Raw genomic sequence first — 143,034 nt, 5'->3', positions numbered from 1 at the left:
GTCTCTAGTGACAAAGGCGTATCCAAGAGTACCCCCAAACTATGCATTTGCTACATAGGCTTAGGATCCAAGGCCATTATTGTGAAAATGAATTAACTGTAAGTAAAGAACCCTTTTTCTGTACCAGTCGGACTCCTGAGTATTTTATTTTACCTTTTTAGTCATGCTAATGTGTGAATGAGACTGATTTTGAGTGGTGCCATGGCTGGCACAACCAAAGAAGTTGCCCCCCTGTGCCATGCAACATATGAGTGGGCCTCCCTGCCTCCACCTGCCGCCAGGTAGGAGAACAAAAGCCAGAGTTGTCTGAGTGGGTGGAGCTGGAAGCAGGATGGAAGTTGGACGCACAAAGACGTATATGCTCTGTGCTGGATTCAAAGCAGTGACTAATGCAGTGCTGATGCTCCGTGGAGGATTAATGCGGTGAAGCCCTGCTACCTATGCTCAGGTTGCATGTACACTGGGACCTCGGGTTAAGAGCTTAATTCGTTCCGGAGGTCCGTTCTTCACCTGAAACTGTTCTTAACCTGAGACACCACTAATGGGGCCTCCCGCTGCCGCCGCCACGCGACTTCTGTTCTCATCCTGAAGCAAAGTTCTTAACACGAGGTAATATTTCTGGGTTAGCGGCTCCTCCTGGGCTCCTGCCTTGGAGGAGGAGAGAGCGGGGCTCCGCTTGTGCTCGGCTTGCCAAGGGTTAAAAGGCACAGAGCTGGCTTTCTAGAGAGGACAGGAAGTGGAGGCGTGGGGGGGGGGGCAAGGTCCTCCCAGCAAAAGCCCCTCCCTCGCCATTCCCGCCTGCAAGCGGAGGGGCTGCTTCCGTCTCCCTCTCTCTCTTGCAAGAGCTGCCTGGGGGTGAGTCTCGCCTCCCTCTCCCTCCGGGTGCAGTGGGGAGAAGGGGCTGCGGGGAGGATGCCTGGGGGGCTGGTCAGATCGTGCCTGGGGGGCGCCAAATGGGGGGAGGGGGTCTGGGAGGGGGGAGCCTGCAGAGAGAGCCCTGGAGTCTCGATCAAGAGCTGAGGAGGAGGAGGAGGAGGAAGGGGGTTCTTCCTCTTGGCCAGCATCGCTACTGTGTCTTTTCTCCTGGCAGAAACTGCTACATTTTTAGCAGGGCGATGAGAGCCTGATCTCGGTGTGTTTTTCCATGAGTAGAATACAGTGGTACCTCGGGTTAAGTACTTAATTCGTTCCGGAGTTCCGTTCTTAACCTGAAACTGTTCTTAACCTGAAGGACCTCATTACCTAATAATAATAATGGGGCCTCCCGCTGCTGCTGTGCCGCCGAAGCACAATTTCTGTTCTCATCCTGAAGCAAAGTTCTTAACCTGAGGTACTATTTCTGGGTTAGCGGAGTCTGTAACCAGAAGCATTTGTAACCTGAAGCGTATGTAACCCAAGGTACCACGGTATGTCCTTTTATTTAAAATGCATCTCTGGGTTATTTGTGGGGCATAGGAATTTGTTCATTTTTCTTTCTTCAAAATATAGTCTGGCCCACCACTTGGTCTGAGGGACGGTGGACCGGCCCATGGCTGAAAAAGGTTGCTGACCCCTGGTCTATAGCTCTCCTTCTGGAGCCAGAGAGGATAGTCACTTTCAAGGGCACCATTTAAGATGTAGAGGTTTAGCCTGAAGGCTGTTTGAGCCAAGCAGATGCCTGCAAAGTTTGATTTCTGATCTTTGGAACAACGGGTGAGGAGGAATCCACTGGCTTCACGGTTGGGAGGAGACCATTTGTGCTGTGCATAAAGGGCATGATGATTAGGGCCCAATCTGGCATTGAGATCCCCTCCTAAAACTCCAGATGCCTTTGGGTTAAGCAAAATAAGGTCAGTGGTATAAATTTCCCTTTCAACCCACAAGTCTCTGATCTGAGATTTCTGCCTCATTGGGGTCACATCAGCGTTAATTACCAACAGGGCCTGGTGGCTGAATTGTATCAACACTGCCCTGGGTTATGACTTGAATGAGGGGAGAGGGCTTGAAATGGCACGTAGGGTAGTGGAGACTAAGACCCCCAGGCCCCCTTTCACTCTTCCACGCTTTACCCCTAGATCTGCCCCAGTTGAGAATGAATGAAATCCGTTGAGTAACAGCTCATCTGCTGTCCACTTTTCCAGGATCATTATGACGCAATTGTGGGAGAGAAAGTCTTTAAAACAAGGATCTCTGCTGGATGCAGACCACCCGGGGCATTCCAGGATAAAAGCTAGGTCAGTTGATTGTCACACAGTTGCATTGTGGGTAATTTTTGCAGGAGCAAGAGCTTCGCATTGGTTTGAGATGGTTGTAACTGCGTCTCCTTCTGTGACGAGGGAGAAAGGAGACTGGGAGAATCAGTGCAGTGTGGTCAGCAAAATGTGAATTCCAGGCAAGCAGGGCTGTCATCTCTTCAGCAGGGGAGACTTCCTTTCACTTGTCCGAGGATGGGAACTGTTTCTCTTGCGAATCCGGTTCCCTCAGGGCCAGGTGGGACTTCTGAGATGGGGAAGCACATGGGGCTCTATTTCCAGGTTGGGCTTCTTCAAGTGCTTGTCAGAGGTTCCTTTTGCTTGCAGGGCAGATGCTTTGGGGAATCAGCTACTTGGGGTTGTAAAGATTCCTTGTATACTTCTGGTATACAAGGAATATTCAGAAGAGTCACTCTCTGCATCACTTCCACTATTATTAGTAAAGTACTAGGGTGATCCTGCTGGGAGTACAAGATTCCCGATGGCTTCGCTCACAAGGGTCATAGGAACGTGCAAGCCCACTCACTACAACAAGGTGTTGATCCAGCGAGTGAGAAGTACATTTTTGCTAATTTAACCGGGGTGTCAAATACCACCTATACATCATATTCATGTAGTTCTCCTCCAGTAAGGTACATGCAGAAAAATTCAAAACTATAATAATAAAAATAATTTATTATTTATACCCTGCCCACCTGGCTGGGTTTCCCCATCCACTCTGGGCGGCTTCCAATGGAATATTAAAATACAATTATCTATTAAACATTAAAAGCTTCCCTAAGCAAGGCTGCCTTCAGATGTCTTCTAAAAGTCTGGTAGTTGTTTTTCTCTTTGACATCTGGTGGGAGAGCATTCCACAGGGCAGGAGCCACTACCGAGAAGGCCCTCTGCCTGGTTCCCTGTAACTTGGCTTCTGGCAGGGAGGGAACCGCCAGAAGGCCCTCGACACTGGACCTCAGTGTCCGGGCAGAATGATGGGGGTGGAGACGCTCCTTCAGGTATACTGGCCCGAGGCTGTTTAGGGCATTAAAGGTCAGCACCAACACTATGAATTGTGTTCGGAAACGTACTGGGAGCCAGTGGAGGTCTTTCAAGACTGGTGTTATGTGGTCTCGGCGGCCTAACTTCCAAATCTAACTTCCAAAGTCTTTCCCAGTCAGTCATTAATATATTATGTCCCATATCCTTCGCCCATTTTATCATAATGCATTTGACCTGGTCCTCTTTAGTGTCCTATTCCAAAAGGTGTTCGTTCATTTTTGACAGCAGTTTTGTTCTACCTTCTACTAATTCTCTCTGAAATCTTGACACTTGATAACTAAATCCTTTCTTTTCATGATTTTTAAAAGTTTCATTTAGTTGTAAATATTCTTTTTTTAAAATAAATGTTTATTGAAGTTTTACCAATCAAAAAGTTCATCATTTTATATATATATATATATTTTAATTAAATATTTATTGGTATTTTCAAGAAACATGTAGCAAACAGAAACAAAAAATAAACAAAATAAAAACAACACAAAAATACATAAAATTCAAAACTTAACAGAAAAATAGAAAAAAACACATATAGTTTCAAATACTTATTTTCCTTAACCCTATTTCTCAGACCTCCTCACACCTCCCCTTCTTGTGTTCTAATTTAAGTTGTCAATTCAGCAAGTCCTTAACTTATTTCTTCACCCTAGCTTGAACATTTATTCCAACATGCTATTATTTTACTTTACTTCTTTTTTCCATTTCCTCAATTTATTTTTACCAACCTTATTTTCATTTAGTTTAAAAAAGAAAAGAAAAACCAATTTTACCTTATCAAAATTACATATCAATACTTATACCTCATTAAATATTCTTAAACCTTTTTCCTAAAGTCGACCAAAATTTCCCTTCCACGGTTTTCCCAATTTCCATACAACTAACAAAAAATATACAAAAAAAACAAGGCAGATTATACTTATATACCCTTTGGATTCCCAACCTCCACCCACCCTTTTCCCGGTTCCAGTCCCCAACCAATATCCATCAGTCTTTATGTTATTTAGCCTGGAGATCTCACGTCCGAGGCCCTTATATCTCTCTCAGTTCCTTTCTGCCGGTCTCCTTGATAGTCCTTAATGTTAAACCCCAAGTCTCGGAGAGGCTCCGGCCCAACAGGATCCATGTTGCTTCCAGCCCGTCCTCCACACTTAAAAGCAAAGCCTATGGGGTACTCCAACTCTTGTTTCAAATTTCTTTCAAATCCATATGTCCCCAAAGCTCCAACTTTCACCTTCAGCAAATTTGTAATCCTCAGGTCTTCAGATCTCCTCCAAAGGGGATCTCTCCATTTTTCAGACTCCCATTCAGACCGGGCTTTCCACATCCAATTTTTATTGTCCTTTTTTATCATCATGTCAGGCCTCATATTGCAACTCTCCTTTGACTCCTGCAGAATTCCAGCTCCTCCTTCATTTTCTTCAAAAGCAACATATTGTTCCATCGTGTCAACACTTTCAGTTTCATTTATTTGTTCAGTTGAATGGGCTTCCTGTTTCAAATCCTTATCAGGCTCAAGACTGTTGTTTACTGTCAAGTATAGTAGTGAAACCTCTGTAGACAAAGCACTGTACTCCTCTTGTAACTTTCCCAGGAGAACAAATGCTCTGTCCAATTCTGCTTGAATTTTAGCTCCAGCCATTTTTATAATGTAAGGTCCCTATTACCCCTCTAGGGGGATTTTAGTTCCTTAATATTCCTTTCAGCTCAAAGCCAAAAGTCCAGTTATTTTGTATCAGCCCTCCTTATTTTCAACAAGTTATACCAAATAGACCAGCAGAAACAGCAAAAACAATGTTCTCTTTTTCCAGCTGACAGCTAGCTGACTGACAGCTAACTTGACAGCTGTCAAACTCTTCAATACAGCAGGCTTTCTCATAGGACGTTCCCGGGTCTAGGGGGGGGTGAAACTTCAGCTCCCAAAAAATTCTTTTAATCCTCCAGTAAATCTTCTTATAATGTTAAAACCGTGAAATCAAGATCTTTTATTAACAAGCAAGAAACAAATTCTCTCGACCTTAGCTGCTCGGTCCTTTGCTTTAAGTTGTTTACAAAGAGGGGGGGTGGACTTCCTTTTTAGCCCCTTCCCGCTCGTTCCAGATCCAAAATAGAAATTTTTTTTTTACAGTTCCAATCTCCGTATTACTCACGGGTTGATGTTTTGTAGTCCAATCGGTCAAAAGAAGAAGTTGGCGCTCTCTGTCAATGGCTTGCGGCTTCACTCCGTAGACGAGGGAGTACTCTCAGCACCACGCCTCACCCTGCCTCCGTTCCGGAGCCTTTAAAAAGGCTCCGTCCCGGATTGGGGGGGCGCAAATGGTGCCCGCCGAGTCTCTGTGTTCACAGGCATCCGCGCCTGTGATTTTAAGGGTCCCCGCTTCGCCGCAGCGGCCAGACCCAGACACTACGGAGCCGATTCCCTCCGGAGCTCGGAGGGAATCCGCCATTAAACAATGGCGCCAACCCGGAAGTCTCATCATTTCATATAAATCATTTCATATAAATCAATCCATTAGATAATGCCCACAGAAAAAACAAAAAACAAAAATATATAACAAAGAAAAAGAAGAGAAAATAGAAAAATCCACTTTTTAAATTTACAAAGTTCCATGTCCCTCTGTCCTGACCTCCTCACATCTCTCTTTTTTGTGTTCCTCTTTATTCCAATCAAGTTCAAACCCTTGTTCAAACCATACTTAAAATTATATTTTTCCAGTTATTATGTCCCAAATTTCCCTTATCTTAGCCCATTCCTCATCTTACATGCTATGACATAATATTATTCTGTTCGTAGCCCCCTTCTCCTTTTTAAAATTCTTCTTTTCATTAACTTTTAACCAAATCCCACATGCCCTGTTACCTTCACTTCCCACATCATGTTAACACTCAGACATTTTGCAATGTTTTTGTAAATAGTCCTTATACTTTTTCCAGTCCTGTTCCATCAGTTCTTCTCCCTGGTCACGGATTCTGCCAGTCATTTCTGCCATCTCCATGTAGTCAATCACTTGCATCTGCCACTCTTCCACGGTGGGTAGATCTTGTTTTTTTTTTTAATAAATTTTTTATTGGTTTTTCCACACATAATACAAAACAATATAACACAATACATAGACATACAAACATATAAACACGTATACTTTCTTAACCATTCTTTTCTTGAACCTTCTTTCAGCGACTTCCCCATACCTCCCCTTTCTGCATCCCTGTTATCAATCTTTTCAGCATCCCCTAATTTCAATATACCACTTTCTTTAGATCTTATTTCTCATATCCAATTGTTAATCGCTGCAATTCTATTTTGCATTACCCAAAACATTTTAGCATTCATTAATTTTACAACAGTTCTTGAGATAGATTTTAAACTTCTTCCAGTCTTCTTCCACCGTCTCTTTCCCTTGGTCTCGGATTCTGCCGGTCATCTCCGCCAGTCCCATATAGTCTATTACCTTGGTCTGCCATTCTTCCAGTGTGGGTAGTTCTTGTGTCTTCCAATACTTTGCTAACAGTACTCTTGCTGCTGTTGTAGCGTACATAAAAAACGTCTTATCTTTCCTTGACACCAATTGGCCTACCATGCCCAGGAGAAAGGCTTCTGGTTTCTTCACGAACGTGCATTTAAGCACCTTTTTCATTTCATTATAAATCATTTCCCAGAGTACCTTAATCCTTGGGCACGTCCACCAAAGATGGTAGAAAGTACCTTCAGTTTCCTTACATTTCCAGCATTTATTACTGGGCATATGATAAATTTTTGCAAGCTTGACTGGGGTCATGTACCACCTATAAATCATTTTCATGATGTTCTCTCTCAAGGCATTACATGCCGTGAACTTTATGCCGGTGGTCCATAACTGTTCCCAGTCAGCAAACATAATGTTGTGACCAATGTCTTGTGCCCATTTAATCATAGCTGATTTAACCGTCTCGTCTTGTGTATTCCATTTCAACAGCAAGCTATACATTCTTGACAAGTTCTTAGTATTGGGTTCCAATAGCTCTGTTTCTAGTTTTGACTTCTCCACCTGGAAGCCAATTTTCCTGTCCTGTTTGAAAACTTCATTTATCTGATAATAATGAAGCCAATCTCTTACCTTTGACTTCAATTTCTCATAACTCTGCAGTTTTACTTTTCCCTCCTCCTGTTCTACAATTTCCCAGTACTTTGGCCATTTGGATTCCATATTAAGTTTTTTCACTTCCTTAGCTTCCATTGGTGACAGCCACCTAGGGGTTTTGTTTTCCAACAAATCTTTATATCGAATCCAAACATTGTACAATGCTTTCCTAACCATGTGATTCTTAAAGCCTTGATGAATTTTTACCTTGTCATACCATATATATGCATGCCAGCCGAATCTGTTGTTAAACCCTTCCAAATCCAAAATGTCTGTGTTTTCAAGAAGCAGCCAACTTTTCAGCCAGCAAAACGCCGCTGATTCATAATACAGCTTTAAGTCCGGCAGGGCAAACCCCCCTCTTTCTTTTGCATCAGTTAATATCTTAAATTTTATTCTGGGCTTTTTGCCCTGCCAGACAAATCTAGATATATCCTTTTGCCACCTCTTGAAACAATCCATTTTGTCTAAAATCTGCAATGTTTGAAACAAAAACAACATTCTAGGCAGGACATTCATCTTAATAACAGCAATTCGGCCTAACAAGGAAAGTCTCAAATTTGACCATACTTCTAGATCTTTCTTAATTTCTGACCAGCATTTCTCATAGTTATCTTTAAATAGGTTCACATTCTTAGATGTCAAATTAATCCCTAGGTATTTCACCTTCTTTGCTACCGTCAAACCAGTTTCACTCTGAAACTTCTCCCTTTCAACAGCTGTTAGGTTTTTATCCAATACTTTCGTTTTCTGTTTGTTCAATTTAAAACCTGCTACTTGACCAAATACTTGTATTAGTTCTAACACTCTTTTCGTACTAGTGTCTGGCTCTTGTAAAGTTAAAACCAAGTCATCTGCAAATGCTCTCAGTTTATACTGTTTAGCTCCGACCTGAATCCCTTTAACCAGCTGGTCCTCTCTAATCATGTTTAGTAAAATCTCCAGGACAGATATAAAAAGTAGTGGGGATATTGGGCATCCCTGTCGTGTCCCTTTTTCAATAGCAAATTCTTCTGTAACCACATTATTTACAATCAGTTTTGCTTTTTGTTCGGAATAAATTGCACTTATACCATTTTCAAAACCTTGGCCTACCCCCATCCCTTGGAGATTCTTTTTCATAAAACTCCAAGAAATATTGTCAAAGGCTTTCTCCGCATCCACAAATATTAATACTGCCTTAGTATTAATATTAACTTCCAGTAACTCCATAATGTCTATTATGTTTCTCACATTGTCTGACAAATGTCTTCCTGGAAGAAAGCCCGCTTGGTCTTTATGAATCTCCCCCACCAAAACTCTTTTCAATCTTTTTGCCAAAATGTCTGCAAAAATTTTATAATCCACATTGAGTAATGATATAGGGCGGTAGTTCTTGACCTGGTTCTTCTCAGTCTCTGTCTTTGGTATAAGTGTGATATAAGCTTCTTTCCACGATTCAGGTGCCTTCTTCCCCTCCAAAATTTCGTTACAGACCTCCTTCAACGGTTGCATAATCCATTCTTTCAAAGCTTTGTAGTATCTGGAGGTCAGTCCGTCAGGTCCTGGAGATTTCCCCAATTGCATATTTTGGATGGCTCCCTCAATTTCTTGATCAGTTATCTTCTGGTTCAAAATCATTCTGCTTTGTTCAGAAATTTTTTGTAATCCATATTTTTTAAGGAATTCTTCAATTTCTTTTTCGTTCACCGGCCCTTGTGCATAAAGTCTCCTGAAATAGCTCTGAAAACAGTTTTTAATCTCGTTTGGTTTGTAGATGTTCTTTCCCTCCACTTCTAAATTGGTAACCGTATTCTGTTTTTGTCTCTTCTTCAGTTGCCATGCCAAAAGTTTCCCACATTTATTTGCCGATTCAAATGTCTTTTGTCTCATTTGTTTTATTTTCCATTCTATCTCTTGATTCATCAGTTCCATATATTGTCTTTGGTGAAACTTAATTTCTCTTAAAATTTCATGTGATTTTGGTTTAGATCTCAATCTTTTTTCTCCTTCTTTTATCTTTTCCATGATCTTATCCTTTCTCTCATTCTGTCTCTTCCTTTTTATGGCATTCTGTTGTATTAGGAATCCTCTCATGACAGCTTTACTTGCGTCCCAAACTATTCTTTTTTCCACTTCTGTTCTCAGATTTATCTCAAAATAGTCCTTAACCGCCTTCTGGGCCTTTTTATATATCTCTTCATCTCTAAATAGGGAGTCATTCATCCTCCATCTAAAGGAGCCAGCTGTTGTTGGGTTCATTTCCATCTTTACAGCATTATGGTCGGAGCAAGTCTTTGGGCAGATTTCCACTTTCTTGATCTTTGATGCCATCCCACTAGTTATCCATATTTGGTCAATTCTAGTCCAAGTCATTTTTGCTTCAGAGAAAAATGTTCCCTCTCTCTCGAGAGGGTTCCTTGTTCTCCAAATGTCAATCAGGTTCATATTGTCAGTCATTTCAAAAAAGGTCTTAGGTAGTCTCCCATCCTTGGAGATCACCTGTTTTTGTGCTTTGTCCATATTTGTAGAGACCACTCCATTCATGTCTCCCATTAATATTACATTGTAATCCAAAAAGTCTATTAGTGTCTCATGCAATTTCTTGAAGAATTCTGACTTCCCTTCGTTTGGTGCATAGACTCCTATTATCAATAATTTTTCACCTTGTACTTGAATTTCAATTGCCAAATACCTTCCTTGTTCATCTTTAAATATTAATTTAGGGGCCAATTTCTCCTTTGCATAAATCACCACTCCTCTTTTCTTCACTTTATCCGACGAAATAAATTCTTGTCCTAATCTTTTATTAATAAGTAATTTTCGATGTACTCTAGTCACATGGGTTTCCTGTAAACAAATCAAGTCCAATTGTTCTTTTTTTAGGATGTGAAAGACTTCTCGTCTCTTCCTAGGAAGATTCAAGCCATTACAATTCCAACTTAGAAAATGCAGAGACATCTTGTTATTTATTTGGTTACCCCTCCAACAGCACCAGGGAGATCTTCTTCTGATGATTTTTTAGCTCCAAAAGATAAGTTTGAAATATCTGGTAGATTTTCTGAGTCCGTAGGTTCCGTCGTTTCCTTGAGAAGATCCTCCTCATTCCTTGTCATGAACTGTTCTTTATCTTGCACTGTTTTTATCTTGATTTTCTTTCCTTTGTAGTTAAAAGACAGGCCTTGTGGGAACTCCCATCTGAATAGTATGTTGTTCTTTCTCAATAGAGTGACCAAATCCTTGTAATGTGTCCTCGCTTCCAGGATGTTTTTAGGGATATCTTTAAAAATCTGCACACGCGAGTCTTCAATTTCCAGAGCTGTTTGAAAGTGTAAATTCAATATCTTATCTCTCTCCTCCTGAGATCTCAGAGTTATAAGGCAGTCTCTTGGGCTCTTTCTGTTCTGTTTCCTTCCCAGTCTGAAAGCAGTTGTTATCTTAAATTCCTCCTCTTTCAAGCTGTCCTGCCAAAAGTCCAGAAATTCTTTTGTCAGATAGTCTATCAAATTGTCCTTTTCATTTTCTGGAATCAATCTCAGTCTCAAATTTTTATTTTTTCTCTGTAATTCCAATAAAGACAGGGCAGCATCATGTTCTTCCAGCTTTTTACAGACTGGTACTATCTTTTCCTGTGTATTTCCTGCAGAAAGTTTTGCTTCCTCTGCCGAAATTTTTGCCTCCTCTGCAATCTTTCTAGTTATTTCATTCTCTTGAACTAATTTATTTATAGTCTCTGTATTCAGATCCAATTTTGTTGATAATTCCTTCAACTGTTTGGAATTTTCAGTGCTCTGCTTTGTTAGCCCTTCTAGAGTCTCATTTATCTTGACTAATGCCTTTGTTATTGTTACTGTATCCATGGAGGGAGTTAAAGGGGCTGCAGGTGGTACAATTGAAGCTCTTCTCTTTTGTTCAACTTTACTCTTAGCCCTTGTTATTCTTTCCTCTGTTGGGCCACTCATATCCCAAGGTCTTTCCCACGAGAATCACTTTCAGCTGGAAATTTCCACAACCTTACAGTGAAAAATAATGGCTATTTTCCTACAGCCTCTAGATGGAGCAGTTCAAAACTTCCAATACAAAATAACAAAGGTTCCCTTCCTAGGTAAACAAGGGTAGCAACCAAATATCCAATATCTTCCAAAATGTCAAATTGTATCTTTCCAAAGTTCCAAATTTGTAGCAAGTCAGGTCTTTAATTGTAATCCATCAAAGCGCCTACTTTGTAACAAGTCTCAAATGACAGTTCTCAGTCCCGGTAAGTCACTTCCAGGCAGTCCTCCCCAAGGGTTTAAAACGGCAGAGCTTTGCCCTTCTAAGCTTCTTTCATGCAGGTAAGACAGATCATAAATCTTCCCCCCCTGCCCCTGCCTGCTAAGGGGGGGAACTAAGTCCAATGCCTGAGTCCGTCACTTTTAAAAGGCTTTCTGTCAATTGCAGCTTCTTGTTTCGATGCTTTATTTACATGCAGTCCGGAGAAGGCAGACTTCCTTAATTTTTACCCTCTCCGCTTTCAGCCAATTTGTAATAATTTCCTTTTAAATTTATTGCTCAGTCTTACTCACGGTAGTCCAATTTGTAATCCAAATGTCAGGAAGAAGTCGGCGCTCTCCGTCAATGGCGACGCGGCTTCACTTCACGGGCTGGGTAGCGGCTCTCAGCACCGCGCTCCCCGCTGCCACTCCGGAGCCTTTAAAAAGGCTCCTTTGCAGTAAAGGGGGGCGCTTAAGGTGCCCGCCGAGCCTCCTTGCTCTCAGGCTTCTGCGCCTGAGATTTTAGGGGTCCCCGCTTCGCCGTAGCGGTCAGACCCGAACTCGTGAAGCAGCCTCCCTGAGCGGAGCTCAGCGAGAGGCGGCCATTAGCGCTGGCGCCAACCGGAAGTCCCACGGTGGGTAGATCTTGTGTCTTCCAATACTTGGCGAGAAGTATTCTTGCTGCAGTTGTTACATACATAAAAAATGTTCTGTCTTTCTTTGGCACCCATTGGCCAACTATGCCCAAAAGGAAGGCCTCTGGTTTCTTAGGAAAGGTAAATTTAAATACCTTCTTCAGTTCATTATATATCATTTCCCAGTAAGCCTTAACCCTTGGGCATGTCCACCAAAGGTGAAAGAATGTTCCCTCAGCTTCTTTACATTTCCAGCACTTGTTGTCAGGCAGGTGATAAATTTTTGCAAGCTTAACTGGGGTCATGTACCACCTGTAAATCATTTTCATAATATTCTCCTTTAAGGCAATACATGCCGTAAACTTCATACCGGTGGTCCACAACTGCTCCCAGTCAGCAAACATAATGTTATGACCTATGTCCTGCGCCCATTTAATCATCGCTGATTTTACCGTTTCATCCTGTGTATTCCATTTTAACATCAAGTTATACATCTTTGACAAAATCTTAGTTTTTGGTTCTAACAGTTCTGTTTCCAATTTTGATTTCTCCACCTGGAAGCCAATTTTTTTGTCCAAATTGTAGGCCTCTCTTATTTGATAATAATGAAGCCAATCTCGCACTTTGTCTTTTAATTTCTCAAAACTCTGCAGTTTCAAACTGTCACCTTCTTGCTCCAAAATTTCCCAATATTTTGGCCATTTGGCCTCCATATTGAGCTTTTTCTGGGACTTAGCTTCCATAGGTGACAGCCACCTTGGGGTTATTTTCCAGCAAATCTTTATATCTTGTCCAGACATTAAACAGAGCTTTCCTGACAATATGGTTTTTAAATGCCTTATGTGCTTTAACCTTGTCGTACCACAAATATGCATGCCACCCAAAAACATTATTGAAACCTTCTAAATCCAGAATGTCCGTGTTCTCAAGAAGCAGCCAGTCTTTTAACCAGCAAAATGCTGCTGATTCATAGTACAATTTAAGGTCTGGCAGGGCAAATCCACCTCTTTCTTTTACATCAGTTAAAATTTTAAACTTTATTCTGGGTTTCTTGCCCTGCCAGACAAATCTAGAGATATCTCTCTGGCACTTCTTGAAACAATCCATCTTGTCCAAAATTTGCAAAGATTGGAACAGAAATAACATTTTTGGCAAAACATTCATTTTTATAGCTGCGATTTGACCCAACAAGGAAAGCTTCAAATTAGACCAAATTTCTAAATCTTTTTTCACTTCTGACCAACATTTCTCATAATTATCTTTAAATAAATTCAAATTTTTCGCAGTCATATTAATCCCTAGGTATTTCACTTTCTTAACCACAGTTAAACCTGTTTCATTCTGAAACCTGTCCTTTTCTATTGGTGTTAAATTCTTCTCTAATACTTTCGTTTTTGACTTATTTAATCTAAATCCTGCCACATGACCAAATTCTTTAACCAATTCCAAAGCTCTTTTCATACTAGATTCCGGCTCCTGTACAGTCAAAACCAAATCATCTGCAAAAGCTTTCAATTTATATTGTTTAGCTCCGACCTGTATTCCTTTAATAGACCGGTCCCTTCTGATCATGTTCAGCAGCACCTCCAGGACCGAAATAAATAGTAATGGAGAGATAGGGCAGCCCTGACGTGTTCCTTTTTCTATCATAAAGTCTTCAGTCACCACATTATTTACTATCAATTTTGCTTTTTGTTCTGAATAGATTGCTCCTATACCATTTTCGAACCCCTGTCCCACTCCCATCCCTTTAAGATTTTTCTTCATAAAACTCCAAGAAATATTATCAAAGGCTTTCTCCGCATCAATAAAAACTAACACTGCTTTCGTATTAATATTCGTTTGCAACAGCTCCAAAATGTCAATTATGTTCCTTGTGTTGTCAGATAAGTGTCTACCTGGAAGAAAGCCTGCCTGGTCCTTGTGTATTACTTCAGCTAACACTTTTTTAAGTCTGTTAGCTAAAATGTCTGCAAAAATTTTGTAATCCACATTTAAAAGGGAGATGGGACGGTAGTTCTTTAGTTGTGTCTTTTCAGCTTCTGTCTTGGGTATCAATGTGATGTATGCTTCTTTCCACAATTCAGGCGCCTTCTTCCCTTCCATAATCTCATTGCAAACCTCCTTTAATGGTTGAATTAAAAAGTCTTTCAAAGTCCTATAATATTTGGAGGTTAATCCGTCCGGTCCTGGAGATTTGCCCAATTGCATATTCTGAATGGCACCTTCAATTTCTTGTTCTGTAATTTGATGATTCAATATTATTTTATTTTCTTGAGATATTTTTTGTAATCCATTGGTTCTTAAGAATTGGTCTATATCAGAATCTTTCTGCGGCCCTTGCGTATAAAGTTGTTTAAAATATCTCTGGAAACACCTTCTAATCTCCACTGGGTTCTGTATATTTTTCCCGTCAATCTCAAGATTTGTAATCGTATTTAACTTCTGTCTTTTTTTCAACTGCCACGCCAATAGTTTTCCACATTTATTAGCCGACTCAAAAGTCTTTTGTCTCATTAGCTTAATTTTCCATTCTACTTCCTCATTAATCAATTTCATATATTGTACCTGATGTAGCTTAATTTCTCTTAATATCTCTTTTGAGTTTGGTTTAGCTCTTAGCTTCTTCTCTCCTTCTTTTATTTTCTCCAAAATTTTCCCTTTTTTCTCATTTTGAGATCTCTTTTTTATTGCATTCTGTTGAATCAGGAACCCTCTCATAACCGCTTTGCTTGCATCCCAGATTGTTCTTTTTTCGACCGTAGTTTTCAAATTTACTTCGGAATAGTCTCTCAAAGTCTTTTGGGCCTTCCTTACAATATCTTGATTTCTTAATAAGGTGTCATTCATCCTCCATCTGAAGGAACCGATGGGTGTTAGTTTCATTTCCATCTTTACAGCATTATGGTTGGAGCAGGTTTTTGGGCAGATTTCCACCTTTTTTATCTTAGGTGCCAGTCCTCTAGTTATCCAAATTTGGTCAATTCTAGCCCATGTCATTTTGGCTTCAGAAAAGAACGTTCCTTCTCTACCTAGGGGGTTTTTGGTCCTCCAGATGTCAATCAAGTCCATATTGTCAGTCAATTCAAAAAAAGTTTTTGGTAGTCTGCCCTCTTTCATTACAATCTGTCTTTGTGCTTTGTCCATGTTCGTAGAGACCACACCATTCATGTCTCCCATCATAATGATATTATTGTAGTCCAAAAAGTCCATCAATATCTCATGCAGCTTCTTGTAAAACTCCGATTTCCCCTCATTTGGTGCATAAATCCCTAAAATCAAAAAATTTTCTCCTTGAGATTGAATTTCTATTGCCAAAATTCTTCCCTGTTCATCTTTAAAAAGAAATTTTGGTGATAGGCTCTCTTTTGCATAGATAACCACTCCTCTCTTCTTCACCTTATCTGATGAAATAAATTCTTGACCTAATTTTTTATTTATTAACACTTTCCTGTGAAGCCTAATCACATGTGTTTCCTGCAAACAAATTATGTCCAATTGTTCCTTTTTTAATAAATGAAAAATTTTCCTCCTCTTTTCCGGGGAATTCAGACCGTGAATATTCCAACTTAATAGTTACAGAGACATGTTGGGGTGGCTCTATTTTCCTCCTGTTGCACCCAAAAGTGGCGTCTCCTTCTCAGGATCCTTCAAACCCCCAGGTGTGGGTATCAAACTTAATAGTCCAGGTCCCAATTCAGTTGACTCTTCTTCAATCCCTTTCTGAAGGTCTTCTCCGTAGTCCTTCAAGAATTTTTCCTTGTCTTCCACAGATTTGATTTTCACTTTTTTCCCTCTAAAGGTAAAGGATATCCCCTGGGGGAATTCCCATCTGAAGATAATCTTGTTGCTCCTCAATAGTGTCACCAGATCTCCGTAGTTCGCTCTAAGCTCAAGCAAATGTTTCGGGATGTCCTTATAAATTTCCACCCTTGTATCTTTGATCTCTAGAGGCGTCTTGAAGTGCGCACTCAGAATCTTATCTCTTTCTTCCTTCGTTCTTAGGGAGATCAGACAGTCTCTCGACTTAATCTTCCTCCCTCCCTTTCCCAGTCTGAATGCACTTACAATTTTAAAGTCCTTTTCTTCTTCCAGAGACCAAAATTCTGTAAATTCTTTTGTAAGGTAGACAATTAAATCTTCCCTCTCAAGTTCTGGAACTGATCTGATTCTCAGATTATTTTCTTTATTTTTTAACTCATAGACAGAAGTGCCTGATGTTCCCCTATCTGTTTACGCATAGCTTTAATTTCTCCTTGAACTTCCTCAACTTTCTGCTTTGCCTCCTCAGCTATTTTACTATTTGCAGTGGTGTCTTCCACAAGCTTTCCAATAGTTTGCGCATTTAAATTCACTTGCTGGGTCAAATTGTTAATACTGGCAGTATTTTGGTCTATCTTGGCTGACTTGTCAGTCACTTGTTTGCTTAGACCCTCCAATTTTTCAAAAATTTTATTTAACACTGTAGTAAAGTCCCCTCCTGAGGCCATTCCTTCCGGCCTAGGTTGTTCTAAATCTTCCTCTTGTGCCACAGGAATCGTGGGAACAGATGATCTGCGTAGCTGAGAAGTTAAAGTGGTCTGCAATGTTTTGGCTTTGGCTGATCTTGTCTTTCCACTCATCCCCCTTCTTATCTATGCGTCAAGGTCAGTCCCACAGTCTGCCTTTCTCATGGAAATCCCCGAATCCACAGATGGAAAATTCCCCCAGTAAGTTGTCAAACCTGGATACTCCACTAGAGGGACACTGTTCAAAAAATATTCAGAAATGTCGCAGTTTGTAAAAGTTACAAAGTGCCCTCGACAAGTTAAACAATGGCCAATTGCCAAAAAACCTTCAGACTCCTTTTAGGTCCATAAAATTTCCACAGAGTTGCTCTTTAAAAAGTTAACATGTCCCAAAGAAATGCGAGATACAAAGTGACAGTTCCAAACAGCCTTCTAGTTCCGACACTGACAGCTCAGTAACCAAGGATTCAATTTTATTCCCAAGTCCAAAAGTCCAAGAAACAAGTAGGAAAAAGCTGATTTTCACCTTTTCCACCCCAAAATGAATTGAGGTGAGGTCTTCTGCTTAATGTGGAAGTTTAGTTCTTGTTAACTCCCAAATTCCAAAGGCTTGGGTTCTTTAAACGTCTTTGCTTTAATCTTTAAACAAAAACAGAGAGACGGACTTCCTGGTTGCGTCTCCCGCTTGTATGCCAAATTGATTAATTTTTAATCCTGATTCAATCACCTACTCACGGGTAGTAGTTTTCTTTCAGCCGAATGGTCCCCAGGAAAAGGGTCAGCGCTCACCGACAGCAGCTTAGCGGCTTCACTCCGCAAAAAGAGCGATCGACTCACAGCACCGCACCAGCCCCGACACGTTCCGGAGCTCCTTGCAGGGTCCCTTCACGTAATCGGGGGGCGCTAAAGGTGCCCGCCGAGTCCCACGACCACAGGCTATCACCACCTGTGGGTTTTCCAGTGAGGGTCTCTGCTTCGCCGTAGCGGACGACCCGTTTCTGCGGAGCTTCCCCTTCACAGATGAAAGGGGACCGCCATTGCCGTTCGCGCCGCCCCCGGAAGAGTTGTAAATATTCTAAACAGTCTATTACATTTTCTCTTACTTCTTCAAAGTCCTTTAATTTTAATTGGTTGTCAGTTTCTGTTAACAGCTCTTTATGACTATGAAAACTTTTATGAACTTTTGCCTTATGATACCATTGTCTATGCTTATCTAGCATGCCTGGCGTTACAGTCTTCAGGCTTGGGGACAAGATGGTGCCTGGTTTTTGCACCAAGTTCTGTCCATAAGCCCCATTTAGTTCAATGGGATCTATTCTCAGGTCTCTACTGTGCAGACCTTGCCGGCCTTACGAAGTGGGGAGAGGAAATTGGAACCACTGGAAAGGTTTATAAATGGGGTTTGTGTTGCGAAGGGGCTGCCCCATTTGTGCTTTTCCAGGGGCAGGAGAATCCAGTGAGAGCCAGTGTGGAGTAGTGGTTAAGAGCGGTAGACTCGTAATCTGGTGAACCGGGTTCTCATCTTTGCTCCTCCACATGCAGCTGCTGGGTGACCTTGGGCTAGTCACACTTCTCTGAAGTATCTCAGCCCCATTCACCTCACAGAGTGTTTGTTGTGGGGGAGGAAGGCAAGGAGAATGTTAGCCACTTTCAGACTCCTTCGGGTAGTGATAAAGCGGGATATCAAATCCAAACTCTTCTTTTTCTCTCCTTCTTCTTCCCTGCAGGGCCTCTGAGGCTCCCTTTGCTTCTTCCTCTCTCCCAGGACCCTGCAGCTTGTTTTGGCTCCTTGACTCTTCAGGAAGGATGAAAGAGATGGATCCTGCAAAGCTAGTGAGGATGGAAGGGGGAAGATGGACAGTTGACCTGGTCAGACTGTCTCCTACATCCCTCCTCACAGCCTCTGAGCGTTCCTCTCTAGGGCTCTCAGAGAGATCTGGTGAGTTCCAGGGGAGGGGAGATGGGGACATGAAGGGGTGGAGCCAGAGAGGTTTTGGGGCTTGCTCAGCCTGGGGGTGGGGGGAGGCAGGCAGGCGGGTGGAGATTGAGAAGGTGAGCACCTTTCTGGGCTCCACCACCTGCCTGCCTGCCTGCCTGCCTGCCTGCGCCTTTGTTATCTGCCTTTGTTATTTGGGACTTTGTTTGAGCTAGGAATACATCACAGCTCCCCGACCACCACAATGTATTGGCAGCTCAAAATGTCTAATACCGGTGCCGTGACCTGAATGCCCTACCAGTGTCAAAAAACTTACTGCTCCATCACACAGCAGTAGAAGCAATGAACTCTGCATAAGGAAGTCAAGGAGGAGAATCGTGGGATCATGGACCCTCTTGGTAAAGCTCCCTGTTGGATCATAAGATCAGTTTTGAAATTCCATACATGCCTCTATGTGCTGAACCTCCAGTATTTTGATGGAGACCAGCAGCATCTGCGATTCTAACATCCCCACCATGAACCCTGAATAGAAGGAGATCAACTGTGAATGTTCTTTGTCTAGTCATGCCTTTTTAAACAATGACCAGGTTTGTCTGAACTGCCCAGTAACTTCAATGTGTTCCTCTGCTAATTCAGAGTGTTAAATTTGGATATTAAAACATCAATTCCCCCCCCCCAAGAGATCCTAGAATATACCGTATTTTTCGCTCTATAGGACACACCCGACCATAGGACGCACCTTGTTTTAGAGGGGGAGAACAAGAAAAAAAAATCTCCCCCTCTCTGCTCAGCGCCCCTTCAGCGAAGCAGCAGGAGAAACGGAGCCCCTTCCATTTCTCCTCCTGCTTGGCTGAAGGGGCGCTGCGCAGCTCTCCCTCTCTGCTGAAGCCAGGGGAGTCTTGCTCTCCTGGCTTCAGCGAAAGGAACCCGAAGCCTTCGGAGCACAGAGCGAGTTTCCGCTGCGCTCCAAAGGCTTCAGGCGGCTATCTCCGACCCTCTCAGTCTCCAGGCTTCAGCGAAAGCAACGCGAAGCCTCCTGAGCGCGGAGGGAGCGCTCCCTCTGCGCTTCGAAGGCTTCGTGTTGCTATCGCTGAAGCCAAGGAGCCTGCATTCGCTCCATAGGACGCACATACATTTCCCTTTCATTTTTGGAGGGGGAAAAGTGCGTCGTATAGAGCGAAAAATACGGTAGCTCCCTTTCTGGTCTTCAGACATAGAATATTCTGCCAGCTTTAACTTTTCAATGATAGATAAAATTCTGTCACATGACTCTGGCAATCTTTCTTTTCTTCATGTTTTAGACAAAAAAAAGGTTCTTATAAAATTGTGATGACAACTTCTAAATTCATAAACTTTCTTTAAATTGTGAAGAATTTCTCTGGCAGTAAGACATCTGCCTAAATACATTGTATCACTTCAAATCTGTATTACACTATTCTCATTCTACTATTCCACTGTGTAAAATTTCCTCTATGCATCCTAAAAATTTCTTTCTATTTTTCAGTCTGCCTTTAAAAATTGTTTCTGAGAGAATAATTAAGAGTATACTGGCAAAGTGGTCAAAATGTTAATGTCAGTTTCTGAGGTAAAATGTGTCACTCTGCACCTGTCTTTCTGGATTATTCGTGGTTTTCTGGATTTTGTGGGACCCAAACCCATTTTCTGTGGTATTTATATGTGTGGAGGTTGTCCCGGGTGGTTTGACCCTTGAAAAACATAGCTTTTTTTCTTCTAGAAAAGGATCTGTTTAGAGTTTATACAGAACACATTACATTACTTGATATACTAAAACACGTTTACATGTGCTTATATCTAATAGATCTATATCTATTCTTTACTGATTATTTCTACATTTATCCCATTTTTTATTCAAGACAATAAGCTCAAAAATACAAAATAATTCAACATCAAATAATGCTGCTACATTAGGTATTAAGAGGGAATTACAAGTGCTTCTATCTATATGAGACTTTACAGACTTTTTCTGAGGCACATAGCAGCATAAAACAGTCAGCAGGTGCTCTCACGGAAAATCTCTCTCTCACTCGGCAGTTGAGAACAGACCTAACTGAAAAAACAGCCTTCTGGAGTGACAGTCACCCTTTCCATAGCAACTTGGAGGCAAAATTCACACACAGAGTTGTTAGGGAAGTTGAGGTAATTTCTGTCAGGTTTGGGTTTCTGTTTTAGCCTCTGCCCATTTTTTAAAGAGAAGACCAATGTTACAGTTGGAGTGGATTTCATGATTGTGGCAACAAAAATCCGTCCTAGAAAAGAGCCAGACTTTCTGAACCTCTGGTTCTCAAAAATACGTCTGTGAATGCTTGTTGACAAAGGCCATGACCTCACATCTTCTGCTCTTCCACTTTCACAAATATTCATTAGAATCATAGAATCATAGAGTTGGAAGAGACCACAAGGGCCATCGAGTCCAACCCCCTGCCAAGCAGGAAACACCATCAGAGCACTCCTGACATATGGTTGTCAAGCCTCTGCTTAAAGACCTCCAAAGAAGGAGACTCCACCACACTCCTTGGCAGCAAATTCCACTGTCGAACAGCTCTTACTGTCAGGAAGTTCTTCCTAATGTTTAGGTGGAATCTTCTTTCCTGCAGTTTGGATCCATTACTCCGTGTCCGCTTCTCTGGAGCAGCAGAAAACAACCTTTCTCCCTCCTCTATGTGACATCCTTTTATATATTTGAACATGGCTATCATATCACCCCTTAACCTCCTCTTCTCCAGGCTAAACATGCCCAGCTCCCTTAGCCGTTCCTCATAAAGCATCGTTTCCAGGCCTTTGACCATTTTGGTTGCCCTCCTCTGGACACGTTCCAGTTTGTCAGTGTCCTTCTTGAACTGTGGCGCCCAGAACTGGACACAGTACTCCAGGTGAGGTCTGACCAGAGCAGAATACAGTGGCACTATTACTTCCCTTGATCTAGATGCTATACTCCTATTGATGCAGCCCAGAATTGCATTGGCTTTTTTAGCTGCCGCGTCACACTGTTGGCTCATGTCAAGTTTGTGGTCAACCAAGACTCCTAGATCCTTTTCACATGTACTGCTCTCAAGCCAGGTGTCACCCATCTTGTATTTGTGCCTCTCATTTTTTTTGCCCAAGTGCAATACTTTACATTTCTCCCTGTTAAAATTCATCTTGTTTGTTTTGGCCCAGTTCTCCAATCTGTCAAGGTCGTTTTGAAGTGTGATCCTGTCCTCTGGGGTGTTAGCCACCCCTCCCAGTTTGGTGTCATCTGCAAATTTGATCAGGATGCCCTTGAGTCCATCATCCAAGTCGTTGATAAAGATGTTGAATAAGACTGGGCCCAAGACAGAACCCTGTGTTACCCCACTAGTCACTCTTCTCCAGGATGAAGAGGAACCATTGATGAGCACCCTTTGGGTTCGGTCAGTCAGCCAGTTACAAATCCACGGAGTGGTAGCAAAGTCAAGACCGCATTTTACCAGCTTCTTTACAGGAATTTTATGGGGCACCTTGTCAAATGCCTTGCTGAAATCAAGGTAGGCTACATCCACTGCGTTCCCTTCATCTACCAGGCTTGTAATTCTGTCAAAAAATGAGATCAGGTTAGTCTGACATGACTTATTTTTCAGAACTCCATGCTGACTATTGGTGATAGTCAGCATTGTTCCATGATTTGGGGCTCCATTTCTTCCTGAGGATCTAATTAGTTTCTGTCTTTGTTGTAGGTGTTGATGAATTGGAAAAGAAGAATGGGGGAGACCATGACAAAATCCACACAGTGGAGAAGCCATATCAAAATTGGGAGTATGGAGAGAGCTCCAGTCAGAGTTCCTGTTCCCATCAAAGAACTCACAGTGGGAAGAAAGGCTATCAGTGCTCAGAATGTGGGAAGAGCTTCACTCGGAAGGACAATCTCACTTCGCATCAAAGAATTCATACTGGAGAGAAACCCTATCAGTGCTTGGAATGTGGAAAGAGCTTCAGTCAGAGTGGGGCTCTCACTTCCCACAAAAGAATTCATACAGGAGAGAAACCCTACCAGTGCTTGGAATGTGGAAAGAGCTTCAGTCACAGCACCAATCTCACTTCCCACCAAAGAATTCATACAGGAGAGAAACCCTATCAGTGCTTTGAATGTGGAAAGAGCTTCAGTCACAGCGGCAATCTCACTTCTCACCAAATAATTCATACAGGGGAGAAACCCTATCAGTGCTTGGAATGTGGAAAGAGCTTTCGTCAGAGTGGGCTTCTCACTTCCCACAAAAGAATTCATACTGGAGAGAAACCCTATCAGTGCGTGGAATGTGGGAAGAGCTTCAGTCGGAAGGACAGTCTTGCTTCCCATCAAAGAATTCATATAGGGGAGAAACCATATCACTGCTTGGACTGTGGAAAGAGCTTCAGTCAGAGGAGCAGTCTCACTTCCCATCAAAGAATTCATACAGGGGTGAAACCCTACCAGTGCTTGGAATGTGGAAAGAGCTTCAGTCAGAGAACCCATCTCATTTCCCATCAAATAATTTGTACAGGTGTGAAACCCTATCAGTGCTTGGAATGTGGAAAGAACTTCAGTCACAGGCAGAGTCTCGCTTCCCATCAAATAATTCATACAGGGGAGAAACCCTATCAGTGCTTGGAATGTGGAAAGAGCTTCAGTCACAGGCAGAGTCTCACTTCCCATCAAATAATTCATACAGGGGTGAAACCCCATCAGTGCTTAGAATGTGGAAAGAACTTCAGTCACAGCAGCAATCTCGCTTCCCATCAAAGAATCCATACAGGGGAGAAACCCTATCAATGCTTGGAATGTGGAAAGAGTTTTCGTCTGAGTGTGGATCTCACTTCCCATCAAAGAATTCATACAGGGGAGAAACCCTATCAGTGCCTGGAATGTGGGAAGAGCTTCAGTCAGAAGAGCAGTCTCGCTTCCCATCAAAGAATTCATACAGGGGTGAAACCCTATCACTGCTTGGAATGTGGAAAGCACTTCAGTCAGAGGAGCAGTCTCGCTTCCCATCAAAGAATTCATACAGGGGTGAAACCCTATCAGTGCTTGGAATGTGGGAAGAGCTTCAGAAAGAGGACCCATCTCATGTCCCATCAAAGAATTCATACAGGGGAGAAACCATATCAGTGCTTGGAATGTGGGAAGAGCTTCAGACAGAGGGGAAGTCTCAACCGCCATCAAAGAACTCATACAGTGGTACCTTAGGTTAAGAACTTAATTAGTTCTAGAGGTCGATTCTTAACCTGAAACTTTTTTTCTTTCAAAAATGTTATTAGTTTTTACAATATCAACGACAAACAAAAACATAAAACACACAAAACATAACAAGCATAAATCATAACCTTATTGAAAATAACAGTTATTTACTTTTTAAAATGACTTCCTCGTTTCCCCTTTGTTGAATTTCATTGCATATCCTTATAACAGTTTTCCAAATCCTAATTTTAATACCCTTTAAATTAAACATTAACATCTTTAAATCTTCTCCTTCTTGTATTAAACATATTATTTTATCAGTTAACATAAATACAATCCTAAGCCCATTAAGTATCTGGACGCTATTTCCAGTTATTTTAGCTTAACAAATTTAGCTAAATAATCATTAAATTTCTTCCATTCTTCGTGGTGTTCCTCCTCCTTCTGGTCGCGGACGGCTAGCTCCATAAAATCCATCATCTTCATCTGCCATTCTTCTACTGTTGGTAATTCTTGAGTTTTAGCTAACAAAATACAAGCTGCAGTTGTGGCATACAAAAATAGATTAACATCTTTCTTGGTCAATTCCAACCTGAAACTCTTCTTAACCTGAAACTCTTCTTAACCTGAAGCACCACTTTAGCTAACGGGGCCTCCCGCTGCTGCCACGCTGCTCCCTCACAATTTCTGTTCTCAACCTGAAGCAAAGTTCTTAACCTGAGGTACTATTTCTGGGTCAGCGGAGTCTGTAACCTGAAGCGTCTGTAACCTGAGGTACCACTGTACAGGGCATGAAGCATAATAGAAATGTGGAAACAGCTTCTCTTCCAAGAGGCGTCTAGCTTCCCATGAAGAAATTCATGTGATTGAGCAGGTGGTTGCTGAAGAACTTCAGGCATGCCTGGAGGATGGGGACCATTTGGATCCCTTCCGATCGGGAATCAGGCCTCATATTGGGACTGAAACTGCCTTGGTTGTGCTGGTCGATGATCTCCGGCACGCTAGGGACAAAGGTGAAAGCTGTTTCCTGGTTCTGCTGGAGCTCTCAGTGGCGTTTGATACCATCGACCACGACATCCTTCTGGACCGTCTAGAGGAGCTGAGGGTTATACAGTGGTTCCACGACTTCCTGGGCCGTGTTCAGAAAGTGGTGGTGGGGGATCAGTGTTCAGACCCCTGGGCTCTCACTTGTGGGGTGCCTCAGGGTTCCATCCTCTCCCTCATGCTTTTTAACATCTACGTGAAGCTCCTGGGAGAGATCATCAGGGGGTTGGGGCTGGGTGTTCATCAGTATGCGGATGATACCCTGCTCTAACTCTTTTAAATCAGAACCAGTGAAAGCGGTGAAGGTCCTGTGTGAGTGTCTGGAGGCGGTTGGAGGATGGATGGCAGGTAATTGATTGTGGTTGAATCCTGACAAGACAGAAGTGCTGTTCTTGGGTGACAAGGGGCGGGCTGGTGTTGAGGACTCGCTTGGGCTATTGCAACACATTCTATGTGGGGCTACCTTTGAAGGTGGCCTGGAAACTACAACTAATCCAGAATGCGGCAGCTAGACTGGTGACTGGGAGTAGCTGCCGAAACCACATCACACCGGTCCTGAAAGACCTACATTGGCTCCCAGTACGTTTCTGGACACAATTCAAAGTGTTGGTGCTCATCTTTAAAGCCCTTAACCGCTTTGGCCCAGTATACCTGAAGGAGTGTCTCCACCCCCATCCTTCTTTCTGCACACTGAGGTCCAACACTCAGGGTCTTCTGCTGGCTCCCTCCCTGCGGGAAGTGAAGTTACAGGGCCTTCTCGTTAGTGGCACCCGCCCTGTGGAATGCCCTCCTACCAGATGTCAAAGAAATAAACAACTGTCTGACTTTGAGAAGACATGTCAAGGGAGCCCTGTTTAGGGAAGCTTTTAATATGTGATGAATTATTGTATTTTAATATTTTGCTGGAAGCCACCCAAAGTGATTGGAGAAACCCAGCCAGATGGACAGGGTATAAATAAATTATTGTTATTGTTATTGTTTTAAGGACTTTACCACGCAACATGGGAATCCACATTCATCTGAAGTTCGGGAGCAGTTGGACAATCCCCAGATTCAGGGGATCTCCATTTGTGGCCATCTGGTAGAAAAAGGGGAACTGGGTTTTATCATGAATAGTAGGAACAGTGTATCCATAACTTGCCCAGGATGCAAAGGGAGAGGCGAGTGCTGTGCTCTGGTTCCAGGACAAATCTCAGACAGTTGACCAACTATAGTCCCCCACACATGCACACAAAGAACAAGACAAAATGCTGACCGTGGAGAACGGGAGGAGGTCTTCCAGGAATGCCTCCAAACTCAATATTTTGTGGGACTGAATCACATCCCAGAATATTAGACTAGAGACTCAGCTACATTACTCAAAAAACTGTTTTGAATGCATTGTAAACAAGCAACATGGTTATTAAATGCTGTTGCGGCGTGTCATAGGGCATCTGACACCAGTCTTGAGTGCACCTGCTTCCAGGTTCCATCCCACCCTCACCTTTGGGAGAGTCCAAAAAGGAAAGAATGAAAAGCCCATGGCAGAGGCACAATTCCGTCTTAACACCGAACCAGCCATACCTGTGGGATTTTGTAGATGTTTGACACAGGTGACATATGTCTAGAAATAACAGCTTCAGCACCTTCAAGAACAGCCAACAGGTTATTCCTCTTCCCACAGCCATAGTTTGGAATGTCTGCGTGCCCAGTAGAGAGCAGGTCTAGCAGGGCATCAGACGTCATCCATGCATTAGAATAATGGTCATAGATGACATAGCTGAGGGTGACATTGGGTAAGAGCCTGGGGTCCTGATTGATTTCACGAATGGCAGCCAGGAAGGACAGGATATTCCAGTATTTCCCATATTTAGAGCTAGAACGAAAAAGTGCCCCCCTCCACTGAATGAAAACAACATTTCTAATTCTTGCTGTATCTAAACTCTCAGCTGTTTCCAGCACAGAAAATAAAACAAGTCCACCCTGAGATGCTTAACTACCTTTCATTAGCGGCCTGTAGGAGAGAGCAAAGGCCCATCAGCCTCACTGAAAGTGGACTGACACCATAGTGAAACTGTGACCACAACTTTCAACATCATGAACATTTCATGAATATTTTGCAGGTGGGATTCAAGCAGTTGGTCCCTTACCTTTACCGCCCCAACCTGGCCACAGTGATCCATGTGACGGCCACCTCCAGGCTTGACTACTGTAATTCGCTCTGCGCGGGGCTGCCCTTGAAGCTGTTCCAGAAATTCCACCAGGTGCAAAATGCTGCAGTGAGGCTCCTCACGGGGTCTCTGCCATGGGAGCATATTCACCCAGTGCTTTCCCAGCTGCACTGGCTCCCGGTGGAGTACAGGGTCAGATTTAAAGTGCTGGTTTAACCTTTAAAGCCCTTCATGGCCTAGGACCCTCGAACCTATGGGACCGCCTCTCCCGGTATTGCCCATGGAGGACCTTAAGGTCCATAAATAGCAACACCCTAGAGGTCCTGGGCCCTGAGGAAGTTAGATTAGCCTCAACCAGAGCCAGGGCTTTTTCAACACTGGCTCTGGCCTGGTGAGACCAGGGCCCTGCAGGATCTGATTTTTTTCTGTAGGGCCTGTTAGACAGAGTTGTTCCGCCTGGCCTTTGGCTTAGAGTCAATTTGATTCCCTCCCCCTCTTTCTTTTTCCTTTCTCCTTCTGTGATGGGGCTGCGTTTTAACGTTTTAATGTTGTATTTTAATCTTGTTTTTAAGTTGTATTCATTCAGCTTGTTTTTATTATTGCTTGTTAGCTGCCCTGAGCCCGGCCTTGGCTGGGGAGGGTGGGGAATGAATAAATAAATTATTATGATTATGATTATTATCATAGAGCACCACATAATCAGGATGAATGCTGAATCAGCAGGGTGTCTGGAGAAGCCTTGAAACAGGTGGAAAGCATTATTGTTTGGTTGACTGATTCATTGAATTAGAAGCAGGATGTCACCTCACGTTCCTCTCAAAAATGGGGTCCATTTTAGTGGACCCAAAGGAGAACTTTGGACAAATCCCTTGAGTTTTCATGAGAAGTAAAGGAAAGGGGAAGGGGGAAGAGTGATGTTGTGTCAGGCGTGGAGAGTTCTCCTCTCCATTTGGTAACATCACAGATAAGAATTAACAAGCAGTTGATCTATTTATAGTCCTTTTATTACAGCACCATGTTGCAAGCAGAAATACACAGCTCTTTGCAAGGAGGGCATTTGGCTGCTCTAAATCCTCCTTCTGACTTCCGTAGCGTTTTAGGTGCCAATGGGAAGTTCTTCCCTCCCTCTGACTTCTTTGCTCTCTGATATGTTCAGACCTCCGAGTCTGTGGTGAGGGGGGTTCCCCACACTCTCAAGTGACATCTCAACTAGCTGCCCCCTCCCTTTGGGTTCCCTTGTCATTGTCTCGTACCTGGGCAACTCCTCCCTCAGCTGTTCAGCTTCTGTCTCTCTCTGCTTCTGAACAGCCTGTGAACAAGGGTGTTTGTGTGACTTTTCCCCCTCCATCTCTCCATCGGAGAGGAAACTGGTCTGCCATAGAATGCATTCCCCTGTCCTCGTCTTTAGACTATTCCCTGACATGTTGTGATCATTTGGGTTGCCCTTTTTGTAAATTTTGATGTGTTATGGGGTGCTGCAAGTTATTATTCTCTCCCCAGTGCTATTTAAGATCTATACGCTATTTAAAATCTATATGAAGTCATGGGGTGCGGTCCTGAGGAGCTTTGGAGCAAGGGGCCACCAGTATGCCGATAACACACAGCTCTAGGGACATGGCTGGCAGTGCGATCTACTGAGCTTCTTGGGCTTGCTTGTCGGGAGGTTGGCGGTTCGAATCCGTGCGACAGTGGCAAGCTCCCATTGCTCTGTCCCAGCTCCTGCCAACCTAGCAGTTTGATGTTGTTTTTTAATTTTTTTATTTGAATAAAATAAATAAAGAAACATACAACAAAAAGCAATACAAGATTCAAATGCCAAAATTACGCTGAATCTCCTGACTTCCCCCCAACCCTTCTGTAGGTCCTAGTGGTAATATTTACACCTGCATATCAAAACTGTCCAAATTTTGTCTTTCCAAATTGTCCATACTTTCCATTAATTTACAAGTGTGGTTAAAATCCTGCTAATGTTTTAACCTGCTCACAATGGTCTTGCTTTCTGAGCTTCCCAGTTAATTTTGCCATTTCAGCATAGTCCATCAACTTGGTTTGCCATTCTTCTCTGCTCAGGGTTGTTTCTTCCATCTCTGGGCTCGTAGCATCCGTGCAGCTGTTGTCGCATACATAAACAATCTTTTCTGGTCCTTTGGTATGTTGGTACCTATAATTCCTAATAAGAAGGCTTCTGGTTTTTTAAACAAAAGTTATTTTAAACATTTTTTCCAATTCATTATATATCATCTCCCATAATTTTTCAGTTACTTTATAGCCAAGTGGGGGGAGAATGTGGGAATTTTCCAATGTTATCCTGATGACAGTGAAGAGACTGAGGATAATCAACAGCAAAGGCCCACACCCACTAATGAAGATTCTGAATCTGAATCTGAAACTGAATCGTATGATTCAGGGGATTTCAAGAGTGCTATGGCCTCTATGCGACCCTCTGAAGGCTCTGATCGAGAACTGGAGGAACCACTGTTCCCTATACAGTAGGCCACTTTTCTCCTAAGAAAGAAGAGGAGAGTGTTGAAGACTTATGACTAATTCGCAGGTCTGAAAGAGCCACGAGAGGTAGACCTCCAAAGAGATTTGCTGATTAATTTACACATCCACCACATATGATAAAAGTGAACAAGGTCCCATAAATTTCAAATCTGTTTTCCATTACCTCTCCCAATCTGCCATTTGTATATTGTGTCCCAAGTCCCAAACTCTGGCTTCCATCAAGGTGTCCCATCGTGCCAGAAGCGGTTTAGTCCTGTTGGCCACATGACCCGGAAAGTTGTCTGTGGATAAACACCCGATCCCTCATCCTGATAGCGAGATGAGCGCCACTCCCCATAGTCGCATTTGACGAGACTGAACCATCCAGGGGTCTTTACACCTTTACATTAACACACAGCTCTCCTTCTCCATAACAGGAGAGTCTCTGAAGGCTTGTGACCAGTGTCTGGATGCAGCAGTGGACTCCATAAGGTCCAATAAACTGTGTTCAAATCCTTCAAAGTCCACTTACCTTTAATGGTCAGGCGGTGTTGCGGCCAACCAAGTCCACGCCCGCAATTTGGTGCCCTGCTGGGGAGGGTTGCTGCCTGCCTGCGGATTGACCAATTGTGCCAGGCTTAGGTGCAGGCATTCCACAGGGGGTGGGCCCAACTGGCCAATGGGCATTGCTTGGCCCCGCTCCCTGGGGGGATAACTTGGGGCCTGCCCAGGCCTCCTCCCCAGTTTGTCGTTGGATCTCCCACCCTCCGCCCCCTTTTTCATATGTCTTATTTTCATACTAAGACCTTCCTATGAACACTGTCAGCAGCCATATTTGGGGCCTGGTGTCGGAACTCTGCACGACCGAGCTACTCCTCCTCGGACATTCTCCGTCATCTCCACCGACAGTAATAAATGGCCTAAGCCTTTGATGAGGCTCTAAGCACATTCTCATTCCCCAGAGTATACAAACATCAGCAGAAGGACGAGAAATATATGAGCTACATTGCTACGTTTTATTTCTAACTACGCAGGACAGAAAAGAATATACATCTGCTCTCTGTGAAGGCAGAGAACCAACTGGAACAAAGAAACAGGAAACCAGTAATAACAACATCCGTCTCTCGTGTCCCGTGAAACTTCCAACAGTCTGGAGTGTAAACAGAGTCTTGTGACTCCAAAATCTGCACAGTGGCATAAACAGAAACCTAACACCTGTCAGGAATTTTTCCACTTGGCAACTTGGCCCTGGCCATTTGATTTTCGCCTTCCTCATCGCAGTACTCACAACTTTGTGAGGTTAGGCATTGGGTAAGCCTTAGTCTTGGCTGGAGGGGAGGTTACAGCCTCTGTCCGCCGCTTCTTGGTTAAGGGTATCCTGTTAAAGGGATCTGTGAGGAGTTGCTACTGTCTGGATGCCCAGGTGGGGGCTAGGGCCATAGCACTCCTCCAACAGGGACCCCTCGGTGGTTATCCCTATTTGATGTAAGTCATGGGGGGCAGGTGTGGACTACCCTTAGAATCACCACCAGCAGATGGACTGGCGTGGAATAAATAGCTATACGCAATGCCGATGCCAAACCATTCACATCTGTAATCAATAGAGCTGTGGCTCATTTGGACCCAATGTTATGCTGTTGTCTTGTCTGGTTTTTCATCACTTAGGGAGTGACAGGAACACAGGAGCTTGGCGCACAATTTGTAGGCTCTTTGGATGATTCCCACTTCTAGGTGGAGTTGCACTTCCCCTAAAATAGCAAGTGCATAGTTTGGGGGTACTCTTGGATACACCTTTGTCACTAGAGACCCATGTGTCCTCTATGGCTGTTTGTGAACAGGAATAGCCTGACCACTGGAGCAATGGAAAAGTTGGAGCTGGACTACTGCAATGCACTCTTTCTGGGGCTGCCCTTGGGTCTGGTGCAGAATCTCTAGTTGGTGCAACGTGATGTGGCCAGATTGTCCTTCCGAGATTTTGGTCAAGAACATCTGGCACCCCACCCCCCATTTGAAGGACTATCCACTTAAACCTATTTTCTGCTTTCTGCAACTTCCATTCCTGATCCACCAGAGGACCTCTTCTCTTATTCCATAACTACTAAGCTTACATAGGAGGCACCTTGTTGAAAGCTTTTTGGGAATTCCAAAATTCCAAAATGTCTGTTTCTTTATTAAATTTCTACACTGTCCTTCACCCAATGATCTTAGGGTGGATCACAGCATAAAAATACAGGATAAGACCAAAAAGTATATAATAAAAACAAGAACAAAAACAAAACAAAAAACCTACAAAAAAATCTCCTGAATTGCCTCTGTCTTTACGTGAAATTTCAGTTCCCTTGGTCACCTCTCAAATTCATCAGAATAGCCCTATCCCGTGTTAGCATCAGTGCGGGGGAGGGGGGGATTCTGCAAGGGCTCACGTATGATAGTTCAGGGAACTTCTAACTCTTAATCTTGGCATTTTTCACCAATCTTTGGCATTTGCATCTCACAGTTTGGAGGCAGATCTTGGAGTTTTCGCAAACATGTTTTTCTTCAGCCCTGCAGTTGCAGGTGGAGCTGCGTAAAGTGTCTAGGAACTTGCAGAGGTGGTACTACTTCTCCGTATAATTATCAAAATGATAGTGTGTGTGGTTTTTTTGCTTCCAAAGATCACATTTGAGTCCACTAAACGTGATGTTATGGATCTGAGGCAAAAGGTCTGGCAGATATATGCCTCCTGAGCCACCCAAAACTTGGGGGGGCTGAGATTTAGGACAGATGATAACTGCACCAGAATGAGGTTGGCTTGACTTCTCTCCACTTCAGATGTGATCCCTTTGCAGGGCTCCGTTAGTAAGAAGAAAGTTACTGCATCTTGCAAGGACCACAACAAAAGGCTTCTAATTCTTTGTAAAGGAGGTGCTCATTCCTGGGAGGAAAAAGATGGTCCTCATTCTGCTGCTTCTACTGCCTTATGGGGACTGTGGGAAACTGAAGACAAAATGCCTCTTGTCTTTGGAAAGGGATGAGATAGATTCACCTAATTATTTCAGGCCAGGAGACCACCTCATCAGTGGGGTCCTCTCTGCCACAAACACTATGTTTCATCCTCATATCTTTAGCCAATGTCCTTCCACCAGCTTTTATTGGTAAGACGTTTTGTGGGGATGGATATTAAATATTAAAATATTAAAATAAAATATTAAATTACAGTGGTCTGTTAAACATTAAAAGCTTCCCTAAACAGGGCTGCCTTCAGATGTCTTCTAAAAGTCTGGAAGTTGTTCTTCTCTTTGGCATCTGGTGGGAGGGTGTTTCACAGGGCAGGTGCCACTACCAAGAAGGGCCTCTGCCTGGATCCCTTAAACTTGGCTTCTTGGAGTGAGGAAACTGCCAGAAGGCCCTCAGCGCTAGACCTCAGTGTCCGGGCTGAATGATGGGGGTGGAGACGCTCCTTCAGGTATACTGGACCGAGGCCGTTTAGGGCTAAACCATCAGCACCAACACTTTGAATATATTATGTCCCACATCCTTTGCCCATTTTATCATAACACAATTTATCTGGTCCTCTTTAGTGTCCCATTCCAAAAGCTTGTAAACGTACTGAGAACCAATGTAGATCTTTCAAGATTGGTGTTATGTGGTCTGGCGGCCGCTCCCAGTCACCAGTCTAGCTGCCGCATTCTAGATTAGTTGTAGTTTCCGGGTCACCTTTAAAGGTAGTCCCACATAGAGCGCATTGCAGTAATCCAAGTGAGAGATAACTAGAGCGTGCACCACTCTGGCAAGGCAGTCTGTGGGCAGGTAGGGTCTCAGCCTGCATACCAGGTGGAGCTGGGAGACAGCTGCCCTGGACACAGAATTGACCTGCGCCTCCATGGACAGCTGTGAGTCCAAAATGACTCCCAGGCTGTGCACCTGGCCCTTCAGGGGCACAGTTACCCCATTCAGGATCAGGGAGTCCTCCACACCAGCCTGAGTCCTGTCCCCCCAAAACAGTACTTCTGTCTTGTCAGGATTCAGCCTCAATCTGTTAGCCGCCATCCAACCTCCATCCGCCTCCAGACACTCACACAGGACCTTCACTGCCTTCACTGGTTCTGATTTGAAAGAGAGGTAGAGCTGAATATTAGAGGTAGAACAGAAATATCACTTGGACAGTGCTGGCATGTATATAATTTCTCCCCCCAGGAAAGGACCCACAAAGTACTGGCAGCTCCTCTCCTTCTTGTATGCCATTCAAGCAATCAACCAGAATCAAAAGCTGTTACCCAACATCACCCTGGGCTACAGCATCCATGAGAACTTTTTTGATGGAAGGGTGACCTATGATGCTTTGCTAGACATGTTGTCAATTGGGCAGCTGAACTTTCCAAACTACAGCTGTGGTAAACAGACTCACTTACTGGCTGTTCTCGAAGGGTCCGACTCTCAAAACTCCATCCAGATTTCAAACGTGTTGGGTATCTATAAAATCCCACAGGTAGGAATGGAGAGAGGTATAATAGCATTATGACATTGGCAGTCTTATTTTCAACTACCCTCCTGTTGATCCCTAGCATCAAATTTGCCTTCTTTACGGCTGCCACAACCTTCAAGGAAATCACTGTTCCCACCAAAGGGTTCTTGCACTGGACCTTCCTCCTTCCTAAGACCTTCTCAGTCTCATGTTGGGCTTAGAAATATTTAGGCTTTGATCTGAAATCAAACAAGATACAAATCTTCCTTCTCTTCCCAGGTCACTTATGCTTTTGTCTCTCATGTTCTGAATGATAAGAGGCATTTCCCTTTTTTCTACCGGATGGTCCCCAAAGAAGAAGCCCTGTACCCAGGGATTGTCAAGCTGCTCCAGCACTTCCGATGGACCTTGATTGGCCTCCTTGCACCAGACACCGACAATGGAGAGAGGTTCCTGAAGAGCTTGACACCCGTGCTCATCAAGAGCGGAGTCTGTGTTGTCATCTCACAAAGCATCCAATTACTGAATACAAATGGAGTATACATGCCTCGTCTTCCATTCCGCAAGTGGAGGCAAGTGCATGTATTTGTTTACTATGGGGAAGTGACTTTTTTCTTAAATGGACTACTCATTATACAAGTTTTTTGACATATTGATGAAATCCATTGTTGGGAAAATCTTCATCACAACAGTTTTGTGGGATGTCGCCCTGGAGCTGATGTATAATGACATATCTTTCCAACACATCCATGGTATATTTTCCTTCTTCACTGAGATAAGTAAAGGGGCAAAATACGGTGATTTTCTACCCTTTTTCTTTGGTATTAAGAAGTTTTGGGAGGGTGCTTTTAATTGTTTCTATTTAAAGCATGCATTCTCAGTGAAAGGCCGGACAAGATGCAGAGAGAGAGGGAAACTGGAGAGGCTTCCCCAAGATGATCTGGAAAGAATCCTCTCTCTAGACAGCTACAGGATCTACAACACTCTGCAAGCCGTGGCTCGTGCCTTAAATGCTGCATATTCATCTAGATCTAAGCAGAGGGCAACCCAGAGAATGGGACTTGAAAGGCTACAGCCATGGCAGGTATTTTCTTTCCCTTCATAGACATCTCAACTGAGCATGACAATTGATTGTAGTGTTGCAGATATTGAATATTGTGCAGTTTGAAATGATTGGAAGCATAAGAACTGGAAGCATTCATTTCCTTTTGGAACTGAATTATCATCCAGGCCCATAGAAATATTATTCACTCTTTACTGGCAGAACTCTTCATAACAGAATGAAAACCTCATTCTGTCCAGCACAGGCTCGGGATCTCTCTCTCTCTCTCTCTTTTACCTTCAGGAGAGCTTCCTTTCCATATTGACTCTATTGAGTTTTGGAGCCAAAGACAAAAAGGCAACTCCCTTCAAAAAGGAGATATTGCAATCCAATACCTTCATCACATGATCTAAGTTTACAACACTCACATGCTGGCTAGCAGAGAACAGCAACCAGTTAGTTAATCTTAATCTCAGCAAGATCCCAGAGCCCTTTCGAAAAAAACTACTATGGAAGAAACCCAAAGTTTGCAAAACACATTACCCATTTTAAACCTTCCTTAATACATATACATTTTTCATTTCTGTTTGCTATTCTTATTCTTGCCTCATTACACAGCCCCCCGAGCAACTGCTCCCATCATGTGCCCAATTCTCCTTTCCCCACAAGTTGGAATTATTTTTGGCAGGGGAGATGACATTGATCACGCTGTCTCTATTCTCTATTCCTTTCACACCCGCTTGACTCTGCTCTGGCTCTCTGCTCCCTCCACCAAGCTCCTGCCTTTCCCTGCTGAAGCCCATATTAGAGATTTCATTCAGTTTGCCGTGAAAGGAAAAACGAACCTAATTCACTCTTTCTGAAACAATCCAAGGGGGCAGCTTCCTTCAAAAACATGCTTACTAGGAGAAAATCACACAGAAATGCTGAAGAATTCAGATGAGCTTTTTTATTATTTAAAAAATGCTTCAGAAATGTGGAGAACTGAATTTAAGATTGGGGTTTGTGTGTGAGAGAGAAAACAGTATGAACCAAAAGTGACAAGATCCCTCCATGACTATTTGAGTCTGCAACCAGCCCTAAGCAAAGGGGAAGTGGTTTGTCAGTATGCTTCCATTATTATTATTATTATTATTATTATTAGAAATTTTTTATTAAATTTTCAATCGAACAATTCCAAATAAACATTTTACAAACTCTAAAATATCCGATAACTTCCCTTCTTCTCTTTCCGTGGTTCATTTTACATCTTATACACCCCTGTATATTTTGCTATAACCATTCAAATCAGTTTTCTACTTTTACATCCATTAAACATTATTTACGGGGTTGAGTTTATCTTAATGCTGCCACCGTTTTCAGCTGCATACAGTTATTTTCCCTATACTCAATAAATGCTTTCCACTCTTCTTTCAATGTATCTTCTTCTTGCTCTCTTATTCTGCATGTTAAATCTCCAGTTTCTGCATATTCTGTCCACTTAAGCTGCCAATCCTCTTTAGCTGGGACCTCGCTGACTTTCCATTTCTGGGCTAGCAAAACAGGGGCCTATGCTTCTCTTTATTCTAAATGCTCTCATCTTTGCTTCTGTTCCAGCTCCACCCTTTCCTAGGAAACACCCAGTTCTACAATTCTTCCATGGACAGAGTGTATTTGGATGAGAACGGGGAGCTGGCAGCCGACTTGGACATTGTGAACTGGGTGGTGTTCCCCAATAAATCCGTCCTCAGACTGAAGTTTGGGAGTATCGACAGACAGGGATCCCCAGACCTGAAGTGCACCATCGACCCGGAGGCCATTGTGTGGCCCAAGTGGCTCAATCAGGTGACGGGGAGTGGGAATGATGCCTGTCATTTTGCTGTCTTTTCTATGAGCTCTAACAAGTGCTCCCTGTTCTGCTGCCCTCACTTGCCTGTCAACTCCAGCACTGGGCCGTTGTTCCAGATAATGGAGGTCCTTTGTTTTTTTCTGAATTTAATCATGAATCATTTTTTTTAAAATAAATTTTTTATTGATTTTCCAACATAAATTAAGACACATTACAACTTACAATACATAGACAAACAAACATATAAACACGTATAATTTCATAACCTCTTTTTCTTAAACCCAATTTCAACGACTTCCCCATGCCTCCCTTTTCTGCATCCCTGTTTTAAACTTTTTCAGCAACCCCTAATCTCAATTACTTGTAATTCACTTTCTTTAATCCTTTTTCTCTTACCCAATCATTTACCGCTGCAAATCTGTTTTACCTTACCCATGACATTTTAGCACTCATTAATTTTACAACAGTTTTTAAGGTAAAGTTTAAATTTCTTCCAGTCTTCCTCCACCGTCTCTTTTCCTTGGCCACGGATTCTGCCCGTCATCTCAGCCAGTCCCATATAGTCAATCACCTTCGTCTGCCACTCTTCCAGCGTGGGTAGTTGTTGTGTCTTCCAATACTTTGCTAAAAGAACTCTTGCTGCTGTTGTAGCGTACATAAAAAACGTCCTATCTTTCCTTGACACCAATTGGCCTACCATGCCCAGGAGAAAAGCCTCTGGTTTCTTATGAAAGGTACACTTAAGAACCTTCTTAATTTCATTATAGATCATTTCCCAGAAGACCTTAATCCTTGGGCACGTCCACCAAAGGTGATAGAAAGTACCTTCAGTTTCCTTACATTTCCAGCATTTATTATTGGGCAAATGATAAATTTTTGCAAGCTTGACTGGGGTCATGTACCACCTATAAATCATTTTCATAATATTCTCTCTTAAGGCATTACATGCCGTGAACTTTATACCGGTGGTCCGTAACTGCTCCCAGTCAGCAAACATAATGTCATGACCAATGTCTTGTGCCCATTTAATCATAGCTGATTTAACCGTTTCATCCTGTGTATTCCATTTCAACAGCAAGTTGTACATTCTTGACAAATTCTTAGTATTGGGTTCTAACAATTCTGTTTCTAATTTTGATCTTTCCACCTGGAAGCCAATTTTCCTGTCCTGTTTAAATACTTCATTTATCTGGTAGTAATGAAGCCAGTCTCTTACTTTAGACTTCAATTTCTCGTAACTGTAATTTCACTTTTCCCCCCTCTTGTTCTATAATTTCCCAATATTTGGCCACTTGGATTCCATATTAAGTTTTTTCACTTCCTTAGCTTCCATTGGTGACAACCACCTGGGGGTTTTATTTTCCAACAAGTCTTTATACCGAATCCAGACATTATATAGTGCTTTCCTAACAATATGGTTCTTAAAACCTTTGTGAGTCTTTACCTTGTCATACCATATATATGCATGCCAACCAAACCTGTTATTGAACCCTTCCAAGTCCAAAATGTCTGTGTTCTCAAGAAGTAGCCAGTCTTTCAGCCAGCAAAAAGCCGCTGATTCATAATACAGTTTTAAGTCTGGCAGGGCAAACCCCCCTCTTTCTTTTGCATCAGTTAATATCTTAAATTTTATTCTGGGCTTTTTGCCCTGCCAGACAAATCTAGATATATCTTTCTGCCACCTCTTGAAACAGTCCATTTTGTCCACAATCTGCAATGTTTGAAACAAAAATAACATTCTCGGCATTCATCTTAATAACAGCAATTCGACCTAACAAGGAAAGTCTCAAGCTTGACCATATTTTTAAGTCTTTCTTAATTTCTGTCCAACATTTCTCATAATTATCTTTAAATAAGTTTACATTTTTAGATGTTAAATTGATCCCCAAATATTTCACTTTCTTTGCTACCATTAATCCAGTTTCCCTGTGAAACCTCTCTCTTTCCGCTGCTGTTAGATTTTTTTCCAATACCTTCGTTTTTTGTTTATTCAGCTTAAAACCTGCTACTTGACCAAATACTTGTATTAACTCTAAAACTCTTTTTGTACTAGTGTCTGGCTCTTGTAAAGTTAATACTAGATCATCTGCAAACGCTCTCAATTTATATTGTTTAGCTCCGACCTGAGTCCCTTTGACCATTCATGTAATGGACAGTGATGGGAAATGCTTAGTTTCAAGCTATAGTCTAGATGCTACAGCAGATGACAACATACTATGCCTCAAAGAACAATTCTCATTGACGCTCTTCGTCTTTGTACCTAGACCCTTCCTACTTCCAGGTGTGTGGAAAGCTGTCGCCCTGGATCCGTCAAGGTGATTCAGGAAGGGAAGCCTCTTTGCTGTTATGAATGTCTTCCCTGTGCAGAAGGGACCATCTCCACTCAGGAAGGTGGGTGACTCCAAGGGAAAGGCTGGCCTTGGGGAAGAGAGAAGGGTTCAGTCAGGAATCTCTCCAAACCATTTCTGGGCAGGATCAGGCTGGTATGGTTCATGTGTGGGAGAGAACTGGGTGGTTCAAATCATCATCATCATCAATCTCTTTTTATGATTATAGTTTACGATATTGTTCTAAAATGTATCATCATCATCATTATATATAAATATATTAAGCTGATTGGGAAAGGAGGATATAAACATGTCAATCACTAAATGCCTGCCCACCCATTTCCCACTTCTTAGCCCTACTATTCATCCTTACTCCAAAAAATACCTTTGATCAAATGTGAAGGAGGGAGGTCTAAACCACGGAGCCTCTTGGTCTTGCTGATCGGAAGGTCAGCAGTTTGAAACGGGGCTGAGGTCCCGTTTCTCTGTCTCAGCTTCTTCCATCCTAGCAGTTTGAAAGCACACCAGTGCAAGTAGATGGATAGGTGTCACTGCAGTGGGAAGGTAAACGGTGTTTCCGTGCGCTCTGGCATTTGTCATGGTGCCCCTTTGCAGCAGAAGCGGTTTAGTCATGCTGGCCACATGACCCAGAAAGCTGTCTGTGGACAAACACCAGCTCCCTTGGCCTGAAGCAAGATGAATGCTGCACCCCATAGTTGTCTTTGACTAGACTTAACTGTCCTGGGGTCCTTGAGGAGGGAGATTGTTATGGACCTAGGATAGATATTAGACTTCTGCACAGACCCCTGATCCTCCTTTTGGCCCTGGTATAGGGGGCTCCAAGCAGCCCAACCTGCCAGAGGCCAAGCTGGGAATCTCCAGCCCTGGAATCTGTCCCAAATTTCTTCGGTGTAGAGCTAATGTTTAGAAAAACCTAATTAAATACCTGTAGTGATATGTGGCTGTCCCAGACTGACTTCTTCTACAACTGAATCTCTCCTAAGAGGCTAGATACTGCTCAGGGCTTGGCTGAATCCAGAGTAGTAGACATTTCTCTCTCTCTCTCTCTCTCTTTTGCAGATGCAGACCATTGCAAAAAATGCCCAGAAAATCAGCATCCAAACATGAACCGAGATCAATGTGTGTTCAAGCATATCACCTTCCTAGCCTATGAAGAATCTCTGGGGGTTGTCCTACTTTCCCTTGCCCTCCTGGGGTCCTTAGCCACAAGCTTTGATTTAGGAATCTTTATTAAATACAACGAAACTCCCATAGTCAAAGCCAACAACCGGGACCTCTCCTACATCCTCCTCCTCTCCCTCCTGCTTTCCTTTTTGTCCTCCTTCCTGTTCATTGGGAGGCCAAGGAAAGGGACCTGCCTTCTCCGACAAACAGGCTTCAGCATCATCTTCTCTGTTGCTGTTTCTTCTGTGTTGGCAAAAACCATCACTGTGGTTCTGGCCTTCCTGGCCACCAAGCCAGGGAACTCAGTGAGGAGATGGCTGGGGAAGAGTCTGGCCAACTCCATTGTCATTTCCTGTTCCTGTGTCCAAGTTGTCATCTGCATGATCTGGCTGGGGATCTCGCCACCATTCCCAGACTCTGACATGCACTCCCAGCCTGGGGAGATCATCCTGCAATGCAACGAAGGGTCTGTGGCCATGTTCTATGGTGCCCTTGGCTACATGGGCTTCCTGGCGGCCATCTGCTTCACGGTGGCTTTCCTAGCCAGAAAGCTGCCTGGGGCCTTCAATGAAGCCAAGCTGATCACCTTCAGCATGCTGGTCTTCTGCAGTGTTTGGGTGTCCTTTGTGCCCACCTACCTGAGCACCAAGGGGAAGTACATGGTAGCCGTGCAGGTTTTCTCCATCTTGGCCTCCAGTGCTGGGCTCCTGGGCTGCATCTTCATTCCCAAATGCTACATTATTTTGCTGAGACCTGATCTGAACACAAAGGAGCACCTGACAGCAAAAACTAAAAATAGCATCTGATTCTTAAAATATTATTTTTCAAGAAGTTAGGGAAGTGAGATTCTTGAAAAATGATGTTTCAGTTTAAAAAATCGTTACCCTCGTTTGATCATGTAGAACCAACCAACTTAATGGAAGTAGTTATGAAATTTGGATCTGGCTGAAAATTTGTTAAAACTTTGGAAGATATAGATCACATAGATCACAGGGAATTCACATTACCAAAATTTTGGAATTATTCTTGGAAGGGAACAAGGATGTCCACTGTCCCTCCTGTTATTTCTCCCAGTGAATCTCCAGCCCCCGGCTCTCTCACTTCCTCATTCATCATCACCTCCTCTGCGGGTGCTGCTAAGTACCCTCTGTCTTTGAGCTCTTTGCTCTCCTACTTTTAAGGCTCGCTGGGTTCTGGGAGATGGTGGGTCTAGAATGCTTTCTAATGACATGTCAGCCAGGTGTTGCTCTGGCTCTCCCATGATTTCCCAACTTTCCCCCTCATCTGCCTCTGAGCCGTGACTTCTCTCAAACCCCTGTTGTAAATCTATACTGTCTTCTTCCTCTTCCTCCTCCCTGGGAGGGTCAGGATGGAGAGGTGGCTTCCCCCATTCCTCCCCAGCCCTTGGTCATCTTGGTCACTCTCCACCCCATACCTGCCAACTCATCAATATCTTCCTTAATTTATGGTGCCCAGAACTGAACACCGTATTCCAGGTGTGGTCTGACCACGGCGGAATAGAGTGGGACTATTACGTCCCTTGATCTGGACACTATACTTCTGTTGAAGCAGACTAAGATTTCACTTTTATAAACTTTATAGAACTGTTTAGAACTTTTACAGCTGCCTGGAACTTCCAAAACTGTATTGGAGAATCACGGGAGGCGGGAGCCATCCGTACTCCAGGCACCAAGAAGCAATCAGGGTGCGTAGCACAATCAAAGTGGTGCGGGAACTTTATGATCCTTGTGTTCAGGACCCTTGTGTTTCTGGGACCCATAGATGGCTGTGGGGACATGCAACAGACCACGCTTATAGAGAGTTTGCATGAAACCCACAAAAATGTTTAGCTCCACTGGGCCCTTAATTTTAGAAAAGGGGGGAGTTTCAGGGAGCATGTGGAAGATTGGGGGAAATCAAAACCCATTCCTCCTGATCAGAATTGATGAGTTGATGACCACTGTAAGCAGATGAAAACATTAGCAAGATTGCAATAACACTTGTAATGTAGCAATTGCTATGGAGAAAATGGAGTGATGTAAAATATGGACTATTGAACAGTATGCAGTTGAACCCATGGAGGGGAAGGTGTGAAGTCCAAAGATTTGGAGAGATCTTTAAATATAGATATGTATGGCTGTATTGTTATAATCTTATACTTGCAAAATCAAATAAAAACTATTAAAAGGAAAGAATTGATGAGTTGGTTGTGTTGAGTGCTCACAGCCCATCCCAAGAAAACATTCAGGTTCATTGGGCCCTTAATCCAAAATGGGGGCTGAAGGGGCCACATGGGTCAGGGGGACTTGAAACCCATTCCTTGTGACCAAGAACAAGAGGAAATTCACATAGGGGGTTCAAGCAACCCACCCTGAAAACAATATTAGGTTCATCCCTTTCTTAAACCAAAATAGGATTTCAGGGGCCACTTGGAAGTTTGGGGCGCTCTAACACAACCCTTGGGAGTGCAGGGGGATGAGATGGTTGTGCACAACCTGCCACCCTCAAAAATATGTTTGTGGTGACATTTAAAACTAGCCCGTTTGGGGTGTCCTAAAAGCACGAGGGAAAGAAGGAAGAGCACAGCCACTTTTCATTTGTGATGTAGGCTTTTTGCTCTATCCCTCTCACCGTCTGCAGCTGTTTAGGGAATTGACAAGACAGGGGATATTTTATGTACCAGACTTTTCAGACTCAGTGCGAGAAATTATGAATCTCTGGAGAAATCCCTGGGAAAAATAAGAATATTTATGAGGCGGGGAAGCATCGCCCTGGCAACCTTCTGGAGTCTCTCTGTGGCTTGAGGAGCAGATGCAGAGCTGGAGAAAACATGTTTGCAAGAACACAGAGAAGCAGCTGCCCTGTTTTGACATGGGCCAGCATAGGGTGGAAAGGTCAGCTTGGACTTTAGATAGCAATGCACCTTCGTTGGGGTCAGGACCTATATATTCTTTTAGGATGTATGCAAATATATACACGCTCTACATAGAGTACCTACATCTGAACACTGTGAACTCATGAAACCCATTCCCTTTACAAGGAGATTCTTATTCTTATTATTTTTTATTTATTGAGTTTATATACTGTTGTATACATAGAGGTTTCATGGGAGTTCACAGAAAAGATCACAACATATATAACCAGAATAAAAACAACAACCCAATAACACCCACCCCCGAAAGGAGCCACATTTTAAACGGGTATAGGATGTCAATCAGGTCAACCAAAGGCCTGGTTAAAGAGGAAGGTTTTTACCCGGTGCCTAAAGGTGTACAATGAAGGCGCCAGGCAAACTTCCCTGGCAAGAGCATTCCACAGACAGGGAGCCACTGCAGAGAAGGCCCCGTTCTCGTGTTGCTGCCCTACAGACCTCTTGAGGAGGAGGCACACGAAGGAGGGCCTCAGAAGATGATCTCAGGGTCCCAGTAGGTTTATATGGGAAGAGGCGGTCCTTGAGGTATTGCAGTCCTGAGATCATTCTGACATGCTTGGATCTCCACATCCCCCAGGCCATCTTCCCCCTTACCAGACACATTCTCCACTAACAACCTTCCGCACCATCTGAATTATCACAGAAACTTTGCCTACTTGCACATTCTCTGAGGTTTACAAAGAACTCCAAGGATTTTCAGTCATCCCCACCAAACAGAACTTTATTTCTCCAATACAACACAACTTAAGTACAGGCAACTCGCTGTTTGGGTCATCGCACAGCAGCAGTCATGCAAAAGCCCATTTTGCCCCCCCTTGTCTTCTGGGTCCGAAAATGACGTGTGGGTTGCACACGCACGTCAATCTATCGCTCACACGATGGTTTCCACTTCCATAAGAAAAAATCCTTACTAAAATACTAAATTTCATAGCGTAAGTTATGACCTGCTTATCTCCCATACAGCCGTAACATATAATTCATCTCTAACAGCAACAGCTTGGAAGGAAAAGGAGGGGGGAATCAATGATGAAGTATTTAAATTACATCTTTAAATATTCCCTCATTGCGAGAAGTGAGGTTACAGGGAACCAGACAGAGGGCCTTCTCGGTAGTGGCGCCTGCCCTGTGGAATGCCTTCCCTTCAGAATAAAATTTAAGATATTAACTGATGCAAAAGAAAGAGGGGGGTTTGCCCTGCCGGACTTAAAACTGTACTATGAAGCAGCAGCTTTCTGCTGGCTGAAAGACTGGCTACTTCTTGAGAACACAGACATTTTGGACTTAGAAGGGTTTAATAATAGGTTTGGTTGGCATGCATATATATGGTATGACAAGGTAAAAACTCACAAAGGTTTTAAAAACCATATTGTTAGGAAAGCACTATACAGTGTTTGGATTCGTTATAAAGAATTGTTGGAAAATAAAACCCCTAGGTGGTTGTCACCAATGGAGGCTAAGGAAGTCAAAAAACTTAATATGGAATCTAAATGGCCAAAATATTGGGAAATTATAGAACAAGAAGGTGGAAATGTGAAATTACAGAGCTATGAAAAACTGAAGTCTAAAGTAAGAGATTGGCTTCATTATTACCAGATAAATGAAGTATTTAAACAGGACAGGAAAATCGGCTTCCAGGTGGAAAAGTCAAAGTTAGAAATAGAATTGTTAGAACCCAATACTAAGAATTTGTCAAGAATGTACAACTTGCTGTTGAAATGGAATACACAGGATGAAACGGTTAAATCAGCAATGATTAAATGGGCACAGGACATTGGACATGATATTATGTTTGCTGACTGGGAACAGTTATGGACCACCGGAATGAAGTTTACGGCATGTAATGCCCTAAGAGAGAATATTATGAAAATGATCTATAGGTGGTACATGACCCCAGTCAAGCTTGCAAAAATCTATCATTTGCCCAATAATAAATGCTGGAAATGTAAGGAAACTGAAGGTACTTTCTATCACCTTTGGTGGACGTGCCCAAGGATTAAGGCCTTCTGGGAAATGATTTATAATGAAATTAAGAAGGTGCTTAAATGTACCTTTTATAAAAAACCAGAGGCTTTTCTCCTGGGCATGGTAGGCCAATTGGTGTCAAAGAAAGATAGGACGTTTTTTTATGTATGCTACAACAGCAGCAAGAGTTCTACTAGCAAAGTATTGGAAGACACAAGAACTACCCACACTGGAAGAGTGGCAGACGAAGGTGATCGACTACATGGGACTGGCAGAGATGACGGGCAGAATCCGTGACCAAGGGAGAGAGACGGTGGAAGAAGATTGGAAGAAATTTAAATTTTATCTTAAAAATTCTTGTAAAATTAGTGAGTGTTAAAATGTCATGAGTAAAGCATAGCAGATTTGCAGAGATAAATGATTGGATAAGAGGAAAGAAAAGGGTTTAAAGAAAGGAATTTATAAGTAATTTAGATCAGGGGTTGCTGAAAAAGTTTAAAATAGGGATGCAGAAAAGGGAGGCATGGGGAAGTCGCTGAAATTGGGTATATGAAAAAATTTATGAAATTATACATGTTTTTATGTTTGTTTGTTTGTTTGTGTTTGTTGTTTGTAGTGTCTTATAATATATGTTGAAAAGCCAATAAAAATTTTAATTAAAAAAAAAACAGATGTGAAGGAAATAAGTAGCTATCTTATCTTTAAAAGACATCTGAAGGCAGCCCTGTTTAGGGAAGCTTTTAATATTTAACGCTGTAGTGTTTTTAACACTCGATTGGAAGCTGCCCAGAGAGGCTGGGGAAACTCAGCCAGATGGGCGGGGTATAAATAATAATAATAATAATAATAATAATAATAATAATAATAATTCAAAATTATGTATAAGTAAGGCATCTTTTCTATCTACACTGATGTCCCTATGATGAGCTTTCTACCTGAACAATCTTCCACATTTTCTACGCTAACATCCTTCTGAAGATTTCTTCTTCTCTAGTAGGATTTCTGTTTATCACTGAAACTTTTTTCCATCCTTCGTGGGCTTAGTTTGTTCAGGGAATCATAGAGTCGGAAGGGCCTGGATGGTAATCTAGTCCAAACGCCTGCAATGGGAGAATCTTAACTAAAGCATTCATGTTAGGTGGCTGTCCAACACTCCAAGGAAGGAGAGTCCACAATCTTCCAAGGTGAGGGAGTCCGTTCCACTGTCAAACATCTCTTACTTGTCGGAAAGTTCTTCCTGACATTTAGTCAGAATCTCCTTCCTTGGAACTTGAATCCATTGGATCTGATCCTACCTTCCAGAGCAAGAGAAAACAAGCTTGCTCCATCTTCCATGGGACAGACTTTTAGATATTTAAGTTGCTCTATCACATCTCCTCTCAGTTTCCTCTTTTCCAGGCTACACATACCCAACTCCTTCAACCGTTCCTGAGACTTGTTTCCAGACCCTTCATCATCTTGGTCGGTCTCCTCTGCGCATACAATCTTCTTCAATTGTGGTGCCCAGAACTGGACACAATATTCCATGTGTCTGCTGACCGAGGCTAAATAGAGCAGTACTATTCAGCCTTGGTCAGACCACACCTAGAATATTGTGTCCAGTTCTGGGCACCACAATTTAAGAAAGCCTCTCCTCCTTACAGAGGGGAGGAGTTGTGAGCGGGAGCTGTTTCCCGTGTCGGCAGGGGGTGTTCCGGCCCCTGCCCAGCTGGCCCGGCTGCCACATCACGCCCCCTGGTAGCCAACCAGTCAGGTGGAGGCTTGGGGGTGGGGTTTAGCCGCTCAAATGCTGCCGCGGCAATGCTTCCCTTTCATTGCGCTGCTGGTTTTCGTCAGATCAGCCACACACCATAGCTTGGTTCTTGACCTTGCTATGGACCTGTGGTTGGTTGCCTTGGTTGCCGAACTGGCTAATTGGCACCAGCCACTTGGTTTTTCTCCTACCTCGTAGCAAATCGTCACAACTTTTTGGATATTGGCGGTTAGGCATTGGAATATGTTTGCGTATTGGAGGGCAGGGTGTGGCCATCGCCTTCCTCTGCACTTTATGGGTATTCCGGTAAAGGAATCTGGCGGTCGTGGATCCTGTCTGACGCCCTTGTGGTGGCTAGGGCCATGGCACGACCCCCGGTGACATCAGGGGGAGCTTACAGTTGTATTTGCATCAACAGGCTCCTCCTACTGGTGGTTAACCCTTGTTAGACTCACCCCTTCCTGTTGTTTTATCCAATGCCTAAGCCAATACCTCTCACATGCTGTAATCAATAAAGTTGTGGCCTTTTTTAGTCCATTAACCTAATAAGGTGAAGGAAAGGATTGGACCCTGATTAATAAAATACACACGAGGCTTGGCCAGCAAGACTCTGGGAGGAAATGCCAATAATAATCTGCCACACCCTGGCCCAGGTCCCTTTTATTAACAAAAGAACTCTTAACACAGCTATTGTAAGAACCAATCAGATTTCCTCTGAGCATTTCAAAAAATCCCCCACGTGGGACAAAGTCAGATCACAGAAATCCTTTTAACTACAAAGAAACTATTTCCTACTTGAGCATGCATATGTGGTTAAGCTAAACAAACAGGAACCAAGGAGGAATGCATTTAGGAAACCCAGAGGTCATAAACCTATAGGAAAGAAAAATCGTATTTACCATCTCCTTGTGAACTCCCTTCCTGGCCCTTAAGATTTACCTAAAGATTAACAAAATCTACATCAAAGCTACTTTCTGTCTTTATGTTCTGAGGATGCCCAGTGAAGCAACTGGTCTGTGTTTTAGAATGCTATACATGACTGTCAGGCAGTGAGAAAATGGCAGAGGTGCAGAGGCTTGTGGGATTCGATCAGAAATCCTGTCAAATGGCTCAAGCCCAGTCAAAGCAATGCGTTCATTGCTGACACAATGACTTGCTACATTTCCCATAATTCCTCATAGCAATCCCACCTGACCACCACAATGAACTGCTGGAGTCATGTTGTGTGGGGGAGAGACACCGCATCCTGACACTTTCATCAAGGTGCCTCCTGGGTAGGCTTAGTCGCCATGAAATAAGAGAAGAGGTCCTCTTGTGGATCAGGAATGGAAGTTGCAGGAAGCAGAAAATAGGTTTAAGTGGATAGTTCCTTCAAATGGGGGGCTGTGGTGCCAGATGTTATTGACCAAAAGCTCGCAAGAACAATCTGGCCACATCATGTTGCACCAACGAGATTCTGGACCAGACCCAAGGGCAGCCCCAGAAAGAGTGCATTGCAGCAGTCCAGCTCCAAGTTTTCCAGTGCTCCAGTGGTCAGGCCATTCCTGTTCACAAAGAGCCCTAGAGGACACGTGGGTCTCTAGTGACAAAGGCGTATCCAAGAGTACCCCCAAACTATGCATTTGCTACATAGGCTTAGGATCCAAGGCCATTATTGTGAAAATGAATTAATTGTAAGTAAAGAACCCTTTTTCTGTACCAGTCGGTCTCCTGAGTATTTTATTTTACCTTTTTAGTCATGCTAATGTGTGAATGAGACTGATTTTGAGTGGTGCCATGGCTGGCACAACCAAAGAAGTTGCCCTGTGCCATGGAACATATGAGTGGGCCTCCCTGCCTCCACCTGCCGCCAGGTAGGAGAACAAAAGCCAGAGTTGTCTGAGTGGGTGGAGCTGGAAGCAGGATGGAAGTTGGACGCACAAAGACGTACATGCTCTGTGCTGGATTCAAAGCAGTGACTAATGCAGTGCTGATGCTCCGTGGAGGATTAATGCGGTGAAGCCCTGCTATCTATGCTCAGGTTGCATGTACACTGGGACCTCGGGTTAAGAGCTTAATTCGTTCCGGAGGTCCGTTCTTCACCTGAAACTGTTCTTAACCTGAGACACCACTAATGGGGCCTCCCGCTGCCGCCGCCACGCGACTTCTGTTCTCATCCTGAAGCAAAGTTCTTAACACGAGGTAATATTTCTGGGTTAGCGGCTCCTCCTGGGCTCCTGCCTTGGAGGAGGAGAGAGCGGGGCTCCGCTTGTGCTCGGCTTGCCAAGGGTTAAAAGGCACAGAGCTGGCTTTCTAGAGAGGACAGGAAGTGGAGCTGTGGGGGGGGGCAAGTCCTCCCGAGCAAAAGCCCCTCCCTCGCCATTCCGTCTCCCTCTCTCTCTTGCAAGAGCTGCCTGGGGGTGAGTCTCGCCTCCCTCTCCCTCCGGGTGCGATGGGGAGAAGGGGCTGCAGGGGAGGATGCCTGGGGGGCTGGTCAGATCATGCATGGGGGGCGCCAAACCGGGGTGGGGCGCGGGGGCCAGGGCTCTGCCCCGCTCTTCTTGCTTGCCCCCTGGGGAAGGGGGAGGGGGTCTGGGAGGGGGGAGCCTGCAGAGAGAGCCCTGGAGTCTCGAGAAAGAGCTGAGGAGGAGGAGGAGGAGGAGGAAGGGGGTTCTTCCTCTTGGCCAGCATCGCTACTGTGTCTTTTCTCCTGGCAGATCAAGGAGGCAGCAGAAATCGCTACATTTTTAGCAGATCTCGGTGTGTTTTTCCATGAGTAGAATACAGTGGTACCTCGGGTTAAGTACTTAATTCGTTCCGGAGGTCCGTTCTTAACCTGAAACTGTTCTTAACCTGAAGGACCTCATTAGCTAATAATAATAATGGGGCCTCCCGCTGCTGCTGTGCCGCCGGAGCACAATTTCTGTTCTCATCCTGAAGCAAAGTTCTTAACCCTGAGGTACTATTTCTGGGTTAGCGGAGTCTGTAACCAGAAGCATTTGTAACCTGCAGCGTATGAAACCCGAGGTACCACAGTATGTCCTTTTATTTAAAATGCATCTCTGGGTTATTTGTGGGGCATAGGAATTCGTTCATTTTTTTCTCTCTTCAAAATATAGTCTGGCCCACCACAAGGTCTGAGGGACGGTGGACCGGCCCATGGCTGAAAAAGGTTGCTGACCCCTTGTCTATAGCTCTCCTTCTGGAGCCAGAGAGGTCGGGATAGTCACTTTCAAGGGCACCATTTAAGATGTAGAGGTTTAGCCTGAAGGCTTTTTGAGCCAAGCAGATGCCTGCAAAGTTTGATTTCTGATCTTTGGAACAACGGGTGAGGAGGAATCCACTGGCTTCACGGTTGGGAGGAGACCATTTGTGCTGTGCATAAAGGGCATGATCATTAGGGCCCAATCTGGCATTGAGATCCCCTCCTAAAACTCCAGATGCCTTTGGGTTAAGCAAAATAAGGTCAGTGGTATAAATTTCCCTTTCAACCCACAAGTTTCAGATCTGAGATTTCTGCCTCATTGGGGTCACATCAGCGTTAATTACCAACAGGGCCTGGTGGCTGAATTGTAGCAACACTGCCCTGGCTTATGACTTGAATGAGGGGAGAGGGCTTGAAATGGCATGTAGGGTAGTGGAGACTAAGACCCCCAGGCCCCCTTTCGCTCTTCCACGCTTTACCTCTAGATCCTCCCCAGTTAAGAATGAATGAAATCCGTTGAGTAACGGCTCATCCGCTGTCCATGTTTCCAGGATCATTATGACACAATGGTGGGAGAGAAAGTCTTTAAAACAAGGATCTCTGCTGGATGCAGACCACCCGGCCACATTCCAGGATAAAAGCTAGGTCACTTGATTGTCATGCAGTTGCATTGTGGGTAATTTTTGCAGGAGCAAGAGCTTCGCATTGGTTTGAGATGGTTGTAACTGCGTCTCCTTCTGTGACGAGGGAGAAGGTGCTGTACCATCATGTTCCTGCTCCTCTGTTCTAGTGAGGAGACTGGGAGAATCAGTGCAGCGTGGTCAGCAAAATGTGAATTCCAGGCAAGCAGGGCTGTCATCTCTTCAGCAGGGGAGACTTCCTTTCACTTGTCCGAGGAGAGGAGAGGGGAACTGTTTCTCCTGCGAATCGAGTTCCCTCAGGGCCAGGTGGGACTTCTGAGATGGGGAAGCACATGGGGCTCTATTTCCAGGTTGGGCTTCTTCAAGTGCTTGTCAGAGGTTCCTTTTGCTTGCAGGGCAGATTCTTTGGGGAAACAGCCCAACTTGGGGTTGTAAAGATTCCTTGTATAATTCTGGTATACAGGAATATTCAGAAGAGTCACTCTCTGCATCACTTCCACTATTATTAGTAAAGAACTAGGGTGATCCTGCTGGGAGTACAAGATTCCCGATGGCTTCGCTCACAAAGGTCATAGGAACGTGCAAGCCCACTCACTGCAACAAGGTGTTGATCCAGCGAGTGAGAAGTACATTTTTGCTAATTTAACCGGGGTGTCAAATACCACCTATACATCATATTCATGTAGTTCTCCTCCATTAAGGTACATGCAGAAAAATTCAAAACTATAATAATAAAAATAATTTATTATTTATACCCTGCCCACCTGGCTGGGTTTCCCCATCCACTCTTTGTGGCTTCCAACAGAATATTAAATTACAGTAATCTATTAAACATTAAAAGCTTCCCTAAACAGGGCTGCCTTCAGATGTCTTCTAAAAGTCTGGTAGTTGTTTCTCTCTTTGACATCTGGTAGGAGAGCATTCCACAGAGCAGGTGCCACTACCGAGAAGGCCCTCTGCCTGGTTCCCTGTAACTTGGCTTCTGGCAGGGAGGGAACCGCCAGAAGGCCCTCGACACTGGACCTCAGTGTCCGGGCAGAATGATGGGGGTGGAGACGCTCCTTCAGGTATACTGGCCCGAGGCCGTTTAGGGCATTAAAGGTCAGCACCAACACTATGAATTGTGTTCGGAAACGTACTGGGAGCCAGTGGAGGTCTTTCAAGACCGGTGTTATGTGGTCTCGGCGGCCTAACTTCCAAATCTAACTTCCAAAGCCTTTCCCAGTCCATCATTAATATATTATGTCCCATATCCTTCGCCCATTTTATCATAACGCATTTGACCTGGTCCTCTTTAGTGTCCTATTCCAAAAGGTGTTCGTTCATTTTTGACAGCAGTTTTGTTCTACCTTCTACTAATTCTCTCTGAAATCTTGACACTTGATAACTAAATCCTTTCTTTTCATGATTTTTAAAAGTTTCATTTAGTTGTAAATATTCTTTTTTTAAAAAATAAATGTTTATTGAAGTTTTACCAATCAAAAAGTTCATCATTTCATATAAATCAATCCATTAGATAATGCCCACAGAAAAAACAAAAAACAAAAATATATAACAAAGAAAAAGAAGAGAAAATAGAAAAATCCACTTTTTAAATTTACAAAGTTCCATGTCCCTCTGTCCTGACCTCCTCACATCTCTCTTTTTTGTGTTCCTCTTTATTCCAATCAAATTCAGCAAGTTCAAACCCTTGTTCAAACCATACTTAAAATTATATTTTTCCAGTTATTATGTCCCAAATTTCCCTTATCTTAGCCCATTCCTCATCTTACATGCTATGACATAATATTATTCTGTTCGTAGCCCCCTTCTCCTTTTTAAAATTCTTCTTTTCATTAACTTTTAACCAAATCCCACATGCCCTGTTACCTTCACTTCCCACATCATGTTAACACTCAGACATTTTGCAATGTTTTTGTAAATAGTCCTTAAACTTTTTCCAGTCCTGTTCCATCAGTTCTTCTCCCTGGTCACGGATTCTGCCAGTCATTTCTGCCATCTCCATGTAGTCAATCACTTGCATCTGCCACTCTTCCACGGTGGGTAGATCTTGTGTCTTCCAATACTTGGCGAGAAGTATTCTTGCTGCAGTTGTTACATACATAAAAAATGTTCTGTCTTTCTTTGGCACCCATTGGCCAACTATGCCCAAAAGGAAGGCCTCTGGTTTCTTAGGAAAGGTAAATTTAAATACCTTCTTCAGTTCATTATATATCATTTCCCAGTAAGCCTTAACCCTTGGGCATGTCCACCAAAGGTGAAAGAATGTTCCCTCAGCTTCTTTACATTTCCAGCACTTGTTGTCAGGCAGGTGATAAATTTTTGCAAGCTTAACTGGGGTCATGTACCACCTGTAAATAATTTTCATAATATTCTCCTTTAAGGCAATACATGCCGTAAACTTCATACCGGTGGTCCACAACTGCTCCCAGTCAGCAAACATAATGTTATGACCTATGTCCTGCGCCCATTTAATCATCGCTGATTTTACCGTTTCATCCTGTGTATTCCATTTTAAAAGCAAGTTATACATCTTTGACAAAATCTTAGTTTTTGGTTCTAACAGTTCTGTTTCCAATTTTGATTTCTCCACCTGGAAGCCAATTTTTTTGTCCAAATTGTAGGCCTCTCTTATTTGATAATAATGAAGCCAATCTCGCACTTTGTCTTTTAATTTCTCAAAACTCTGCAGTTTCAAACTGTCACCTTCTTGCTCCAAAATTTCCCAATATTTTGGCCATTTGGCCTCCATATTGAGCTTTTTCTGGGACTTAGCTTCCATAGGTGACAGCCACCTTGGGGTTATTTTCCAGCAAATCTTTATATCTTGTCCAGACATTAAACAGAGCTTTCCTGACAATATGGTTTTTAAATGCCTTATGTGCTTTAACCTTGTCGTACCACAAATATGCATGCCACCCAAAAACATTATTGAAACCTTCTAAATCCAGAATGTCCGTGTTCTCAAGAAGCAGCCAGTCTTTTAACCAGCAAAATGCTGCTGATTCATAGTACAATTTAAGGTCTGGCAGGGCAAATCCACCTCTTTCTTTTACATCAGTTAAAATTTTAAACTTTATTCTGGGTTTCTTGCCCTGCCAGACAAATCTAGAGATATCTCTCTGCCACTTCTTGAAACAATCCATCTTGTCCAAAATTTGCAAAGATTGGAACAGAAATAACATTTTTGGCAAAACATTCATTTTTATAGCTGCGATTTGACCCAACAAGGAAAGCTTCAAATTAGACCAAATTTCTAAATCTTTTTTCACTTCTGACCAACATTTCTCATTATTATCTTTAAATAAATTCAAATTTTTCGCAGTCATATTAATCCCTAGGTATTTCACTTTCTTAACCACAGTTAAACCTGTTTCATTCTGAAACCTGTCCTTTTCTATTGGTGTTAAATTCTTCTCTAATACTTTCGTTTTTGACTTATTTAATCTAAATCCTGCCACATGACCAAACTCTTTAACCAATTCCAAAGCTCTTTTCATACTAGATTCCGGCTCCTGTACAGTCAAAACCAAATCATCTGCAAAAGCTTTCAATTTATATTGTTTAGCTCCGACCTGTATTCCTTTAATAGACCGGTCCCTTCTGATCATGTTCAGCAGCACCTCCAGGACCGAAATAAATAGTAATGGAGAGATAGGGCAGCCCTGACGTGTTCCTTTTTCTATCATAAAGTCTTCAGTCACCACATTATTTACTATCAATTTTGCTTTTTGTTCTGAATAGATTGCTCCTATACCATTTTCGAACCCCTGTCCCACTCCCATCCCTTTAAGATTTTTCTTCATAAAACTCCAAGAAATATTATCAAAGGCTTTCTCCGCATCAATAAAAACTAACACTGCTTTCGTATTAATATTCGTTTGCAACAGCTCCAAAATGTCAATTATGTTCCTTGTGTTGTCAGATAAGTGTCTACCTGGAAGAAAGCCTGCCTGGTCCTTGTGTATTACTTCAGCTAACACTTTTTTAAGTCTGTTAGCTAAAATGTCTGCAAAAATTTTGTAATCCACATTTAAAAGGGAGATGGGACGGTAGTTCTTTATTTTTTTTTTAATATTTTTATTGAACAATTTTTTATATAACAGAAACAAAACATACATAAACAAACATTCAACAATAATAAAACATAAAACAAGTACCATTTCATAACCCAATTTCTAAACCTTACTTCCTCGACCTCCTCTTACTTCCCGTTTCTGTATTCCAAATTCTTACAGTTATTCAGCGAAATCTTGCCTTATTTTATTATAAATTTATGCTAATCACCCTTCTTCTCTTTGTCATAACCATTACTAATAGTAACCATTTATTTTAATCCAACATCATTCTAACTGTCACCAATTTTATAATATTTCTTTAAATAGTCCTTGAACTTTTTCCATTCTTCTTCCGCCGCTTCTCTTCCCTGGTCTCGGATTCTGCTCGTCATCTCTGCCAAGCTCATATAGTCCATCACCTTCATCTGCCATTCTTCCAGTGTGGGTAGATCCTGTGTCTTCCAGTACTTTGCAATGAGTATTCTAGCTGCTGTTGTAGCATACATAAAGAAGGTTGTATCTGTCTTTAGCACCCCCTGGCCGACAATACCCAAGAGAAAGGCCTCTGGTTTCTTGGGGAAAGTATATTTAAATACCTTTTTCAGTTCATTATAAATCATTTCCCAGAATGCCTTAATCTTCGGGCATGTCCACCAGAGGTGAAAAAATGTGCCTTCCTTTTCCTTACATTTCCAACATTTATTATCAGGCAAATGGTAGATCTTTGCAAGCTTGACTGGGGTTATGTACCACCTATAAATCATTTTCATTATATTTTCTCTTAAGGCGTTACACGCCGTAAACTTCAACCCGGTGGTCCACAACTTTTCCCAGTCAGCAAACATGATGTTATGACCAATGTCCTGGGCCCATGTAATCATAGTTGATTTAACCGTTTCATCTTGTGTGTTCCATTTCAGCAGCAGATTATACATTTTTGACAAATTCTTAGTACTGGATTCTAACAGTTCAGTCTCTAATTTTGACTTTTCCACCTGGAAGCCTATTTTTCTGTCTAGTTTAAACACTTCATTTATTTGATGATAATGTAACCAATCTCTCACCTTCCCTTTTAATTTTTCAAAACTCTGCAATCTCAGTTTGTCCCCTTCCTTTTCCAAAATTTCCCAATATCTTGGCCATTTCGACTCCATATTTAGCTTTTTAACTGCCTTAGCTTCCATTGGTGATAACCATCTTGGAGTCTTATTTTCCAGCAAGTCCTTATATCTAACCCAGACATTCAGCAGTGCTTTTCTGACAATATGATTTTTGAAACTTTTATGCGCTTTAACCTTGTCATACCACAAATATGCATGCCACCCAAAAATATTGTTAAATCCTTCCAAATCCAAAATGTCTGTGTTTTCAAGAAGCAGCCATTCTTTTAGCCAGCAGAAAGCTGCCGCTTCATAGTACAATTTAAAGTCTGGCAGGGCAAACCCCCCTCTTTCCTTTGAATCCGTTAATATCTTAAATTTTATTCTGGGCTTCTTGCCCTGCCAGACAAATTTAGATATATCTTTCTGCCACTTCTTGAAACAGTCCATTTTATCCATTATTTGTAATGCTTGAAACAAAAACAACATTCTTGGCAATACATTCATTTTTATAACTGCAATTCGACCTAACAAGGAAAGCTTCAAGTTTGACCATATCTCTAGATCTTTTTTCACTTCTGTCCAAGTTTTTTCATAATTGTCTTTAAATAAATTCACATTCTTAGCTGTCATATTCACACCCAAATATTTCACTTTTTTAACCACAGTCAACCCCGTCTCATTCTGAAACCTTTCTTTTTCTATCTGTGTTAAATTTTTCTCCAATACCTTAGTCTTTAACTTATTCAATTTAAATCCTGCCAATTGACCAAACTCTTGGATTATTTCCAAAACTCTTTTCGTGCTAGCTTCTGGCTCCTGTAATGTAAGTACCAGGTCATCTGCAAATGCTCTCAATTTGTATTGTTTGACTCCGACCTGAATCCCTTTAACCAACTGGTCCCTCCTGATCATATTAAGCAAAACCTCAAGGACCGATATAAAAAGTAATGGGGAGATAGGGCACCCCTGTCGTGTCCCTTTTTCGATCTTAAACTCTTCTGTTACAACATTATTTACAATTAATTTTGCTTTCTGTTCAGAATATATTGCACCTATACCATTTTCAAACCCTTGGCCTACCCCCATCCCCCGCCCTTTTCCCTTTCATGATCTCGTTACAGACTTCCTTCAAAGGTTGTATAAGCCCTTCCTTCAAAACTTTGTAATATTTGGAAGTCAGTCCATCTGGTCCAGGTGATTTGCCCAACGTCATGTTTTGAATGGCATCTTCTATTTCCTGTATTGATATCTCCTGATTCAAAATTGTCTTACTTTCCTGCGAAATCTTTTTCAGCCCATTTTTCTCGAGGAATTGTTGTATATCTGTTTCATTCTGCGGCCCTTGTCTAAAGTAGTTCTGAAAACAATTCCTAATTTCCACTGGGTTACATATGTTCTTTCCTTCCACTTCTAAGTTTGTTACCGTGTTGAGTTTTTGTCTCTTCTTTATTTGCCAAGCCAATAACTTGCCACATTTGTCTGCAGATTCAAAAGACTTCTGTCTCATTTGTTTAATTTTCCATTCTATTTCTTGATTCATCAGTTCCATATATTGTGTTTGGTACAATTTAATTTCTCTTAGAATCTCTTGCGATTTTGGCTTCAATCTTAATTTCCTTTCCCCTTCTTTTATCTTTTCCAAGATTTTCTCTTTCCTCTCATTTTGCTTTCTTCTCTTTAATGTATTTTGTTGTATCAAAAACCCTCTCATCACGGCTTTACTTGCGTCCCATACTATTCTTTTTTCTACTTTAGTCCTTAGATTAATTTCAAAATAATCTTTCAGAGTTTTTTGGGCCTTTTTACAGATCTCCTCGTCTCTAAATAAGGTGTCATTCATTCTCCATCTGAAAGAGCCAGTTGTTGTTTGCTTCATCACCATCTTTACTGCGTTATGGTCGGAGAGAGTTTTTGGGCAGATTTCCACTTTCTTTATATTCGACGCCATACCGCTAGTCACCCAAATTTGGTCGATCCTAGTCCATGTCATTTTGGCTTCAGAAAAGAAGGTTCCCTCTCTCTCTAATGGGTGTTTTGTTCTCCAAATGTCAATCAAATCCATATTGTCAGTCATTTCAAAAAAGGTTTTTGGTAGTCTTCCATCTTTTGTGACTACCTGTCTTTGTGCTTTGTCCATATTTGTTGAAACTACAGGACGGTAGTTCTTTAGTTGTGTCTTTTCAGCTTCTGTCTTGGGTATCAATGTGATGTATGCTTCTTTCCACAATTCAGGCGCCTTCTTCCCTTCCATAATCTCATTGCAAACCTCCTTTAATGGTTGAATTAAAAATTCTTTCAAAGTCCTATAATATTTGGAGGTTAATCCGTCCGGTCCTGGAGATTTGCCCAATTGTATATTCTGAATGGCACCTTCAATTTCTTGTTCTGCAATTTGATGATTCAATATTATTTTATTTTCTTGAGATATTTTTTGTAATCCATTGGTTCTTAAGAATTGGTCTATATCAGAATCTTTCTGCGGCCCTTGCGTATAAAGTTGTTTAAAATATCTCTGGAAACACCTTCTAATCTCCACTGGGTTCTGTATATTTTTCCTGTCAATCTCAAGATTTGTAATCGTATTTAACTTCTGTCTTTTTTTCAACTGCCACGCCAATAGTTTTCCACATTTATTAGCTGACTCAAAAGTCTTTTGTCTCATTAGCTTAATTTTCCATTCTACTTCCTCATTAATCAATTTCATATATTGTACCTGATGTAGCTTAATTTCTCTTAATATCTCTTTTGAGTTTGGTTTAGCTCTTAGCTTCTTCTCTCCTTCTTTTATTTTCTCCAAAATTTTCCCTTTTTTCTCATTTTGAGATCTCTTTTTTATTGCATTCTGTTGAATCAGGAACCCTCTCATAACCGCTTTGCTTGCATCCCAGATTGTTCTTTTTTCGACCGTAGTTTTCAAATTTACTTCGAAATAGTCTCTCAAGGTCTTTTGGGCCTTCCTTACAATATCTTGATTTCTTAATAAGGTGTCATTCATCCTCCATCTGAAGGAACCGATGGGTGTTAGTTTCATTTCCATCTTTACAGCATTATGGTCGGAGCAGGTTTTTGGGCAGATTTCCACCTTTTTTATCTTAGGTGCCAGTCCTCTAGTTATCCAAATTTGGTCAGTTCTAGTCCATGTCATTTTGGCTTCAGAAAAGAACGTTCCTTCTCTACCTAGGGGGTTTTTGGTCCTCCAGATGTCAATCAAGTCCATATTGTCAGTCAATTCAAAAAAAGTTTTTGGTAGTCTGCCCTCTTTCGTTACAATCTGTCTTTGTGCTTTGTCCATGTTCGTAGAGGCCACACCATTCATGTCTCCCATCATAATGATATTATTGTAGTCCAAAAAGTCCATCAATATCTCATGCAGCTTCTTGTAAAACTCCGATTTCCCCTCATTTGGTGCATAAATCCCTAAAATCAAAAATTTTTCTCCTTGAGATTGAATTTCTATTGCCAAAATTCTTCCCTGTTCATCTTTAAAAAGAAATTTTGGTGATAGGCTCTCTTTTGCATAGATAACCACTCCTCTCTTCTTCACCTTATCTGATGAAATAAATTCTTGACCTAATTTTTTATTTATTAACACTTTCCTGTGAAGCCTAATCTCATGTGTTTCCTGCAAACAAATTATGTCCAATTGTTCCTTTTTTAATAAATGAAAAATTTTCCTCCTCTTTTCCGGGAAATTCAGACCGTGAATATTCCAACTTAATAGTTGCAGAGACATGTTGGGGTGGCTCTATTTTCCTCCTGTTGCACCCAAAAGTGGCGTCTCCTTCTCAGGATCCTTCAAACCCCCAGGTGTAGGTATCAAACTTAATAGTCCAGGTCCCAATTCAGTTGACTCTTCTTCAATCCCTTTCTGAAGGTCTTCTCCGTAGTCCTTCAAGAATTTTTCCTTGTCTTCCACAGATTTGATTTTCACTTTTTTCCCTCTAAAGGTAAAGGATATCCCCTGGGGGAATTCCCATCTGAAGATAATCTTGTTGCTCCTCAATAGTGTCACCAGATCTCCGTAGTTCGCTCTAAGCTCAAGCAAATGTTTCGGGATGTCCTTATAAATTTCCACCCTTGTATCTTTGATCTCTAGAGGCGCCTTGAAGTGCGCACTCAGAATCTTATCTCTTTCTTCCTTCGTTCTTAGGGAGATCAGACAGTCTCTCGACTTAATCTTCCTCCCTCCCTTTCCCAGTCTGAATGCACTTACAATTTTAAAGTCCTTTTCTTCTTCCAGAGACCAAAATTCTGTAAATTCTTTTGTAAGGTAGACAATTAAATCTTCCCTCTCAAGTTCTGGAACTGATCTGATTCTCAGATTATTTTCTTTATTTTTTAACTCAATCATAGACAGAAGTGCCTGATGTTCCCCTATCTGTTTACGCATAGGTTTAATTTCTCCTTGAACTTCCTCAACTTTCTGCTTTGCCTCCTCAGCTATTTTACGATTTGCAGTGGTGTCTTCCACAAGCTTTCCAATAGTTTGCGCATTTAAATTCACTTGCTGGGTCAAATTGTTAATACTGGCAGTATTTTGGTCTATCTTGGCTGACTGGTCAGTCACTTGTTTGCTTAGACCCTCCAATTTTTCAAAAAATTTATTTAACACTGTAGTAAAGTCCCCTCCTGAGGCCATTCCTTCCGGCCTAGGTTGTTCTAAATCTTCCTCTTGTGCCACAGGAATCGTGGGAACAGATGATCTGCGTAGCTGAGAAGTTAAAGTGGTCTGCAATGTTTTGGCTTTGGCTGATCTTGTCTTTCCACTCATCCCCCTTCTTATCTATGCGTCAAGGTCAGTCCCACAGTCTGCCTTTCTCATGGAAATCCCCGAATCCACAGATGGAAAATTCCCCCAGTAAGTTGTCAAACCTGGATACTCCACTAGAGGGACACTATGTTCAAAAAATGTTCAGAAATGTTGCAGTTTGTAAAAGTTACAAAGTGCCCTCGACAAGTTAAACAATGGCCAATTGCCAAAAAACCTTCAGACTCCTTTTAGGTCCATTAAATTTCCACAGAGTTGCTCTTTAAAAAGTTAACATGTCCCAAAGAAATGCGAGATACAAAGTGACAGTTCCAAACAGCCTTCTAGTTCCGACACTGACAGCTCAGTAACCAAGGATTCAATTTTATTCCTAAGTCCAAAAGTCCAAGAAACAAGTAGGAAAAAGCTGATTTTCACCTTTTCCACCCCAAAATGAATTGAGGTGAGGTCTTCTGCTTAATGTGGAAGTTTACTTCTTGTTAACTCCCAAATTCCAAAGGCATGGGTTCTTTAAACGTCTTTGCTTTAATCTTTAAACAAAAACCGAGAGACGGACTTCCTGGTTGCGTCTCCCGCTTGTATGCCAAATTGATTAATTTTTAATCCTGATTCAATCACCTACTCACGGGTAGTAGTTTTCTTTCAGCCGAATGGTCCCCAGGAAAAGGGTCAGCGCTCACCGACAGCAGCTTAGCGGCTTCACTCCGCAAAAAGAGCGATCGACTCACAGCACCGCACCAGCCCCGACACGTTCCGGAGCTCCTTGCGGGGTCCCTTCACGTAATCGGGGGGCGCTAAAGGTGCCCGCCGAGTCCCACGACCACAGGCTATCACCACCTGTGGGTTTTTCAGCGAGGGTCTCCGCTTCGCTGTAGCGGACGACCCGTTTCTGCGGAGTTTCCCCTTCACAGATGAAAGGGGACCGCCATTGCCGTTCGCGCCGCCCCCGGAAGAGTTGTAAATATTCTAACCAGTCTATTCCATTTTCTCTTACTTCTTCAAAGTCCTTTAATTTTAATTGGTTGTCAGTTTCTGTTAACAGCTCTTTATGACTATGAAAACTTTTATGAACTTTTGCCTTATGATACCATTGTCTATGCTTATCTAGCATGCCTGGCGTTACAGTCTTCAGGCTTGGGGACAAGATGGTGCCTGGTTTTTGCACCAAGTTCTGTCCATAAGCCCCATTTAGTTCAATGGGATCTATTCTCAGGTCTCTACTGTGCAGACCTTGCCGGCCTTACGAAGTGGGGAGAGGAGTAAACAGAGGAAATTGGAACCACTGGAAAGGTTTATAAATGGGGTTTCTGTTGGGAAGGGGCTGCCCCATTTGTGGATTTGATATCCACAAATGAAGGGGCGCTGCGCAGCTCTCCCTCTCTGCTGAAGCCAGGAGAGTCTTGCTCTCCTGGCTTCAGCGAAAGGAACCCGAAGCCTTCGGAGCACAGAGCGAGTTTCCGCTGCGCTCCAAAGGCTTCAGGCGGCTATCTCCGACCCTCTCAGTCTCCAGGCTTCAGCGAAAGCAACGCGAAGCCTCCTGAGCTGAGCTCCATTTGTGCTTTTCCAGGGGCAGGAGAATCCAGTAAGAGCCAGTGTGGAGTAGTGGTTAAGAGCGGTAGACTCGTAATCTGGTGAACCGGGTTCGTGTCTCCGCTCCTCCACATGCAGCTGCTGGGTGACCTTGGGCTAGTCACACTTCTCTGAAGTATCTCAGCCCCAGTCACCTCACAGAGTGTTTGTTGTGGGGGAGGAAGGCAAGGAGAGTGTTAGCCACTTTGAGACTCCTTCGGGTAGTGATAAAGCGGGATATCAAATCCAAACTCTTCTTTTTCTCTCCTTCTTCTTCCCTTCAGGGCCTCTGAGGCTCCATTTGCTTCTTCCTCTCTCCCAGGACCCTGCAGCTTGTTTTGGCTCCTTGACTCTTCAGGAAGGATGAAAGAGATGGATCCTGCAAAGCTAGTGAGGATGGAAGGGGGAAGATGGACAGTTGACCTGGTCAGGCTGTCTCCTACATCCCTCCTCACAGCCTCTGAGCGTTCCTCTCTAGGCCTCTCAGAGAGATCTGGTGAGTTCCAGGGGAGGGGAGATGGGGACATGGAGGGATGGAGCCAGAGAGGTTTTGGGGCTTGCTCAGCCTGGGGGTGGGGGGAGGCAGGCAGGCGGGTGGAGATTGAGAAGGTGAGCACCTTTCTGGGCTCCACCACCTGCCTGCCTGCCTGCCTGCCTGCGCCTTTGTTATCTGCCTTTGTTATTTGGGACTTTGTTTGAGCTAGGAATACATCACAGCTCCCCGGCCACCACAATGTATTGGCAGCTCAAAATGTCTCATACCGGTGCCGTGACCTGAATGCCCTACCAGTGTCAAAAAACTTACTGCTCCATCACACAGCAGTAGAAGCAATGAACTCTGCATAAGGAAGTCAAGGAGGAGAATCGTGGGATCATGGACCCTCTCGGTAAAGCTCCCCGTTGGATCATAAGATCAGTTTTGAAATTCCATACATACCTCTATGTGCTGAACCTCCAGTATTTTGATGGAGACCAGCAGCATCTGCGATTCTAACATCCCCACCATGAACCCTGAATAGAAGGAGATCAACTGTGAATGTTCTTTGTCTAGTCATGCCTTTTTAAACAATGACCAGGTTTGTCTGAACTGCCCAGTAACTTCAATGTGTTCCTCTGCTAATTCAGAGTGTTAAATTTGGATATGAAAACATCAATTCCCCCCCCCCAAGAGATCCTAGAATATACCGTATTTTTCGCTCTATAGGACGCACCCGACCATAGGACGCACCTTGTTTTAGAGGGGGAGAACAAGAAAAAAAAAATCTACCCCTCTCCGCTCAGCGCCCCTTCAGCGAAGCGGCAGGAGAAACGGAGCCCCTTCCATTTCTCCTCCTGCTTGGCTGAAGGGGTGCTGCGCAGCTCTCCCTCTCTGCTGAAGCCAGGAGAGTCTTGCTCTCCTGGCTTCAGCGAAAGGAACCCGAAGCCTTCGGAGCACAGAGCGAGTTTCCGCTGCGCTCCAAAGGCTTCAGGCGGCTATCTCCGACCCTCTCAGTCTCCAGGCTTCAGCGAAAGCAACGCGAAGCCTCCTGAGCGCGGAGGGAGCGCTCAGGCTTCGAAGGCTTCGTGTTGCTATCGCTGAAGCCAAGGAGCCTGCATTCGCTCCATAGGACGCACATACATTTCCCTTTCATTTTTGGAGGGGGAAAAGTGCGTCCTATAGAGCGAAAAATACGGTAGCTCCCTTTCTGGTCTTCAGACATAGAATATTCTGCCAGCTTTAACTTTTCAATGATAGATAAAATTCTGTCACATGACTCTGGCAATCTTTCTTTTCTTCATGTTTTAGACAAAAACAAGGTTCTTATTAAATTGTGATGACAACTTCTAAATTCATAAACTTTCTTTAAATTGTGAAGAATTTCTCTGGCAGTAAGACATCTGCCTAAATACATTGTATCACTTCAAATCTGTATTACACTATTCTCATTCTACTATTCCACTGTGTAAAATTTCCTCTATGCATCCTAAAAATTTCTTTCTATTTTTCAGTCTGCCTTTAAAAATTGTTTCTGAGAGAATAATTAAGAGTATACTGGCAAAGTGGTCAAAATGTTAATGTCAGTTTCTGAGGTAAAATGTGTCACTCTGCACCTGTCTTTCTGGATTATTCGTGGTTTTCTGGATTTTGTGGGACCCAAACCCATTTTCTGTGGTATTTATATGTGTGGAGGTTGTCCCGGGTGGTTTGACCCTTGAAAAACATAGCTTTTTTTTCTTCTAGAAAAGGATCTGTTTAGAGTTTATACAGAACACATTACATTACTTGATATACTAAAACACTTTTACATGTGCTTATATCTAATAGATCTATATCTATTCTTTACTGATTTAGATTATTTCTACATTTATCCCATTTTTTATTCAAGACAATAAGCTCAAAAATACAAAATAATTCAACATCAAATAATGCTGCTACATTAGGTATTAAGAGGGAATTACAAGTGCTTCTATCTATATGAGACTTTACAGACTTTTTCTGAGGCACATAGCAGCATAAAACAGTCAGCAGGTGCTCTCACAGAAAACCTCTCTCTCACTCGACAGTTGAGAACAGACCTAACTGAAAAAACGGCCTTCTGGAGTGACAGTCACCCTTTCCATAGCAACTTGGAGGCAACATTCACACACAGAGTTGTTAGGGAAGTTGAGGTAATTTCTGTCAGGTTTGGGTTTCTGTTTTAGCCTCTGCCCATTTTTTAAAGAGAAGACCAATGTTACAGTTGGAGTGGATTTCATGATTGTGGCAACAAAAATCCGTCCTAGAAAAGAGCCAGACTTTCTGAACCTCTGGTTCTCAAAAATACGTCTGTGAATGCTTGTTGACAAAGGCCATGACCTCACATCTTCTGTTCTTCCACTTTCACAAATATTCATTAGAATCATAGAATCATAGAGTTGGAAGAGACCACAAGGGCCATCGAGTCCAACCCCCTGCCAAGCAGGAAACACCATCAGAGCACTCCTGACATATGGTTGTCAAGCCTCTGCTTAAAGACCTCCAAAGAAGGAGACTCCACCACACTCCTTGGCAGCAAATTCCACTGTCGAACAGCTCTTACTGTCAGGAAGTTCTTCCTAATGTTTAGGTGGAATCTTCTTTCCTGCAGTTTGGATCCATTACTCCGTGTCCGCTTCTCTGGAGCAGCAGAAAACAACCTTTCTCCCTCCTCTATGTGACATCCTTTTATATATTTGAACATGGCTATCATATCACCCCTTAACCTCCTCTTCTCCAGGCTAAACATGCCCAGCTCCCTTAGCCGTTCCTCATAAGGCATCGTTTCCAGGCCTTTGACCATTTTGGTTGCCCTCCTCTGGACACGTTCCAGTTTGTCAGTGTCCTTCTTGAACTGTGGCGCCCAGAACTGGACACAGTACTCCAGGTGAGGTCTGACCAGAGCAGAATACAGTGGCACTATTACTTCCCTTGATCTAGATGCTATACTCCTATTGATGCAGCCCAGAATTGCATTGGCTTTTTTAGCTGCCGCGTCACACTGTTGGCTCATGTCAAGTTTGTGGTCAACCAAGACTCCTAGATCCTTTTCACATGTACTGCTCTCAAGCCAGGTGTCACCCATCTTGTATTTGTGCCTCTCATTTTTTTTGCCCAAGTGCAATACTTTACATTTCTCCCTGTTAAAATTCATCTTGTTTGTTTTGGCCCAGTTCTCCAATCTGTCAAGGTCGTTTTGAAGTGTGATCCTGTCCTCTGGGGTGTTAGCCACCCCTCCCAGTTTGGTGTCATCTGCAAATTTGATCAGGATGCCCTTGAGTCCATCATCCAAGTCGTTGATAAAGATGTTGAATAAGACTGGGCCCAAGACAGAACCCTGTGTTACCCCACTAGTCACTCTTCTCCAGGATGAAGAGGAACCATTGATGAGCACCCTTTGGGTTCGGTCAGTCAGCCAATTACAAATCCACGGAGTGGTAGCAAAGTCAAGACCGCATTTTACCAGCTTCTTTACAGGAATTTTATGGGGCACCTTGTCAAATGCCTTGCTGAAATCAAGGTAGGCTACATCCACTGCGTTCCCTTCATCTACCAGGCTTGTAATTCTGTCAAAAAATGAGATCAGGTTAGTCTGACATGACTTATTTTTCAGAAATCCATGCTGACTATTGGTGATAGTCAGCATTGTTCCATGATTGGGGGCTCCATTTCTTCCTGAGGATCTAATTAGTTTCTGTCTTTGTTGTAGGTGTTGATGAATTGGAAAAGAAGAATGGGGGAGACCATGACAAAATCCACACAGTGGAGAAGCCATATCAAAATTGGGAGTATGGAGAGAGCTCCAGTCAGAGTTCCTGTTCCCATCAAAGAACTCACAGTGGGAAGAAAGGCTATCAGTGCTTGGAATGTGGAAAGAGCTTCAGTCGGAAGTACAGTCTCACTTCCCACAAAAGAATTCATACTGGAGAGAAACCCTATCAGTGCTTGGAATGTGGAAAGAGCTTCAGTCGCAGCACCCATCTCACATCCCACAAAAGAATTCATACTGGAGAGAAACCCTACCAGTGCTTTGAATGTGGGAAGAGCTTCAGTCAGAGCAGCAGTCTCACTTCCCACCAAAGAATTCATACAGGAGAGAAACCCTATCAGTGCTTTGAATGTGGAAAGAGCTTCAGTCACAGCACCTCTCTCACTTCCCATCAAACAATTCATACAGGGGAGAAACCCTATCAGTGCTTGGAATGTGGGAAGAGCTTCAGTCAGAGAACCCATCTCATTTCCCATCAAATAATTTGTACAGGTGTGAAACCCTATCAGTGCTTGGAATGTGGAAAGAACTTCAGTCACAGCAGCAATCTCGCTTCCCATCAAAGAATCCATACAGGGGAGAAACCGTATCAGTGCTTGGAATGTGGAAAGAACTTCAGTTACAGCAGCAATCTCACTTCCCATCAAAGAATTCATACAGCGGAGAAACCGTATCAGTGCTTGGAATGTGGAAAGCGCTTCAATCACAGCGGCAGTCTCACTTCCCATCACAGAATTCATACAGGGGAGAAACCCCATCAGTGCTTGGAATGTGGAAAGAGCTTCAATCACAGCGGCAATCTCGCTTCCCATCAAAGAATTCATACAGGGGAGAAACCATATCAGTGCTTGGAATGTGGGAAGAGCTTCAGTCAGAGGACCCATCTCATGTCCCATCAAAGAATTCATACAGGGGAGAAACCATATGAGTGCTTGGAATGTGGGAAGAGCTTCAGAAAGAGGGGAAGTCTCAACCGCCATCAAAGAACTCATACAGTGGTACCTTAGGTTAAGAACTTAATTAGTTCTGGAGGTCGATTCTTAACCTGAAACTTTTTTTCTTTCAAAAATGTTATTAGGTTTTACAATATCAACGACAAACAAAAACATAAAACACACAAAACATAACAAGCATAAATCATAACCTTATTGAAAATAACAGTTATTTACTTTGTAAAACGACTTCCTCGTTTCCCCTTAGTTGAATTTCATTGCATATCCTTATAACAGTTTTCCAAATCCTAATTTTAATACCCTTTAAATTAAACATTAACATCTTTAAATCTTCTCCTTCTTGTATTAAACATATTATTTTATCAGTTAACATAAATACAATCCTAAGCCCTTTAAGTATCTGGACGCTATTTCCAGTTATTTTAGCTTAACAAATTTAGCTAAATGATCATTAAATTTCTTCCATTCTTCGTGGTGTTCCTCCTCCTTCTGGTCGCGGACGGCTAGCTCCATAAAATCCATCATCTTCATCTGCCATTCTTCTACTGTTGGTAATTCTTGAGTTTTCCACTTTTTAGCTAACAAAATACAAGCTGCAGTTGTGGCATACAAAAATAGATTAACATCTTTCTTGGTCAATTCCAACCTGAAACTCTTCTTAACCTGAAGCACCACTTTAGCTAACGGGGCCTCCCGCTGCTGCCACGCTGCTCCCTCACAATTTCTGTTCTCAACCTGAAGCAAAGTTCTTAACCCGAGGTACTATTTCTGGGTTAGCGGAGTCTGTAACCTGAAGCGTCTGTAACCTGAGGTACCACTGTACAGGGCATGAAGTGTAATAGAAATGTGGAAACAGCTTCTCTTCCAAGATGCTTGTAGCTTCCCATGAAGAAATTCATGTGATTGAGCAGGTGGTTGCTGAAGAACTCCAGGCATGCCTGGAGGATGGGGACCATTTGGATCCCTTCCAATCGGGAATCAGGCCTCATATTGGGACTGAAACTGCCTTGGTTGTGCTGGTCGATGATCTCCGGCACGCTAGGGACAAAGGTGAAAGCTGTTTCCTGGTTCTTCTGGAGCTCTCAGTGGCGTTTGATACCATCGACCACGACATCCTTCTGGACCGTCTAGAGGAGCCGAGGGTTATACAGTGGTTCCACGACTTCCTGGGCCGTGTTCAGAAAGTGATGGTGGGGGATCAGTGTTCAGACCCCTGGGCTCTCACTTGTGGGGTGCCTCAGGGTTCCATCCTCTCCCTCATGCTTTTTAACATCTACGTGAAGCTCCTGGGAGAGATCATCAGGGGGTTTGGGCTGGGTGTTCATCAGTATGCGGATGATACCCTGCTCTAACTCTTTTAAATCAGAACCAGTGAAAGCGGTGAAGGTCCTGTGTGAGTGTCTGGAGGCATTTGGAGGATAGATGGCAGGTAATTGATTGTGGTTGAATCCTGACAAGACAGAAGTGCTGTTCTTGGGTGACAGGGGGCGGGCTGGTGTTGAGGACTCGCTTGGGCTACTGCAACACATTCTATGTGGGGCTACCTTTGAAGGTGGCCTGGAAACTACAACTAATCCAGAATGCGGCAGCTAGACTGGTGACTGGGAGTAGCTGCCGAAACCACATCACACCGGTCCTGAAAGACCTACATTGGCTCCCAGTACGTTTCTGGACACAATTCAAAGTGTTGGTGCTCATCTTTAAAGCCCTTAACCGCTTTGGCCCAGTATACCTGAAGGAGTGTCTCCACCCCCATCCTTCTTTCTGCACACTGAGGTCCAACACTCAGGGTCTTCTGCTGGCTCCCTCCCTGCGGGAAGTGAAGTTACAGGGCCTTCTCGTTAGTGGCACCCGCCCTGTGGAATGCCCTCCTACCAGATGTCAAAGAAATAAACAACTGTCTGACTTTGAGAAGACATGTCAAGGGAGCCCTGTTTAGGGAAGCTTTTAATATGTGATGAATTATTGTATTTTAATATTTTGCTGGAAGCCACCCAAAGTGATTGGAGAAACCCAGCCAGATGGACAGGGTATAAATAAATTATTGTTATTGTTATTATTTTAAGGACTTTACCACGCAACATGGGAATCCACATCCGTCTGAAGTTCGGGAGCAGTTGGACAATCCCCAGATTCAGGGGAATTTCCATTTGTGGCCATCTGGTAGAAAAAGGGGAACTGGGTTTTATCATGAATAGTAGGAACAGTGTATCCATAACTTGCCCAGCATGCAAAGGGAGAGGCGAGTGCTGTGCTCTGGTTCCAGGACAAATCTCAGACAGTTGACCAACTATAGTCCCACAGACACGCACACAAAGAACAAGACAAAATGCTGACCGTGGGAGGAGAACGGGAGGAGGTCTTGCAGGAATGCCTCCAGACTCAATATTTTGTGGGACTGAATCACATCCCAGAATATTAGACTAGAGACTCAGCTACATTACTCAAAAAACTGTGTTTTGAATGCATTGTAAACAGGCAACATGGTTATTAAATGTTGTGGCGGCGTGTCATAGGGCATCTGACACCAGTCTTGAGTGCACCTGCTTCCAGGTTCCATCCCACCCTCACCTTTGGGAGAGTCCAAAAAGAAAAGAATGAAAAGCCCATGGCAGAGGCACAACTCCGTCTTAACACCGAACCAGCCATACCTGTGGGATTTTGTAGATGCTTGACACAGGTGACATATGTCTAGAAATATCAGCTTCAGCACCTTGAAGAACAGCCAACAGGTTATTCCTCTTCCAACAGTCATAGTTTGGAATGTCTGCGTGCCCAGTAGAGAGCAGGTCTAGCAGGGCATCAGACGTCATCCATGCATTAGAATAATGGTCATAGATGACATAGCTGAGGGTGACATTGGGTAAGAGCCTGGGGTCCTGATTGATTTCACGAATGGCAGCCAGGAAGGACAGGATATTCCAGTATTTCCCATATTTAGAGCTAGAATGAAAAACTGCCCCCCTCCACTGAATGAAAACAACATTTCTAATTCTTGCTGTATCTAAACTCTCAGCTGTTTCCTGCACAGAAAATAAAACGAGTCCACCCTGAGATGCTTAAATACCTTCCATTAGCGACCTGTAGGAGAGAGCAAAGGCCCATCAGCCTCACTGAAAGTGGACTGACACCATAGTGAAACTGTGACCACAACTTTCACCATCATGAACATTTCATGAATATTTTGCAGGTGGGATTCAGGCAGTTGGTCCCTTACCTTTACCGCCCCAACCTGGCCACAGTGATCCATGTGACGGCCACCTCCAGGCTTGACTACTGTAATTCGCTCTGTGCGGGGCTGCCCTTGAAGCTGTTCCAGAAATTCCACCAGGTGCAAAATGCTGCAGTGAGGCTCCTCACGGGGTCTCTGCCATGGGAGCATATTCTCCCAGTGCTTTCCCAGCTGCACTGGCTCCCGGTGGAGTACTGGGTCAGATTTAAAGTGCTGGTTTAACCTTTAAAGCCCTTCATGGCCTAGGACCCTCGAACCTATGGGACCGCCTCTCCCGGTATTGCCCATGGAGGACCTTAAGGTCCATAAATAGCAACACCCTAGAGGTCCTGGGCCCTGAGGAAGTTAGATTAGCCTCAACCAGAGCCAGGGCTTTTTCAACACTGGCTCTGGCCTGGTGAGACCAGGGCCCTGCAGGATCTGATTTTTTTCTGTAGGGCCTGTTAGACAGAGTTGTTCCGCCTGGCCTTTGGCTTAGAGTCAATTTGATTCCCTCCCCCTCTTTCTTTTTCCTTTCTCCTTCTGTGATGAGGCTGCGTTTTAACGTTTTAATATTGTATTTTAATCTTGTTTTTAAGTTGTATTCATTCAGCTTGTTTTTATTATTGCTTGTTAGCTGCCCTGAGCCCGGCCTTGGCTGGGGAGGGTGGGGAATGAATAAATAAATTATTATGATTATGATTATTATCATAGAGCACCACATAATCAGGATGAATGCTGAATCAGCAGGGTGTCTGGAGAAGCCTTGAAACAGGTGGAAAGCATTATTGTTTGGTTGACTGATTCATTGACTGAATTAGAAGCAGGGTGTCACCTCACGTTCCTCTCAAAAATGGGGTCCATTTTAGTGGACCCAAAGTAGAACTTTGGACAAATCCCTTGAGTTTTCATGAGAAGCAAAGGAAGGGGGAAGAGTGATGTTGTCTCAGGCGTGGAGAGTTCTCCTCTCCCTTTGGTAACATCACAGATAAGAATTAACAAGCAGTTGATCTATTTATAGTCCTTTTATTACAGCACCATGTTGCAAGCAGAAATACACAGCTCTCCGCAAGGAGGGCATTTGGCTGCTCTAAATCCTCCTTCCGACTTCCGTAGCATTTTAGGTGCCAATGGGAAGTTCTTCCCTCCCTCTGACTTCTTTGCTCTCTGATATGTTCAGACCTCCGAGTCTGTGGTGAGGGGGGTTCCCCACACTCTCAAGTGACATCTCAACTAGCTGCCCCCTCCCTTTGGGTTCCCTTGTCATTGTCTCGTGCCTGGGTAACTCCTCCCTCAGCTGTTCAGCTCCTGTCTCTCTGCTTCTGAACACACTGTGAACAAGGGTGTTTGTGTGACTTTTCCCCCTCCATCTCTCCATCGGAGAGGAAACTGGTCTGCCATAGAATGCATTCCCCTGTCCTCGTCTTTAGACTATTCCCTGACATGTTGTGATCATTTGGGTTGCCCTTTTTGTAAATTTTGATGTGTTATGGGGTGCTGCAAGTTATTATTCTCTCCCCAGTGCTATTTAAGATCTATACGCTATTTAAAATCTATATGAAGTCATGGGGTGCGGTCCTGAGGAGCTTTGGAGCAAGGGGCCACCAGTATGCCCATAACACACAGCTCTAGGGACATGGCTGGCAGGGCGATCTACTGAGCTTCTTGGGCTTGCTTGTCGGGAGGTTGGCGGTTCGAATCCGTGCGACAGTGGCAAGCTCCCATTGCTCTGTCCCGGCTCCTGCCAACCTAGCAGTTTGATGTTGTTTTTTAATTTTTTTATTTGAATAAAATAAATAAAGAAACATACAACAAAAAGCAATACAAGATTCAAATGCCAAAATTACGCTGAATCTCCTGACTTCCCCCCAACCCTTCTGTAGGTCCTAGTGGTAATATTTACACCTGCATATCAAAACTGTCCAAATTTTGTCTTTCCAAATTGTCCATACTTTCCATTAATTTACAAGTGTGGTTAAAATCCTGCTAATGTTTTAACCTGCTTACAATGGTCTTGCTTTCTGAGCTTCCCAGTTAATTTTGCCATTTCAGCATAGTCCATCAACTTGGTTTGCCATTCTTCTCTGCTCAGGGTTGTTTCTTCCGTCCATCTCTGGGCTAGTAGCATCCGTGCAGCTGTTGTCGCATACATAAACAATCTTTTCTGGTTCTTTGGTATGTCGGTACCTATAATTCCTAATAAGAAGGCTTCTGGTTTTTTAAACAAAAGTTATTTTAAACATTTTTTCCAATTCATTATATATCATCTCCCATAATTTTTCAGTTACTTTATAGCCAAGTGGGGGGAGAATGTGGGAATTTTCCAATGTTATCCTGATGACAGTGAAGAGACTGAGGATAAACAACAGCAAAGGCCCACACCCACTAATGAAGGTTCTGAATCTGAATGTGAATCGGATGATTCAGGGGATTTCAAGAGTGCTACGGCCTCTATGCGACCCTCTGAAGGCTCTGATCGAGAATTGGAGGAACCACTGTTCACTATAGGCCACTTTTCTCCTAAGAAAGAAGAGGAGTGTTGAAGACTTATGACTAATTCGCAGGTCTGAAAGAGCCACGAGAGGTAGACCTCCAAAGAGATTTGCTGATGAATTTACACATCCACCACATATGATAAAAGGTACCTTCTTTTTCTTGACATTTCCAGCAGGTATTAGAACTCGTTCTATTTGGAGCCAAATACCACCAGTACATCATTTTCATATAATTTTATGTCAGTGAACAAGGTCCCATAAATTTCAAATCTGTTTTCCATTACCTCTCCCAATCTGCCATTTGTATATTGTGTCCCAAGTCCCAAACTCTGGCTTCCATCAAGGTGTCCCATCGCGCCAGAAGCGGTTTAGTCCTGTTGGCCACATGACCCGGAAGGTTGTCTGTGGATAAACACCCGATCCCTCATCCTGATAGCGAGATGAGCGCCACTCCCCATAGTCACATTTGACGAGACTGAACCATCCAGGGGTCTTTACACCTTTACATTAACACACAGTTCTCCTTCTCCATAACAGGAGAGTCTGTGAAGGCTTGTGACCAGTGTCTGGATGCACCAGTGGACTCAATAAGATCCAATAAATTGTGTTCAAATCCTGGAAAGTCCACTTACCTTTAATGGTCAGGTGGTGGTGTGGCCAACCAAGTCCACGCCCGCAATTTGGTGCCCTGCTGGGGAGGGTTGCAGCCTGCCTGCGGATTGACCAATTGTGCCAGGCTTAGGTGCAGGCATTCCGCAGGGGGTGGGCCCAACCAGCCACTAGGCATTGCTTGGCCCCGATCCCTGGGGGGATAACTTGCCCAGGCCTCCTCCCCAGTTTGTCGTTGGATCTCCCACCCTCCGCCCCCTTTTTCATATGTCTTATTTTCATACTAAGACCTTCCTATGAACACTGTCAGCAGCCATATTTGGGGCCTGGTGTCGGAACTCTGCACGACCAAGCTACTCCTCCTCGGACATTCTCCGTCATCTCCACCGACAGTAATAAATGACCTAAGCCTTTGATGAGGCTCTAAGCACGTTCTCATTCCCCAGAGTATACAAACATCAGCAGAAGTACGAGAAATATATGAGCTACATTGCTACGTTTTATTTCTAACTACGCAGGACAGAAAAGAATATACATCTGCTCTCTGTGAAGGCAGAGAACCAACTGGAACAAAGAAACAGGAAACCAGTAATAACAACATCCGTCTCCCGTCTCCCGTGAGACTTCCAACAGTCTGGAGTGTAAACAGAGTCTTGTGACTCCAAAATCTGCACAGTGGCATAAACAGAAATCTAACACCTGTCAGGAATTTTTCCACTTGGCAACTTGGCCCTGGCCATTTGATTTTCGCCTTCCTCATAGCAGTACTCACAACTTTGTGAGGTTAGGCATTGGGTAAGCCTTAGTCTTGGCTGGAGGGGAGGTTACAGCCTCTGTCCGCCGCTTCTTGGTTAAGTGTATCCTGTTAAAGGGATCTGTGAGGAGTTGCTTCTGTCTGGATGCCCAGGTGGGGGCTAGGGCCATAGCACTCCTCCAACAGGGACCCCTCGGTGGTTATCCCTACTTGATGTAGGTCATGGGGGGCAGGTGTGGACTACCCTTAGATGCATTCCCAGCAGGTGGACTGCGGTGGAATAAATGGCTATACGCAATGCCAATGCCAAACCATTCACATCTGTAATCAATAGAGCTGTGGGTCATTTGGACCCAATGTTATGCTGTTGTCTTGTCTGGTTTTTCATCACTTAGGGAGTGACAGGAACACAGGAGCTTGGCGCACAATTTGTAGGCTTTTTGGATGATTCCCACTTCTAAAGGAGCAAGTGCATAGTTTGGGGGTACTCTTGGATACACCTTTGTCACTAGAGACCCATGTGTCCTCTATGGCTGTTTGTGAACAGGAATAGCCTGACCACTGGAGCAGTGGAAAAGTTGGAGCTGGACTACTGCAATGCACTCTTTCTGGGGCTGCCCTTGGGTCTGGTGCAGAATCTCTAGTTGGTGCAACGTGATGTGGCCAGATTGTCCTTCCGAGATTTTGGTCAAGAACATCTGGCACCCCACCCCCCCATTTGAAGGACTATCCACTTAAACCTATTTTCTGCTTTCTGCAACTTCCATTCCTGATCCACCAGAGGACCTCTTCTCTTATTCCATGACTACTAAGCTTACATAGGAGGCACCTTGTTGAAAGCTTTTTGGGAATTCCAAAATTCCAAAATGTCTGTTTCTTTATTAAATTTCTACACTGTCCTTCACCCAATGATCTTAGGGTGGTTCACAGCATAAAAATACAGGATAAGACCAAAAAGTATATAATAAAAACAAGAACAAAAACAAAACCCAAAAAACCTACTGAATCGCTTCTGTCTTTAGGTGCAATTTCAGTTCCCTTTTTCACCTCTCAAATTCATCAAAATAGCCCTATCCTGTGTTAGCATCAGTGCGGGGGAGGGGGGGATTCTGCAAGGGCTCACGTATGATAGTTCAGGGAACTTCTAACTCTTAATCTTGGCATTTTTCACCAATCTTTGGCATTTGCATCTCACAGTTTGGAGGCAGATCTTGGAGTTTTCGCAAACATGTTTTTCTTCAGCCCTGCAGTTGCAGGTGGAGCTGCATAAAGTGTCTAGGAACTTGCAGAGGTGGTACTACTTCTCCATATAATTATCAAAATGATAGTGTGTGTTGTTTTTTTGCTTCCAAAGTTCACATCTGAGTCCACTAAACGTGATGTTATGGATCTGAGGCAGAAAGGTCTGGCAGATATATGCCTCCTGAGCCACCCAAAACTTGGGGGGGGGCTGAGATTTAGGACAGATGATAACTGCACCAGAATGAGGTTGGCTTGACTTCTCTCCACTTCAGATGTGACCCCTCTGCAGGGCTCCGTTAGTAAGAAGAAAGTTACTGCATCTTGCAAGGACCACAACAAAAGACTTCTAATTCTTTGTAAGGGAGGTGCTCGTTCCTGGGAGGAAAAAAGATGGTCCTCATTCTACTGCTTCTACTGCCTTATGGGGACTGTGGGAAACTGAAGACAAAATGCCTCTTGTCTTTGGAAAGGGATGAGATAGATTCACCTAATTATTTCAGGCCAGGAGACCACCTCATCAGTGGGGTCCTCTCTGCCACAAACACTATGTTTCATCCTCATATCTTTAGCCAATGTCCTTCCACCAGCTTTTATTGGTAAGACATTTTGTGGGGATGGATATTAAATATTAAAATATTAAAATAAAATATTAAGCTACAGTGGTGTGTTAAACATTAAAAGCTTCTCTAAAAAGGGCTGCCTTCAGATGTCTTCTAAAAGTCTGGAAGTTGTTCTTCTCTTTGGCATCTGGTGGGAGGGTGTTCCACAGGGCAGGTGCCACTACCAAGAAGGGCCTCTGCCTGGATCCCTTTAACTTGGCTTCTTGGAGTGAGGAAACCGCCAGAAGGCCCTCAGTGCTGGACCTCAGTGTCCGGGCTGAATGATGGGGGTGGAGACGCTCCTTCAGGTATACTGGACCGAGGCCGTTTAGGGCTAAAACATCAGCACCAACACTTTGAATATATTATGTCCCACATCCTTTGCCCATTTTATCATAACGCAATTTACCTGGTCCTCTTTAGTGTCCCATTCCAAAAGCTTGTAAACGTACTGGGAACCAATGTAGATCTTTCAAGATTGGTGTTATGTGGTCTGGCGGCCACTCCCAGTCACCAGTCTAGCTGCCGCATTCTAGATTAGTTGTAGTTTCCAGGTCACCTTTAAAGGTAGTCCCACATAGAGCGCATTGCAGTAATCCAAGTGAGAGATAACTAGAGCGTGCACCACTCTGGCAAGGCAGTCTGTGGGCAGGTAGGGTCTCAGCCTGCATACCAGGTGGAGCTGGGAGACAGCTGCCCTGGACACAGAATTGACCTGCACCTCCATGGACAGCTGTGAGTCCAAAATGACTCCCAGGCTGTGCACCTGGCCCTTCAGGGGCACAGTTACCCCATTCAGGATCAGGGAGTCCTCCACACCAGCCTGAATCCTGTCCCCCCAAAACAGTACTTCTGTCTTGTCAGGATTCAGCCTCAATCTGTTAGCCGCCATCCAACCTCCATCCGCCTCCAGACACTCACACAGGACCTTCACTGCCTTCACTGGTTCTGATTTGAAAGAGAGGTAGAGCTGAATATTAGAGGTAGAACAGAAATATCACTTGGACAGTGCTGGCATGTATATAATTTCTCCCCCCAGGAAAGGACCCACAAAGTACTGGCAGCTCCTCTCCTTCTTGTTTGCCATTGAAGCGATCAACCAGAATCAGAAGCTGTTACCCAACATCACCCTGGGCTACAGCATCCATGAGAACTTTTTTGATGGAAGGGTGACCTATGATGCTTTGCTAGACATGTTGTCAATTGGGCAGCTGAACTTTCCAAACTACAGCTGTGGTAAACAGACTAACTTACTGGCTGTTCTCGAAGGGTCCGACTCTCAAAGCTCCATCCAGATTTCAAACGTGTTGGGCATCTATAAAATCCCACAGGTAGGAATGGAGAGAGGTATAATAGCATTATGATATTGGCAGTCTTATTTTCAACTACCCTCCTGTTGATCCCTAGCATCAAATTTGCCTTCTTTACGGCTGCCACAACCTTCAAGGAAATCCTGTTCCCACCAAAGGGTCCTTGCACTAGACCTTCCTCCTTCCTAAGACCTTCCCAATCTCATGTTGGGCTTAGAAATATTTAGGCTTTGATCTGAAATCAAACAAGATACAAATCTTCCTTCTCTTCCCAGGTCACTTATGCTTTTGTCTCTCATGTTCTGAATGATAAGAAGCATTTCCCTTTTTTCTACCGGATGGTCCCCAAAGAAGAAGCCCTGTACCCAGGGATTGTCAAGCTGCTCCAGCACTTCCGATGGACCTTGATTGGCCTCCTTGCACCAGACACCGACAATGGAGAGAGGTTCCTGAAGAGCTTGACACCCGTGCTCATCAAGAGCGGAGTCTGTGTTGTCATCTCACAAAGCATCCAAGGACTGAATACAAATGCAGTATACATGCCTCGTCTTCCATTCCGTCCATTTATTTCTTAAATGGACTACAAATTATACAACAGTTTTTTGACATATTGATGAAATCCATTTTTGGGAAAATCTTCATCACAACAGTTTTGTGGGATGTCGCCCTGGAGCTGATGTATAATGAGATATCTTTCCAACACATCCATGGTATATTTTCCTTCTTCACTGAGATAAGTAAAGGGGCAAAATACGGTGATTTTCTACCCTTTTTCTTTGGTATTAAGAAGTTTTGGGAGGGTGCTTTTAATTGTGTCTATTTAAAGCATGCATTCTCAGTGAAAGGCCGGACAAGATGCAGAGAGAGAGAGAAACTGGAGAGGCTTCCCCAAGATGATCTGGAAAGAATCCTCTCTCTAGACAGCTACAGGATCTACAACACTGTGCAAGCCGTGGCTCGTGCCTTAAATGCTGCATATTCATCTAGATCTAAGCAGAGGGGAACTGAGAGAATGGGACTTCAAAGGCTACAGCCATGGCAGGTATTTTCTTTCCCTTCATAGACATCACATCTGAGCATGACAATTGATTGTAGTGTTGCAGATATTGAATATTGTGCAGTTTGAAACGATGGGAAGCATAAGAACTGGAAGCATTCATTTCCTTTTGGAAATGAATTATCATCCAGGCCCATAGAAATATTATTCACTCTTTACTGGCAGAACTCTTCATAACAGAATGAAAACCTCATTCTGTCCAGCACAGGCTCGGGATCTCTCTCTCTCTCTCTCTTTTACCTTCAGGAGAGCTTCCTTTCCATACTGACTCTATTGAGTTTTGGAGCCAAAGACAAAAAGGCAACTCCCTTCAAAAAGGAGATATTGCAATCCAATACCTTCATCACATGATCTAAGTTTACAACACTCACATGCTGGCTAGCAGAGAACAGCAACCAGTTAGTTAATCTTAATCTCAGCAAGAGCCCAGAGCCCTTTCGAAAAAAACTACTATGGAAGAAACCCAAAGTTTGCAAAACACATTACCCATTTTAAACCTTCCTTAATACATATACATTTTTCATTTCTGTTTGCTATTCTTATTCTTGCCTCATTACACAGCCCCCCGAGCAACTGCTCCCATCATGTGCCCAATTCTCCTTTCCCCGCAAGTTGGAATTATTTTTGGCAGGGGAGATGACATTGATCAGGCTGTCTCTAATCTCTATTCCTTTCACACCCGCTTGACTCTGTTCTGCTCCCTCCACCAAGCTCCTGCCTTTCCCTGCTGAAGCCCATATTGGAGATTTCATTCAGTTTGCCGTGAAAGGAAAAACAAACCTAATTCACTCTTTCTGAAACAATCCAAGGGGACAGCTTCCTTCAAAAACATGCTTACTAGGAGAAAATCACACAGAAATGCTGAAGAATTCAGATGAGCTTTTTTATTATTTAAAAAATGCTTCAGAAATGTGGAGAACTGAATTTAAGATTGGGGTTTGTGTGTGAGAGAGAAAACAGTATGAACCAAAAGTGACAAGATCCCTCCATGACTATTTGAGTCTGCAACCAGCCCTAAGCAAAGGGGAAGTGGTTTGTCAGTATGCTTCCATTATTATTATTATTATTATTATTAGAAAATTTTTATTAAATTTTCAATCGAACAATTCCAAATAAACATTTTACAAACTCTAAAATATCCGATAACTTCCCTTCTTCTCTTTCCATGGTTCATTTTACATCTTATACACCCCTGTATATTTTGCTATAACCATTCAAATCAGTTTTCTACTTTTACATCCATTAAACATTATTTACGGGGTTGAATTTATCTTAATGCTGCCACCATTTTCAGCTGCATACAGTTATTTCCCCTATACTCAATAAATGCTTTCCACTCTTCTTTCAATGTATCTTCTTCTTGCTCTCTTATTCTGCATGTTAAATCTCCAATTTCTGCATATTCTGTCCACTTAAGTTGCCAATCCTCTTTAGCTGGGACCTCGCTTACTTTCCATTTCTGGGCTAGCAAAACAGGGGCCTATGCTTCTCTTTATTCTAAATGCTCTCATCTTTGCTTCTGTTCCAGCTCCACCCTTTCCTAGGAAACACCCAGTTCTACAATTCTTCCATGGACAGAGTGTATTTGGATGAGAACGGGGAGCTGGCAGCCGACTTGGACATTGTGAACTGGGTGGTGTTCCCCAATAAATCCGTCCTCAGACTGAAGTTTGGGAGTATCGACAGACAGGGATCCCCAGACCTGAAGTGCACCATCGACCCGGAGGCCATTGTGTGGCCCAAGTGGCTCAATCAGGTGACGGGGAGTGGGAATGATGCCTGTCATTTTGCTGTCTTTTCTATGAGCTCTAATAAGTGCTCCCTGTTCTGCTGCCCTCACTTGCCTGTCAACTCCAGCACTGGGCCGTTGTTCCAGATAATGGAGGTCCTTTGTTTTTTTCTGAATTTAATCATGAATCATTTTTTTAAAAATAAATTTTTTATTGATTTTCCAACATAAATTAAGACACATTACAACTTACAATACATAGACAAACAAACATATAAACACGTATAATTTCATAACCTCTTTTTCTTAAACCCAATTTCAACGACTTCCCCATGCCTCCCTTTTCTGCATCCCTGTTTTAAACTTTTTCAGCAACGCCTAATCTCAATTACTTGTAATTCACTTTCTTTAATCCTTTTTCTCTTACCCAATCATTTACCGCTGCAAATCTGTTTTACCTTACCCATGACATTTTAGCACTCATTAATTTTACAACAGTTCTTAAGATAAAATTTAAATTTCTTCCAATCTTCCTCCACCGTCTCTTTTCCTTGGTCACGGATTCTGCCCGTCATCTCAGCCAGTCCCATATAGTCAATCACCTTCGTCTGCCACTCTTCCAGCGTGGGTAGTTGTTGTGTCTTCCAATACTTTGCTAGTAGAACTCTTGCTGCTGTTGTAGCATACATAAAAAAACGTCCTATCTTTCTTTGACACCAATTGGCCTACCATGCCCAGGAGAAAAGCCTCTGGTTTTTTATAAAAGGTACATTTAAGCACCTTCTTAATTTCATTATAAATCATTTCCCAGAAGGCCTTAATCCTTGGGCACGTCCACCAAAGGTGATAGAAAGTACCTTCAGTTTCCTTACATTTCCAGCATTTATTATTGGGCAAATGATAGATTTTTGCAAGCTTGACTGGGGTCATGTACCACCTATAGATCATTTTCATAATATTCTCTCTTAGGGCATTACATGCCGTAAACTTCATTCCGGTGGTCCATAACTGTTCCCAGTCAGCAAACATAATATCATGTCCAATGTCCTGTGCCCATTTAATCATTGCTGATTTAACCGTTTCATCCTGTGTATTCCATTTCAACAGCAAGTTGTACATTCTTGACAAATTCTTAGTATTGGGTTCTAACAATTCTATTTCTAACTTTGACTTTTCCACCTGGAAGCCGATTTTCCTGTCCTGTTTAAATACTTCATTTATCTGGTAATAATGAAGCCAATCTCTTACTTTAGACTTCAGTTTTTCATAGCTCTGTAATTTCACATTTCCACCTTCTTGTTCTATAATTTCCCAATATTTTGGCCATTTAGATTCCATATTAAGTTTTTTGACTTCCTTAGCCTCCATTGGTGACAACCACCTAGGGGTTTTATTTTCCAACAATTCTTTATAACGAATCCAAACATTGTATAGTGCTTTCCTAACAATATGGTTTTTAAAACCTTTGTGAGTTTTTACCTTGTCATACCATATATATGCATGCCAACCAAACCTATTATTAAACCCTTCTAAGTCCAAAATGTCTGTGTTCTCAAGAAGTAGCCAGTCTTTCAGCCAGCAGAAAGCTGCTGCTTCATAGTACAGTTTTAAGTCCGGCAGGGCAAACCCCCCTCTTTCTTTTGCATCAGTTAATATCTTAAATTTTATTCTGAAGGGAAGGCATTCCACAGGGCAGGCGCCACTACCGAGAAGGCCCTCTGTCTGGTTCCCTGTAACCTCACTTCTCGCAATGAGGGAATATTTAAAGATGTAATTTAAATACTTCATCATTGATTCCCCCCTCCTTTTCCTTCCAAGCTGTTGCTGTTAGAGATGAATTATATGTTACGGCTGTATGGGAGATAAGCAGGTCATAACTTACGCTATGAAATTTAGTATTTTAGTAAGGATTTTTTCTTATGGAAGTGGAAACCATCGTGTGAGCGATAGATTGACGTGCGTGTGCAACCCACACGTCATTTTCGGACCCAGAAGACAAGGGGGGGGGGCAAAATGGGCTTTTGCATGACTGCTGCTGTGCGATGACCCAAACAGCGAGTTGCCTGTACTTAAGTTGTGTTGTATTGGAGAAATAAAGTTCTGTTTGGTGGGGATGACTGAAAATCCTTGGAGTTCTTTGTAAACCTCAGAGAATGTGCAAGTAGGCAAAGTTTCTGTGATAATTCAGATGGTGCGGAAGGTTGTTAGTGGAGAATGTGTCGGGTAAGGGGGAAGATGGCCTGGGGGATGTGGAGATCCAAGCATGTCATAATGATCTCAGGACTGCAATACCTCAAGGACCGCCTCTTCCCATATAAACCTACTGGGACCCTGAGATCATCTTCTGAGGCCCTCCTTCGTGTGCCTCCTCCTCAAGAGGTCTGTAGGGCAGCAACACGAGAACGGGGCCTTCTCTGCAGTGGCTCCCTGTCTGTGGAATGCTCTTGCCAGGGAAGTTTGCCTGGCGCCTTCATTATACACCTTTAGGCACCGGGCAAAAACCTTCCTCTTTAACCAGGCCTTTGGTTGACCAGACTGACATCCTATACCCGTTTAAAATGTGGCTCCTTTCGGGGGTGGGTGTTATTGGGTTGTTGTTTTTATTCTGGTTATATATGTTGTGATCTTTTCTGTGAACTCCCATGAAACCTCTATGTATACAACAGTATATAAACTCAATAAATAAAAAATAATAAGAATAAGAATCTCCTTGTAAAGGGAATGGGTTTCATGAGTTCACAGTGTTCAGATGTAGGTACTCTATGTAGAGCGTGTATATATTTGCATACATCCTAAAAGAATATATAGGTCCTGACCCCAACGAAGGTGCATTGCTATCTAAAGTCCAAGCTGACCTTTCCACCCTATGCTGGCCCATGTCAAAACAGGGCAGCTGCTTCTCTGTGTTCTTGCAAACATGTTTTCTCCAGCTCTGCATCTGCTCCTCAAGCCACAGAGAGACTCCAGAAGGTTGCCAGGGCGATGCTTCCCCGCCTCATAAATATTCTTATTTTTCCCAGGGATTTCTCCAGAGATTCATAATTTCTCGCACTGAGTCTGAAAAGTCTGGTACATAAAATATCCCCTGTCTTGTCAATTCCCTAAACAGCTGCAGACGGTGAGAGGGATAGAGCAAAAAGCCTACATCACAAATGAAAAGTGGCTGTGCTCTTCCTTCTTTCCCTCGTGCTTTTAGGACACCCCAAACGGGCTAGTTTTAAATGTCACCACAAACATATTTTTGAGGGTGGCAGGTTGTGCACAACCATCTCATCCCCCTGCACTCCCAAGGGTTGTGTTAGAGCGCCCCAAACTTCCAAGTGGCCCCTGAAATCCTATTTTGGTTTAAGAAAGGGATGAACCTAATATTGTTTTCAGGGTGGGTTGCTTGAACCCCCTATGTGAATTTCCTCTTGTTCTTGGTCACAAGGAATGGGTTTCAAGTCCCCCTGACCCATGTGGCCCCTTCAGCCCCCATTTTGGATTAAGGGCCCAATGAACCTGAATGTTTTCTTGGGATGGGCTGTGAGCACTCAACACAACCAACTCATCAATTCTTTCCTTTTAATAGTTTTTATTTGATTTTGCAAGTATAAGATTATAACAATACAGCCATACATATCTATATTTAAAGATCTCTCCAAATCTTTGGACTTCACACCTTCCCCTCCATGGGTTCAACTGCATACTGTTCAATAGTCCATATTTTACATCACTCCATTTTCTCCATAGCAATTGCTACATTACAAGTGTTATTGCAATCTTGCTAATGTTTTCATCTGCTTACAGTGGTCATCAACTCATCAATTCTGATCAGGAGGAATGGGTTTTGATTTCCCCCAATCTTCCACATGCTCCCTGAAACTCCCCCCTTTTCTAAAATTAAGGGCCCAGTGGAGCTAAACATTTTTGTGGGTTTCATGCAAACTCTCTATAAGCGTGGTCTGTTGCATGTCCCCACAGCCATCTATGGGTCCCAGAAACACAAGGGTCCTGAACACAAGGATCATAAAGTTCCCGCACCACTTTGATTGTGCTACGCACCCTGATTGCTTCTTGGTGCCTGGAGTACGGATGGCTCCCGCCTCCCGTGATTCTCCAATACAGTTTTGGAAGTTCCGGGCAGCTGTAAAAGTTCTAAACAGTTCTATAAAGTTTATAAAAGTGAAATCTTAGTCTGCTTCAACAGAAGTATAGTGTCCAGATCAAGGGACGTAATAGTCCCACTCTATTCCGCCGTGGTCAGACCACACCTGGAATACGGTGTTCAGTTCTGGGCACCATAAATTAAGGAAGATATTGATGAGTTGGCAGGTATGGGGTGGAGAGTGACCAAGATGACCAAGGGCTGGGGAGGAATGGGGGAAGCCACCTCTCCATCCTGACCCTCCCAGGGAGGAGGAAGAGGAAGAAGACAGTATAGATTTACAACAGGGGTTTGAGAGAAGTCACGGCTCAGAGGCAGATGAGGGGGAAAGTTGGGAAATCATGGGAGAGCCAGAGCAACACCTGGCTGACATGTCATTAGAAAGCATTCTAGACCCACCATCTCCCAGAACCCAGCGAGCCTTAAAAGTAGGAGAGCAAAGAGCTCAAAGACAGAGGGTACTTAGCAGCACCCGCAGAGGAGGTGATGATGAATGAGGAAGTGAGAGAGCCGGGGGCTGGAGATTCACTGGGAGAAATAACAGGAGGGACAGTGGACATCCTTGTTCCCTTCCAAGAATAATTCCAAAATTTTGGTAATGTGAATTCCCTGTGATCTATGTGATCTATATCTTCCAAAGTTTTAACAAATTTTCAGCCAGATCCAAATTTCATAACTACTTCCATTAAGTTGGTTGGTTCTACATGATCAAACGAGGGTAACGATTTTTTAAACTGAAACATCATTTTTCAAGAATCTCACTTCCCTAACTTCTTGAAAAATAATATTTTAAGAATCAGATGCTATTTTTAGTTTTTGCTGTCAGGTGCTCCTTTGTGTTCAGATCAGGTCTCAGCAAAATAATGTAGCATTTGGGAATGAAGATGCAGCCCAGGAGCCCAGCACTGGAGGCCAAGATGGAGAAAACCTGCACGGCTACCATGTACTTCCCCTTGGTGCTCAGGTAGGTGGGCACAAAGGACACCCAAACACTGCAGAAGACCAGCATGCTGAAGGTGATCAGCTTGGCTTCATTGAAGGCCCCAGGCAGATTCCTGGCTAGGAAAGCCACCGTGAAGCAGATGGCCGCCAGGAAGCCCATGTAGCCAAGGGCACCATAGAACATGGCCACAGACCCTTCGTTGCATTGCAGGATGATCTCCCCAGGCTGGGAGTGCATGTCAGAGTCTGGGAATGGTGGCGAGATCCCCAGCCAGATCATGCAGATGACAACTTGGACACAGGAACAGGAAATGACAATGGAGTTGGCCAGACTCTTCCCCAGCCATCTCCTCACTGAGTTCCCTGGCTTGGTGGCCAGGAAGGCCAGAACCACAGTGATGGTTTTTGCCAAGACAGAAGAAACAGCAACAGAGAAGATGATGCTGAAGCCTGTTTGTCGGAGAAGGCAGGTCCCTTTCCTTGGCCTCCCAATGAACAGGAAGGAGGACAAAAAGGAAAGCAGGAGGGAGACGAGGAGGATGTAGGAGAGGTCCCGGTTGTTGGCTTTGACTATGGGAGTTTCGTTGTATTTAATAAAGATTCCTAAATCAAAGCTTGTGGCTAAGGACCCCAGGAGGGCAAGGGAAAGTAGGACAACCCCCAGAGATTCTTCATAGGCTAGGAAGGTGATATGCTTGAACACACATTGATCTCGGTTCATGTTTGGATGCTGATTTTCTGGGCATTTTTTGCAATGGTCTGCATCTGCAAAAGAGAGAGAGAAAGAGTAATGTCTACTACTCTGGATTCAGCCAAGCCCTGAGCAGTATCTAGCCTCTGGGGAGGGATTCAGTTGTAGACCAAGTCAGTCTGGGACAGCCACAGATCACTACAGGTATTTAATGAGCTCTATCCCAAAGAAATTTGGAATGGATTCCAGGGCTAGAGATCCCCAGCTTGGCCTCTGGCAGGTTGGGCTGCTTGGAGCCCCCTATACCAGGGCCAAAAGGAGGATCAGGGGTCTGTGCAGAAGTTTAATATCCACCCTAGGTCCATAACAATCTCCCTCCTCAAGGACCCCAGGACAGTTAAGTCTAGTCAAAGGCAACTATGGGGTGCAGCATTCATCTTGCTTCAGGCCAAGGGAGCTGGTGTTTGTCCACAGACAGCTTTCTGGGTCATGTGGCCAGCATGACTAAACCGCTTCTGGTGCAAAGGGGCACCATGACAAATGCCAGAGCGCACAGAAACACCGTTTACCTTCCCACTGCAGTGACACCTATCCATCTACTTGCACTGGTGTGCTTTCGAACTGCTAGGATGGAAGAAGCTCAGAGGGAAACGGGACCTCAGCCCGTCGCGTGGTTTCAAACTGCTGACCTTCCGATCAGCAAGACCAAGAGGCTCCGTGGTTTAGACCTCCCTCCTTCACATTTGATCAAAGGTATTTTTTGGAGTAAGGATGAATAGTAGGGCTAAGAAGTGGGAAATGGGTGGGCAGGCATTTAGTGATTGACATGTTTATATCCTCCTTTCCCAATCAGCTTAATATATTTATATATATGATGTTGATGATACATTTTAGAACAATATCGTAAACTATAATCATAAAAAGAGATTGATGATGATGATGATTTGAACCACCCAGTTCTCTCCCACACATGAACCATACCAGCCTGATCCTGCCCAGAAATGGTTTGGAGAGATTCCTGACTGAACCCTTCTCTCTTCCCCAAGGCCAGCCTTTCCCTTGGAGTCACCCACCTTCCTGAGTGGAGATGGTCCCTTCTGCACAGGGAAGACATTCATAACAGCAAAGAGGCTTCCCTTCCTGAATCACCTTGACGGATCCAGGGCGACAGCTTTCCACACACCTGGAAGTAGGAAGCGTCTAGGCACAAAGACGAAGAGCGTCAATGAGAATTGTTCTTTGAGGCATAGTATGTTGTCATCTGCTGTAGCATCTAGACTATAGCTTGAAACTAAGCATTTCCCATCACTGTCCATTACATGAATGGTCAAAGGGACTCAGGTCGGAGCTAAACAATATAAATTGAGAGCGTTTGCAGATGATCTAGTATTAACTTTACAAGAGCCAGACACTAGTACAAAAAGAGTTTTAGAGTTAATACAAGTATTTGGTCAAGTAGCAGGTTTTAAGCTGAATAAACAAAAAACGAAGGTATTGGAAAAAAATCTAACAGCAGCGGAAAGAGAGAGGTTTCACAGGGAAACTGGATTAATGGTAGCAAAGAAAGTGAAATATTTGGGGATCAATTTAACATCTAAAAATGTAAACTTATTTAAAGATAATTATGAGAAATGTTGGACAGAAATTAAGAAAGACTTAAAAATATGGTCAAGCTTGAGACTTTCCTTGTTAGGTCGAATTGCTGTTATTAAGATGAATGCCGAGAATGTTATTTTTGTTTCAAACATTGCAGATTGTGGACAAAATGGACTGTTTCAAGAGGTGGCAGAAAGATATATCTAGATTTGTCTGGCAGGGCAAAAAGCCCAGAATAAAATTTAAGATATTAACTGATGCAAAAGAAAGAGGGGGGTTTGCCCTGCCAGACTTAAAACTGTATTATGAATCAGCGGCTTTTTGCTGGCTGAAAGACTGGCTACTTCTTGAGAACACAGACATTTTGGACTTGGAAGGGTTCAATAACAGGTTTGGTTGGCATGCATATATATGGTATGACAAGGTAAAGACTCACAAAGGTTTTAAGAACCATATTGTTAGGAAAGCACTATATAATGTCTGGATTCGGTATAAAGACTTGTTGGAAAATAAAACCCCCAGGTGGTTGTCACCAATGGAAGCTAAGGAAGTGAAAAAACTTAATATGGAATCCAAGTGGCCAAATATTGGGAAATTATAGAACAAGAGGGGGGGGGAGTGAAATTACAGTTACGAGAAATTGAAGTCTAAAGTAAGAGACTGGCTTCATTACTACCAGATAAATGAAGTATTTAAACAGGACAGGAAAATCGGCTTCCAGGTGGAAAAGTCAAAGTTAGAAATAGAATTGTTAGAACCCAATACTAAGAATTTGTCAAGAATGTACAACTTGCTGTTGAAATGGAATACACAGGATGAAACGGTTAAATCAGCAATGATTAAATGGGCACAGGACATTGGACATGATATTATGTTTGCTGACTGGGAACAGTTATGGACCACCGGAATGAAGTTTACGGCATGTAATGCCCTAAGAGAGAATATTATGAAAATGATCTATAGGTGGTACATGACCCCAGTCAAGCTTGCAAAAATCTATCATTTGCCCAATAATAAATGCTGGAAATGTAAGGAAACTGAAGGTACTTTCTATCACCTTTGGTGGACGTGCCCAAGGATTAAGGCCTTCTGGGAAATGATTTATAATGAAATTAAGAAGGTGCTTAAATGTACCTTTTATAAAAAACCAGAGGCTTTTCTCCTGGGCATGGTAGGCCAATTGGTGTCAAAGAAAGATAGGACGTTTTTTTATGTATGCTACAACAGCAGCAAGAGTTCTACTAGCAAAGTATTGGAAGACACAAGAACTACCCACGCTGGAAGAGTGGCAGACGAAGGTGATCGACTACATGGGACTGGCAGAGATGACGGGCAGAATCCGTGACCAAGGGAGAGAGACGGTGGAAGAAGATTGGAAGAAATTTAAATTTTATCTTAAAAATTCTTGTAAAATTAGTGAGTGTTAAAATGTCATGAGTAAAGCATAGCAGATTTGCAGAGATAAATGATTGGATAAGAGGAAAGAAAAGGGTTTAAAGAAAGGAATTTATAAGTAATTTAGATCAGGGGTTGCTGAAAAAGTTTAAAATAGGGATGCAGAAAAGGGAGGCATGGGGAAGTCGCTGAAATTGGATATATGAAAAAATTTATGAAATTATACATGTTTTTATGTTTGTTTGTTTGTTTGTGTTTGTTGTTTGTAGTGTCTTATAATATATGTTGAAAAGCCAATAAAAATTTTAATTAAAAAAAAAACAGATGTGAAGGAAATAAGTAGCTATCTTATCTTTAAAAGACATCTGAAGGCAGCCCTGTTTAGGGAAGCTTTTAATATTTAACGCTGTAGTGTTTTTAACACTCGATTGGAAGCTGCCCAGAGAGGCTGGGGAAACTCAGCCAGATGGGCGGGGTATAAATAATAATAATAATAATAATAATAATAATAATAATTCAAAATTATGTATAAGTAAGGCATCTTTTCTATCTACACTGATGTCCCTATGATGAGCTTTCTACCTGAACAATCTTCCACATTTTCTACGCTAACATCCTTCTGAAGATTTCTTCTTCTCTAGTAGGATTTCTGTTTATCACTGAAACTTTTTTCCATCCTTCGTGGGCTTAGTTCGTTCAGGGAATCATAGAGTCGGAAGGGCCTGGATGGTAATCTAGTCCAAACGCCTGCAATGGGAGAATCTTAACTAAAGCATTCATGTTAGGTGGCTGTCCAACACTCCAAGGAAGGAGAGTCCACAATCTTCCAAGGTGAGGGAGTCCGTTCCACTGTCAAACATCTCTTACTTGTCGGAAAGTTCTTCCTGACATTTAGTCAGAATCTCCTTCCTTGGAACTTGAATCCATTGGATCTGATCCTACCTTCCAGAGCAAGAGAAAACAAGCTTGCTCCATCTTCCATGGGACAGACTTTTAGATATTTAAGTTGCTCTATCACATCTCCTCTCAGTTTCCTCTTTTCCAGGCTACACATACCCAACTCCTTCAACCGTTCCTGAGACTTGTTTCCAGACCCTTCATCATCTTGGTCGGTCTCCTCTGCGCATACAATCTTCTTCAATTGTGGTGCCCAGAACTGGACACAATATTCCATGTGTCTGCTGACCGAGGCTAAATAGAGCAGTACTATTCAGCCTTGGTCAGACCACACCTAGAATATTGTGTCCAGTTCTGGGCACCACAATTTAAGAAAGCCTCTCCTCCTTACAGAGGGGAGGAGTTGTGAGCGGGAGCTGTTTCCCGTGTCGGCAGGGGGTGTTCCGGCCCCTGCCCAGCTGGCCCGGCTGCCACATCACGCCCCCTGGTAGCCAACCAGTCAGGTGGAGGCTTGGGGGTGGGGTTTAGCCGCTCAAATGCTGCCGCGGCAATGCTTCCCTTTCATTGCGCTGCTGGTTTTCGTCAGATCAGCCACACACCATAGCTTGGTTCTTGACCTTGCTATGGACCTGTGGTTGGTTGCCTTGGTTGCCGAACTGGCTAATTGGCACCAGCCACTTGGTTTTTCTCCTACCTCGTAGCAAATCGTCACAACTTTTTGGATATTGGCGGTTAGGCATTGGAATATGTTTGCGTATTGGAGGGCAGGGTGTGGCCATCGCCTTCCTCTGCACTTTATGGGTATTCCGGTAAAGGAATCTGGCGGTCGTGGATCCTGTCTGACGCCCTTGTGGTGGCTAGGGCCATGGAATGACCCCCGGTGACATCAGGGGGAGCGTACAGTTGTATTTGCATCAACAGGCTCCTCCTACTGGTGGTTAACCCTTGTTAGACTCACCCCTTCCTGTTGTTTTATCCAATGCCTAAGCCAATACCTCTCACATGCTGTAATCAATAAAGTTGTGGCCTTTTTTAGTCCATTAACCTAATAAGGTGAAGGAAAGGATTGGACCCTGATTAATAAAATACACACGAGGCTTGGCCAGCAAGACTCTGGGAGGAAATGCCAATAATAATCTGCCACACCCTGGCCCAGGTCCCTTTTATTAACAAAAGAACTCTTAACACAGCTATTGTAAGAACCAATCAGATTTCCTCTGAGCATTTCAAAAAATCCCCCACGTGGGACAAAGTCAGATCACAGAAATCCTTTTAACTACAAAGAAACTATTTCCTACTTGAGCATGCATATGTGGTTAAGCTAAACAAACAGGAACCAAGGAGGAATGCATTTAGGAAACCCAGAGGTCATAAACCTATAGGAAAGAAAAATCGTATTTACCATCTCCTTGTGAACTCCCTTCCTGGCCCTTAAGATTTACCTAAAGATTAACAAAATCTACATCAAAGCTACTTTCTGTCTTTATGTTCTGAGGATGCCCAGTGAAGCAACTGGTCTGTGTTTTAGAATGCTATACATGACTGTCAGGCAGTGAGAAAATGGCAGAGGTGCAGAGGCTTGTGGGATTCGATCAGAAATCCTGTCAAATGGCTCAAGCCCAGTCAAAGCAATGCGTTCATTGCTGACACAATGACTTGCTACATTTCCCATAATTCCTCATAGCAATCCCACCTGACCACCACAATGAACTGCTGGAGTCATGTTGTGTGGGGGAGAGACACCGCATCCTGACACTTTCATCAAGGTGCCTCCTGGGTAGGCTTAGTCGCCATGAAATAAGAGAAGAGGTCCTCTTGTGGATCAGGAATGGAAGTTGCAGGAAGCAGAAAATAGGTTTAAGTGGATAGTTCCTTCAAATGGGGGGCTGTGGTGCCAGATGTTATTGACCAAAAGCTCGCAAGAACAATCTGGCCACATCATGTTGCACCAACGAGATTCTGGACCAGACCCAAGGGCAGCCCCAGAAAGAGTGCATTGCAGCAGTCCAGCTCCAAGTTTTCCAGTGCTCCAGTGGTCAGGCCATTCCTGTTCACAAAGAGCCCTAGAGGACACGTGGGTCTCTAGTGACAAAGGCGTATCCAAGAGTACCCCCAAACTATGCATTTGCTACATAGGCTTAGGATCCAAGGCCATTATTGTGAAAATGAATTAACTGTAAGTAAAGAACCCTTTTTCTGTACCAGTCGGTCTCCTGAGTATTTTATTTTACCTTTTTAGTCATGCTAATGTGTGAATGAGACCGATTTTGAGTGGTGCCATGGCTGGCACAACCAAAGAAGTTGCCCTGTGCCATGGAACATATGAGTGGGCCTCCCTGCCTCCACCTGCCGCCAGGTAGGAGAACAAAAGCCAGAGTTGTCTGAGTGGGTGGAGCTGGAAGCAGGATGGAAGTTGGACGCACAAAGACGTACATGCTCTGTGCTGGATTCAAAGCAGTGACTAATGCAGTGCTGATGCTCCGTGGAGGATTAATGCGGTGAAGCCCTGCTACCTATGCTCAGGTTGCATACGCAGTGGTACCTCGGGTTAAGAGCTTAATTCGTTCCGGAGGTCCGTTCTTCACCTGAAACTGTTCTTAACCTGAGACACCACTAATGGGGCCTCCCGCTGCCGCCGCCACGCGACTTCTGTTCTCATCCTGAGGCAAAGTTCTTAACACGAGGTAATATTTCTGGGTTAGCGGCTCCTCCTGGGCTCCTGCCTTGGAGGAGGAGAGAGCGGGGCTCCGCTTGTGCTCGGCTTGCCAAGGGTTAAAAGGCACAGAGCTGGCTTTCTAGAGAGGACAGGAAGTGGAGGCGTGGGGGGGGGCAAGGTCCTCCCGAGCAAAAGCCCCTCCCTCGCCATTCCGTCTCCCTCTCTCTCTTGCAAGAGCTGCCTGGGGGTGAGTCTCGCCTCCCTCTCCCTCCGGGTGCGATGGGGAGAAGGGGCTGCAGGGGAGGATGCCTGGGGGGCTGGTCAGATCATGCATGGGGGGCGCCAAGCCGGGGGGGGGCGCGGGGGCCAGGGCTCTGCCCCGCTCTTCTTGCTTGCCCCGTTGTGGAGGGGGAGGGGGTCTTGGAGGGGGGAGCCTGCAGAGAGAGCCCTGGAGTCTCGATCAAGAGCTGAGGAGGAGGAGGAGGAAGGGTGGTCTTCCTCTTGGCCAGCATCGCTACTGTGTCTTTTCTCCTGGCAGATCAAGGAGGCAGCAGAAATCGCTACATTTTTAGCAGATCTCGGTGTGTTTTTCCATGAGTAGAATACAGTGGTACCTCGGGTTAAGTACTTAATTCGTTCCGGAGTTCCGTTCTTAACCTGAAACTGTTCTTAACCTGAAGGACCTCATTAGCTAATAATAATAATGGGGCCTCCCGCTGCTGCTGTGCCGCCGGAGCATGATTTCTGTTCTCATCCTGAAGCAAAGTTCTTAACCTGAGGTACTATTTCTGGGTTAGCGGAGTCTGTAACCAGAAGCATTTGTAACCTGAAGCGTATGTAACCCGAGGTACCACAGTATGTCCTTTTATTTAAAATGCATCTCTGGGTTATTTGTGGGGCATAGGAATTTGTTCATTTTTCTTTCTTTATTCAAAATATAGTCTGGCCCACCACTTGGTCTGAGGGACGGTGGACCGGCCCATGGCTGAAAAAGGTTGCTGACCCCTGGTCTATAGCTCTCCTTCTGGAGCCAGAGATGTCGGGATAGTCACTTTCCAGGGCACCATTTAAGATGTAGAGGTTTAGCCTGAAGGCTGTTTGAGCCAAGCAGATGCCTGCAAAGTTTGATTTCTGATCTTTGGAACAACGGGTGAGGAGGAATCCACTGGCTTCATGGTTGGGAGGAGACCATTTGTGCTGTGCATAAAGGGCATGATGATTAGGGCCCAATCTGGCATTGAGGTCCCCTCCTAAAACTCCAGATGCCTTTGGGTTAAGCAAAATAAGGTGAGTGGTCTAAATTTCCCTTTCAACCCACAAGTCTCTGATCTGAGATTTCTGCCTCATTGGGGTCACATCAGCGTTAATTACCAACAGGGCCTGGTGGCTGAATTGTATCAACACTGCCCTGGCTTATGACTTGAATGAGGGGAGAGGGCTTGAAATGGCATGTAGGGTAGTGGAGACTAAGACCCCCAGGCCCCCTTTCGCTCTTCCACGCTTTACCTCTAGATCCTCCCCAGTTGAGAATGAATGAAATCCGTTGAGTAACGGCTCATCCGCTGTCCATGTTTCCAGGATCATTATGACACAATGGTGGGAGAGAAAGTCTTTAAAACAAGGATCTCTGCTGGATGCAGACCACCCGGCCACATTCCAGGATAAAAGCTAGGTCACTTGATTGTCACGCAGTTGCATTGTGGGTAATTTTTGCAGGAGCAAGAGCTTCGCATTGGTTTGAGATGGTTGTAACTGCGTCTCCTTCTGTGACGAGGGAGAAGGTGCTGTACCATCATGTTCCTGCTCCTCTGTTCTAGCGAGGAGACTGGGAGAATCAGTGCAGTGTGGTCAGCAAAATGTGAATTCCAGGCAAGCAGGGCTGTCATTTCTTCAGCAGGGGAGACTTCCTTTCACTTGTCCGAGGAGAGGAGAGGGGAACTGTTTCTCCTGTGAATCCGGTTCCCTCAGGGCCAGGTGGGACTTCAGAGATGGGGAGGCACATGGGGCTCTATTTCCAGGTTGGGCTTCTTCAAGTGCTTGTCAGAGGTTCCTTTTGCTTGCAGGGCAGATTCTTTGGGGAATCGGCTACTACTGGTATACAAGGAATATTCAGAAGAGTCACTCTCTGCATCACTTCCACTATTATTAGTAAAGTACTAGGGTGATCCTGCTGGGAGTACAAGATTCCCGATGGCTTCGCTCACAAGGGTCATAGGAACGTGCAAGCCCACTCACCGCAACAAGGTGTTGATCCAGCGAGTGAGAAGTACATTTTTGCTAATTTAACCGGGGTTAAATACCACCTATACATTGTTTTCATGTAGTTCTCCTTCAGTAAAGTACATGCAGAAAATTTCAACTCTATGATAATAATAATAATTTATTATTTCTACCCTACCCATCTGTCTGGGTTTCCCCATCCACTCTGGGCAGCTTCCAACAGAATATTAAAATACAATTATCTATTAAACATTAAAAGCTTCCCTAAGCAGGGCTGCCTTCAGATGTCTTCTAAAAGTCTGGTAGTTGTTTTTCTCTTTGACATCTGGTGGGAGAGCATTCCACAGAGCAGGTGCCACTACCGAGAAGGCCCTCTGCCTGGTTCCCTCAACTTGGCTTCTCGCAGGGAGGGAACCGCCAGATGGCCCTCGACCTCAGTGTCTGGGCAGAACGACGGGGGTGGAGACGCTCCTTCAGGTATACTGGGCTGAGGCCGTTTAGGGCTTTAAAGGTCAGCACCAACACTTTGAATTGTGCTCGGAAACGTACTGGGAGCCAGTGTAGGTCTTTCAAGACCAGTTTTATGTGGTCTCGGTGGCCTAACTTCCAAATCTAACTTCCAAAGCCTTTCTAAGTCCGTCCTTAATTCCCACATCCTTCACCCATTTTATCATAACGCATTTAACCTGGTCCTCTTTAGTGTCCCATTCCAAAAGCAGATCGTTCATTTTTGACAGCAGTTTTGTACTACCTTCTACTATTCCTCTCTGAAATCTTGACACTTGATAACTAAATCCTTTCTTTTTATGATTTTTAAAAGTTTCATTTAGTTGTAAATATTGTAACCAGTCTATTACATTTTCTCTTGCTTCTTCAAAGTCTTTTAATTTTAATTGGTTGTCAGTTTCTGTTAACAGCTCTTTATGTGTTGGCCAATTTACCCTCATATGTACTTTTTTCAAAAATATTGCTTCTAATGGGGAAAGTCACCATGCTGTTTTCTTTTCAAATAAATCTTTATATTTCCCCCCAAACTTTGAGAATTGAGTTTCTTATTATGACTATGAAAACGTTTATGAACTTTTGCCTTATGATACCATAGATAAGCATGCCTGGGGTTGCAGTCTTCAGGCTTGGGGACAAGATGGTGCCTGGTTTTTGCACCAAGTTCTATCCATAAGCCCCACTGAGTTCAATGGGATCTATTCTCAGGTCTCTACTGTGCAGACCATGCCGGCCTTACGAAGAGGGGAAAGGAGTAAACAGAGGAAATTGGAACCACTGGAAAGGTTTATAAATGGGGTTTCTGTTGGGAAGGGGCTGTCCCATTTGTGCTTTTCCAGGGGCAGGAGAATCCAGTGAGAGCCAGCGTGGTGTAGTGGTTAAGAGCGGTAGACTCGTAATCTGGTGAACCGGGTTCGCATCTCCGCTCCTCCACATGCAGCTGCTGGGTGACCTTGGGCTAGTCACACTTCTCTGAAGTCTCTCAGCCCCACTCACCTCACAGAGTGTTTGTTGTGGGGGAGGAAGGGAAAGGAGAATGTTAGCCACTTTGAGACTCCTTCGGGTAGTGATAAAGCGGGATATCAAATCCAAACTCTTCTTTTTCTCTCCTTCTTCTTCCCTGCAGGGTTTTTGAGGCTCCCTTTGCTTCTTCCTGTCTCCCAGGACCCTGCAGCTTGTTTTGGCTCCTTGACTCTTCAGGAAGGATGAAAGAGATGGATCCTGCAAAGCTAGCGAGGATGGAAGGGGGAAGATGGACAGTTGACCTGGTCAGGTTGTCTCCTACATCCCTCCTCACAGCCTCTGAGCGTTCCTCTCTAGGGCTCTCAGAGAGATCTGGTGAGTTCCAGGGGAGGGGAGATGGGGACATGGAGGGGTGGAGCCAGAGAGGTATTGGGGCTTGCTCAGCCTGGGGGTGGGGGGAGGCAGGCAGGCGGGGGGAGATTGAGAAGGTGAGCACCTTTTTGGGCTCCACCACCTGCCTGCCTGCCTGCCTTTGCCATCTGCAGGGAATTTGAGCTAGGAATACATGACAGCTCCCCGGCCACCACGATGTATTGGCAGCTCAAAAGGTCTAATGCCAGTGCCGTGACCTGAATGCCCTACCAGTGTCAAAAAACTTACCGCTCCATCACACAGCAGTAGAAGCAACGACTCTTTAAAGTAATGTGATGCTGCTTTGCAGTTTGAATGCAGATGGGGCCTATGCTGTGTGTCGCCCTTTTCTTTTCTTTTTGGAAAAACTTTTTATTTCCTTTTAAAAACAAGGAACATATGAATAATAAATGACCCAAACATGTAGGCCAGGTCGTCTCATGTCATTTGTATATCTCAAAACTAGCAGAATAAGTTTGCAGGAATGGCTATAACATATGGTTCACCATTAATGGTCAGTGTATGAGTTCTGGGTTCATGAATTGGTTTAAACTGGAAAACAAAAACGGGAAGCAGGAGAGGACAGAGAGCATTCAACACCACATAGCTGGTTGTCTATTCAGGAGCTCTTCGTGGTTGTTGTACTTAGATTAAGATTAAGGAGAGCCAGTGTGGCGCAGTGGTTAAGAGCGGTGGACTCGTAATCTGGTGAACCGGGTTCGCATGTCCGCTCCTCCACATGCAGCTGCTATTAATGTTAGTTTCTGAGGTAAAACGTGTCATTTTACAACTCTGCACCTGTCTTTCTGGATTATTCGTGGTTTTCTGGATTTTGTGGGACCCAAACCCATTTTCTGTAGTATTTATATGTGTGGAGGTTGCCCTGGGTTGTTTGAGAAACAGCTTTTTTCTCCTAGAAAAGACTCCACAAGATTCTCTGTTTAGAGTTTAAACGGAACACATTACATTACTTGATATACTAAAAGACGTTTACATTTGCTTATATCTAGTATATCTATATCTATATATATTCTTTATTGATTTAGATTATTTCTACATTTATCCCATTCATTATTCAAGACAATAAGCTACACTCAAAAAACCAAAATAATTCAATATCAAATAATACTGCTACATGAGGTATGAAGAGTGAATTACAAGTGCTTCTATATATATGGGACTTTACAGACTTTTTCTGAGGCACATAGCAGCATAAAACAGTCAGCAGGTGCTCTCACGGAAAATCTCTCTCTCACTCGGCAGTTGAGAACAGACCTAACTGAAAAAACGGCCTTCTGGAGTGACAGTCACCCTTTCCATAGCAACTTGGAGGCAACATTCACACACCGAGTTGTTAGAGAAGTTGAGGTAATTTCTGTCAGGTTTGGGTTTCTGTTTTAGCCTCTGCCCGTTTTTTAAAGAGAAGACCAATGTTAGAGTTGGAGTGGATTTCATGATTGTGGCAACAAAAATCCGTCCTAGAAAAGAGCCAGACTTTCTGAACCTCTGGTTCTCAAAAATACCTCTGTGAATGCTGGTTGACAAAGGCCATGACCTCTGTAGAAAGACCTCACATCTTCTGTTCTTCCTCTTTGACAAATGTTCATTAGCATTGTTCCATAATTGGGGGCTCCATTTCTTCCTGAGGATTTAATAAGTTTCTGTCTTTGTTGTAGGTGGTGATGAATTGGAAATGAAGAAAGGGGGAGACCATGACAAAATCCACACAGTGGAGAAGCCATATCAAAATTGGGAGTATGGAGAGAGCTCCAGTCAGAGTTCCTGTTCCCATCAAAGAACTCACAGTGGGAAGAAATGCTATCAGTGCTCAGAATGTGGGAAGAGCTTCAGTCGGAAGGACAGTCTCACTTCGCATCAAAGAATTCATACAGGGGAGAAACCCTATCAGTGCTTGGAATGTGGAAAGAGCTTCAGTCAGAGCGCCCATCTCACTTCCCACCAAAGAATTCATACTAGAGAGAAACCCTATCACTGCTTGGAATGTGGAAAGAGCTTTAGTCACAGCCAAAGTCTCACTTCCCACCAAAGAATTCATACAGGCGAGAAACCCTATCAGTGCTTTGAATGTGGAAAGAGATTTAGTCAGAGTGGGGATCTCACATCCCATCAAAGAATTCATACAGGGGAGAAACCCTATCAGTGCTTTGAATGTGGGAAAAGCTTCAGTCACAGCACCCAACTCACTTCCCATCACAGAATTCATACAGGGGAGAAACCGTATCAGTGCTTGGAATGTGGAAAGAACTTCAGTCACAGCGGCAGTCTCACTTCCCATCAAAGAATTCATACAGCGGAGAAACCGTATCAGTGCTTGGAATGTGGAAAGCGCTTCAGTCACAGCGGCAGTCTCACTTCCCATCACAGAATTCATACAGGGGAGAAACCCTATCAGTGCTTTGAATGTGGAAAGAGCTTCAGTAAGAGCAGCAATCTCACTTCTCATCAAAGAATTCATACTGGAGAGAAACCCTATCAGTGCTTTGAATGTGGAAAGAGCTTCAGTCACAGCAACCATCTTATGTCCCATCACAGAATTCATACAGGGGAGAAACCCTATCAGTGCTCGGAATGTGAGAAGAACTTCAGTCGGAAGGACAAACTCACTTTGCATCAAAGAATTCATACTGGAGAGAAACCCTATCAGTGCTTTGAATGTGGAAAGAACTTCAGAAGGAGGGCAGGTCTCATCCACCATCAAAGAACTCATACAGTGGCACCTCAGGTTAAGAACTTAATTCATTCTGGAGGTCCATTCTTAACCTGAAACTGTTCTTAACCTGAAGCACCACTTTAGCTAATGGGGCCTCCCGCTGCTGCCACATTGCTGCCTCACGATTTCTGTTCTCACCCTGAAGCAAAGTTCTTAACCCGAGGTATTATTTCTGGGTTAGTGGAGTCTGTAACCTGAAGCGTCTGTAACCTGCGGTACCACTGTACAGGCCATGAAGCGTATTAGAAATGTGGAAACAGCTTCTCTTCCAAGAGGCGTCTAGCTTCCCATGAAGAAATTCATGTGATTGAGCAGGTGGTTGCTGAAGAACTTCAGGCATGCCTGGAGGATGGGGACCATTTGGATCCCTTCCAATCGGGAATCAGGCCTCATATTGGGACTGAAACTGCCTTGGTTGTGCTGGTTGATGATATCCGGCACGCTAGGGACAACTGTGAAAGCTGTTTCCTGGTTCTGCTGGAGCTCTCAGTGGCCTTTGATACCATCGACCACGACATCCTTCTGCACCGTCTTCAGGGGCTGGGAGCTGAGGGTTATACAGTGGTTCCACTCCTTCCTCCTGCGCCGTGTTCTGAAAGTGGGGGGCGGATGAGTGTTCAGACCCCTGGGCTCTCACTTGTGGGGTGCCTCAGGCTTCTGTCCTCTCCCCCATGCTTTTCAACATCTACATGCAGCCGCTGGGAGAGATCATCTGGTGGTTTGGGCTGGGTGTTCATCAGTATGCACATGATACCCAGCTCTAACTCTCTTTTAAATCTGAACCAGTGAAAGTGCTGAAGGTCCTGTGTGAATGTCTGGAGGCGGTTGGAGGATGGATGGCGGCTAACAGATTGAGGTTGAATCCTGACAAGACAGAAGTGCTGTTCTTGGGTGACAGGGGGCGAGCTGGTGTTGAGGACTCGCTTGGACTACTGCAACACATTCTATATGGGGTTATCTTTGAAGAGAGCACATAACACCGGTCTTGAAAGACCTACATTGGCTCCCAGTACGTTTCTGGACACAATTCAAAGTGTTGGTGCTCATCTTTAAAGCCCTTAACCGCTTTGGCCCAGTATACCTGAAGGAGTGTCTCCACCCCCATCCTTCTTTCTGCACACTGAGGTCCAACACTCAGGGTCTTCTGCTGGCTCCCTCCCTGCGGGAAGTGAAGTTACAGGGCCTTCACGTTAGTGGCACCCGCCCTGTGGAATGCCCTCCTACCAGATGTCAAAGAAATAAACAACTGTCTGACTTTGAGAAGACATCTCAAGGGAGCCCTGTTTAGGGAAGCTTTTAATATGTGATGAATTATTGTATTTTAATATTTTGCTGGAAGCCACCCAAAGTGATTGGAGAAACCCAGCCAGATGGACAGGGTATAAATAAATTATTGTTATTGTTTTAAGGACTTTACCACGCAACATGGGAATCCACATCCATCTGAAGTTCGGGAGCAGTTGGACAATCCCCAGATTCAGGGGATCTCCATTTGTGGCCATCTGGTAGAAAAAGGGGAACTGGGTTTTATCATGAATAGTAGGAACAGTGTATCCATAACTTGCCCAGGATGCAAAGGGAGAGGCGAGTGCTGTGCTCTGGTTCCAGGACAAATCTCAGACAGTTGACCAACTATAGTCCCACAGACACGCACACAAAGAACAAGACAAAATGCTGACCGTGGGAGGAGAACGGGAGGAGGTCTTGCAGGAATGCCTCCAGACTCAATATTTTGTGGGACTGAATCACATCCCAGAATATTAGACTAGAGACTCAGCTACATTACTCAAAAAACTGTGTTTTGAATGCATTGTAAACAGGCAACATGGTTATTAAATGCTGTGGCGGCGTGTCATAGGGCATCTGACACCAGTCTTGAGTGCACCTGCTTCCAGGTTCCATCCCACCCTCACCTTTGGGAGAGTCCAAAAAGGAAAGAATGAAAAGCCCATGGCAGAGGCACAATTCCATCCTAACACCGAACCAGCCATACCTGTGGGATTTTGTAGATGCTTGACACAGGTGACGTATGTCTAGAAATATCAGCTTCAGCATCTTCAAGAACAGCCAACAGGTTATTCCTCTTCCAACAGTCATAGTTTGGAATGTCTGCGTGCCCAGTAGAGAGCAGGTCTAGCAGGGCATCAGACGTCATCCATGCATTAGAATAATGGTCATAGATGACATAGCTGAGGGTGACATTGGGTAAGAGCCTGGGGTCCTGATTGATTTCACGAATGGCAGCCAGGAAGGACAGGATATTCCAGTATTTCCCATATTTAGAGCTAGAACGAAAAAGTGCCCCCCTCCACTGAATGAAAACAACATTTCTAATTCTTGCTGTATCTAAACTCTCAGCTGTTTCCAGCACAGAAAATAAAACAAGTCCACCCTGAGATGCTTAAATACCTTCCATTAGCGACCTGTAGGAGAGAGCAAAGGCCCATCAGCCTCACTGAAAGTGGACTGACACCATAGTGAAACTGTGACCACAACTTTCACCATCATGAACATTTCATGAATATTTTGCAGGTGGGATTCAAGCAGTTGGTCCCTTACCTTTACCGCCCCAACCTGGCCACAGTGATCCATGTGACGGCCACCTCCAGGCTTGACTACTGTAATTCGCTCTGCGCGGGGCTGCCCTTGAAGCTGTTCTAGAAATTCCACCAGGTGCAAAATGCTGCAGTGAGGCTCCTCACGGGGTCTCTGCCATGGGAGCATATTCTCCCAGTGCTTTCCCAGCTGCACTGGCTCCCGGTGGAGTAAGGTGGAGTAAGGTCCATAAATAGCAACACCCTAGAGGTCCTGGGCCCTGAGGAAGTTAGATTAGCCTCAACCAGAGCCAGGGCTTTTTCAACACTGGCTCTGGCCTGGTGAGACCAGGGCCCTGCAGGATCTGATTTTTTTCTGTAGGGCCTGTTAGACAGAGTTGTTTCGCCTGGCCTTTGGCTTAGAGTCAATTTGATTCCCTCCCCCTCTTTCTTTTTCCTTTCTCCTTCTGTGATGAGGCTGCGTTTTAACGTTTTAATGTTGTATTTTAATCTTGTTTTTAAGTTGTATTCATTCAGCTTGTTTTTATTATTGCTTGTTAGCTGCCCTGAACCTGGCCTTGGCTGGGGAGGACGGGGAATGAATAAATAAATTATTATTATTATGATTATGATTATTATCATAGAGCACCACATAATCAGGATGAATGCTGAATCAGCAGGGTGTCTGGAGAAGCCTTGAAACAGGTGGAAAGCATTATTGTTTGGTTGACTGATTCATTGACTGAATTAGAAGCAGGATGTCACCTCACGTTCCTCTAAAAAATGGGGTCCATTTTAGTGGACCCAAAGGAGAACTTTGGACAAATCCCTTGAGTTTCCATGAGAAGTAAAGGAAAGGGGAAGGGGGAAGAGTGATGTTGTGTCAGGCGTGGAGAGTTCTCTCCCTTTGGTAACATCACAGATAAGAATTAACAAGCAGTTGATCTATTTATAATCATTTTATTACAGCACCATGTTGCAAGCAGAAATACACAGCTCTTTGCAAGGAGGGCATTTGGCTGCTCTAAATCCTCCTCCTGACTTCCGTAGCGTTTTAGGTGCCAATGGGAAGTTCTTCCCTCCCTCTGACTTCTTTGCTCTCTGATATGTTCAGACCTCCGAGTCTGTGGTGAGGGGGGTTCCCCACACTCTCAAGTGACATCTCAACTAGCTGCCCCCTCCCTTCGGGTTCCCTTGTCATTGTCTCGTACCTGGGCAACTCCTCCCTCAGCTGTTCAGCTTCTGTCTCTCTGCTTCTGAACACCCTGTGAACAAGGGTGTTTGTGTGACTTTTTCCCCTCCATCTATCCATCGGAGAGGAAACTGGTCTGCCATAGAATGCATTCCCCTGTCCTCGTCTTTAGACTATTCCCTGACATGTTGTGATCATTTGGGTTGCCCTTTTTGTAAATTTTGATGTGTTGTGGGGTGCTGCAAGTTATTATTTTCTCCCCAGCGCTATTTAAGATCTATACGCTATTTAAAATCTATATGAAGTCATGGGGTGCGGTCCTGAGGAGCTTTGGAGCAAGGGGCCACCAGTATGCCGATAACACACAGCTCTAGGGACATGGCTGGCACTGTGATCTACTGAGCTTCTTGGGCTTGCTTGTCGGGAGGTTGGCGGTTCGAATCCGTGCGACAGTGGCAAGCTCCCATTGCTCTGTCCCAGCTCCTGCCAACCTAGCAGTTTGATGTTGTTTTTTAATTTTTTTATTTGAATAAAATAAATAAAGAAACATACAACAAAAAGCAATACAAGATTCAAATGCCAAAATTACGCTGAATCTCCTGACTTCCCCCCAACCCTTCTGTAGGTCCTAGTGGTAATATTTACACCTACATATCAAAACTGTCCAAATTTTGTCTTTCCAAATTGTCCATACTTTCCATTAATTTACAAGTGTGGTTAAAATCCTGCTAATGTTTTAACCTGCTCACAATGGTCTTGCTTTCTGAGCTTCCCAGTTAATTTTGCCATTTCAGCATAGTCCATCAACTTGGTTTGCCATTCTTCTCTGGTCAGGGTTGTTTCTTCCATCTCTGGGCTAGTAGCATCCGTGCGGCTGTTGTTGCATACATAAACAAGAAGGCTTCTGGTTTTTTAAACAAAAGTTATTTTAAACATTTTTTCCAATTCATTATATATCATCTCCCATAATTTTTCAGTTACTTTATAGCCAAGTGGGGGGAGAATGTGGGAATTTTCCAATGTTATCCTGATGACAGTGAAGAGACTGAGGATAAACAACAGCAAAGGCCCACACCCACTAATGAAGGTTCTGATTCTGAATCTGAAACTGAATCGTATGATTCAGGGGATTTCAAGAGTGCTACGGCCTCTATGCGACCCTCTGAAGGCTCTGATCGAGAACTGGAGGAACCACTGTTCACTATACAGTAGGCCACTTTTCTCCTAAGAAAGAAGAGAAGAGTGTTGAAGACTTATGACTAGTTCGCAGGTCTGAAAGAGCCACGAAAGGTAGACCTCCAAAGAGATTTGCTGATGAATTTACACATCCACCACATATGATAAAACGTACCTTCTTTTTCTTTACATTTCCAGCAGGTATTTGAACTCGTTCTATTTGGAGCCAAATACCACCAGTACATCATTTTCATATAATTTTATGTCAGTGAACAAGGTTCCATAAATTTCAAATCTGTTTTCCATTACCTCTCCCAATCTGCCATTTGTATATTGTGCCCCAAGTCCCAAACTCTGGCTTCCATCAAGGTGTCCCATCGCGCCAGAAGCGGTTTAGTCCTGTTGGCCACATGACCCGGAAAGTTGTCTGTGGATAAACACCCGATCCCTTGGCCTGATAGCGAGATGAGTGCCACTCCCCATAGTCGCATTTGACGAGACTGAACCATCCAGGGGTCTTTACACCTTTACATTAACACACAGCTCTCCTTCTCCATAACAGGAGAGTCTCTGAAGGCTTGTGACCAGTGTCTGGATGCAGCAGTGGACTACATAAGGTCCAATACACTGTGTTCAAATCCTTCAAAGTCCACTTACCTTTAATGGTCAGGCGGTGTTGCGGACAACCAAGTCCACATCCGCAATTTGGTGCCCTGCTGGGGAGGGTTGCTGCCTGCCTGCGGATTGTCCAATTGTGCCAGGCTTACGTGCAGGCATTCCGCAGGGGGTGGGCCCAACTGGCCAATAGGCATTGCTTGGCCCCGCTCCCTGGAGGGATAACTTGGGGCCTGCCCAGGCCTCCTCCCCAGTTTGTCATTGGATCTCCCACCCTCCGTCCCCTTTTTCATATGTCTTATTTCCATACTAAGACCTTCCTATGAACATTGTCAGCTGCCATATTTGGGGCCTGGTGTCGGAACTCTGCACAACTGAGCTACTCCTCCGCGGACATTCTTCGTCATCTACTCTGATAGTGATTAACGACCTAAGCCTTTGATGAGGCTCTAAGCACGTTCTCATTCCCCAGAGTATACAAACATCAGCAGAAGGACGAGAAATATATGAGCTACATTGCTACGTTTTATTTCAAACTACACAGGACAGAAAAGAATATACATCTGCTCTCTGTGAAGGCAGAGAACCAACTGGAACAAAGAAACAGGAAATGAGTAATAACAACATCCATCTCCCGTCTCCCGTGAGACTTCCAACAGTCTGGAATGTAAACAGAGTCTTGTGACTCCAAAAACTGCACAGTGGCATAAACAGAAATCTAACTTTCAATTCAATTCAAAATCCTTTATTAGGCATAGCACACCACACATTATCAAACAAACATCATATACAGATTGTATAAAATACGGGCTCAGCGAACACAATTTATCCCAGTCCTAACAGAAATCTAACACCTGGCAGGAATTATTCCACTTGGTAACTTGGCCCTGGCCATTTGATTTTCGCCTTCCTCATAGCAATCCTCACAACTTTGTGAGGTTAGGCATTGGGTAAGCCTTAGTCTTGGCTGGAGGGGAGGTTACAGCCTCTGTCCGCCCCTTCTTGCTTAAGTGTATCCTGTCAAAGGGATCTGTGAGGAGTTGCTTCTGTCCGGATGCCCAGCAGGGGGCTAGGGCCATAGCACTCCTCCAACTGGGACCCTTCGGTGATTACCCCTACTTGATGTAAGTCATGGGGGGGGGCCAGGTGTGGATTACCCTTAGATGCATTCCCAGCAGATGGACTGGGGTGGAATAAATGGCTATACGCAATGCCGATGCCAAACCATTCACATCTGTAATCAATAGAGTTGTGGCTCATTTGGACCCAATGTTATGCTGTTGTCTTGTCTGGTTTTTCATCACTTAGGGAGTGACAGGAACACAGGAGCTTGACACACAATTTGTAGGCTCTTTGGATGATTCCCACTTCTAAAGGAGCAAGTGCATAGTTTGGGGGTACTCTTGGATACCCCTTTGTCACTAGAGACCCATGTGTCCTCTATGGCTGTTGGTCAACAGGAATAGCCTGACCACTGGAGTAATGGAAAACCTGGAGCTGGACTACTGCAACGCACTCTTTCTGGGGCTGCCCTTGGGTCTGGTGCAGAATCTCTAGTTGGTGCAACGTGATGTGGCCAGATTGTCCTTGCGAGCTTTTGGTCAAGAACATCTGGCACCCCCCCATTTGAAGGACTATCCACTTAAACCTATTTTCTGCTTCCTGCAACTTCCATTCCTGATCCACCAGAGGACCTCTTCTCTTATTCCATGACTACTAAGCTTACCTAGGAGGCACCTTGTTGAAAGCTTTTTTGGAATTCCAAGTGTTGGTTTGTCTGTTTCTTTATTAAATTTTTACACTGCCCTTCACCCAATGATCTCAGGGTGGTTCGCAGCATAAAAATACAGGATAAGACCAAAAAGTATATAATAAAAACAAGAACAAAAACAAAACAAAAAACCTACAAAAAAATCTGAATCGCCTCTGTCTTTACGTGAAATTTCAGTTCCCTTGGTCACCTCTCAAATTCATCAGAATAGCCCTATCCCGTGTTAGCATCAGTGCGGGGGAGGGGGGGATTCTGCAAGGGCTCACGTATGATAGTTCAGGGAACTTCTAACTCTTAATCTTGGCATTTTTCACCAATCTTTGGCATTTGCATCTCACAGTTTGGAGGCAGATCTTGGAGTTTTCGCAAACATGTTTTTCTTCAGCCCTGCAGTTGCAGGTGGAGCTGCATAAAGTGTTTAGGAACTTGCAGAGGTGGTACTTCTTCTCCGTATAATTATCAAAATGATAGTGTGTGTGGTTTTTTTGCTTCCAAAGATCACATCTGAGTCCACTAAACGTGATGTTATGGATATGAGGCAGAAAGGTCTGGCAGATATATGCCTCCTGAGCCACCCAAAACTTGGGGGGGGGGGGCTGAGATTTAGGACAGATGATAACTGCACCAGAATGAGGTTGGCTTGACTTCTCTCCACTTCAGATGTGATCCCTCTGCAGGGCTCCGTTAGTGAGAAGAAAGTTACTGCATCTTGCAAGGATCACAACAAAAGACTTCTAATTCTTTGTAAGGGAGGTGCTCGTTCCTGGGAGGAAAAAGATGGTCCTCATTCTGCTGCTTCTACTGCCTTATGGGGACTGTGGGAAACTGAAGACAAAATGCCTCTTGTCTTTGGAAAGGGATGAGATAGATTCACCTAATTATTTCAGGCCAGGAGACCACCTCATCAGTGGGGTCCTCTCTGCCACAAACACTGTGTTTCATCATCATATCTTTAGCCAATGTCCTTCCACCAGCTTTTATTGGTAAGACGTTTTGTGGGGATGGATATTAAATATTAAAATATTATTAAAATAAAATATTAAACTACAGTGGTCTGTTAAACATTAAAAGCTTCCCTAAACAGGGCTGCCTTCAGTTGTCTTCTAAAAGTGTAGAAGTTGTTCTTCTCTTTGGCATCTGGTGGGAGGGTGTTCCACAGGGCAGGTGCCACTACCAAGAAGGGCCTCTGCCTGGATCCCTTTAACTTGGCTTCTTGGAGTGAGGAAACCTCCAGAAGGCCCTCAGCGCTGGACCTCAGTGTCCGGGCTGAACGATGTGAGTGGAGACGCTTCTTCAGGCCCTTTAGGGCTTAAACGTCAGCACCAACACTTTGAATATATTATGTCCCACATCCTTCGCCCATTTTATAATACCGCAATTTACCTGGTCCTCTTTAGTGTCCCATTCCAAAAGCTTGTAAACGTACTGAGAACCAATGCAGATCTTTCAAGATTGGTGTTATGTGGTCTCGGCAGCCGCTCCCAGTCACCAGTCTAGCTGCCGCATTCTAGATTAGTTGTAGTTCCCGGGTCACCTTTAAAGGTAGTCCCACATAGAGCGCACTGCAGTAATCCAAGCGAGAGATAACTAGAGCGTGCATCACTCTGGCGAGACAGTCTGTGGGCAGGTAGGGTCTCAGCCTGCATACCAGGTGGAGCTGGTAGACAGCTGCCCTGGACACAGAATTGACCTGCGCCTCCATGGACAGCTGTGAGTCCAAAATGACTCCCAGGCTGCGCACCTGGTCCTCCAGGGACACAGTTACCCCATTCAGGACCAGGGAGTCCTCCACAGCTGCCTGCCTCCTGTCCCCCCAAAACAGTACTTCTGTCTTGTCAGGATTCAGCCTCAATCTGTTAGCCGCCATCCAACCTCCATCTGCCTCACACAGGACCTTCACTGCCTTCACTGGTTCTGATTTGAAAGAGAGGTAGAGCTGAATATTAGAGGTAGAACAGAAATTTCACTTGGACAGTGCTGGCATGTATATAATTTCTCCCCCCAGGAAAGGACCCACAAAGTACTGGCAGCTCCTCTCCTTCTTGTATGCCATTCAAGCGATCAACCAGAATCAAAAGCTGTTACCCAACATCACCCTGGGCTACAGCATCCATGAGAACTTTTTTGATGGAAGGGTGACCTATGATGCTTTGCTAGACATGTTGTCAATTGGGCAGCTGAACTTTCCAAACTACAGCTGTGGTAAACAGACTAACTTACTGGCTGTTCTCGAAGGGTCCGACTCTCAAAACTCCATCCAGATTTCAAACGTGTTGGGCATCTATAAAATCCCACAGGTAGGAATGGAGAGACGTATAATAGCATTATGATATTGGCAGTCTTATTTTCAACTACCCTCCTGTTGATCCCTAGCATCAAATTTGCCTTCTTTACGGCTGCCACAACCTTCAAGGAAATCACTGTTCCCACCAAAGGGTCCTTGCACTAGACCTTCCTCCTGCCTATGACCTTCCCAATCTCATGTTGGGCTTAGAAATATTTAGGCTTTGATCTGAAATCAAACAAGATACAAATCTTCCTTCTCTTCCCAGGTCACTTATGCTTTTGTCTCTCATGTTCTGAATGATAAGAGGCATTTCCCTTTTTTCTACCGGATGCTCCCCAAAGAAGAAGCCCTGTACCCAGGGATTGTCAAGCTGCTCCAGCACTTCCGATGGACCTTGATTGGCCTCCTTGCACCAGACAGCGACAATGGAGAGAGGTTCCTGAAGAGCTTGACACCCGTGCTCATCAAGAGCGGAGTCTGTGTTGTCATCTCACAAAGCATCCAAGGACTGAATACAAATGGAGTATACATACCTCGTCTTCCATTCCGCAAGTGGAGGCAAGTGCATGTATTTGTTTACTACGGGGAAAGGACTTATTTCTTAAATGGACTACAAATTATACAACAGTTTTTTGACATATTGATGAAATCCATTTTTGGGAAAATCTTCATCACAACAGTTTTGTGGGATGTCGCCCTGGAGCTGATGTATAATGAGATATCTTTCCAACACATCCATGGTATATTTTCCTTCTTCACTGAGACAAGTAAAGGGGCAAAATACGGTGATTTTCTACCCTTTTTCTTTGGTATTAAGAAGTTTTGGGAGGATGCTTTTAATTGTTTCTATTTAAAGCATGCATTCTCAGTGAAAGGCCAGACAAGATGCAGAGAAAGAGAGAAACTGGAGAGGCTTCCCCAAGATGATCTGGAAAGAATCCTCTCTCTAGACAGCTACAGGATCTACAACACTGTGCAAGCCGTGGCTCGTGCCTTAAATGCTGTATATTCATCTAGATCTAAGCAGAGGGGAACTGAGAGAATGGGACTTGAAAGGCTACAGCCATGGCAGGTATTTTCTTTCCCTTCATAGACATCACATCTGAGCATGACAATCAATTGCAGTGTTGCAGATATTGAATATTGTGCAGTTTGAAACGATTGGAAGCATAAGAACTGGAAGCATTCATTTCCTTTTGGAAATGAATTATCATCCAGGCCCATAGAAATATTATTCACTCTTTACTCGCAGAACTCTTTATAACAGAATGAGAACATCATTCTGTCCAGCACAGGCTCGGGATCTCTCTCTCTCTCTCTCTTTTACCTTCAGGAGAGCTTCCTTTACATATTGCCTCTATTGAGTTTTGGAGCCAAAGACAAAAAGGCAACTCCCTTCAAAAAGGAGATATTGCAATCCAAAACCTTCATCACATGATCTAAGGTTACAACACTCACATGTTAAACCAGTTAGTTAATCTTAATCTCAGCAAGAGCCCAGAGCCCTTTAGAAAAAAACTACTATGGAAAAAACCCAAAGTTTGCAAAACACATTACCCGTTTTCCATTTTAAACCTTCCTTAATACATATACATTTTTCATTTCTGTTTGCTATTCTTATTCTTGCCTCATTGCACAGCCCCCCGAGCAACTGCTCCCATCATGTGCCCAATTCTCCTTTCCCCGCAAGTTGGAATTATTTTTGGCAGGGGAGATGACATTGATCAGGCTGTCTCTAGTCTCTATTCCTTTCACACCCACTTGACTCTGCTCTGGCTCTCTGCTCCCTCCACCAAGCTCCTGCCTTTCCCTGCTGAAGCCCATATTAGAGATTTCATTCAGTTTGCCTTGAAAGGAAAAACGAACCTAATTCACTCTTTCTGAAAGAATCCAAGGGGGCAGCATCCTTCAAAAACATGCTTACTAGGAGAAAATCACACAGAAATGCTGAAGAATTCTGATGAGTTTCTATTATTATTTAAAAAATGCTTCAGAAATGTGGAGAACTGAATTTAAGATTGGGGTTTGTGTGTGAGAGAGAAAACAGTATGAACCAAAAGTGACAAGATCCCTCCATTACTATTTGAGTCTGCAACCAGCTCTAAGCAAAGGGGAAGTGGATTGTCATTATGCTTCCATTATTATTATTATTATTATTATTAGATAATTTTTATTAAATTTTCAGTCTAACAATTCCAAATAAACATTTTACAAACTCTAAAATATCCGATAACTTCCCTTCTTCTCTTTCCGTGGTTCATTTTACATCTTATACACCCCTGTATATTTTGCTATAACCAAATCAGTTTTCTACTTTTACATCCATTAAACATTATTTATGTGGTTGAATTTATCTTAATGCTGCCACCGTTTTCAGCTGCATACAGTTATTTCCCCTATACTCAATAAATGCTTTCCACTCTTCTGTATGTTAAATCTGCAATTTCTGCATATTCCGTCCACTTAAGTTGCCAATCCTCTTTAGCTGGGACCTCGCTCACTTTCCATTTCTGGGCCAGCAAAACAGGGGCCTATGCTTCCCTTTATTCTAAATGCTCTCATCTTTGCTTCTGTTCCAGCTCCACCCTTTCCTAGGAAACACCCAGTTCTACAATTCTTCCATGGACAGAGTGTATTTGGATGAGAACGGGGAGCTGGCAGCCAACTTGGACATTGTGAACTGGGTGGTGTTCCCCAATAAATCCGTCCTCAGAGTGAAGTTTGGGAGTATTGACAGACAGGGATCCCCAGACCTGAAGTGCTCCATCGACCAGGAGGCCATTGTGTGGCCCAAGTGGCTCAATCAGGTGACGGGGAGTGGGAATGATGCCTGTCATTTTGCTGTCTTTTCTATGAGCTCTAATAAGTGCTCCCTGTTCTGTGGGCTGCTGCCCTCACTTGCCTGTCAACTCCAGCACTGGGCCGTTGTTCCAGATAGTTCCTACAGCTCCTCTGCTCAGCTGGGTGCCAAAGGAGGCTTCCTGCTAAACTGTGTGAATGGGGAAAGGGGGGTTCCTCGCTTTTCTCTTGTTGCATGTATTTTATCGGTAGTGAATAGCTCATGGCCCATATACAGAACTTTATTTAATGGAGGTCCTTTGTTTTTTTCGGAATTTAATCATGAATCATTCATGTAATGGACAGTGATGGGAAATGCTGAGTTTCAAGCTATAGTCTAGATGCTACAGCAGATGACAACATACTATTTCTCAAAGAACAATTCTCATTGACGCTCTTCGTCTTTGTGCCTAGACCCTTCCTACTTCCAGGTGTGTGGAAAGCTGTCGCCCTGGATCCGTCAAGGTGATTCAGGAAGGGAAGCCTCTTTGCTGTTATGAATGTCTTCCCTGTGCAGAAGGGACCATCTCCACTCAGGAAGGTGCGTGACTCCAAGGGAAAGGCTGGCCTTGGGGAAGAGAGAAGGGTTCAGTCAGGAATCTCTCAAAACCATTTCTGGGCAGGATCAGGCTGGTATGCTTCATGTGTGGGAGAGAACTGGGTGGTTCAAATTATCATCATCATCAATCTCTTTTTATGATTATTGTTTACAATATTGTTCTAAAATGTATCATCAACATCATATATATAAATATATTAAGCTGATTGGGAAAGGAGGATATAAACATGTCAATCACTAAATGCCTGCCCACCCATTTCCCACTTCTTAGCCCTACTATTCATCCTTACTCCAAAAAATACCTTTGATCAAATGTGAAGGAGGGAGGTCTAAACCACGGAGCCTCTTGGTCTTGCTGATCGGAAGGTCAGCAGTTTGAAACCACGCGACGGGCTGAGGTCCCGTTTCTCTCTGAGCTTCTTCCATCCTAGCAGTTCGAAAGCACACCAGTGCAAGTAGATGGTTAGGTTTCACTGCAGTGGGAAGGTAAACGGTGTTTCCGTGCGCTGTGGCATTCGTCATGGTGCTCCTTTGCGCCAGAAGCGGTTTAGTCATGCTGGCCAAATGACCCGGAAAGCTGTCTGTAGACAAACACCAGCTCCCTTGGCCTGAAGCAAGATGAATGCTGCACCCCAAAGTTGTCTTTGACTAGACTTAACTCTCCCGGGGTCCTTAAGCAGGGAGATTGTTATGGACCTAGGGTAGATATTAGACTTCTGCACAGACCCCTGATCCTCCTTTTGGCCCTGGTATAGGGGGCTCCAAGCAGCCCAACCTGCCAGAGGCCAAGCTGGGAATCTCCAGCCCTGGAATCTGTCCCAAATTTCTTCGGTGTAGAGCTAATGTTTAGAAAAACCTAATTAAATACCTGTAGTGATCTGTGGCTGTCCCAGACTGACTTGGTCTACAACTGAATCCCTCCCCAGAGGCTAGATACTGCTCAGGGCTTGGCTGAATCCAGAGTAGTAGACATTACTCTTTCTCTCTCTCTCTCTTTTGCAGATGCAGACCATTGCAAAAAATGCCCAGAAAATCAGCATCCAAACATGAACCGAGATCAATGTGTGTTCAAGCATATCACCTTCCTAGCCTATGAAGAATCTCTGGGGGTTGTCCTACTTTCCCTTGCCCTCCTGGGGTCCTTAGCCACAAGCTTTGATTTAGGAATCTTTATTAAATACAACGAAACTCCCATAGTCAAAGCCAACAACCGGGACCTCTCCTACATCCTCCTCCTCTCCCTCCTGCTTTCCTTTTTGTCCTCCTTCCTGTTCATTGGGAGGCCAAGGAAAGGGACCTGCCTTCTCCGACAAACAGGCTTCAGCATCATCTTCTCTGTTGCTGTTTCTTCTGTGTTGGCAAAAACCATCACTGTGGTTCTGGCCTTCCTGGCCACCAAGCCAGGGAACTCAGTGAGGAGATGGCTGGGGAAGAGTCTGGCCAACTCCATTGTCATTTCCTGTTCCTGTGTCCAAGTTGTCATCTGCATGATCTGGCTGGGGATCTCGCCACCATTCCCAGACTCTGACATGCACTCCCAGCCTGGGGAGATCATCCTGCAATGCAACGAAGGGTCTGTGGCCATATTCTATGGTGCCCTTGGCTACATGGGCTTCCTGGCGGCCATCTGCTTCACGGTGGCTTTCCTAGCCAGGAAGCTGCCTGGGGCCTTCAACGAAGCCAAGCTGATCACCTTCAGCATGCTGGTCTTCTGCAGTGTTTGGGTGTCCTTTGTGCCCACCTACCTGAGCACCAAGGGGAAGTACATGGTAGCCGTGCAGGTTTTCTCCATCTTGGCCTCCAGTGCTGGGCTCCTGGGCTGCATCTTCATTCCCAAATGCTACATTATTTTGCTGAGACCTGATCTGAACACAAAGGAGCACCTGACAGCAAAAACTAAAAATAGCATCTGATTCTTAAAATATTATTTTTCAAGAAGGTAGGGAAGTGAGTTTCTTGAAAAATGATGTTTCAGTTTAAAAAACCATTACCCTCATTTGATCATGTAGAACCAACCAACTTAATGGAAGTAGTTATGAAATTTGGCTGAAAATTTGTTAATACTTTGGAAGATATAGATCACATAGATCACAGGGAATTCACATTACCAAAATTTTGTAATTATTCTTGGAACGGAACAAGGATGTCCACTGTCACTCCTGTTATTTCTCCAAGTGAATCTCCAGCCCCCGGCTCTCTCACTTCCTCATTCATCATCACCTCCTCTACGGGTGCTGCTAAGTACCCTCTGTCTTTGAGCTCTTTGCTCTCCTACTTTCTTTTTTTTTATAATAATGTTTTATTAAGATTAACAATAAAAAACTACATCCAAACATAATACAATAAACACACAGAAAAATAAAAAACACAACAATACAATCTATCACAAAACAAAAAAGAACAATCAAAGTGGTGCGGGAACTTTATGATCCTTGTGTTCAGGACCCTTGTGTTTCTGGGACCCATAGATGGCTGTGGGGACATGCAACAGACCACACTTATAGAGAGTTTGCATGAAACCCACAAAAATGGTTAGCTCCATTGGGCCCTTAACTTTAGAAAAGGGGGGAGTTTCAGGGAGCATGTGGAAGATTGGGGCAATCAAAACCCATTCCTCCTGATCAGAATTGATGAGTTGATGACCACTGTAAGCAGATGAAAACATTAGCAAGATTGCAATAACACTTGTAATGTAGCAATTGCTATGGAGAAAATGGAGTGATGTAAAATATGGACTATTGAACAGTATGCAGTTGAACCCATGGAGGGGAAGGTGTGAAGTCCAAAGATTTGGAGAGATCTTTAAATATAGATATGTATGGTTGTATTGTTATAATCTTATACTTGTAAAATCAAATAAAAACTATTAAAAGAAAAGAATTGATGAGTTGGTTGTGTTGAGTGCTCACAGCCCATCCCAAGCAAAACGTTCAGGTTCATTGGGCCCTTAATCCAAAATGGGGGCTGAAGGGGCCACACAGGTCAGGGGGACTTGAAACCCATTCCTTGTGATCAAGAACAACAGGAAATTCACATAGGGGGTCCAAGCAACCCACCCTGAAAACAATATTAGGTTCATCCCTCTCTTAAACCAAAATAGGATTTCAGGGGCCACCTGTAAGGTTGGGGCGCTCTAACACATCCCTTGGGATTGCAGGGGGATGAGATGGTTGTGCACAACCTGCCACCCTCAAAAATATGTTTGTGGTGACATTTAAAACTAGCCCGTTTGGGGTGTCCTAAAAGCACGAGGGAAAGAAGGAAGAGCACAGCCACTTTTCATTTGTGATGTAGGCTTTTTGCTCTATCCCTCTCACCGTCTGCAGCTGTTTAGGGAATTGACAAGACAGGGGATATTTTATGCACCAAACCTTTCAGACTCAGTGCGAGAAATTATGAATCTCTGGAGAAATCCCTGGAGAAATCCCCAGGAAAAATAAGAATATTTATGAGGTGGGGAAGCATCGCCCTGGCAACCTTCTGGAGTCTCTCTGTGGCTTGAGGAGCAGATGCAGAGCTGGAGAAAACATGTTTGCAAGAACACAGAGAAGCAGCTGCCCTGTTTTGACATGGGCCAGCATAGGGTAGAAAGGTCAGCTTGGACTTTTTTTTTTATAATAATATTTTATTAAGTTTAACAATAAAAAGATACAGAAAACACACAGAAAAGTAAAAAGCAACAATACAATCTTTCACAAAAAAGAAAAAAACAATCAGAAACACCACAAATAACATAAATAACATAAAACAAACACAAATCACTCTTTTCTAATTATTCATCTTTGGTCAACTTATTTTCCTGACTTCCTCGCACCTCCCTTTTTTGTATCCCTCTTTAACAATTAGCTCAGCAAATTCATATCGTACTACTTTGTCCTTAAATGTTTACCTCCCAAATTTATAGTTTCCAATTTTTATCTCTTGTTACTAGAACTTCTTCTTTTTATTTCAATATCATCCACATTCATACATTTTACAGTACTTCTGTAAATAGATTTTAAATTTCCTCCAATCTTCTTCCACCAACTCTTCTCCCTGGTCTCGGATTCTGCCAGTCATCTCAGCCATCTCCATATAGTCAATTACTTGCATCTGCCATTCTTCCAAGGTGGGTAGATCTTGCGTCTTCCAATGCTTCGCAATAAGTATTCTTGCTGCTGCTGTAGCATACATGAAGAAAGTTCTATCCTTCTTTGGCACCAATTGGCCAACTATGCCTAGGAGAAAGGCCTCTGGTTTCTTCACAAATGTGCATTTAAGCACCTTTTTCATTTCATTATAAATCATTTCCCAGAAAGCCTTAATCTTCGGACATGTCCACCAAAGGTGAAAGAATGTACCTTCAATTTCATAAGGTCAGCTTGGACTTTAGATAGCAATGCACCTTCGTTGGGGTCAGGACCAATATATTCTTTTAGGAAGTGTGCAAATATATACACGCTCTACATAGAGTACCTACATCTGAACACTGTGAACTCATGAAACCCACTCCCTTTACAAGGATATGATGATAATGGTGATGATTTATTTATTTATTGAGTTTATTTATTTAGAGGTCTCAGTGGAGTTCACAGAAAAGATCACAACATATATAACCAGAATAAAAACAACAACCTAATAACACCCACCCCCCGAAAGGAGCCACATTTTAAAAGGGTATAGGATGTCAGTCTGGTCAACCAAAGGCCTGGTTAAAGAGGAAGGTTTTTGCCCGGGGCCTAAAGGTGTATAATGAAGCCGCCAGGCAAACTTCCCTGGCAAGAGCATTCCACAGACAGGGAGCCACTGCTGGAACCAGACAGAGGGCCTTCTCGGTAGTGGCGCCTGCCCTGTGGAATGCCCTCCCTTCAGATGTGAAGGAAATAAGTAGCTATCTTATCTTTAAAAGACATCTGAAGGCAGCCCTGTTTAGGGAAGCTTTTAATATTTAACGCTGTATTGTTTTTAACACTCGATTGGAAGCCGCCCAGGGTGGCTGGGGAAACTCAGCCAGATGGGCGGGGTATAAATTATTATTATTATTATTATTATTATTATTATTAACGATGTATAAGTAAGGCATCTTTTCTATCTACACTGATGTCCCTATGATGAGCTTTCTACCTGAACAATCTTCCACATTTTCTACGCTAACATCCTTCTGAAGATTTCTTCTTCTCTAGTAGGATTTCTGTTTATCACTGAAACTTTTTTCCATCCTTCGTGGGCTTAGTTCGTTCAGGGAATCATAGAGTCGGAAGGGCCTGGATGGCAATCTAGTCCAAACCCCTGCAATGGGAGAATCTTAACTAAAGCATTCATGTTAGGTGGTTGTCCAACACTCCAAGGAAGGAGAGTCCACAATCTTCCAAGGTGAGGGAGTCCGTTCCACTGTCAAACATCTCTTACAGTCGGAAAGTTCTTCCTGACATTTAGTCAGAATCTCCTTCCTTGGAACTTGAATCCATTGGATCTGATCCTACCCTCCAGAGCAAGAGAAAACAAGCTTGCTCCATCTTCCATGGGACAGACTTTTAGATATTTAAGTTGCTCTATCACATCTCCTCTCAGTTTCCTCTTTTCCAGGCTACACATACCCAACTCCTTCAACCGTTCCTGAGACTTGTTTCCAGACCCTTCATCATCTTGGTCACCCTTCTCTGCACATACAATCTTCTTCAATTGTGGTGCCCAGAACTGGACACAGTATTCCATGTGTCTGCTGACCGAGGCTAAATAGAGCAGTACTATTCAGCCTTGGTCAGACCACACCTAGAATATTGTGTCCAGTTCTGGGCACCACAATTTAAGAAAGCCTCTCCTCCTTACAGAGGGGAGGAGTTGTGAGCGGGAGCTGCTTCCCGTGTCGGCAGGGGGCGTTCCGGCCCCTGCCCAGCTGGCCCGGCTGCCACATCATGCCCCCAGGTAGCGAACCAGTCAGGTTTAGCCACTCAAATGTGGCCGCAGCAGCACTTCCCTTTCATTGCGCTGCTGGTTTTCATCAGATCACCCACCCACCCTCCCTTTAGTTCACTGCTTGGTTCTTGACCTTGCTATGGACCTGTGGTTGGTCGCCTTGGTTGCCCAAGGGGCCTGGTAGGAATTTTCATCCAACTGGCAAATTGGCACCAGCCACTTGGTTTTTCGCCTACCTCGTAGCAAATCATCACAACTTTTTGGGTACTGGCGGTTAGGCATTGGAATATGTTTGCGTATTGGAGGGCAGGGTGTGGCCATCGCCTACCTCTGCACTTTATGGGTATTCCGGTAAAGGAATCTGGTGGTCGTGGATCCTGTCCGACGCCCTTGTGGTGGCTAGGGCCATGGAATGACCCCCGGTGACATCAGGGGGACCTTACAGTTGTATTTGCATCAACAGGCTCCTCCTACTGGTGGTTAACCCTTGTTAGACTCACCCCTTCCTGTTGTTTTATCCAATGCCTACGCCAATACCTCTCACATGCTGTAATCAATAAAGTTGTGGCCTTTTTTATTCCATTAACCTAATAAGGTGAAGGAAAGGATTGGACCCTGATTAATAAAATACACACGAGGCTTGGCCAGCAAGACTCTGGGAGGAAATGCCAATAATAATCTGCCACACCCTGGCCCAGGTCCCTTTTATTAACAAAAGAACTCTTGTTACAGATAGGGAGCCGTGTTGGTCTGCAATAGTCAAAACAAAAAAATTTTTTTCCTTCCAGTAGCACCTTGAAGAACTCTTAACACAGCTATTGTAAGAACCAATCAGATTTCCTCTGAGCATTTTCAAAAAATCCCCCACGTGGGACAAAGTCAGATCAGAGAAATCCTTTTAACTACAAAGAAACTATTTCCTACTTGAGCATGCATATGTGGTTAAGCTAAATAAACAGGAACCAAGGAGGAATGCATTTAGGAAACCCAGAGGTCATAAACCTATAGGAAAGAAAGACAGTATTTACCATCTCCTTGTGAACTCTCTTCCTGGCCCTTAAGATATACCTAAAGATTAACAAAATCTACATCAAAGCTACTTTCTGTCTTTATGTACTGAGGATGCCCGGTGAAGCAACTGGTCTGTATTTTAGAATGCTATACATGACTGTCAGGCAGTGAGAAAATGGCAGAGGTGCAGAGGCTTGTGGGATACGATCAGAAATCCTGTCAAATGGCTCAAGCCCAGTCAAAGCAATGCGTTCATTGCTGACACGATGGCTTTCTACATTTTCCATAATTCCTCATAGCAATCCCACCTGACCACCACAATTAACTGCTGGAGTCATGTTGTGTGGGGGAGAGACACCGCATCCTGACACTTTCATCAAGGTTCCTCCTGAGTAAGCTTAGTCGCCATGGAATAAGAGAAGAGGACCTCTTGTGGATCAGGAATGGAAGTTGCAGGAAGCAGAAAATAGTATTAAGTGGATAGTTCCTTCAAATGGGGGGCTGTGGTGCCAGATGTTCTTGACCAAAAGCTCGCAAGAACAATCTGGCCACATCGTTTTGCACCAACTAGAGATTCTGCACCAGACCCAAGAGCAGCCCCAGAAAGAGTGCATTGCAGCAGTCCAGCTCCAAGTTTTCCAGTGCTCCAGTGGTCAGGCCATTCCTGTTCACAAAGAGCCCTAGAGGACACGTGGGTCTCTAGTGACAAAGGCGTATCCAAGAGTACCCCCAAACTATGCATTTGCTACATAGGCTTAGGATCCAAGGCCATTATTGTGAAAATGAATTAACTGTAAGTAAAGAACCCTTTTTCTGTACCAGTCGGACTCCTGAGTATTTTATTTTACCTTTTTAGTCATGCTAATGTGTGAATGAGACTGATTTTGAGTGGTGCCATGGCTGGCACAACCAAAGAAGTTGCCCTGTGCCATGGAACATATGAGTGGGCCTCCCTGCCTCCACCTGCCGCCAGGTAGGAGAACAAAAGCCAGAGTTGTCTGAGTGGGTGGAGCTGGAAGCAGGATGGAAGTTGGACGCGCAAAGACGTACATGCTCTGTGCTGGATTCAAAGCAGTGACTAATGCAGTGCTGATGCTCCGTGGAGGATTAATGCGGTGAAGCCCTGCTACCTATGCTCAGGTTGCATGTACACTGGGACCTCGGGTTAAGAGCTTAATTCGTTCCGGAGGTCCGTTCTTCACCTGAAACTGTTCTTAACCTGAGACACCACTAATGGGGCCTCCCGCTGCCGCCGCCACGCGACTTCTGTTCTCATCCTGAAGCAAAGTTCTTAACACGAGGTAATATTTCTGGGTTAGCGGCTCCTCCTGGGCTCCTGCCTTGGAGGAGGAGAGAGCGGGGCTCCGCTTGTGCTCGGCTTGCCAAGGGTTAAAAGGCACAGAGCTGGCTTTCTAGAGAGGACAGGAAGTGGAGGCGTGGGGGGGGGGCAAGGTCCTCCCAGCAAAAGCCCCTCCCTCGCCATTCCCGCCTGCAAGCGGAGGGGCTGCTTCCGTCTCCCTCTCTCTCTTGCAAGAGCTGCCTGGGGGTGAGTCTCGCCTCCCTCTCCCTCCGGGTGCAGTGGGGAGAAGGGGCTGCGGGGAGGATGCCTGGGGGGCTGGTCAGATCGTGCCTGGGGGGCGCCAAATGGGGGGAGGGGGTCTGGGAGGGGGGAGCCTGCAGAGAGAGCCCTGGAGTCTCGATCAAGAGCTGAGGAGGAGGAGGAGGAGGAAGGGGGTTCTTCCTCTTGGTCAGCATCGCTACTGTGTCTTTTCTCCTGGCAGAAACTGCTACATTTTTAGCAGGGCGATGAGAGCCTGATCTCGGTGTGTTTTTCCATGAGTAGAATACAGTGGTACCTCGGGTTAAGTACTTAATTCGTTCCGGAGTTCCGTTCTTAACCTGAAACTGTTCTTAACCTGAAGGACCTCATTACCTAATAATAATAATGGGGCCTCCCGCTGCTGCTGTGCCGCCGAAGCACAATTTCTGTTCTCATCCTGAAGCAAAGTTCTTAACCTGAGGTACTATTTCTGGGTTAGCGGAGTCTGTAACCAGAAGCATTTGTAACCTGAAGCGTATGTAACCCAAGGTACCACGGTATGTCCTTTTATTTAAAATGCATCTCTGGGTTATTTGTGGGGCATAGGAATTTGTTCATTTTTCTTTCTTCAAAATATAGTCTGGCCCACCACTTGGTCTGAGGGACGGTGGACCGGCCCATGGCTGAAAAAGGTTGCTGACCCCTGGTCTATAGCTCTCCTTCTGGAGCCAGAGAGGATAGTCACTTTCAAGGGCACCATTTAAGATGTAGAGGTTTAGCCTGAAGGCTGTTTGAGCCAAGCAGATGCCTGCAAAGTTTGATTTCTGATCTTTGGAACAACAGGTGAGGAGGAATCCACTGGCTTCATGGTTGGGAGGAGACCATTTGTGCTGTGCATAAAGGGCATGATGATTAGGGCCCAATCTGGCATTGAGGTCCCCTCCTAAAACTCCAGATGCCTTTGGGTTAAGCAAAATAAGGTCAGTGGTATAAATTTCCCTTTCAACCCACAAGTCTCTGATCTGAGATTTCTGCCTCATTGGGGTCACATCAGCGTTAATTACCAACAGGGCCTGGTGGCTGAATTGTATCAACACTGCCCTGGCTTATGACTTGAATGAGGGGAGAGGGCTTGAAATGGCATGTAGGGTAGTGGAGACTAAGACCCCCAGGCCCCCTTTCGCTCTTCCACGCTTTACCTCTAGATCCTCCCCAGTTGAGAATGAATGAAATCCGTTGAGTAACGGCTCATCCGCTGTCCATGTTTCCAGGATCATTATGACACAATGGTGGGAGAGAAAGTCTTTAAAACAAGGATCTCTGCTGGATGCAGACCACCCGGCCACATTCCAGGATAAAAGCTAGGTCACTTGATTGTCATGCAGTTGCATTGTGGGTAATTTTTGCAGGAGCAAGAGCTTCGCATTGGTTTGAGATGGTTGTAACTGCGTCTCCTTCTGTGACGAGGGAGAAGGTGCTGTACCATCATGTTCCTGCTCCTCTGTTCTAGCGAGGAGACTGGGAGAATCAGTGCAGCGTGGTCAGCAAAATGTGAATTCCAGGCAAGCAGGGCTGTCATCTCTTCAGCAGGGGAGACTTCCTTTCACTTGTCCGAGGAGAGGAGAGGGGAACTGTTTCTCCTGTGAATCCGGTTCCCTCAGGGCCAGGTGGGACTTCAGAGATGGGGAAGCACATGGGGCTCTATTTCCAGGTTGGGCTTCTTCAAGTGCTTGTCAGAGGTTTCTTTTGCTTGCAGGGCAGATTCTTTGGGGAATCGGCTACTTGGGGTTGTAAAGATTCCTTGTATACTTCTGGTATACAGGAATATTCAGAAGAGTCACTCTCTGCATCACTTCCACTATTATTAGTAAAGAACTAGGGTGATCCTGCTGGGAGTACAAGATTCCCGATGGCTTCGCTCACAAGGGTCATAGGAACGTTGCAAGCCCACTCACTGCAACAAGGTGTTGATCCAGCGAGTGAGAAGTACATTTTTGCTAATTTAACCAGGGACAAATACCACCTATACATCATTTTCATGTAGTTCTCCTTCAGTAAAGTACATGCAGAAAATTTCAACTCTATGATAATAATTATAATTTCTACCCTACCCATCTGTCTGGGTTTCCCCATCCACTCTGGGCGGCTTCCAACAGAATATAAAAATACAATTATCTATTAAACATTAAAAGCTTCCCTAAGCAGGGCTGCCTTCAGATGTCTTCTAAAAGTCTGGTAGTTGTTTTTCTCTTTGACATCTGGTGGGAGAGCATTCCACAGAGCAGGTGCCACTACCGAGAAGGCCCTCTGCCTGGTTCCCTGTAACTTGGCTTCTCGCAGGGAGGGAACCGCCAGAAGGCCCTCGACCTCAGTGTCTGGGCAGAACGACGGGGGTGGAGACGCTCCTTCAGGTATACTGGGCTGAGGCCGTTTAGGGCTTTAAAGGTCAGCACCAACACTTTGAAGTGTGCTCGGAAACGTACTGGGAGCCAGTGGAGGTCTTTCAAGACCAGTTTTATGTGGTCTCGGTGGCCTAACTTCCAAATCTAACTTCCGAAGCCTTTCTAAGTCCGTCATTAATTTATTATTTCCCACATCCTTCGCCCATTTTATCATAACGCATTTAACCTGGTCCTCTTTAGTGTCCCATTCCAAAAGCAGATCGTTCATTTTTGACAGCAGTTTTGTACTACCTTCTACTATTTCTCTCTGAAATCTTGACACTTGATAACTAAATCCTTTCTTTTTATGATTTTTAAAAGTTTCTTTTTTTTAAATTGGTTTTAATTCATTTTGCTACATCCAACATTAAAACAAGTGAAAAAATAAACATACATAACACATACATACAAAAAAGGAGTACATAAATAAAAGAAATAATAATAAAAAAACAAAAGAAAAAACATCTCCTAACATAAAACACCAACTAATTAACTTACATTAACTAAATAACTAAATAACACACAACATTAATTGACTTCCCTTCATCTCGGTTTCAGAATATATTATATGATTTTTTATCTGCAGTTTCTTTTCCTCAAATGACTCTTTACGTCACAAGTGTTACGTCACACCTACTGTGATTTTTAGATTTTTTACCTCTGTTTCCATATATGTCATAAATTTATTCCATTCTTTATTAAACTTTATGTCTTTTTGATTTCTTATTTTCTGTGTCATTTTTGCCAGTTCTAAATAATCAAATAGTTTGGTTTGCCATTCGTTTATAGTTGGGATTTTTGATGTCTTCCAATTCTGCGCTATTAGAGTTCTGGCAGCCACTGTCGCATACTGAAAGAGTGTGTGGTCTTCCTTTTTGATTTCCTCCCCAATTATCCCCAGCAGAAAGGCTTCGGTTTTTTTTATAAAGGTATATTTGAGGATTTTTTTTAATTCATTGTAAATAGATTCCCAGAATTTTTTGATAGGCTCACACAACCACCACATATGATAGAAATCGCCCTCCTTGATCTTGCACTTCCAACATAATTTATCACCAGTTTTATATATTTTTTTCCAATTTTACGGGCGTTACATACCACCTGTACATCATTTTATACATATTTTCCCTGAGTGTTGTGCATGCCGAGAATCTCATGCCTTTATTCCATAATGCCTTCCATTTATCAAACTCTATGTTATGTCCGAAGTCCATTGCCCATCTGATCATTACCTCCTTTACTTCTTCATCTTTGGTGTCCCATTCAAGTAACAGGCTATACATTTTCGATAGGAGTTTTGTTTTACTTTCTAGTATTTCAATCTGAAATCTAGATTTTTTCTCACTTATCCCATTCTTTTTATCCTCAGACCATATAGAATTAATTTGGTGAAATTGGATCCATCCTGTCAATTTGTTCTTTATTTCTTCATAAGGCCTAATCCTCCAACCAGTCTCTGTTTTTACTAGTAGGTCTTCATATGTCCATCTTTCTCCTTCGATGTTTGGTTTTTTTATTGTCAGTATATCAATTGGCGATAGCCACCAAGGGGTCTTCTGTTCCAATAATTTTTTGTTTCTTTCCCACACTTCCAGCAGTGATCCTCTAAAAATGTGGTTAGAAAATCCTTTATGAATCTTTCCCTTGTTACGCCATAGGTAAGAGTGCCAACCAAATCTTATATTAAATCCTTCTAGATCTAACAAGTCTTTATTTTTAATAACGATCCAATCTTTGACCCAACAAAGACACGAGGCTTCATAATACAACTTTAAATTTGGAACTGCGAATCCTCCCCTATCTCTTTGATCTGTGAGTAGTTTAAATCTGATTCTGGGCTTTTTCCCTTGCCAGATAAATTTAGAGAGTATTTTCTGCCAATCTTTGAATACTGAGGTTCCCCTGATTATCGGTATATTTTGAAATAAGAACAACAATTTCGGTAATAAACTCATTTTAATCGCCGCCATTCTACCCGACCAAGAAAGTTTTATTCTGTTCCAGGTGTCTAAGTCCTTCCTTATTTCTTTCCATGTGGTTATGTAATTATCTTCCATCAAATTTATATTTTTCATCATTAACCAGATTCCAAGGTATTTTACTTTTTTTGTTACTTTAATACCAGTTTGAGATTCAAGATGGTTTTTTACCTCCTCTTTCACATTTTTAGTCATCATTTTAGTTTTTGTTCTATTTAATTTAAAACCAGATAATTTTCCAAATTCTTCTAACAGATCTAACACCTTACTAACACTCTCTTTTGGATCCTCTAAAGACAACATAAGATCGTCAGCATATGCTTTCAATTTGTATTCTTTCACTCCAATATTTATTCCGCGTACCTCTGAGGTTTTCCTTATCTTATTTGTAATTATCTCTAACATCATAATAAACAGAAGAGGTGACAGAGGGCACCCCTGCCTTGTACCCTTCGAAATTTCAAAGGGTTATGTTAAGTTATTATTGATAATTAATTTGGCACTTTGTTGTGAGTAAATTGCTTTTATTCCTTCAAGGAATGTGCCCTCTATCCCTGTCTTTTCCAAACATTTTATAAGAAAACGCCAGGATACATTGTCAAAAGCCTTTTCGGTGTCAATGAACATTAAAGCTGCGGGGATTTCATTTTTGCATTCTAAGTATTCAATGATGTTTATTGTATGTCTTATGTTGTCTTTTATTTGCCCATTAGGTAAAAAACCAGCCTGATCGGTATGGATGAGGTTAACTAGACACTTTTTAAGTCGGGTCGCCATTACGTCTGCGAAGATCTTGTAGTCATTGTTCAGTAATGAAATCGGTCTGTAGTTCTTAATGATCTGTCTGTCCGAATCAGGTTTCGGTATCAACGTAATGTATGCTTCTTTCCAGGATGCTGGTGTTCTTCCTCCTCCTAAAATCTCATTCATTACTTCACATAGCACCGGTGTTATAAGTTCTTCTAGGACTTTATAATACTTGGCCGATAGACCATCTGGGCCTGGGGCTTTCCCCAGTTTCATCCTCTTTATCGCCTCTTGAATTTCCTCTGCTTTTATGGGTTTGTTTAACAGACTTCTTTCCTCTTCCGATATCTTGTTAATTCTGTTTTCTTCTAGATATTTTTCTATTTCTATGGCATCTTCTTCTTCTCTTTTATATAGGTTTTCATAGAATTTGAGGAAGCTCTTTTTTATTTCATTAGGGTCCTCCAAGATTTGTTCTTCTACTTTTATTTTATTAATAACGTTTTGTTTTTTCCTTTTTCTCAGTTGCCACGCCAGAAACTTTCCAGTTTTATTTGCCGATTCGAAAATTTTTTGTCTCATTAACTTAATTCCCCATTCTACCTCTTGATTTATTAATGTTGAGTATTGTGCTTGTAATATCTTGTACAGTTGCTTGTTCCCTTCATCACTCGGTTTTTCTATCAGATTCTTTTCACATTCTCTCAATTGTGTAATTAACTCTTCTTTTTTTTGTTCTCTCACCTTTCTTCTTTGACTATTTTGTTGTATCAGAAAACCTCTTAGCACTGCCTTACTGGCATCCGAAACTATGTCTATGTTTGTCTCCTTATTGATATTTAAATCAAAGTAGTCTTTTAAGGTGGTTTTAGCCTTTTCAATCAGTTCTTCTTTTTCAAATAAATAGTCATTCATTCTCCATCTGTACATACGCTGAGTTTTCCAATTTAAATGTAATATTATTGGGTTGTGATCAGATAGTGTTCTAGGAAGTATCTCACATTTCGACACTCTTATTGTTAATTCTCTTGATACCCATATCTGATCCAACCTGCTCCAACTCTGATGCGGCTCTGAGAAGTGAGTGAATTGTTTTGTCATGGGGTTTTTATATCTCCATATATCTATTAAGTCTAAATTTTCCTCGAGGTCATTAAACGATCTCGGATGTTTCCCTTGATTCCGAAGCCTTTCTAAGTCCGTCATTAATTTATTATTTCCCACATCCTTCGCCCATTTTATCATAACGCATTTAACCTGGTCCTCTTTAGTGTCCCATTCCAAAAGCAGATCGTTCATTTTTGACAGCAGTTTTGTGCTACCTTCTACTATTTCTCTCTGAAATCTTGACACTTGATAACTAAATCCTTTCTTTTTATGATTTTTAAAAGTTTCATTTAGTTGTAAATATTGTAACCAGTCTATTACATTTTCTCTTACTTCTTCAAAGTCCTTTAATTTTAATTGGTTGTCAGTTTCTGTTAACAGCTCTTTATGTGTTGGCCAATTTATCCTCATATGTACTTTTTTCAAAAATATTGCTTCTAATGGGGAAAGTCACCATGCTGTTTTCTTTTCAAATAAATCTTTATATTTCCCCCCAAACTTTGAGAATTGAGTTTCTTATTATGACTATGAAAACGTTTATGAACTTTTGCCTTATGATACCATAGATAAGCATGCCTGGGGTTGCAGTCTTCAGGCTTGGGGACAAGATGGTGCCTGGTTTTTGCACCAAGTTCTATCCATAAGCCCCACTGAGTTCAATGGGATCTATTCTCAGGTCTCTACTGTGCAGACCATGCCGGCCTTACGAAGTGGGGAGAGGAGTTAACAGAGGAAATTGGAACCACTGGAAAGGTTTATAAATGGGGTTTGTGTTGGGAAGGGGCTGCCCAATTTGTGCTTTTCCAGGGGCAGGAGAATCCAGTGAGAGCCAGTGTGGAGTAGTGGTTAAGAGCGGTAGACTTGTAATCTGGGGAACCGGGTTCTCATCTTCGCTCCTCCACATGCAGCTGCTGTGTGACCTTGGGCTAGTCACACTTCTCTGAAGTATCTCAGCCCCACTCACCTCACAGAGTGTTTGTTGTGGGGGAGGAAGGGAAAGGAGAATGTTAGCCGCTTTGAGACTCCTTCGGGTAGTGATAAAGCGGGATATCAAATCCAAACTCTTCTTTTTCTCTCCTTCTTCTTCCCTGCAGGGCCTTTGAGGCTCCCTTTGCTTCTTCCTCTCTCCCAGGACACTGCAGCTTGTTTTGGCTCCTTGACTCCTCAGGAAGGATGAAAGAGATGGATCCTGCAAAGCTAGTGAGGATGGAAGGGGGAAGATGGACAGTTGACCTGGTCAGGTTGTCTCCTACATCCCTCCTCACAGCCTCTGAGCATTCCTCTCTAGGGCTCTCAGAGAGATCTGGTGAGTTCCAGGGGAGGGGAGATGGGGACATGGAGGGGTGGAGCCAGAGAGGTATTGGGGCTTGCTCAGCCTGGGGGTGGGGGGAGGCAGGCAGGCGGGTGGAGATTGAGAAGGTGAGCAGCTCTTTGGGCTCCACCACCTGCCTGCCTGCCTGCCTTTGCCATCTGCAGGGAATTTGAGCTAGGAATACATGACAGCTCCCCGGCCACCACGATGTATTGGCAGCTCAAAAGGTCTAATGCCAGTGCCGTGACCTGAATGCCCTACCAGTGTCAAAAAACTTACCGCTCCATCACACAGCAGTAGAAGCAACGACTCTTTAAAGTAATGTGATGCTGCTTTGCAGTTTGAATGCAGATGGGGCCTATGCTGTGTGTCGCCCTTTTCTTTTCTTTTTGGAATAACTTTTTATTTCCTTTTAAAAACAAGGAACATATGAATAATAAATGACCCAAACATGTAGACCGGGTCGTCTCATGTCATTTGTATATCTCAAAACTAGCAGAATAAATTTGCAGGAATGGCTATAACATATGGTTCATCATTAATGGTCAGTGTATGAGTTCTGGGTTCATGAATTGGTTTAAACTGGAAAACAAAAACGGGAAGCACGAGAGGACAGAGAGCATTCAACACCACATAGCTGGTTGTCTATTCAGGAGCTCTTCGTGGTTGTTGTACTTAGATTAAGATTAAGGAGAGCCAGTGTGGCGCAGTGGTTAAGAGCAGTGGACTCGAAATCTGGTGAACTGGGTTCGCATGTCCGCTCCTCCACATGCAGCTGCTATTAATGTTAGTTTCTGAGGTAAAACGTGTCATTTTACAACTCTGCACCTGTCTTTCTGGATTATTCGTGGTTTTCTGGATTTTGTGGGACCCAAACCCATTTTCTGTAGTATTTATCTGTGTGGAGGTTGCCCTGGGTTGTTTGACCCTTGAGAAAGATAGCTTTTTTCTCCTAGAAAAGACTCCACAAGATTCTCTCTTTAGAGTTTAAATGGAACACATTACATTACTTGATATACTAAAAGACGTTTACATTTGCTTATATCTAGTATATCTATATCTATATATATTCTTTATTGATTTAGATTATTTCTACAATTATCCCATTCATTATTCAAGACAATAAGCTACACTCAAAAAAACAAAATAATTCAATATCAAATAATACTGCTACATGAGGTATGAAGAGTGAATTACAAGTGCTTCTATATATATATGGGACTTTACAGACTTTTTCTGAGGCACATAGCAGCATAAAACAGGCAGCAGGTGCTCTCATGGAAAATCTCCGTCCTAGAAAAGAGCCAGACTTTCTGAACCTCTGGTTCTCAAAAATACCTCTGTGAATGCTGGTCGACAAAGGCCATGACCTCTGTAGAAAGACCTCACATCTTCTGTTCTTCCTTTTTGAGAAATGTTCATTAGCATTTCTTCCTGAGGATTTAATAAGTTTCTGTCTTTGTTGTAGGTGGTGATGAATTGGAAATGAAGAATGGGGGAGACCATGACAAAATCCACACAGTGGAGAAGCCAAATCAAAATTGGGAGTATGGAGAGAGTTCCAGTCAGAGTTCCCGTTCCCATCAAAGAACTCACAGTGGGAAGAAAGGCTATCAGTGCTCTGAATGTGGGAAGAGCTTCAGTCAGAGCACCCATCTCACTTCTCATCACAGAATTCATACAGGAGAGAAACCCTATCAGTGCTTGGAATGTGGAAAGAGCTTCAGTCAGAGGAGCAGTCTCGCTTCCCATCAAAGAATTCATACAGGGGAGAAACCCTATCAGTGCTTGGAATGTGGAAAGAGCTTCAGTCACAGCTACAGTCTCACTTCCCACCAAAGAATTCATACAGGGGAGAAACGCTATCAGTGCTTGGAATGTGGAAAGAGCTTCAGTCACAGGCAGAATCTCACTTCCCATCAAAGAATTCATACAGGGGTGAAACCCCATCAGTGCTTGGAATGTGGAAATAGCTTTAGTCACAGCGGCAGTCTCATTTCCCATCAAAGAATTCATACAGGAGAGAAACCCTATCAGTGCTTGGATTGTGGAAAGAGCTTTAGTCAAAGCCACAGTCTCGCTTCCCATCAAAGAATTCATACAGGGGTGAAATCCTATCAGTGCTTGGAATGTGGAAAGAGCTTCAGTCGCAGGCAGAGTCTCACTTCCCATCAAATAATTCATACAGGGGTGAAACCCTATCAGTGCTTGGAATGTGGAAAGAGCTTCAGTCACAGCGGCAATCTCACTTCCCATCAAAGAATCCATACAGGGGAGAAACCGTATCAGTGCTTGGAATGTGGAAAGAACTTCAGTCACAGCAGCAGTCTCACTTCCCATCAAAGAATTCATACAGCGGAGAAACCGTATCAGTGCTTGGAATGTGGAAAGCGCTTCAATCACAGCGGCAGTCTCACTTCCCATCACAGAATTCATACAGGGGAGAAACCCCATCAGTGCTTGGAATGTGGAAAGAGCTTCAGTAGGAGCACCCATCTCACTTCCCATGAAAGAATTCATACAGGGGAGAAACCATATCAGTGCTTGGAATGTGGGAAGAGCTTCAGAAAGAGGGAAGGTCTCAACCGCCATCAAAGAACTCATACAGTGGTACCTTAGGTTAAGAACTTAATTTGTTCTGGAGGTCCATTCTTAACCTGAAACTGTTCTTAACCTGAAGCACCACTTTAGCTAACGGGGCCTCACGCTGCTGCCTCACGATTTCTGTTCTCACCCTGAAGCAAAGTTCTTAACCCATGGTATTATTTCTGGGTTAGCGGAGTGTGTAACCTGAAGCGTCTGTAACCTGAAGTACCACTGTACAGGGCATGAAGCGTAATAGAAATGTGGAAACAGCTTCTCTTCCAAGAGGCGTCTAGCTTCCCTTGAAGAAATTCATGTGATTGAGCGGGTGGTTGCTGAAGAACTTCAGGCATGCCTGGAGGATGGGGACCATTTGGATCCCTTCCAATCGGGAATCAGGTCTCATATTGGGACTGAAACTGCCTTGGTTGTGCTGGTCCATGATCTCCGGTGCTCTGGGGACAACTGTGAAAGCTGTTTCCTGCTTCTGCTGGAGCTCTCAGTGGCCTTTGATACCATTGACCACGACATCCTTGTGGACTGTCTAGAGGAGCTGGGAGCTGAGGGTTATACAGTGGTTCCACTCCTTCCTCCTGGGCCATGTTCAGAAAGTGGTGGTGGGGGATGAGTGTTCAGACCCCTGGGCTCTCACTTGTGGGGTGCCTCAGGGTTCCATCCTCTCTCTCATGCTTTTTAATATGTACATGAAGCTGCTGGGAGAGCTCATCAGGGGGTTTGGGCTGGGTGTTCATCAGTATGCGGATGATACCCAGCTCTAACTCTCTTTTAAATCGAAACCAGTGAAAGCGGTGAAGGTCCTGTGTGAGTGTCTGGAGGCATTTGGAGGATAGATGGCAGGTAACTGATTGTGGTTGAATCCTGACAAGACAGAAGTGCTGTTCTTGGGTGACAGGGGGCGGGCTGGTGTTGAGAACTTGCTTGGGCTACTGCAACACATTCTATGTGGGGCTCCCTTTGAAGGTGACCTGGAAACTACAACTAATCCAGAAAGCGGCAGCTAGATTGGTGACTGGGACTAGCTGCTGAGACCACATAACACCGGTTCTGAAAGACCTACATTGGCTCCCAGTACGTTTCTGGACAGAATTCAAAGTATTGGTGCTCACCTTTAAAGCCCTTAACAGCCTTGGCCCAGTATACCTGAAGGAGTGTCTCCACCCCCATCCTTCTGTCTGCACACTGAGGTCCAACTCCCAGGGTCTTCTGCTGGCTCCCTCACTGCGGGAAGTGAAGTTACAGGGCATTCTCGTAGTTTCACCCGCCCTGTGGAATGCCCGCCTACCAGATGTCAAAAAAATAAACAACTATCTGACTTTGAGAAGACATCTCAAGGGAGCCCTGTTTAGGGAAGCTTTTAATATGTGATGAATTATTGTATTTTAATATTTTGCTGGAAGCCTCCCAGAGTGGTTGGAGAAACCCAGCCAGACGGACGGGGTATAAATAAACTATTGTTATTGTTTTAAGGACTTTCCCATGCAATATGGGAATCCACATCCATCTGAAGTTCAGGAGCAGTTGGACAATCCCCAGATTCTGGGGATCTACTTTTGTGGCCATCTGGTAGAAAAAGGGGAACTGGGTTTTATCATGCATAGTAGGAATAGTGTATCCATAACTTGCCCAGGATGCAAAGGGAGAGGTGAGTGCTTTGCTGTGGTTCCAGGACAAATCTCAGACAGTTGACCAACTACAGTCCCACACACATGCACACAAAGAACAAGACAAAATGCTGACCGTGGAGAACGGGAGGAGGTCTTCCAGGAATGCCTCCAGACACTCAATATTTTGTGGGACTGAATCACTTCCCAGAATATTAGACTAGCGACTCAGCTACATTACTCAAAAAACTGTGTTTTGAGGATATGAATTTGCTGAACTAATTGTTAAAGAGGGATACAAAAAGGAGGCGTGAGGAAGTCAGGAAAATAAGTTAATCAAAGATGAATAACTAGAAAAGAGTGATTTGTGTTTGCCTTATTTTATTTGTTGTGTTTGTATTCTATGTATTGTGAAAGATTGTATTGTTGTGTCTTTTTTGTGTGTGTGTGTGTTTTATTGTTGTAAGTTTGGTTGTATCTTTTTATTGTTAAACCTAATAAAATATTATTATATAAAAAAAACCTGTGTTTTGAATGCATTGTAAACAAGCAACATAGTTTTTTTAAAGCAGTGGTGGGGTGGCATAGGGCATCTGACACCAGTGTTGAGTGCTCCTGCTTCCAGGTTCAATCCCACCCTCACCTTTGGGAGAGTCCAAAAAGGAAAGAGTGAAAAGCCCATGGCAGAGGCACAATTCCGTCTTAACACTGAACCAGCCATACCTGTGGGATTTTGTAGATGCTTGACACAGGTGACATATGTCTAGAAATATCAGCTTCAGCATCTTCAAGAACAGCCAACAGGTTATTCCTCTTCCCACAGTCATAGTTTGGAATGTCTGTGTGCCCAGTAGAGAGCAGGTCTAGCAGGGCATCAGAAGTCATCCTTGCATTAGAATAATGATCATAGATGACATAGCCGAGGGTGACGTTGGGTAAGAGCCTGGGGTCCTGATTGATTTCACAAATGGCAGCCAGGAAGGACAGGACATTCCAGAATTTCCCACGATAGCCACTGGAATGAAAAAGTGCCCCCCTCCACTGAATGAAAACGTTTCTAATTCTTGCTGTATCTAAACTCTCAGCTGTTTCCAGCACAGAAAATAAAACGAGTCCACCCTGAGATGCTCAATTACCTTCCATTAGCGGCCTGTGGGAGAGAGGAAAGGCCCATCAGCCTCACTGACGGTGGACTGACACCATAATGAAACTGACCACAACTTTCACCATCATGAACATTTCATGAGATTGCGTTTCAGCTGTGTTTACAGTCAGCTGCATTATTTACCCCCTTGTAGGTTTGGATTTTTAAATGCCACTTTGCACAATCATAACATTCTCAAATGCAGCATACTCATTTTCAGTCAGGACTTCAGCATCAGCTGCTGCTGCACCTTCAACTGATATGCACCCAAGTTCATGGTCCTGGCCTATGGGGGCAACTGGAACCTATCAAATCAGAGTGTGCCTCCAGACAGTCAATATTTTGCAGGAGGGATTCCAGCGCATGGCAGAACTTTGTTTTCCTGCAGTTAAAGATTTCTGCCATAGTGCAAGAAAGGCCCCTTTTAAAAATGGTTTGCAATTTTGAAAGTTACACAAAAATGCACAGAAAAGTGTAGAATGATTAAATGATTAGGGGGAAGGCATGTGAACCCCTCTTATGCAAATGTGGGTGGATATTCCAATGAATATTCACTGTTTATAATCTCCCTGCCCACAAATCACAACAAATGTTCCATTTTCCCACCTTCACTGCATCAAGCAGTTGGTCCCTTACCTTTCCCTCCCCGACCTGGCCACAGTGATCCATGCAATGGCCACCTCCAGGCTTGACTATTGTAATTCGCTCTACGTGGGGCTGCCCTTGAAGCTGTTCCAGAAACTCCAGTGGGTGCAGAATGCTTCAGTGAGGCTCCTCACGGGGTCTCTGCCAAGGGAGCATATTCACCCAGTGCTTTTCCAGCTGCACTGGCTCCCGGTGGAGTACAGGGTCAGATTTAAGGTGCTGGTTTTGACCTTTAAAGCCCTTCACGGCCTAGGACCCTCGTACCTACGGGACTGCCTCTCCTGGTATGCCCCACGGAGGACCTTAAGGTCCATAAATAGCAACACCCTAGAGGTCCCGGGCCCTAAGGAAGTTAGATTAGCCTCAACCAGAGCCAGGGCTTTTTCAACACTGGCTCCGGCCTGGTGAGACCAGGGCCCTGCAGGATCTGATTTCTTTCCGCAGGGTGTGTAAGACAGAGTTGTTCTGCCTGGCCTTTGGCTTGGAGTCAATTTGATTTCCTCCCCCTCTTTCTTTTTCCTTTCTCCTCCTATGATGAGGCTGCCTTTTTAATGTTTTAATGTTGTATTTTAATCTTGTTTTTAAGTTGTATTCATTCAACTTGTTTTTATTATTGCTTGTTAGCTGCCCTGAGTCCGGCCTTGGCTGGGAAGGGCGGGGTATAAATAAAATTTATTATTATTATTATTATTATTATTATTATTATTATTATCAGCACCACATAATCAAGTAAATCAGGATGAATGCTGAATCAGCAGGGTGTCTGGAGAAGCCTTGAATCAGGTGGAGAGCATTATTTTTTGGTTGACTGATTCATTGACTGAATTAGAAGCAGGATGTCACCTCACGTTCCTCTCAAAAATGGGGTCCATTTTAGTGGACCCAAAGTAGAACTTTGGACAAATCCCTTGAGTTTTCATGAGAAGCAAAGGAAGGGGGAAGAGTGATGTGTCAGGCGTGGAGAGTTCTCTCCCTTTGGTAACATCACAGATAAGAATGAACAAGCAGTTGATCTATTTATAGTCCTTTTAATACAGCATCATGTTGCAAGCAGAAATACACAGCTCTCCGCAAGGAGGGCAGTTGGCTGCTCTAAATCCTCCTTCTGACTTCCGTAGCGTTTTAGGTGCCAATGGGAAGTTCCTCCCTCCCTCTAACTTCTTTGCTCTCTGATATGTTCAATCCTCCGAGTCTGTGGTGAGGGGGGTTCCCCACACTCTCAAGTGACATCTCAACTAGCTGCCCCCTCCTTTCGGGTTCCCTTGTCATTGTCTCATACCTGGGCAACTCCTCCCTCAGCTGTTCAGCTTCTGTCTCTCTCTCTACTTCTAAACACGCTGTGGAAAAGGGTGTGTGTGTGACTTTTCCCCTCCATCGGACAGGAAACTGGTCTGCCATAGAATGCATTCCCCAGTCGTCATCTTTGGACTATTCCCTGACATGTTGTGATCATTTGGGTTGCCCTTTAAAAAAATTTTTTTGATGTGCTATGGGGTGCTGCAAGGTACTCTTCTCTCCCCAGCGCTATTTAAGATCTATATGCTATTTAAAATCTATATGAAGTCATGGGGTGTGGTCATGAGGAGTTTGGGAGCAAGGGGCCACCAGTATGCCGATAAAACACAACTCTAGGGACATGGATGGCACTGTCATCTACTGATCCAACGACAAACTGGGGAGGAGTTATCCCCAAGTTATCCCCCCAGGGAGCGGGGCCAAGCAATGCCTATTGGCCGGTTGGTCCCACCCCCTGCGGAATGCCTGCACCTAAGCCTGGCACAATTGGTCAATCCGCAGGCAGGCTGCAACCCTCCCCAGCAGGGCACCAAATTGCGGACGTTTGTCATTGGATCTCCCACCCTCCGTCCCCTTTTTCATATGTCTTATTTCCATACTAAGACCTTCCTATGAACATTGTCAGCTGCCATATTTGGGGCCTGGTGTCGGAACTCTGCACAACCAAGCTACTCCTCCGCGGACATTCTTCGTCATCTACTCTGATAGTGATTAACGACCTAAGCCTTTGATGAGGCTCTAAGCACGTTCTCATTCCCCAGAGTATACAAACATCAGCAGAAGGACGAGAAATATATGAGCTACATTGCTACGTTTTATTTCAAACTACGCAGGACAGAAAAGAATATACATCTCTCTGTGAAGGCAGAGAACCAACTGGAAGAAAGAAACAGGAAATGAGTAATAACAACATCCGTCTCCCGTCTCCCGTGAGACTTCCAACAGTCTGGAATGTAAACAGAGTCTTGTGACTCCAAAAACTGCACAGTGGCATAAACAGAAATCTAACACCTGGCAGGAATTTTTCCATTTGGCAACTTGGCCCTGGCCATTTGATTTTCACCTTCCTCATAGCAATCCTCACAACTTTGTGAGGTTAGGCATTGGGTAAGCCTTAGTCTTGGCTGCAGGGGAGGTTACAGCCTCTGTCCGCCCCTTCTTGGTTAAGTGTATCCTGTCAAAGGGATCTGTGAGGAGTTGCTTCTGTCCGGATGCCCAGCAGGGGGCTAGGGCTATAGCACTCCTCCAACAGGGGCCCCTCGGTGGTTACCCATACTTGATGTAAGTCATGGGGGGCAGGTGTGGATTACCCTTAGATGCACCCCCAGCAGATGGACTGGGGTGGAATAAATGGCTATACGCAATGCCGATGCCAAACCATTCACATCTGTAATCAATAGAGTTGTGGCTCATTTGGACCCAATGTTATGCTGTTGTCTTGTCTGGTTTTTCATCACTTAGGGAGTGACAGGAACACAGGAGCTTGACACACAATTTGTGGGCTCTTTGGATGATTCCCACTTATAAAGGAGCAAGTGCATAGTTTGGGGGTACTCTTGGATACCCTTTGTCACTAGAGACCCACGTGTCCTCTATGGCTGTTTGTGAACAGGAATAGCCTGACCACTGGAGTAATGGAAAACTTGGAGCTGGACTACTGCAATGCACTCTTTCTGGGGCTGCCCTTGGGTCTACTGCAGAATCTTTAGTTGGTGCCAAATGATGTAGCCAAATTATCCTTGCGAGCTTTTGGTCAAGAACATCTGGCAGCCCCCCCCCATTTGAAGGACTATCCACTTAAACCTATTTTCTGCTTCCTGCAACTTCCATTCCTGATCCACCAGAGGACCTCTTCTCTTATTCCATAACTACTAAGCTTACCCAGGAGGCACTTGTTGAAAGCTTTTTTGGAAGTCCAAGTGTTGGTTTGTCTGTTTCTTTATTAAATTTGTACACCGCCCTTCACCCAATGATTTCAGGGTGGTTCACAGCATAAAAATACAGGATAAGACCAAAAAGTATATGTCAGAGCTACCCTAGGTCCCAGCTCACAAAGGACCAACGCTGCTTCGTTGTTAAGTATAAAAGTCTTTATTGAAGTTCAGTTTCACTTCCAGAGCCGCAGCGCGCAGCTCCATGTCTCAAGTGTCAGACCGCTGATGCTCCGTCTGAGTCTCCTCCCCCTTGACACCAATTTAAGATTCTAGCCTTGCTCCACCTTCTCCGCTGCTCCTTCCTCCTCTGGGTCCGCCTGCCCGCCGGGGTTCCGCCCTTTCTAGCCTCTTCTCCCGCTGATTCCCCTGAGCCTTCTCCCTCCCTCCGGCGGGCTTTAGGAGCTGGTTCCCCATCCGGGTCTCCTGCTGTTCCGCGCGCCTGCACATTTGAACTTGGCGCGCGCGCCCAGCCAGCAGCTTTCCTCCTGACCGTTCCACTGCTGCTGTCACTGCTTCCCCCTTCGGGGGGGCTAGCTGCAACTGACCTCCCCTCCGTTGGAGGCGTGGTCAGCCCTGACTCCCTCTCTGGAGGAGACACTGCCCCTGACACATGTGACTCTTCCCCCCCACTACGCTCTGGTGGGGAAACTGGTCCCGATCCTCCACTGCTGCTTTGGGGTTCCCCTCTGGCTCCTTGTTTCTGGTGCGTCCCCCCTGGGACCCCCCTTGCCCTGACCATCGGCGCCCCCTTCTGGGAATCTTCTGATTCGCTGGAGAAGCTCATGGAATCTCTCGGGCCACTGTCATACTCCCCTACGCTGCCCTCGGATTCTTCCCCTTCGCTCTCCCAATCCTCTCTCCCCAGTGCTCCTGCTCCGGATTCCCTGACAGTATATAATAAAAACAAGAACAAAAACAAAAACCTACAAAAAAATCTGCTGAATCGCTTCTGTCTTTACGTGCAATTTCAGTTCCCTTTTTCACCTCTCAAATTCATCAAAATAGCCCTATCCTGTGTTAGTATCACGGGCGGGCGGGCGGGCGGGGGATTCTGCCAGAGCTCACGTAGAATAGTTCAGGTAACTTCTAACTCTTAATTTTGGGATTTCTCACCAATCTTTGGCATTTGCATCTCACAGTTTGGAGGCAGATCTTGGAGTTTTCGCAAACATGTTTTTCTTCAGCCCTGCAGTTGCAGGTGGAGCTGCATAAAGTGTCTAGAAACTTGCAGAGGTGGTACTTCTTCTCCGTATAATTATCAAAATGATAGTGTGTGTTGTTTTTTTGCTTCCAAAGATCACATCTGAGTCCACTAAACGTGATGTTATGGATCTGAGGCAGAAAGGTCTGGCAGATATATGCCTCCTAAGCCACTCAAAACTTGGGGGGGGGGCTGAGATTTAGGACAGATGATACCTGCACCAGAATGAGGTTGGCTTGACTTCTCTCCACTTCAGATGTGATCCCTCTGCAGGGCTCCGTTAGTAAGAAGAAAGTTACTGCATCTTGCAAGCACCACAACAAAAGACTTCTAATTCTTTGTAAGGGAGGTGCTCGTTTCTGGGAGGAAAAAGATGGTCCTCATTCTACTGCTTCTACTGCCTTATGGGGACTGTGGGAAACTGAAGACAAAATGCCTCTTGTCTTTGGAAAGGGATGAGATAGATTCACCTAATTATTTCAGGCCAGGAGACCACCTCATCAGTGGGGTCATCTCTGCCACAAACACTGTGTTTCATCCTCATATCTTTAGCCAATGTCCTTCCACCAGCTTTTATTGGTAAGACATTTTGTGGGGATGGAGTTCCTGGTGTTCCACTTGCTACCATTTCCATGAGATCCAACTCATCTCCAGTTACTTTCAGGGGCCTTTCTCATGATCTGGTACCTGCCTTTAAGAACATAAGAAGATCCCACTGGCAGATAAATTTGGGGGTGATGAGGCTCTCAGCCGCTACCAGTCACAATGGCTATGTTCTCCATTCACTGTCACAGGCACTATGCCTCTGGGTACCAGTAACTGAGAATCTCAAGTAGGGGAAGAGTTCTTGTGCTTCTCAGTTTTCCATGTGCATCTGGTTGGCCGCCTTGAGAATGCTGGAACAGATGAGCCTCGGGGCTGATTCTGCAGGATTCTTCTGAAAAATGGTGGTAGGAGAAGGGTGTCTTTTTGCCTTAGGTTTAATATACAAGGGGGAAATATCTACTTTCTCTAAGCAGAATTATGATAGTGCTTTCTGGATCTTTTAATCACTGTCTTAGATGCCTGATAATGATGATGATTATGATGATGATAATAATAATAATAATAATAATAATAATAATAATAATAATATTTTTATACCTCACCCATCTGGCTGGGTTTCCCCAGCCACTCTGGGCAGCTTCCAACAAAATATTAAAATACAGTGGTCTGTTAAACATTAAAAGCTTCCCTAAACAGGGCTGCCTGCTTCAAAAAGTCTGGAAGTTGTTCTTCTCTTTTACATCTGGTGGGAGGGTGTTCCAAAGGCCGGGTGCCACTACCGAGAAGGCCCTCTGCCTTGTTCCCTGTAGCTTGGCTTCTTGCAGTGAGGGAACCGCCAGAAGGCCCTCGGCACTGGACCTCAGTGTCCAGGTTGAACGATGGGGGTGGAGACGCTCTTTCACATATACTGGACCAAGGCCGTTTAGGGCTTTAAACGTCAGCACCAACACTTTGAACTGAGTTTGGAAACGTACTGGGAGACAATGTAGATCTTTCAAGACCAGTGTTATCTGGTCTCGGCGGCCGCTCCCAGTCACCAGTCTAGCTGCTGCATTCTAGATTAGTTGTAGTTTCCAGGTCACCTTCAAAGGTAGCCTCACATAGAGCGCATTGCAGTAATCCAAGTGAGAGATAACTACAGCATGCACCACTCTGGCAAGACAGTCTGCGGGAAGGTACGGTCTCAGCCTTCGTACCAGATGGAGTTGGTAAGCAGCTGCCCTGGACACAGAATTGACCTGCGCCTCCATGGACAGCTGTGAGTCCAAAATGACTCCCGGACTGCGCACCTGGTTCTTCAGGGACACAGTTGCCCCTCCACACCTGCCTGCCTCCTCTCCCCCAAAACAGTACTTCTGTCTTGTCAATCTGTTAGCTGCCATCCATCCTCCATCCGCCTCCAGACACTCACACAGGACCTTCACTGCCTTCACTGGTTCTGATTTGAAAGAGAGGTAGAGCTGAATATTAGAGGTAGAACAGAAATATCACTTGGACAGTGCTGGCATGTATATAATTTCTCCCCCCAGGAAAGGACCCACAAAGTACTGGCAGCTCCTCTCCTTCTTGTATGCCATTCAAGCGATCAACCAGAATCAAAAGCTGTTACCCAACATCACCCTGGGCTACAGCATCCATGAGAACTTTTTTGATGGAAGGGTGACCTATGATGCTTTGCTAGACATGCTGTCACTTGGGCAGCTGAACTTTCCAAACTACAGCTGTGGTAAACAGACTAACTTACTGGCTGTTCTCGAAGGGTCCGACTCTCAAAACTCCATCCAGATTTCAAACGTGTTGGGCATCTATAAAATCCCACAGGTAGGAATGGAGAGAGGTATAAGCCCAGTCTCATGTTGGGCTTAGAAATATTTAGGCTTTGATCTGAAATCAAACAAGATACAAATCTTCCTTCTCTTCCCAGGTCACTTATGCTTTTGTCTCTCATGTTCTGAATGATAAGAGGCATTTCCCTTTTTTCTACCGGATGGTCCCCAAAGAAGAAGCCCTGTACCCAGGGATTGTCAAGCTGCTCCAGCACTTCCGATGGACCTTGATTGGCCTCCTTGCACCAGACAGCGACAATGGAGAGAGGTTCCTGAAGAGCTTGACACCCGTGCTCATCAAGAGCAGTGTCTGTGTTGTCATCTCACAAAGCATCCAAGGACTGAATACAAATGGAGTATACATGCCTCGTCTTCCATTCCGCAAGTGGAGGCAAGTGCATGTATTTGTTTACTACGGGGAAGTGACTTATTTCTTAGATGGACTACTCATCATACAAAGGTTTTTTGACATAGGGATGAAATCCATTGTTGGGAAAATCTTCATCACAACAGTTTTGTGGGATGTCGCCCTGGAGCTGATGTATAATGACATATCTTTCCAACACATCCATGGTATATTTTCCTTCTTCACTGAGACAAGTAAAGGGGCAAAATACAGTGATTTTCCACCCTTTTTCTCTGGTATTAAGAAGTTTTGGGAGGATGCTTTTAATTGTTTCTATTTAAAGCATGCATTCTCAGTGAAAGGCCGGACAAGATGCAGAGAGAGAGGGAAACTGGAGAGGCTTCCCCAAGATGATCTGGAAAGAATCCTCTCTCTAGACAGCTACAGGATCTACAACACTATGCAAGCCGTGGCTCGTGCCTTAAATGCTGCATATTCATCTAGATCTAAGCAGAGGGGAACTGAGAGAATGGGACTTCAAAGGCTACAGCCATGGCAGGTATTTTCTTTCCCTTCATAGACATCACATCTGAGCATGACAATTGATTGTAGTGTTGAAGATATTAAATATTGTGCAGTTTGAAACGATTGGAAGCATAAGAACTGGAAGCATTCATTTCCTTTTGGAAATGAATTATCATCCAGGCCCATAGAAATATTATTCACTCTTTACTGGCAGAACTCTTCATAACAGAATGAAAACCTCATTCTGTCCAGCACAGGCTCGGGATCTCTCTCTCTCTCTCTCTTTTACTTTCAGGAGAGCTTCCTTTACATATTGCCTCTATTGAGTTTTGGAGCCAAAGACAAAAAGGCAACTCCCTTCAAAAAGGAGATATTGCAATCCAATACCTTCATCACATGATCTAAGGTTACAACACTCACATGTTAGCTAGCAGAGAACAGCAACCAGTTAGTTAATCTTAATCTCAGCAAGAGCCCAGAGCCCTTTAGAAAAAAACTACTATGGAAAAAACCCAAGGTTTGCAAAACACATTACCCATTTTCCATTTTAAACCTTCCTTAATACATATACTTTTTTCAATTCTGTTTACTATTCTTATTCTTGCCTCATTGCACAGCCCCCCCG

At 43.8% G+C, this 143,034-nt stretch overlaps 6 protein-coding genes across 9 annotated transcripts in view; 5 read left to right on the top strand and 1 right to left on the bottom strand.

The window, feature by feature from the left end:
* The first annotated feature begins 772 nt into the window (after nt 1-772).
* On the top strand, nt 773-23,991 carry LOC310754992 (uncharacterized protein). Its single transcript, XM_083631656.1, has 3 exons — nt 773-855; nt 18,487-18,698; nt 22,409-23,991. The coding sequence occupies exons 2-3, from the start codon at nt 18,566-18,568 to the stop codon at nt 23,893-23,895; spliced, it is 1,620 nt and encodes a 539-aa protein (XP_083487782.1). The 5' UTR covers nt 773-855; nt 18,487-18,565; the 3' UTR covers nt 23,896-23,991.
* A 25,407-nt stretch (nt 23,992-49,398) lies between these two features.
* Nucleotides 49,399-101,145, top strand: LOC310754994 (uncharacterized protein). 4 transcript variants are annotated; one of them, XM_083631660.1, is made up of 4 exons: nt 49,399-49,436; nt 62,645-62,856; nt 63,181-63,247; nt 98,683-101,145. In XM_083631660.1, exons 3-4 carry the CDS (start codon nt 63,235-63,237, stop codon nt 99,789-99,791), a joined length of 1,122 nt encoding a protein of 373 aa, XP_083487786.1. In that variant the 5' UTR covers nt 49,399-49,436; nt 62,645-62,856; nt 63,181-63,234; the 3' UTR covers nt 99,792-101,145. The 4 variants fall into 4 exon arrangements, with proteins under 4 accessions (XP_083487786.1, XP_083487785.1, XP_083487787.1 ...); XM_083631658.1 differs by lacking the exons at nt 49,399-49,436; nt 62,645-62,856; nt 63,181-63,247 and adding exons at nt 93,006-93,155; nt 96,759-96,970; XM_083631659.1 differs by lacking the exons at nt 49,399-49,436; nt 62,645-62,856 and having other exon boundaries at nt 63,079-63,247.
* Nucleotides 85,027-87,529, bottom strand: LOC310754995 (vomeronasal type-2 receptor 26-like). Its single transcript, XM_083631662.1, has 2 exons — nt 87,438-87,529; nt 85,027-86,438 (listed from the first exon to the last, which is right to left on the bottom strand). The coding sequence occupies exon 2, from the start codon at nt 86,392-86,394 to the stop codon at nt 85,528-85,530; it is 867 nt and encodes a 288-aa protein (XP_083487788.1). The 5' UTR covers nt 86,395-86,438; nt 87,438-87,529; the 3' UTR covers nt 85,027-85,527.
* Nucleotides 101,146-109,833: 8,688 nt separating the features above from the next.
* On the top strand, nt 109,834-114,651 carry LOC310754991 (vomeronasal type-2 receptor 26-like). Its single transcript, XM_083631655.1, has 4 exons — nt 109,834-110,384; nt 111,892-112,119; nt 112,565-112,691; nt 113,712-114,651. The coding sequence occupies exons 1-4, from the start codon at nt 109,956-109,958 to the stop codon at nt 114,620-114,622; spliced, it is 1,695 nt and encodes a 564-aa protein (XP_083487781.1). The 5' UTR covers nt 109,834-109,955; the 3' UTR covers nt 114,623-114,651.
* A 6,443-nt stretch (nt 114,652-121,094) lies between these two features.
* LOC310754993 (uncharacterized protein) lies at nt 121,095-132,139 on the top strand. The gene is made up of 4 exons (XM_083631657.1): nt 121,095-121,161; nt 122,666-122,822; nt 128,524-128,735; nt 130,210-132,139. Exons 3-4 carry the CDS (start codon nt 128,603-128,605, stop codon nt 131,358-131,360), a joined length of 1,284 nt encoding a protein of 427 aa, XP_083487783.1. The 5' UTR covers nt 121,095-121,161; nt 122,666-122,822; nt 128,524-128,602; the 3' UTR covers nt 131,361-132,139.
* A 9,079-nt stretch (nt 132,140-141,218) lies between these two features.
* The window catches only part of LOC310754998 (vomeronasal type-2 receptor 26-like), a gene marked incomplete at both ends in the record, with an annotated part of 6,369 nt that continues 4,553 nt past the window's right edge, over nt 141,219-143,034 (top strand). Inside the window, 2 exons of the mRNA XM_083631665.1 lie at nt 141,219-141,533; nt 141,637-142,443. Of these exons, the coding sequence (XP_083487791.1) occupies nt 141,219-141,533; nt 141,637-142,443 (1,122 nt within the window). The remainder of the gene's footprint in view (nt 141,534-141,636; nt 142,444-143,034) is intronic.

This window comes from Podarcis filfolensis (assembly GCF_964270895.1).
Source record: "Podarcis filfolensis genome assembly, contig: HAP1_SCAFFOLD_74, whole genome shotgun sequence".
Taxonomy (NCBI): domain Eukaryota; kingdom Metazoa; phylum Chordata; class Lepidosauria; order Squamata; family Lacertidae; genus Podarcis; species Podarcis filfolensis.
The sequence above is the reverse complement of the archived record's forward strand: the minus strand, read 5'-3'. Positions and strand labels throughout refer to the sequence as shown.

What these genes read in the sequence shown, in the direction of transcription:
- LOC310754994 (XM_083631658.1), top strand. Translation starts at nt 96,838, where the DNA reads ATGAAAGAGATGGATCCTGCAAAGCTAGCGAGGATGGAAGGGGGAAGA. An exon ending in AGGGCTCTCAGAGAGATCTG is followed by an intron (nt 96,971 to 98,682) that starts GTGAGTTCCAGG and finishes TCTTTGTTGTAG; the next exon opens with GTGGTGATGAATTGGAAATG.
- LOC310754993 (XM_083631657.1), top strand. Translation starts at nt 128,603, where the DNA reads ATGAAAGAGATGGATCCTGCAAAGCTAGTGAGGATGGAAGGGGGAAGA. An exon ending in AGGGCTCTCAGAGAGATCTG is followed by an intron (nt 128,736 to 130,209) that starts GTGAGTTCCAGG and finishes TCTTTGTTGTAG; the next exon opens with GTGGTGATGAATTGGAAATG.
- LOC310754992 (XM_083631656.1), top strand. Translation starts at nt 18,566, where the DNA reads ATGAAAGAGATGGATCCTGCAAAGCTAGTGAGGATGGAAGGGGGAAGA. An exon ending in AGGGCTCTCAGAGAGATCTG is followed by an intron (nt 18,699 to 22,408) that starts GTGAGTTCCAGG and finishes TCTTTGTTGTAG; the next exon opens with GTGTTGATGAATTGGAAAAG.
- LOC310754995 (XM_083631662.1), bottom strand. Translation starts at nt 86,394, where the DNA reads ATGAACCGAGATCAATGTGTGTTCAAGCATATCACCTTCCTAGCCTAT.
- LOC310754991 (XM_083631655.1), top strand. Translation starts at nt 109,956, where the DNA reads ATGAAATCCATTTTTGGGAAAATCTTCATCACAACAGTTTTGTGGGAT. An exon ending in GGCCCAAGTGGCTCAATCAG is followed by an intron (nt 112,120 to 112,564) that starts GTGACGGGGAGT and finishes CTTTGTGCCTAG; the next exon opens with ACCCTTCCTACTTCCAGGTG. An exon ending in GACCATCTCCACTCAGGAAG is followed by an intron (nt 112,692 to 113,711) that starts GTGCGTGACTCC and finishes TCTCTTTTGCAG; the next exon opens with ATGCAGACCATTGCAAAAAA.